The sequence below is a fragment of the Ornithorhynchus anatinus genome, chromosome 11, assembly GCF_004115215.2.
Source record: "Ornithorhynchus anatinus isolate Pmale09 chromosome 11, mOrnAna1.pri.v4, whole genome shotgun sequence".
NCBI classification, from domain to species: domain Eukaryota; kingdom Metazoa; phylum Chordata; class Mammalia; order Monotremata; family Ornithorhynchidae; genus Ornithorhynchus; species Ornithorhynchus anatinus.
The window spans coordinates 52,173,286-52,311,943 of record NC_041738.1 but is presented as its reverse complement, the minus strand read 5'-3'; the positions used below and the strand labels follow the sequence as shown (position 1 = coordinate 52,311,943).

At 50.9% G+C, this 138,658-nt stretch overlaps 1 protein-coding gene and 1 non-coding gene across 3 annotated transcripts; both read left to right on the top strand.

The window, feature by feature from the left end:
- The first annotated feature begins 3,049 nt into the window (after positions 1-3,049).
- On the top strand, positions 3,050-3,187 carry LOC114815327. Its single transcript, XR_003763091.1, has one exon. It is a non-coding gene; the product is annotated as a small nucleolar RNA SNORA7 (small nucleolar RNA).
- Positions 3,188-25,481: 22,294 nt separating this feature from the next.
- Positions 25,482-136,728, top strand: SORL1 (sortilin related receptor 1). Of its 2 annotated transcripts, none has more exons than XM_029075155.2 (48): positions 25,482-25,815; positions 45,646-45,762; positions 57,937-58,062; positions 61,776-61,937; positions 62,238-62,305; positions 63,163-63,343; positions 63,664-63,765; positions 63,996-64,165; positions 66,167-66,359; positions 67,810-67,927; positions 68,853-68,926; positions 71,916-72,004; positions 74,737-74,915; positions 75,572-75,758; positions 77,411-77,539; positions 78,402-78,487; positions 83,325-83,497; positions 84,720-84,851; positions 85,231-85,322; positions 85,847-86,093; positions 87,660-87,798; positions 90,631-90,807; positions 90,948-91,061; positions 93,047-93,169; positions 93,951-94,070; positions 98,025-98,150; positions 98,621-98,728; positions 98,900-99,031; positions 100,765-100,896; positions 102,587-102,721; positions 104,240-104,401; positions 106,684-106,833; positions 109,082-109,213; positions 109,482-109,605; positions 110,865-111,034; positions 112,919-113,031; positions 113,742-113,846; positions 114,792-114,864; positions 116,114-116,196; positions 119,503-119,599; positions 121,662-121,846; positions 123,377-123,496; positions 124,476-124,640; positions 126,145-126,319; positions 126,567-126,673; positions 128,000-128,192; positions 130,536-130,748; positions 132,572-136,728. In XM_029075155.2, exons 1-48 carry the CDS (start codon positions 25,534-25,536, stop codon positions 132,637-132,639), a joined length of 6,648 nt encoding a protein of 2,215 aa, XP_028930988.1. In that variant the 5' UTR covers positions 25,482-25,533; the 3' UTR covers positions 132,640-136,728. The 2 variants fall into 2 exon arrangements, with proteins under 2 accessions (XP_028930988.1, XP_028930989.1); XM_029075156.2 differs by lacking the exon at positions 25,482-25,815 and adding an exon at positions 26,035-26,053.
- The last annotated feature ends 1,930 nt before the right edge of the window (positions 136,729-138,658 follow it).

The following is a 138,658-nucleotide window of genomic DNA, read 5'->3' as shown; positions in this document are numbered from 1 at the left end:
TTAGTACAGTGCTCTGCGCACAGTAAGCACTCAATAAATCCGACTGACTGGCCGACTGACTGTAGTGTACTCTCCCAAGGGTTTAGCTCAGTGCTCTGCGTGCACTAAGTGCTCAGTAAATTGTCACTGATGGATTGATTGTCGGTTCCAGAGCATCATAACCAGCAGCAACGATTATTTTCTGGGGAGCCCCCAGCTAGGACAGAGAGACCCATAAGCATTCAGCTCTAAGGGGGTTAAACCTATGCCTACACGTAATCGGTAAGAGACCCTGACCGACTCATTCTCGGGGCTGAAAAGGAATCTGCCTGCAGGCGATGAGGAATTTTCGTAAAGAATGAATTTATCCCTACTTCCCCGGTTGGGAAGAGCCAGCCTGCCAAAAAATGTACCCAGCAAGCTGATGAGCGTTTATGTTGGCATACAAGCAGCGCTTAAACTGGCATCCCGATGCTTGTTGATTCTGTGGGATAGTGCGTGTTTACACTGGCAGGCCAATGCATGTTGCGGCTGTCATGTTAACACATGTTTACATTGGCATTCCAGGGCCTGTCATGTTAATGCATGTTTACGTTGACATTCCAGTGCATGTCGTGTTTCTGCTGGCCTTCCGGGGGAATTACATTCTTCCCTAAGAGGTTTGGGCTCGGAGCCATGGGGCAAGCACCCTTGTGCCCATACAGACATTGGCAAGCCAACCACCACGTCTGCCCTCGTGCCTACCACCTGGTTGTCTACTTCCGCGTCTGCCACCATGCTCCAAGCCTACACCGTGTCTGCCACAGTCTCTGTAGCCACATCGCCACCACGTCTCCTCCCATGACTGCCGCTGTATCTGCCACCGTATGAGAAGCAGCATGGCTGAAGTGGCAAGAACATGGGCTTGGGAGTCAGAGGACATGGAATCTAATCTTGGTTCTGCCACTTGTCTGCTGTGGGACCTTGGGCAAGCCATTTAAATTCTCTGTGCCTCAGTTACCTCATCTGCAAAATGGGGATTAACACTGTGAGCCCCACGTGGGGCAACCTGATTGTCTTGTATCTACCCCAGCGCTTAGAACGGTGCTTGGCACATAGTAAGCGCTTAACAAATACCAACATCATGGTGTCTACCATCATGTCTGCCACCCTGCCTATTACTGTGTCTCCACCACTTACCTGCTGGGTGTCTTTGGGCAAGGCACTTAATTTCTCTGTGCCTCAGTTTCATTCCCTGCAAATTGGGGATTCAACACCTGTTGTCCCTCCTACTTAGACTGTGAGCACCACGTGAGACCTAATTATCCTGTACCTACCCCAGCACTTAGTAGAGTGCTTGACAAATAGTCAGTGCTTAACAAATACCATTATTATTATTATTATTACCACAATGCTTATTACCCCAGGAAATGAGTGGAAGCTTTCAAAAAACTCATTTTCAAATGATCAGGGATTCCAGACTGCCAGCCCCAACATAGACTATGAGGAGGCAGCGGAAATGTTTCCCCTCCCTGTCTTTTGGGTGAGCCCACAACTGGTAGTTCCTTAGGGGTGAGGGAAAGCGAGACCCCTTTGCACTTGAGGAATACTATCACATCACAGCCCATCAGGGCTTATTCCTCCCAGGCTCCTCTTCATCATCTTCATCATCTCCACGGCCCCGCATCAGAATAGAGCTCTGGGAAGTAGGAAGTGGTGAGGAGTTTGGTTAGTGCGGTGGAGAGTTTCTGGACAATCCCTTCCCGGCGGCTGCCGGAAACCTTTTAGCCCAATCGCTCTACTTATCTGTCTTCTCCCCAGAGTGTGTGGTGCAGCAGTCCCCTTAGACTATTGAATGAAACGAGTAGAACAGACCAATGGCCTGTCCGATCCACAGAGAGGGTGGAGCCTCTTGCTTTTTCTTGGCCGAAATCCTTCTAGAAGAAAACTAAGCGCCAACAGGAAGCATTCTCCTCTTTAATTTTAGAGCGTCGGCCATCGGAACATGCCTCCCGCTCATCCAGAGTCCTCAGCTTTCTAATCAGGCACTTACTATGTGCCAGGCACTGATCTAAGCACTGGGGTAGGTACAAAGTAATCAGGTTGGACGCAGTCCATGTCCCACATGGGGCTCACAGTCATAATCCCCATTTTACAGATGAGGTAACTGAAGCACAGAGAAATGAAGTAACTTGCCCAAAGTCACATAGCAGACAAGTGGTAAAACCGGATTAGAACCCAGGACCCTTGGACTCCCAGGCCTGTGCTCTATCCACTAGGCCATGCTATTTCTCTAAAGGGGTTTTGAACAGGAATTAAGTAATCCCACAAAACTGGAGCCTTATTCTGAGTGACACGCTCATAATGGAACAAGGGTTCGGAATAAATTGCATTAACTCTGTCACTTCATAACAATGGGACCCTGAAGAGAAGATTAAATTTATCTCCCTGACACTAGTGATAACTTCATACCGAATGCAGAATTATGCCACTTGAAAAATGCCAGCCTCTCCCTCTCCATTAAAAATAATCTTGAGTAATAACACATGTGGAGTCCTAGAGACATATTCAAATTGGGGAGAGCGGGAGAGTCAGATAAAAGACAGATTTTAAAGGACAACTCCTGGTAATATCAGACAGCGGTGCCGGAAACCTGAGAGCTCAGGGAAAGAAAAACAAGGGGACTCCACTCCTAATCTGACTTCTCGGAGAGGCGGGAAAACACTACTTATGCTCCATCAGAGCAAATTAAACAGAAGACGTACGAAGCACAACTGCTACTTCAAATAATTGCTCCTCTCGGTTCATAGCAGCTCATCAGCCTAGGGTGGACTTGAGCGTGTGCTCTGTGCTGAAGTGGTTTGGGCCTTAAGCCTTTAGGGCTGGGGGCAGGTCCCAACCCTTTCGATATCCCTCCAACTGAAACCCCCCGCCCACTTGCGGAAATGGAGTCGACTCTCGACGATGCCCTTGGAGGGATTCTCTGCCACACAGGCTGTCAGCTGGCTTGTTTCCCACCCACAGGTAGCCCTCACTGGTCACTTTCTCCACATTCTACTAACTGAGAATTTCCCTCCTCTAGGCATACATTTCCCTCTCGGGATCACACCTGGAGAGTTTCCGTTACTCTACCAGTTTTGGCTATGGGAGGGAGAGTCAAGAAGAGGCCTAACCATTCCATTCCTAGGTTGGGCAGTGGCTAGCGAGCGGAAAGCAATCTGCTACAAGTCAAAAGTCACCTGTGCTGGGCAGCAGCGGCATGGGAGAGAGGCGAGGGTGGAGACTCAGGTTTACTGCACGGAAGAAGACAGTGGTGAGCCACCTCTGTATGCGTGGGCCTGGGAGTCGGAAAATCATGTGTTTTAATCGCCGTGCTGCCACATGTTTGCTGTGTGACCTTGGGCAAGTCACTTCACCGGGCCTCAGTTACCTCGACTGTAAAATGAGGATTAAGAGCGTGAGCCCTATGTGGGACAGGGACTGCGTCTAACCTGACTACCTTGTATCTACCCAGCTCTTAGAACAGTGCTCGGTACATAGGAAGCCCTTAACAGGTACCATAATTATTATTACTATTATTGTTACCAAGAAAACTCTATGGCTATACTATTAGAATAATTGCAGAGGGAGGTGGGATGTTCTGGGAGAGGTGTCCACAGAGTCGCCATGGGTCAGAGACGATTTGACAGCATAAGACAAGACCTTAGGTAAACCACAGCTCTGGCTGCCACCTACAATTTGGCTCATCTATTTTCAGATTCTACGTGCCATATCTCAGTACAGTAGTCCAGATAATCAATCAGCGGTATTTATTGAGCGCTTACTGTGTTCAGAGCACTGTACTAAGCGCTCGGGAAAGCACAGTACAACAGAGCTAATGGACACAATCCCTGCCCACAAGGAGCGTACGGTCTATAGGATAATTGAGAGTTAACTGGAATGGGGACTAAGACTTAAACGGCCTGCTCAAAGATGTTTCTCAACCAGGTCCACTGACAATCCTGCCGACCTATATAATGTTTCTGTGCATTCAGTCAGTGCCCAAAATGCGGCCCTATAAATACACCCTAAATCTCTTGAATTGGAGTGGTGAATAAATTTTGCATCTCCAATTTGCCATTCTGTTCTGATTATCCTAGGGCAGACTGACCTCATTGGTTTTGCTCCAGCTCATTTTTATACCTTAATTAATAAAAAAAATTGAAGAAGTTTTTCCAATTAGCATCCCCCACCGCCCCCGCTTAGAACAAACGCCCAGGCTTCTACCAAAAAGGTTCCCGGACGACACCTTGGGATAGATTGAGAACAAAAGAAGCTTGTGAGGACTCTTTTTTTCTCCTCCTGTTTTTCAGGCCCATTTCTCTCAGCTTCTTCAAGGTCCCCAGAATCCTGTGCTCACTAGAACTGGTGCCAAAAGAGAATTTTTCCCAAGGAACAGACGTGAGGTGGTGAATATGTTTCAAAAATGAAGAAAGCGAAGTTAAACAAAATCCTCTGTGGGATGGATCTACAGCAAATGATTGACTCCCCCTATTTGGGGAAATAGGTCCTTCGAGAAAAGGTGAAAGGAGGAGGGATTGGTTGCCATGGAGAAGGGAAGGCTGAGGTGGACTGAATCACATGAAGGGGTTTGGGGAGGAGAAAGCTAGCCGATTATGAGTCAGCCAATCAATGGCATTCATTGTGTGCTTTCTGAGTGCGGGGCACCTGTACTAAGCTTTTGAGAGAGGACAATTCAATAGAATGGGTAGGCATGGTCCCTGCCCAAAAGGAGCTTACAGTCTAGAGGACCAAACAAGACCAAGAGCCCAGGACTGGGAGTCAAAGAACCTGGGTTCAAATCCCGGCTATGCTCATTGCTTGCTGTGTGACCTTGGGCAAGTGACTTAACTTCTCTGTGCTTCAGTTTCCTCATCTGTAAAATGGGGATTCAATGACTGTTTTCGCTCCTGCTTAGACGGTGAGCCCTATGTGGGACTGGGACTGTGTCCAGCCTGATAAATTTATATCTACCCCAGCACTTAGACCAGCGCTTGACATGTAATAAATACTTAACAAATACCACAAAAACAAACAAAAAACAAAACCAAGGGGACTTCAGTTACAGTAAGAGAGTTTAGTGGAGTAAGAACACCCAGACTGAAAGTTGAGCAGGTGACCGCGAGCACAGTTCAGTGCTGGAAAAAGCAACAGAGGGAAATTGTGGAATTTTTCTATCCATCATCCATCATCATCAACCCATCGGTGGTATTTACTAAGGCCTTACTCTGTGCCAGGCACTGTACTAAGCACTTGGGAGTACAAAGAGAGTATGTAGAGGCAAAACCTGCTCTCAAGGATCTTACAATCTAGCAGGGGAAACAGGCATAAAAATTAATAACACATTCGGGAAGCAGCTAAGAATAAAGATATGCAAAGAAGGGGTGAGGGTGGGGTGAGTATGTAAATTATTAGAGAAAATAGACTCAAGTGGATGGGTGATACACTAGGGAAGGAAAATAGGATGGGGGGGGGGGGGCAATGAGAGATTCCTCAAGGGAGGTTTCCCTTCCAGGAGGAGATGTAAATTTTGTAAGCCTTTGATAAAAGGAAGAACAGGAGTCTATCTCTCCATGGGTAGTTCATTCTTTTATTTATTTAGTGCTGACTGTGTGCAGAGCACTGTACTTTGTTCTTGAGAGAGTACAATACAACAACGGAGTGGGTAGACACATTCCCTGCCCTCTAAACTCCCATTGAGAAGTTGTAGCTGAGGGAGGGAAACAGCAGGAGGAAGAGGAGGAAGGGGGAGAAGAAGGAGAAGAGAAGGAACAGGAGGAAGACGGAGTGTAGAAGGAGAAGGAACAGGAGGGGAAGGGGGAGGAAGAGGAGAAGAAGGAGGAACAGGAGAAGGGGAAGAATGAGGGGGAGAAGGAAGACGAGCTCAGTGTACGGAATCAGAAGGGCCCAGGATTTCAATCAATCAATCAGTACTGTTTATTGAGTTCTCAATCAGTGCAGAACACTGTACTAATGGCTTGAGAGAATACAATATAACAATTTAGCACACTGCAATAGAGGGAGGCATGGTTCTCTTAGAGGCAGCTTCGTAAGTGTGGAGAGATAAAGGGAGCAAAGTTAAAATAGGGCCAGGCGCTGCAAACATCAAACAGGACGGTATGACAAGGCCCAGGCTTTTTGGGACTGTACAACAAGGCCCAGGCTTTTTGGACTGTACAACAAGGCCCAGACTAGACTTTGGGTGTATCACACATGCACCCATAGGTCCATTTCCTTACCAGTGGCTTTCTCTTGGAGAGAGAGAGAGAGAGAGTGTTTGTGTGTCTGGAGAACAGTAAGTGTGCAAAGCTTGGAAATGTTTTCTGCTGAGGATAGAGATGTCCTGGCCTTGGAATTCAAAATGGAAGCCACCCCACCCCTTCTTAAATGCTCTCGTATTCCTCTCCAGTCGAGAATGCACCCTCCTTGTCAAGCTGACCCCTTCCCCTCCTTCAGTGTTTTTCTAACTCCCACCTCCATGAAGCCTCCCTGGATTATTCCCCACAGATTTCCAGTCACATCATTCCCACCAGAACCTCTCAGTCCTTATCCGTTAATAAGGATTTACCTCCATCAATCCATCAACCAGTTAGTGGTATTGACTGAGTGTTCAATACAGTGCTCTGCACAGGGTAAAGAGCTCAATCAAAACCATTGATTGATTGATGGATTGAAGTAGATACAATCTTGGCCTCAAGGAACTTACAACCTAGTGAGGCAGGCAGACATAAAAATAAATTACTGGTAGGGTAAGGAGCTGAGAATAAGGATATGGACGTAAGTGCTGTGGGGCTGGGTCGGGTGAAAACCTAAGTGTTCAGGGGCTGAGAACTTTACTGGACTCTAGAGGAGCAGTATGGTGTAGTGGATAGAGCTTGGGCATGGGAGTCAGAAGGTCATGGGTTATAATCCTGGCCCTCCACTTGTCTGCTGTGTGACCTTGGGCAAGTTACTTCACTTCTCTTTGCCTAAGTTACCTCAGCTGTAAAATGGGGATGAAGAATGTGAGCCCTGTGTGGAACATGAACTGTGTCCAACTGGATTTGCTTGAATCCATCCCAGCGCTTAGTATAATGCCTGGCACATAGTAAGTGCTTAACAAATACCATAAATATCATTATTATTATTATTACTGACTGACTGACCATTTGACTGATCGACTGCCTGCTGACTGTTGGACACGCTGAGAGGGGAAAGAGCGTGGAAAGACCCAAGGAAAGAAGAGTTGCTCTGAGAAAGGAGAAAGAAAGAGCAAAGAAGGGAAGAAGTGGTGCTGGAGAGGGTTTGCTTACTTCCTCTAAATCGGCCCAGGAAGGAGAAGAGAAGTCCAGGGGAAGAGGAAGTACTCCGAGAAAGGAGAAGGAAGGAGCAAGGAAGGGAAGGGCACTGCTGGGAAGGGTTTGTTCCTTCTTCTAAATCAGCCCCAGAAAGAGAGGAGAGTCTTTACGCAGTGGCATGAAAGAAAGGCAGGTGCAGATGGAGGGGTGATTCGTATTCTGAAGCAGCTTGGCAGTGAAGCAGGCAGTGTCTGTTTGGGAATAATAATAATAATAACAATTATGGGATTGGTTAAGCACTGACTATTTGCCAAGCATTGTACTAAGTGCTGGGGTAGACATGAGCCAATCAGATCAGACAAAATCCTTGCCCTACAAGGGGCTCACTGTTGATCTTATCTCCATTTTATAGATGACGAAACGGAGGTCCAGAAAAATGACTTGCCCCAGGTCAGACGGCAGGCAAGTGGCAAAGCTGGTTTAGAACCCAGATCCTCTGACTCCCAGGCTCTTTCAACTAGGCTTGGCGGCTTCCCCAAAGAGCGGATCAACGGTTTGGAAAGCGGAGTAATTGGTAGCTAGAGAGCCAGAAGGGCTCATTGTAATATGACCCAGGCAAGAAGGAATTTCAGTCCTAGGAAGGGATGGATGGTTTTGGAAGAAGATGACTGGAAACAGAACTCTCAGTTTTTTGGGATTTTTTAAATGGTATTGAGCATTTTTCTAAGTGCTAGGGTACAAACAAGGTAATCAGGTTGGACACAGTCTCTGCCCTACATAGGATCCTCAGCCTAAGTCAGAAGGAATTGCCCGGTAGGAATTAGAAGTAACATCATAGACATCTAGCTCGTTCTTTCTGATCTTGTCCCTCAGACTAGTTCTCCCTGCCTGACAGTCTCTCAGCTCCTCAGACCGTGGTGACCTCCACACCCTTCACCAGGGGTCCTGGATCAGCCTGGTACTCCAAAACATGAGTCCACCAATCCCTTTCCATACATTGTTTTCCCACCATCACTTTTAAAAAAAATGTGGTGTTTGTTATTATCAATGATAATAATGATAATACGGGGTTGGCTATTTTCCAGATGATGATGATAATAATAATGTTGGTATTTGTTAAGCGCTTACTAGGTGCAGAGCATTATTCTAAGCGCTGGGGTATACAGGGTAATCAGGTTGTCCCACATGAGGCTCACAGTCTTAATCCCCATTTTACAGATGAGGTAACTGAGGCACAGAGAAGTTAAGTGACTTGCCCACAATCACACAGCTGACAAGTGGCAGAGCTGGGATTCGAACCCATGACCTCTGACTCCCAAGCCCGGGTTCTTTCCACTGAGTCACGCTGCTTCTCTATGGTTTTTATTAAGTGCTGACTCTGTGCCAAACACTATACTAAGTTCTGGGATATACATGAGATCTTCAGATCGGACACAGTCCCTGTTCCATGCAGGGCTCACAAGTAGAAGAGCGAGAACAGGTGCTTTAACCCCCTTTTATAGCTGAGGAAACATGCCAAGAGAAGTGAAGTGACTTGGCCAAGGTCAAACAGCTGGCAAGTAGCAGAGCTGAAATTAGAACCCAGGTCCTCTGATTCTTAGGCCACAATGGAGATGGATGCAAAGCATCATATCCATCCAGGTCTCTAATCAGGGCCTTGGGTCCGGGTTTAATAGAACATTTTCATGGATATGATTTTGTCTAATTCGTTCTCATGAATACAAGGAATGCTCCTGTTGCCCTCCAGAAGGAGTGCTTTGAGATGAAGGCTTGAATACAAAATCTTCCTCCTGGGAAAGATGGTGGGGATTTTGCACTGCACTTTGCCCTACAAAAAAGGGTTTGAGGGGAGGGGAGAGTAGATGAATAAAGATGAGTGAGAACAAAAGAAAGCATGTGTTTAAACAATCCAGGCAAATCCCCTTAATTGGCACTCCCTGTTGGAAACGGAAGTGTAGTAAGTAGCCAAACCCATGATCATTCCAATTATCAGGAGCTCAGAGGAATTTACAAACTGGTCAATATTCATCTCTGGTTCCTCCAGTCCTGCTGACTTGTTTGAAAGTAAATCAAAATCACCAGCCCAGGGGCGGGAGACTTTGAAAGTTTCCTGCTTGCCGACCTTGTTAGAGCAGAGAAAGAATTCACAAGGAGTTTTGCCCCCTCAGAGTTTGACCCAGGAAACTTTAGCTTTCACTTGCTACCCACTGGATGGAACAGGCAAAGTGTATTTGAAAAAGCGTGGGCATGGGAGTCAGAGGACCTGGGTTCTAGAGAAGCAGTGCGTGGCTTAGTGGATAGAGGATGGGCCTGGGAGTCAGAAGGATCTGGGTACTAATCCCCACTCTGCCCCCCGTCTATTAGGTGACCTTATGCCAGTCATTTCACTTCTGTGTGCCTCAGTTAACTCATCTGTGAAATGGGGATTAAGACTGTGAGCCCTATGTGCGTCAGCGACTGTGGCACCCAATTGCCTTGTATCTACCCCAGTGCTTAGTACAGTGCCCGGCACTGTGCTTGACAAATACCACAGTTATTATTATTAATTCCAGCTCTGTAATTTGCCTGTTGTGATTCCTTGGGGAAGTCACTACACTTCTCTGGGACACGGTCCCCATCCCACCTGGGGCTCATAGCTTAAAAAGGAGAACAGATATTGAATTCCCATTTTACCAAGGAAGAAACTGTGGTGTCCAGAAGTATAGTATAGAAGTATAGATTTCGCTGAACCACAGTTTCCTCCTTGGTAAAATGGGGATTCAATACCTGTTCTCCTTTCTAAGCAGTCTATGAGCCCCATGTGGGATGATCTTGACTATACCTCAGTGCTTATTACCGTGTTTGGGCACATAGAAAGTGGCTGCCTACCAAATACCACCATTATTAGAGTACGAGACTGGAAGTTGAGACGTCTGGGTTCTGGCCTGGTTTGAGCTTTCTGGAGTTCTGGAGTCTGGAGACTTTGAGCTTTCCGGGCTTCAGTTTCCCCGTTTGTGAAATGGGAAAATTAATTTCTGACTCAGTTTACCATCCAGGGGTGGTGTGAGAATAAATAAGACAACAGAAATCAGTGTGGAGAAGCAGCGTGGGTCAGTGGATAGAGCACAGGCCTGGGAGTCAGAAGGTCCTAATTTTGGTTCCGCCACATGTCTGCTGTGTGCTTTGGGCAAGTATCTTCACTTCTCTGGGTCTGTCACCTCATCTGTAATATGGGGAGTAAGAGTGTGAGCCCTATGTGGGATGGGGATTGTGTCCAGCCTGACCAACTTGAATCTACCCCAGCGCTTAGAACAGTGTTTGGCACATAGTAAATGCTTAATAAATACCATAATTATTATAAATGTTATTATTAGAAAGAATGTGCTTGCTCTTAGCGGAAGGGGCAACCTCCACAGCCCCACCCTCACTACAGTAAGATGGGGCATGGGGAAGATGCAGGTGCATTTTATTTATCTCAATGTCTGTCTCCCCCTGTAGACTGTAAGCTTGCTGAGGGCAGGAAACATACCTACCAACTCTGTTCTATATTTATAATATTATAAATATTCAAATAATTATGGTATTTGCTAAGTGCTTACTAAGTGGCAAGCACCCTATTAAGGCCGGGCTCAGTCGGAAGCAGCGTGGCTCAGTGGCAAGAGCCCGGGCTTGGGAGTCAGAGGTCATGGGTTCTAAACCCGGCTCTGCCGCTTGCCAGCTGTGTAACTGTGCAAGTCACTTAACTTCTCTGTGCCTCAGTTACCTCATCTGTAAAATGGGGATTAAAACTGTGAGCCCCACGTGGGACAACCTGATCAACTTGTATCCCCCTAGCGCTTAGAACAGTGCTTTGCACATAGTAAGCGCTTAACAAATGCCACCATTATTATTATTATTACAAGCAAATTGGGTTGGGCACAGTCCTTGTCCTACATGGGCTCACAGTCTCAATTCCCATTTTACAGATGGGGTAACTGAGGTACAGAGAAGTGAAGTGATTTGCCCAAGGTCACATAGCAGACAAGTGGCAGAGCAGGGATCATAACCCAGGACCTTCTGACTTTCCGGCCCAGCCTCTATCCTTTATGCTAAGCTGCTACTTGTACTCTTCTAAGCACTTACTACAGTGCTCTGCACCCAGTAAGCGCTCAGTAAATGCAATTGAATGAATGAATGATGACAGAATTTGTACAGCAATTAAGGAGTTTACTAAGCTCTGAGGTAGGTACAACATAATAAGGTGAGAGACATAGTCCCTGTCCTACAAGGAGCTCCCATGTTATAGATGAGGAAACTGAAGCACAGAGAAGTAAAGTGACTTGCCCAGGGTCACCTGGCAGACATGTGGCAGAGCTGGGATTAGAATCCATAACCTATCCTCTATGCCATGGTTTCTTGGGCTTCACCGGCACCAGTCCGGATTTCCCCATGTTAGTTGAGGACCACCTACCCCAGTGGCACACCACAGCCTGCCAAAGGCAAGCCCACGCAGTAGTGACTCTCTGAAGCCCCAGAGCTGGATAAAGCACCAGCAGACAGAACCACAGGGTGACTCTTATTTCCTTGAGGTTGGTTGGGGCCGGAGCAGCCTGGATTATCCCTGACCGCCCCGGAACCACACGGCTGAGGGAGGCGGGGAGAGGTGGGGAGAGGACGGGAAGCACAGGAGGCCTGGGGAAAGAGGAGGAGGAGCGGGAAGCCCCCTCCAACTGTTGGCCCCTAACCAGGAGAGCTCCTCCGAATTGTGCCAGGGGGAAAGGAGTTTGCCAAGAAACTGCCCGTCTCCCTGGCCTGTTCTCTTCAGGACACCGAGGCCCAAAGCCCACTTGCCAACGTCAGGGCTTCTTGCAGCTGCACACCGCAAGTCCTCTGACTGGCGACTCAGAAACGGACGAGATATGGAACGGGCAGACCGACGGCTGTCTGAGGCTTACAGACCCTCTAGTGAGCTGAGCTTGCCCCAGCCTCTCCAGGGAGGAAGCTTCTTTCCGAGAACATGCTCCAGGAGGAGCTGGTTGGAGATTTTCCTACTCTTATTGTATTTCACAAGTGCTTATTATATACCAAAGGCTGGACTATTCTATGGGGTAGATTCAAAATAATCGGGCTAGTAGGTCTCACGTATATAGGGCTCGCCATCTAAGAAGGAAGGAGAATAGGTATTTTACAGATGAAGAAATTGAGGCACTGAACGGTTAAGTGACTTGACTACAGTCACATAGGCAAGTGGCAGAGCCAGGATTAGAACCCAGGTCTCCCGACTCTAATCCCATGCTCTTTCCACTAGGCCTTGCTACTATTTCCACTCTAATAGTCATCTCCTTTTACAAATTTGAATGACAAAATCAGCAATGTCGCATCTGTGGGAATACAGTACAATGTGGTCCTGAATCAACTGTGCACCCTTTGTTTTGAGCTTTGATGTATAAAACTATGAGAGAGAGAGAGAAGGAGAGAGAGAGAGAGGGAGTGTATGGGTCCTGGGTCATACTTCTGATTCTAGGAAGGATTCAGGAGAAAACATAATCTTTGAGTTCTGTTTGCAGCCTGGTTTTTAAAGCAAAAGTTCACTTAAAAAGTCCACTTTAAAAAGTGATGCTACTCAAATAGGGTTCGTACTTTGCATCCTTTCTTAGTTAGAGTTGTCCAATCCTTAGCTCTGGCAGACCTCAGGAAGTTACTTGTGCCTGTGTTTTAGAAAATCCGGTAATTGTCACCTCTGGCCTGTGTCCTGCTGTATCGGTGCAGAGGCTTGGACTCTGAGGCTCATCTCTGAGCATGGCTACCCCTCAATCAGTGGTAATTATTATTACTATTATTATTATATATAATGATAATAGTGGTATTTGTTATTTGGTATTAGCCCTTGTAAGTGCCTACTCTAGATTGTTAACCCCTTGTAGGAAGTGAATATATCTACCAACTCTGCTGTATTGTACTCTCTCATGTTCTTAGTTAAAGGTTCTGTACACAGTATTATTATTAAGTGCCGCCGAGTCGTTTCCAATTCATAGCAACTCCATTGATAGACTTTTTCCAGAACGTCCTGTCCTCTGCCACAATCTGCAACCTTTCCAATGGTTCTTCTATAATCATTGTTATGGTCTCTATCCACCTAGCTGCTGGTCTGCCTCTTCCATGTTTTCCCTGGACTTTTCCTAGCATTTGTGTCTTCTTCAGAGAATTAGTCCTCCTGATTATGTGTCCAAAATATGCTAATCTAAGTTGAGTCATTAGGCCTTCCAAAGACCACTTGGGTTTAATTTGCTCTAAAATCCATTTGTACATTTGTACTATACACAGTAAACACTACATAAATACCACTGATTGATAGCTTGAGTGCTTACCATGTGCTAAATGCTGTTCTTAGCTCTTGGGAAAATACAGCAGGATAGAGTTGGTCATTATGTTTCCTGCCCTCAGGGAGTTTACAGTCTAGTTTCCAATGTATTCTACCCCTCCCTCAGTTGCTTGGCCTTTCAGCCCCATGTCCTTTCCAGTTAGGTATAGGCCACTTCCATTGGGCCCAATCTCTCCCCAGAGCCTGTTCACCCCAGCCCCACTCTGGTTTCCTTCTGGACGGGAAGCGGAGGAGGCTTTGGGGCTGAGGTCGACCTTGATTTTCCCTTGCTTTGGACTGATTAAAGACCACCTCCAAGCCCAAACTTGGGTCCCTGACCAGCCTGCACATCACTGTGGCCAGGGAATGTGTCTGTTTATTGTTATATTGTAATCTCCCAATTGCTTAGTACAGTGCTCTGCACACAATTAGTGCTCCATAAATACAATAAAAAAAAAATGCAGCTGGTGGAAAGGCCCAGTAGAACTGGTGCTATTCTTCTTTGGGCTCGGACTGTTTCCAAAACGAAAGCCTCTCTGCCTCCGACCTGGCTCCATTCGTCCCCCAGACCGAATCCTGCCTGGAATCCTCTTCCTTCCACATCCCTCACCTCCCACTTCCCACCCGCCTCCCTTTCCCCTTCTACTGTCCTCCTCTAAGTGTGAAATGGTTTTCTAGCAGCCCCAAGCCCAATGACACACAAGGCTGGCAGGAGCAGCATGGTGTAGTGGATAGAGCAGGGGCTTGGGAATCAGAACGTCAGGGGTTCTAATCCCGGCTCTGCCGCTTGTTTGCTGTGTGACCTTGGACTAGTCACTTCACTTCTCTGTGCCTCGGTTACCTCATCTGTAAAATAAACATTAAAACTGTGAGCCCCATGTGGGACAGGGACTGCATTCCACCTGATTACCTTGTATCTACCCTAGAACTTAGAACAGTGCTTGTCACATAGTAGGTGTATACCAAATACTGTAATTATTATAATTACCATTCTCAACACCAAGTCAGTCAGTCTGGCCAAGGGAGAGACAGCCAGAGGTTTTGAGGCCTGTTGGATCAGCCGGGTATCACGCTGAAAGGCTTGGCATGTCAGAGGTGGAGGAGAGACCGCGGGGGTTAAATGCTCGTGCCTTTGTCTGTCGATCTACTGGTGGGTGGCGGTAACATCTCAGACCCAATCAGGTTTCTGGAAGGTGGCCTTGCTTGGAAAATTCATAATAATAATTGTGGTATTTATAAAGCGCTTTCAGTGTGCCAGGCACTGTTCTCAGAACTGGGGTAGAGAAAGATAATTGAGTTGGACACAGTCCCACATATGGTTCATGTTTTACAGATGAGGGAACTGAAGCACAGAGAAGTGAAGTGACTTGCCCAAAGTTACATAGCAGACAAGTGACAGAGCTGGAATTAGAACCCAGGTCCTTCTGACTTCCAGGCCCATTCTCTACCCATTAGGCTCCACAAGTCTGACCTTTGCCTTGAAGTTCAACCAGGCCCTGCCTCGGCCCCTTTCCCTTCTACCTTATCATCCTAAGGTAAGAGTGTGGGAGATGATTTCAAGTGGGGGCCAGAGGCCCAGAGACCAAAGGCCTGGCCAGGTGGGGAATGCCCCCCACCTGCTGCCACTTTCAGACTTGGTTAGCGATCAGTGTACAGCTTGCAGAATCCTGGAGAGCAGGGATCAATTAATCAATCAATCAACTGAACATGTTTTTCCATGTAATATCTATTTTATGAGTATTTTCTCACATTTTGGATGTTCCAGCCTGGTGTTTTCTCTGGTGTGGTGCTACTTTGCATTAATTAGTTGAAGTGGTAAGGTTGTAAGCAGTTCAGCCAGGGTTGAATTTTCCTTAGGCTGGTGTGTTTCTGGTTTTATGCTCCCATGGTCTTCTAGTGCTGCCTTTTCATTCTTAAGTAATTTATTGTGGAATCATACCTGCCTCTTCTTTTACAGCACTTAGTACAATGCCTGGCACATAGTAAACACTTGAATACCATTAAAAAAAATATATTGAACAGTGGTATTTATTGAGTGCTAACTGCATACAGAGCACAGTATTAAGTATTTGAATAAGTACAAACGTGGAAAAAGGCAGATGCCTGCCTTAAAAGAGCTCACTATCTAATGAGAGAGGCAGATCAAAACTTTTAGAGATGGAACTGCTGATAAAAAGAGAATGGAAAGCTGGATTAGTGAATAAACAAGTGCTGACATAGTAATAATAAAAATAATAAAAATATTTGTTAATCAATCAGTGGTATTTTTAAATGCTTACTTTGTGTAGAGCACCGTACTAAGCACTTGGGAGACTACAACAGAATTAGTAGACATGTTCCCTGCCCATATGAACTTACAGTCTAGAGGGGGAGATAGACAGTTGTATGAATAAAGAAGTAATTTATAATATATAATTTAAAGACATATACATAAGTGCTTTAGGGTGCTTACTATGTACTAAATGCTGTATTAAGCACTGGAGTAGAAGCAAGATAATTAGGTCAGATAGTAATCCCTGTCCTCCACAGGGCTCCCAGTCTAAGCGGAAGAGCAGTGCTACTACTATTACTAATTATAATTATTATTTTTGTGGTTTTGGTAAGTGATTACTATGTTCCAAGCCCTGGACTAAAGCGCTGGGGTAGATACAAAATAATCAGGTCAGATACTATCCTTGCCCCAACCAGGGCTCACATTCCAAGTATAAGGGAGAAAAGATATTGAATCCCCATTGTACAGATGAGGAAACTGGAGCACAGAGAATTTAAGTGACTTGCCCAGGGTCATAAAGTGGATGAGTGGCAGAGCTGGAATTAGTACGCAGGTCCCTGGCTCCCAGGCCTGTACTCCTTCCGCTAGGCCATGCTGCTTCTCTGCCCGCCCATATATTTACCAGTTTTTAAGTGTTCCATGGAGCTGTGAGTGCAAAAGTCCTGAGGTAGTGGTAGGGTGGTTCCAGTTCTCCCAGCCAGGGCCATCTTGAATTGGGCAAGGCGGCCCGCTGGGCACTCTCCCCACCCACTCGGCACCACCCACACCTCCTAAGGCTCCCGCCTGTTGCCCCACATTCAGAGGTGGGGCCGTCTGCTCTCCTTGCCGAATGACTCTCCGTCCCTGGGAGATTTCCCAATCCCACGGCATCCGCCCCAAGGCTGGGCCCGGCTCTGTTCAAGCTTGAATGGAGGCCAGGAACGCTGGCTGTTGGACTAGGCTGGCCTCAAGCCAGGCCTGGTTTCTGAAACCACTCGGGAGGCAGCGCTGGAGCCTGCCAGCTCTCTCAACCCCACAAGGGGAGCGGGAAACCCTCTTCAACAGGTCACCTTGTTCCTTCCCCGCCCATCCCACCTGGAATCGGCCCCAGATATACTGGGATCTGAACGTTCTGGGAGAGTTCTTTGATTTTTGATGAGGGGAATCAGGAGACCTGGGTTCTAGTTCCGGCTCTGCCAGCAGGGGAGTGCCGGCTAGGGCCAGGCCTTCAGTGGTCAGGGATTGTGACCAAGGAACCACTTTGGGTTCTCCACGGTGGGAGTGGGGGAGTCAAGCCCAGTGGGAATCCCGAAATATAGGGAGTGGCAAAGACCACAGTGTCTACAAACACATCTGCCTACTGGGTTAGGCATTATGGGCGGCAGTCATTTTGTCCACAAATGGGTTCTGTGTTTAAAAACCTCGGAAGGCCTCTATATTCCCAGAGCTGTACTCCTTACACTGAACCAACACCGGGGCAATTAGAGAATAATAATAATAATACTAATAATGATTATGGTACTAATTAAGTGCTTGTACCAAGCCCTGGTCTAAGCGCTGGGTTAGATACCAGTTAAACAGATTGGACACAGTCCCTGTCTCACATGAGGCTCACAGTCTTAATCCCCATTTTACAGATGAGGTAACTGAGCCCCAGAGAAGTAAAATGACTTGCCCAAGTTCACACGGCAGACACGTGGAGGATCAGGATAGGAACCCAAGTGCTTCTAACTCCCAGGCCTGTGTTCTACCCACTAAGCCACTCTGCTTAGTAACAGAATAGATACAAATGATTAAAAATACAGAGAAAGCTGAGAGCCATCTGAACCGGCCACTTGCCTCAAGGCAGGTGGAAGAGTGCCGTGGAAAGAGCACGAGCCCGGAGTCTGAAGGACCTGGGTTCTAATCTCTGCTCTGCCACTTGTCTGCTGTGGGACCTTGGGCAAGTCACTTCACTTCTCTGTGCCTCAGTTACCTCATTTGTAAAACAGGGACTAAGACCGTGGGTTCCATGTGGGACAGGGACTGTGTCCAAACCAACTACCTTGTACCTACCCCAGGGCTCAGTACAGTGCCTGGAACATACTAAGTACTTAACAAATACTAAAAAACAAAACAAAAAAAAGTCTTGGGAGGATGGGTTCAGATATTTTCTTAAAGATCCCTCTTAATGGCCCAGTCCTGTATTTTATCACCCCAACCATTTTTTAATAGTATTTGTTAGCGGTTCTTACGTGTAAAGGACTGTTCTAAGCACTTGAGTAGATGAATGATAATCAGCTCCTGTCCCACAAAGGGCTCACAGTCTAATTTGGAGGGTGGTGGATTTAATCCCCATTTTACAGATGAGGTAACCAAGGCACAGAGAGAAGTGACTTGCTGAAGGTTACCCCGCAGACAAATGATGATACTGGGATTAGACTCCTAAGCCTGTGCTCTTTCTACTTTCCACTGTGCTTTTCTTACCTTCAGGAAGTGCTTCCTTATGTCCAACTAAAAACTCCCCTGCTGCAATTCAAGCCTATTTCCTTTTGCTTGGACCTAAGTGGCAGGGAGATGAACCCAGAGCAGTTGCAAAGGCAGACGCTAAAGCTACGTCTGAGGTTTGCTGTGACTAGTCTAGATGCCTGGGGTCCATTCCTGGGGGGCACAGAGGGTCTCAGGGGACCCTAGAGCTGGACCCACTGCACCAGCCCAGAAGGACCCTTCCTGCCCCTGAGGGGGTCAGTTTCAGCCTCTGTAAAATAGCACCTTCTACCTCTCCAAGGGATGTCTTCTCCTCCCTTCAAATGGAGGGAATGGAGGGGTAGCCCCAGCTGCTGAGTTGTCCGTCTGGGGGCCCCAGTTGATCTACTAGAATCAAACGTATTTATTGAGTGCTTACTATGTGCAGAGCACTGTACTAAGCGCTTGGGAGAATATGCTATAACAGAGTTGGTAAACATGCAGACATGTTCCCGGCACACAATGAGCTTACAGTCTAGAGGGGGAGATAGATATTAATATAAACCAATAAATTATGGATAGGGACATAAAACATGATGGTATTTGTTAAGCACTCCAAATGTGTCAAGTGTGTCAAGCACTGTTGTAAGCGCTGGGGTAGATACAAGCTAATCAGGTTAGACATAGTCCCTGTCCCACGTGGGGCTCACAATCTTAATCCCCATTTTACAGATGAGGTAACGGAGGCACAGGAGAAGTTAAGTGACTTGCACGAGGTTACAGAGCAGACACATGGCAGACCTGGGATTAGAACCCAGGTCCTTCTGACTCCCAGACTCGTACTCTCTCTACTAGGCCATGCTGCTTAGTGCTATGAGGCTGAGGGAGGGGTGAATAAAAGGAGCAAATCCAAGTGCAAAGACAATGCAGAAGCCACTGGAGCCACAGTCCTACTAAAGCTTGTCACCCTCAATCAATCGTATTTATTGAGCGCTTACTCTGTGCAGAGCCCTGTACTTAGTGCTTCGGAGAGTACGATATAACAGAGTTGGTAGATGTGATCCCTGCCCACAAGGAGGTAACGGTCTAGAGGATCACATTACTTCACATTATGGAATCAAATAATTCATGCCTCTGCCCTCCAGGCAGGACCTTCTACCTGGTTACTCATTCCAGCATCACACCTTTACTGTCAGGAAATTCTTCCAATGTCTAACCTACATCCCTCTTCCTGCAATTTAAACCAATTTCTTCCTGACTGGTTCTCAGAGGAGCCTAACAGCCGGTCTCTGACCCTGCCACGATATTACTTTCAGTGGGTCCAGCCCGAGGGTCACCTGAGACCCTCTGTGCCCCCAAGGAATGGACCCCAGGCACCTAGACTAGCCACAGCAAACCTCAGACTTAGCCTTAGCATCTGCCTTTGCATCTGCTCTGGGGTCATAATAATAATCATAATGTTGGTATTGGTTAAGCGCTTACTGTGTGCAGAGCACTGTTCTAAGCGCTGGAGTAGATACAGGGTAATCAGACTGTCCCACGTGAGGCTCACAGTCTTCATCCCCATTTTACAGATGAGGTAACTGAGGCACAGAGGAGTTAAGTGACTTGCCCACAGTCACACAGCTGACAAGTAGTAGAGCCACGATTTGAACCCATAACCTCTGATTCCCAAACCCAGGCTCTTACCACTGAGCCACGCTGGTTCATCTCCCTGCCACTCAGGTCCAAGCAAAAGGAAATGGGTTTGAATTGCGGCGGGGGAGTTTTTAGTTGGACATAAGGAAGCACTTACTGATGGTAAGAAAAGCACAGGGGGAAGTGGAAAGAGCACAGGTTTAGGAGTCTAATTCCGGTTCCGTCATTTGTCTGCGGGGTAACCTTCAGCAAGTCACTTCTCCTCTCTGTGCTTTAGTTACCTCATCTGTAGAGATGAAGAGATCCGAGAGGGCACGGTCCAGCATGGATGGGGTGATAATCCTCCCAGCACATTCCCAACAATAGAGCAGAGTAGGAAGGCCGGGGCCAGAGATCTAATGCCTTGGGCCCGGCAGTAAGTACGGAAACCCTCAGAGTGATCATTGTCTGTGAATAGAATAACAAGCTCTCAGAAAAAAAAAGTCTTAATTCGTACTTTGAAGGGTTTTTTCATGCCCATAATGATACCCTGCAGGGGAAATACAGGCCCTAAATCCCCAGCTAATATAGCAACGGCCAGGAACCCTTGGCAGAATGGCCATTTTAGTTCACACTTTCCTGTTTAGTTGGCGGTCTAGGCTGCTGGTTGAAGACATGGCGCTTCCTTGTGAGTCTCTAAAAGTAACTTGGGCCTTAAATTTAATTTTATATTTTTTAACGGTATTTGTTAAGTATTTATTATGTGCCAGGTGCTGTTCTAAGTGCTGGGTTAGATATAAGATAATCAGGTTGCACACAGTCCATGTCCCACGTGGGACCCACGGTCTTAATCTCCATTTTACAGATGAGAGAAATGAGCCACAGAGAAGTTAAGTGACTTGCCCAAGGTCACACAGCAGACACGTGATGGAGCCGGTATTACATCCCAGGTCATCGACTCAGTGATCATCTATTTACTCAGGAAGGATGCCTACTGACTCAACATAAATGGTGGTCGTCACCTCAAGAATTTATTTTGTGTGAATTCTTCGACGTGGCTTGGATAAGGGCACAGGCGAAATGTATTCCTTCATCAGGTCCTCATCAATCCTGTTTGAATCTCGAGTCGGAAGAACAGGTGTTGATTCAGTTACAAACACCATGTCAAGGCTGCAGTGACCTGGATTTTCAGGCTGCAGACAGCAGGCTGTCTGGTCTGCAGTGACTTATCTCATGAAGGCCTCCGTCCATAATAAACATGTCTCATTCAGAGCTACATCAGTTTGGAGAATAAGGGGCCACACAGAATGTAGTGGCTTCTGGAACCTTGAGAAAAAGATACAGAAACTGGTCTTTGGGACACCCTACAGCTCTCTGGCTGAAGAAGGGTAACAAATCCCCTCATAACCTTTTCCCTGCAGGGACACTGTATTTAATGATGATGGCATTTGTCAAGCACTGTTCTAAGCGCTGGGGTAGATACAAGCTAATCAGTCCCTATCCCACATGGGGCTCAGAGTCTTAATCTCCATTTTACAGACGAGGTGACAGGCACAGAGAAGCGAAGTGACTTGCCCGAGATCACACAGCAGACAAGTGGCAGAGTCGAGATTAAAATAGGTCCTTCTGACTCCCAGGCTCATGCTCTGACCATTAGGCCACTTACTGAAACACTACACCGTAAATAAGCTGCAGTTCTGGGAATTCAGTTTGGCTAATTCACACAGCCTCGAGACCATATTGGGTTACTTGGGTGTTGCCTTCCAGGGTAGAGCTGGTCTACCACAGATTGATTGATTGATTGATTAAGCTGGGGGTGGGGGGGGGAGGGGATGTCTTTCTGTGCTGTGGTTAAATTGCCTAGCTCAGGGCCCTGCACACAGCAGACACTGGAGCACAAGGTGATCGCTGTTCTTGATGTCTTCTGGCATCCAGATGTCTGATGGTATGTTTTTTGAGTTAAACAGATTAGTTTTTGGGTCTGTGGAGGTAAAACCTAGCAGTCAAGGTGAACCGGTGAACCAGGCCAAATCAGAGCACATCTGGCAACTCTGATGGGGATCATCAGGCCCCGAAGCATTTCCGGAGCACTGGCAGGAGGTGTACAACCCAACAGGAAGAAGCTCTTGGGGTTCCTGTTGAAGAGCAGACGTGGGGACTCGTGGGCTGATAAAAGGATACAGGGCTGGCACACGCAATCAACTCTGGGTCATCCATACAGCTACAGTAGTAGCTAGAACCAGTAGCAGGAAAGCACTGTAGAGGGCTGATGGCTGGAGAATAGGTAGGGTGATTAACCTTGGAAGGCTACCTGGTGGAGGCAGTGTTGTCTAGTGGAAAAAGCATAAACCTGGGATTCAGAAAACCTGGATTCTAATCCCAGTTCTGCCACTGACCTGCTGTGGGCCTGTGGGCAATTCACTTAGTCTCTCTGAACCTCAGTTACCTCATCTGTAAAATGGGCAGAAGATACCTGCTCAAATCTACTCTATGCACTGTGAGCTTCACAAGGGACAGGGACTGTGTCGGATCTGAATATCTTGTATCTATCCCAGGGCTTAGTACATAGAAAATGTTTAATATTCTTGTAATTATTATTTGACTTGGAACAGGGACGGCAGTGGAATCAGCGAGGCCTGGTGGAAAGAGACCGGGCCTGGGAGTCAGAGAACCTCGGTTCAAATCCCATCTCTGCCAATTGGTTGACCTCAGGCAAGACACTTAACTTCTCCGTGTACTCAACTGTAAAATGGTCATGAAATACCTGTTCTCCCTCCTACTGACTGTGATCCCCATGTGGGACAGGGACTGTATCTGACCTAATTAACTTGTACCTACCCCCGCACTTAGAAGAGTGATTGACACGTAGTAAGCGCTAAAAAAAATACCATTACAAAAAAAAAAAAAAATGTCCTCCAGACCTCGCTCTCTCCAGTTAGGCGATGCAAGAAGGACCACATGGTCCCCATTTTCAGCTCCAAAAAGACAGCTTGGTTCGTCCCCTGAGTGGGTGGCCCAGAGAGACAGCCAGACGGAGTGGCTCCTTGTACTATCTGGAGAGGCGGGAGGAGTGGCCTTGGGTGCATTTCTTGTAATAAAGCATCTCGCCCTCTGCATGAAGTGACAAACGGCCGCCTCAGAGCGGTGGAGGTTCTGCTGTCGATACACACCAGAAGATTTGCTATCCCCACACCCTCTCAGGGATAATTTACAGCGGGGGTCAAAGATCAAGCAGCCAAGGGGAGGGGGGTTCAGGGAGAGGGTGCATCTTCAGGTCCTCTGCTGTAACCCCACTCTGATGATTTCTGAGAAAATTCTAGGGCCCAAATGGCCCCGTTTAGACCATCCCCCATTTCCATCTAAATCACTGCAGGCAGATGAGGGCTCTCCTTTCTTAGGGGTTCCCAGGGAGGAAGATTCAACAGCCTCAGTAGCCCTGGCAGTTCTTCTATCACGTACTGTCTTTGAAACCCAGCTTGTAATAATAACTGCGACGTGTTTACCCTGAGCCAGTAAATCAATCACTGGTATTTATTGAGTGCTTACTGAAAGCAGAGGACTGAGCTAAGCGCTTGGGAGAGCACAGTATAACAGAGTTCCTAGTCCTGTTCCCTGCCCAACATGGGGCTGTCTAAGGCCAGGGAGAAAGAGAATTTGATCACCATTTTACGGAGGAGGAAACTGAGGCACAGAGAAGTTAAAGGATTGCCCAAGGTCACAGAGCTGGCAAGTGGCGAAATCAGGATGAGAACCCCAATTCTCTTGACTGACTCCCCAGATGGGTGCTGCTTCCCAGCCTCCTTCTCAGCTCTTCATCCCGGAGCCAGTATCTTTAAATTATTTCTTCTATTATGCTCTCCCAGGTGCTTAGTACAGTGCTTTGCACATAGTAAGCGCTTGATGACTAAATGAACGAATTTATGTATATTAATGTTCATTTTCCTTCTCTAGCTTGTATATTCGCCGCGGACAGGGGTCGGACAACTCTGTTGTAGCGTACTCTCCCAAACGCATGGTACAGTGCTCCGCGGTAGGAACTGCTCCATAAAATCGATTGATTGATTGATGGTGGAGCAGCAGCCCAGGGAGGGTACCAAGGGAGCCCAGATGAACTGTCCTGGATGAACAGAAAGAAACATTCCACCCCTGATCGCACAAGGCTGCAGCAGGGTAGCTCGCCAGCCCCCGGGGAGGGGAGACCATGCTGCCCCAAGGGTCTGCAGCCCGGGGAGGGGGCAGAGGACATCCAATTCTCGCAACTGAAATTCCAGCCTCCCCTCTACTTCCCGTCACCTCCCCCAAAAAATCATTTTTCTGGGAAAGGTTTGACGTCCAGCGCCCAAAGCCCTCCCTGTCTCGATTTCCCCATCTTCTTGGGGCGCCGGGGAGGAGGAAGAGAAAGTGGGGAGGGGAGAGAGGAAGAGGAGGGGAGCGGGGCGGCCCATACACGTGACCTGGAGCTGGTGCACAAGACCCCCGATCTCGTGCACCCCAACATGCTCCCTGCCTCGATTTCCCCATCTCTTCGGGGGACCGGAGAAGAAAGTTAGCGTGGCTCAGTGGAAAGAGCCCGGGCTTGGGAGTAAGAGATCCTGGGTTCGAATCCCGGCTCCGCCACTTGTCAGCTGTGTGACTGTGGGCAAGTCACTTAACTACTCTGGACCTTCATTCATTCATTCATTCAATAGTATTTATTGAGCGCTTACTATGTGCACAGCACTGTACTAAGCGCTTGGACCTCAGTTACCTCATCTGTAAAATGGGGATTCTGACCGTGCGCCTCACGTGGGACAACCTGATGACCCTGTATCTACCCCAGCGCTTAGAACAGTGCTCTGCACATAGTAAACGCTTAACGAATACCAACATTATTATTAGAAAGTTGGGGGGAGGGGAGCGGGCTGGCCAATGCACGTGACCTGGTGCTGCTGCACGAGCCCCCCTAACCCCCTGCACCCCAAATTGCCCCCTGCCTCGATTTCCCCGCTTTCTCTGGGGACAGGGGAAGAGGAAGAGAGTTGGGGGGAGGGGGGCGGCCCATGCACGTGACCTGGAGCTGGTGCACGAGCCCGGCCACCCCAACGTGCTCCCTGCCTCGATTTCCCCGCCTCCTCGGGGGAGCGGGGAGGAGGAAGAGAGAAAGTTGGGGGGAGGGCCCGGGACCCACGCACGTGACCTGGAGCCGCCGCACGAGCCCCCTTAACCCCCTGCACCCCAAATTGCTCCCTGCCTCGATTTCCCCGCCCCCTCGGGGGACCGGGGAGGAGGAAGCAAGTCGGGGGGAGGGGGGCGGCCCACGCACGTGAGCTGGGGCCCGTGCACCCCAACGTGCTCCCTGCCTCGATTTCCCCGCCTCCTCGGGGGGGTGGGGGGAAGGGGCCGGGGAGGAGGCAGAAAGTTGGGGGAGGCCGGGAGCTGCGGAGGCCGAGCGGCCGGCGGCTTCGGTCCGCTGCACATTTTCTCCTGGCGGCGGCGCCACCTGCATCGGCTGCAGCCGCAGCCACCGCAGCAGCAGCAGCAGCTGCAGCAGGAGGAGCAGCAGCAGCAGCTGCAGCAGGAGGAGCAGCAGCAGCAGCAGCAGCCCGAGCAGCAGCAGCAGCAGCAGCCGCCGCAGCCGCCTCCGGAACATGGCGACGGGGAGCAGCTGCGGGGACTGGCGACCCGTCCTCCTGGCCACCCTGGTCGCGCTGTGGCCCCCGTCGTCCGTCTGCGAGGCCGGGACCCTGCATGTCCCCGGGGGCCGGCTCCCCCTGCCCCAGGACCGGGGCTTCTCCGTGCTGCTGCGGGACGAGCCGCGGCCGCCCGGGACCTGGGCGGATGACAGAGGAGCCGGCCGGGCTGGCGAGGGGCTGCGGCGGGAGAAGCGGAGCGATGCCCGGCCGCCCGACCCCGTCAAGGTGTACGGACAGGTGAGCCCGACCTGCCCTTGCAGCCGCCTCTCGGGGCGAGCTCCGGTTTGCACCGGGGGGGTCCCCTCCTCGCCCCCTAAAAGCCTCCCGGCAGCTCCCCGGACTTGCAGAGCGTTGCCCCTCCCCGAGAGCTCCCCGGACTTGCAAAGCGTTGCCCCTCCAAACAACCCCCCGAGGGCTCCCCGGACTCGCACAGCGTTGCCCCTCTCCGGGTGTCGCCTTAACAAATGCATCCCAGGTAACGCACCGATGCACCCGCGCATTTCCTGACCGTTGCGAAGGCGAATGCAGGGTGCCTGCGCGCATCGCTTCCTGGAGGTAAAAGGGTGCGGGGGCGCCTTCAGGGTGCACCCGGGAGAAAAGGGGTTTTCTCGCACCCTTCGCCCGTTGGCAGTTGAAGCTCGCACGTCGCGGTGGCGGCTGGTGGGCACGGTGAGGTTTGGGGAGGGGGCGGAGGGCACAACTTCAAAAATGTAGGGGATCCGGAACGGCGGGCTCGGCCTGCACCCCCTGTATCGACACGGTTCAAACAAGCGCCTTTTCCTTCCCATTCTTTTCTTTTTGGGAGGGTGCGGGACCTGGGTGCTTGTCCCCTCCCAAAAGATCCTGCCCCCCTTTCCCTCCGTTTGGATTGTAGTCTTCCCTGTGGAGCCCCGGGGATGTGACAGGAGTAGGAACTGGACTTAAGAATCGAGGTCTATTTCTGTGAAAAGGGACTTGTAATAGCAGGCGTGTGATTTATTCGTACCCCAGCGCTGGTTTCTGAGACCAAGAACTAGGCTTTTTTTTTTTTTTTTGCTTTTTTCATTTTTTGATTGCCAGACTCTCATGCTCAGAATCAGCAGCTTAGTGCGCAGGTTAATATTCGAGATGGCAAAATTAATTCAGCCTTTTTTTGTGGCCTCCTAAGCTCCCCCTCCGGGAGGATCAGCCTGGGTAGGGCAGAGCTGTCCCAGAAAGTGTGTTCATCTTTTAAAATAGGGATCGGAGGCCGGTCCTGGTTTCGCAGGGTAGGTTTAAGCTTTACCCTGGTTCTTTTTGCCTGTTTCACCCCCGTCTCACCCTCCCACTCCGAAGAAACTCTGACGGCCGTAAGCTTTGGGCATTAAAATAGTAGCCAGCTCCTCCTTGGGCCGCTTCTTGGGTGACCAGGGTGGGAGGGATGCCTGCCAGAGTGAAATGCAGATTATATTGCCTAAAAGGGGTGCCATAAGGGAGAGAGGGTTTGCCGTCCCCATTTGGGGCAGAGCCGGTGAAGGAGAAGGGATCAGGTGAGGCCTTTTCTGGGTCTCTGCCCGGAGCTCCCCTGGGGTGGTTTTCTCCAGGGTCGCAGGCCCGGGGTGCTGATATCAGGACCGTGGGGTTGATATCACGACCCTGGGCCTGACGTCAGGAGCGTAGGCCCGGAGAGGAGGGTTGATCCTGGCCCCCGTTCAGGGAGGATGTCCTGTGCGACCCTGCTGCAGGTTTGAGCTTTTCCTCGAGCCGAGAGAAAGGCCCCTCCAGACCTCCATCCCCGGACTTTGGAGCTGGGACTGGGGAAGGGGCTTCTGGATTGAATACAGCTGTTGAACAGGCTGGTTTTAGTACCGTCTGGGGCCTTGCTCGGGGCCTGGGGGAGGATTGAGAGAATGCTGGGCTCCTTGGGGTACCCTTGGCCACTCTTTTGGTTAACTTCCTTCCCCACCCCAGTCTAGCTCGTCCCGTTAGGGCTGCCCAGGAGGGAAGGGGAGGAGGCCCCCCCCCCCCCGGGAAGCCGTCCTTCAAGATCCAGGTTCGTTTCATTCGATCGTATCTATTGAGCGCTTACTGTGTGCAGAGCACTGCACTAAGCGTTTGCACTGTACTGAGCGTCGGTGACACTGTATTGAGTGCATGGGAGACCCTAGTACGGTAGGCAGACACGATCCCTGCGCACAGGAGCTTAGAAACTAGCTGGGGAGACAGATATTAAAAATAAATTACAGGTCGGGGAAGGCAGTAGAGCATAAAGTTAGGTACCCGGAGCTGGCCACTTTCTCTGCCTCCCACAGCTCCATCTCTGCCGAAGGATGGAGCCCTGATGAAATGACTTGATCTGTGGCTTGAGGGATTTAGGTTAGGCAGAAGGGAGAACTTCCAGGGGAAATGTTAGACACAGGAGTGGATGATCCAGGGAGACCGTGCAATCTCCTGTTCGTTTTCGGAGGATGGGGATAGTTTAGATGGGGTTCTGTCCTAGAGCCAGATAATTTAGCTGGTGACCTGCCAGATTTTTGATCCTTTTGCCTCCATTCCCCTACCTTTCAACATCAACAACAAAACAACAATAATAATAGCAATACTGCTAACAATAAAAAATAGCAATAATACCAGCAATAATCATTATAATAATAATATTTGTTAAATGCTTTCTCGCTGGCAAGCACTGTGCTGAGCCCTGGGGCAGGTACAATCAGTTCAGACAGTCCCTGTGTCACACGAAGTTCACCACCTAAGGGGGAGGGAGAACAGATATTTAGTCCCCATTTTACAGATGAGGCAACGAAGCAACGAGACGTCAAGTGACTTTGCTGCTTTTCTCTCTGCCTCCGCTTCTGCTGTTTGCCCAAGTCAGCAGGCAGCGGCTCAGAGACCTTGGACAACCTCCGATTCTGGCATTTAGAATAGGGTCAGAGGTGAGTCCTGCAGCCGGGGGGGCCAGAGGTCAGAGGCTGGGGGAGGAGCAGCCAGCAGGAAGGGAAGAGGAGGGAGCCTGACGAGCCCCCTGCTACAGGGTTGCTTGTGTCTGAGGAAAGACAGACCCCCCGGGAAGACCTGGGGCTCGAAGATGGAAGGAACAGGGCCGATTTCCTGGAGAAATTGGGAGGGGAAGGAGGCCGATGGTAATAGTATTACAAGTAATAGTATTCATTTTAGTATTTATTCATATTAATAGTATTTATTAAGCACCTTCTGTACTGCACTAAGCACTGGGGAGGAGGCCAGCGACTAGTCCTTGTTTCCCTGAAAGTCATACAGTCAATTGTATTTATTGAGCACTTACTGTGTGCAGAGCACTGTACTAAGCATTTGGAAGCGTACGTATAACAATAAACAGACATATTCCCTGCCCGCAACAAGCAAGAACAAGGCCAGGCACTTTGTGGGCACCCGAGAGATCCTTGGTGCCGGTCATCATTGGGATGAAGAAGCTGTCTGAACTTGCAGCAGAAGGGATGAAAGGGTTAGCCCTTCCACCCTGTAGGTTGTTGGATCCCTGGAACGGGCTCCAGAGGCTCCCTGAAAGCTTGGGGGGCGGGGGGGCAGGCGGCTAAGAGGAATTGGGCCCCGGGAGTGGGGCCGGCCCAAGGATCCTCTTCTTCCTCCTGCCTTTTTTTTTTCCAAATGGTGTTTGTTAAGCACTTACTATGTTCCAGGCACTATACCAAGCGCTGGGATAGTTACAAACTAATCATGTTGGACACAGTGCATGTCCCACATAGGATTTACAGTACTTACAGTCTCAATGCCCATTTTACAGATGAAATAACTGAGGCACTGAGAAGTTAAGTGACTTGCCCAATGTCACACAGCAGGCAAGTGGTGGAGCCAGGATTAGAACTCGGGTCATCTGACTCCCAGGCCCGGGCTCTCTCCGCTCGGTAATGCTGCTTTCCTATAGGAAGCCCTAGTGAGGAAATAGGAGGTTGAAGGTAGACTGGAGAGGGTCCAGAGAAAGTGAGACAGGGATGATGCTGGAGAAGGAAAATGGATCCCATGGGGACCAGTTAATAGAATTGGGAGATGTTTAGACTTCTTTGTTTTTAAAGGATATTATCCACATTCTATGTGTCAAGCACTATTCTAGCACTGAGATAGAAACAAGATAATCAGGTTGGCCATAGTCCCTGTCCCACAGGGGACTCACAGTCTAAGTCAGAGGGAGAACAGGTATTTATCAATCAATCAGTCAATTGTATTTCCCCATTTTATAGTTGAGGAAACCAAGGCAGAGAGAAGTGAAGTGACTTGCCCAAGGTCACAGAGCAGGCAAGTGGCAGAACTGAGATTAGAGCCCACGTTCTCTGACTGGGGAGGAGGAGGTTGAGAGGGGACTGAATTACTGTCTTCAAGTCTTTGGAGACCCTCGAAGGGGAGGATGTTGACCAGCACTCTCCATATCCGCCGAGGAAACTGATTGCTGTTAAAACTGGGGTAATTTCAGTGGGACACGGGATAGGATTTGACTCATGGAGATCAGTCAATCGATCATGTTTGTTGAGTGCTTACTGTGGGGAGAGCACTATACTAAACACTTGGGAGAGTACAATAATGACAGAGTTGGGAGACATGTTCCATGCCCATTAGAAACTTAGAGTCAATCAATCCATCATTCAGGCGTATTTATTGAGGGCTTACTGCGTGCAGAGCACTGTACTAAGCACTTGGGAGAATACAATATAACAGAGTTGGTAGACACATTCCCTACCCACAATGAGAAAATTAAATGCAAATGGGTCAGTAGGGGTGGTTTTGGAGTGTGGTTGCCTGGAAAGAAAAGACACCATCTGTTTTGGATGTGTGGGGAGGATTGGCCGGCCAAGTCAGCCCAGGGACTCCCGGTTCTGGATTCAGAGGAGGTAGCTTGTCCGCCCTGACCAGAGTAAAAATTGTGATGTTTATTAAGCACTTACTATGTACCAAGCACTGTCCTATGCACAGGGTTAGATACAACAATCTCGGGTTGGACACCCTCCCTGTCCCACATGGGGTTCACAGTCTAGGAGGGAGATCAGGCATTAAATCCCCAATTTACAGATGAGAAAACTGAGATGTGAAGTGATTTTTTTTCCCAAGGTTGCACAGGAGATGAGTGGCAGAGCCAGGATTAGAACCCAGGTCCTCTGACTCCGAGGCCCAGGCTCTTTCCACCAGGCTACGCTCCCTTTCACTGGAGTAGCCCTGGTGAAGGTTAGCGACTCTTGGACAGACAGATAGCCCCCTCATTAAAGGCCAGAACTCAAGGAAGGGGGCAAGCATTCACCAATACATCATGAAATTACAACTTGCAGATTGTCTAGGAGCTCCCCCTCCCTCTCCCATCTGCTCTCCACCCCTGAAGTGTTTTCTATTCCCCACCCCTTCCCCTAGCTGGGGTGGGAAGGAGAAAACAGCAGGAGATAAGACACAAACCTGCCGTTTTGTTCGGCTTAAGTCACCTACTGTGAGAAGCTTGGAAGAGAGGAGGTTAATGTTATTGACTCAAACAATGCCTTTTTGGGCTTCATTTTTGTATTTTTTTTTGTATTTGTTATGTGCTTACTATTTACCAGGCACTGTAATAATAGTGATAATAATAATAATATGTGCTAGGCCCTGTTCTGAGCACTGGGATAGATTCATCCTAGTCAAGGTAGACACAGTACCTGTCCCACATGGGGCCCACGGTCTTACTTCCATTTTACAGATTGAAGTAATCGAGGCAAAGAGACATGAAGTGACTGGCCCAAGGTCACAAAAGACGAGTGGAGGAGCTGGGATTAGAACCCAGGTCCTCTGACTCCGGTGCCCTTATTCTATCCAATAAGCCATGCTGCTTTTCTTCATCTGTGGGTATCGATTATCTGCACCTCTTCTACCTTCTCCTCTTCCCCCTTCCAGCCCTGAGAATAACTGAAGCAACTTTCATATCCAGCCGGTGCCCCGGTCAGCAGGCAGCTGGCCTTTGATATCAGGTTGAGGATGGTCCCTGGGTTTCCTGAGCAAGTAGGCAGGTTGTTGGCCGGGACGTCATCGGCCCAGCCGTGCCGAGCTCTAAATCGATATCCCAGTCCAAAATGAGGTAGGTGAATTTCAGTCCAGTTGACTGGACTCTGGATTGGCTAACATCTTCATCGTCATCACCACCATCAGTGGAATTTATTGATCTTAAACTGTGTGCAGAACACTGAACTAAGAAGCATTTGGGAGAGTACAATATAACAGATTTTTGTTTGTTAATCTCATTTGTTAAGCATATATTAGGTGCCAGGCACTGTTCTAAGCCCTGAGGTGGATTCAGGCTAATCAGTTTGGACAAAATCCATATTCCACGTAAGGCTCACATTGTTAATCCCATTTTACAAATGAGGTAACTGAGGCACAGAGAAGTTAAATGAAGCAACAGACAAGTGGGGGAGCCGGGATCAGAACCCAGTTTCTTCAGACTCCTAGGCCCGTACTCTGCCCACTAGGCCACACTCTCAGAGTAGGTAGACACATTCCCTTCCCACATCAATCAGTCAATCAGTGGTATTTGTTGAGTGTTTCCTGTATTCGGAGCACTGTATAAGCGCTTGGGAGAGTAGAGTACAAGAGTTATTAGGCACATTCCCTGCCCACAGTGAGCTTAGCTAGTAGCAGGGCAGGGTTGACGGCCTGGGTTCAGGGTCCTTCTCTGACTTGCTATGTGACGTCTCTTCTCTTAGCTTGCTTTCCTGCTGTGCCTGGCTTCCCTGGGATGCAGTCATTGTAACCATCTGAGACTGTGAGCTCGTTGTTGGGAGGGATTGTCACTCTTTATTGTTGTATTATAATTTCCCAAGCGCTTAGTAAACGTTTAATAAATACGACTGAATGAACGAATGAACGGTCGGTGGTGACGAGCTGAAGCAGAGGGGGCTTGGGGAGGGCTTGTTGTCCCTTTGGGTCAAACAGCCAGCCACAGAGACCCTGGGCCTGGATCACGGAGGGCTGGAAGGCCACTGGCCGCATCCGCCGCTGGCCCACAGTCGGGTGGGAGCCACCCAGGCCGGGCTCCAGTGCGAGAACCTCACCCGTGTCCTGCCCTCCCCTTACCCCCCTGCCCCAGCCATCTCCCACATTCTGCCAGCTGCTCGAGCTCCTTGAAAATGGACATTGAATCAATCAGTGGCATTTACTGAGCACTTACTGTGTGCAGAGCACTGTACTAAGCACTTGGGAGAATTCGATACAGAGGAGTGGGTATAGATAATCCCTGCCTGCAAGGAATTTACAGACTAGAAGGGAGATAGGCAGCAAGATCAATTACAGATGGATATGAATAATAATAATGATGATGATGATGGTATTTGTTAAGCGCTTACTACGTGACAAGCACTGTTCTAAGCTGCAGGGGAGATAAAAGGTTATTAGGCTGCCCCAGGTGAGGCTTACAGTCTTAATCCCCATTTTACAGATGAGGTAACTGAGGCACAGAGAAGTTAAGTGACTTGCCCAAAGTCACACAGCTGACATATAAATGCTATGGGGCTGAGGCAAGAGAGAAGCAGCGTGGCCTAGTGGAGAGAGCACAGGCCTGGGAGTCAGAAGGACCTGGGTTCTATTCCCGGCTTTGCTGCTGTGGGACCTTGGACAAGTCACTTTGCTTCTCTGGGCCTCAGTTCCCTCAACTGTAAAATGGGGATACCTATTGTCCTGCCTACTTAGACTGTGAGCCCCATATGGAACAGGGACTGTGTCCGACCTAATTAACTTGAACCTGCCCCAGCGCTTAGAACGGTATTTAACGCATAGTAAGTGCTTACCGTAAAAGAAAGGGAGAATATAAAAATGTGATGGTTGTTGTTAACGCTAGCAGCGATGACCTCAGCAGAAGTGACGTTCCCCCACCTGCCTCCATCCTCCCGGGCGGTGCTGCTGGGACTCCACCCCTTCCATTCCGGGCCTCCTGGGAGAAAGCCAGGAGCCTCCTGGCTGTGGCAACGATAAACACCAGCCGTGTTTCCATCACAGTCGGGTTTTCAGTTGGGGAGATGGATGAGCAAGACTTCAGAGCCCTGCAGCCGCTTCTTGGGATTGCTCAAGGAGGTTGGAGATGATATAATGAAGAGTGATAGTAATGTTGGTATTTGTTAAGCGCCGGCTGTGTGCTGAGCATTTTGCCAAGTGCCGGGGTAGATGCAAAATGATCAGATGGGGCCCAGTCCCTGCCTCACGCCAGGTTCTCTGTGGAAGGAGCGAGAACAGATATTTATTCTATCCTCATTTTCCAGGGGATAGACTGGAAACTGAAGTCTGGAGAGGCACAGGGACTTGCCCAAGACCACATAGCAAGCACGTGGCGGAGTTGGGCCTAGAATGCAGGTCTTTCAACTCCCAGTCCTGTGCTTTTCCCTTTAGGGAGTTTAGCTCCTTGTGGGCAGCGAACATGTCTACCGACTCTGTTCTAATAATAATAATAATGTTGGTATTTGTTAAGCGCTTACTATGTGCCGAGCACTGTTCTAAGCGCTGGGGTAGACACGGGGGAATCAGGATGTCCCACGTGGGGCTCACAGTCTTAATCCCCATTTTACAGATGAGGTAACTGAGGCACAGAGAAGCTACAGTCACACAGCTGGCAAGTGGCAGAGCTGGGATTCGAACTCATGACCTCTGACTCCAAAGCCCTTGCTCTTTCCACTGAGCCACGCTGCTTCTAGTGCTTAGTCCAGTCCTGTGCACACAGTAAGCTCTCATGTAGCCTAGGGGGTAGAGCACCGGTTCGGGAGCCAGAGGATCTGGGTTCAAATGGTGGCTTGCCACTTGTCTGCTGTATGACCTTGGGCAAGTCACTTAACTATTCCATGCCTCAGTTACCTTTTTAAATGGTATTTGTTAAGTACTTACTGTGTGCCAGGCACTGTACTAAGCATTTGGATAGATACAAGCTGATCAGGTTGGACACAGTCCATTAGAACCCAGGTCCTCTGACTCCCAAACCTGTACTCTTTCTACTAGATGATGCTGCTTCTCATCTGTAAACTAGGGATTAAGACTTTGAGCCCCGTGTGGGACATGGACTTTCTCCAACCTGATTATCTTGTGTCTACCCCAGTGCTTAGTATAGTGCCTGGAACACAGTAAGTGTTAAAAAAACCAAACCATTTAAAAAAAATCACAGTCAACAAGGAGCATCCAATATAGACTGGGAAACTAAAGCCAGTCTTTCCTTATCACATTTGTGAGGTCAAAAAATGACCAAAGTAGTGTGAAAAGAGATTCAGGAGTACTCTGAGCCCCATGTGGGATAGGGACTTTGTGCAGTCTAATGATTTTGTTTCTATCCCAGCGCTTAGTACAGTGCCTGGCACATAGTAAATGCTTAACAAATACCATTTAAAATAAACAGATAAATCAATATGGTAGATTGAGTGATTGACTGAAAAGCAGCATGGCCTAATGGATAGACCACGGGCCTGGGAGTCAGAAGATCCTGGGTTCTAGTTGTGGCTCTGCCTCTTGTTACTGTTTGCCCTTGGGCAAGTCATTTAACTTTTCTGGGCCTCAGTTACCTCATCTGTAAAATGGGGATTAAGACCACGTGGGACATGGACGGTGTCCAAAATGATTAGCTTGTATCTACCCAAGCACTTAGAACAGTGCCTGGCATATAGTAAGCACTTAACAAATACCAGAATCATCATCATCAACACCATCAGAGAGAGGGGTTGGAGCAGAGAGACCCCTCGCTGTCCTCTTGGATGCGCCTGGACTCAGCAGCTGTCCACTCCAGCTTGGCCTGTGGCCCCCACTCTGGCTCTGACCGAAACCCCTGAGAGTCTCACCCCGTCTTCTGCTTCCAGAAGTCACTTTTTGTCAAAGGGTGGGTCAGCTTTGGGATCCCCTCTCCTCTGTAGATAGGGGTCTTCCCCGATTTCCCATCCCCTCCATAACTGAACATCTTCCTTGATTTCCCCTCCCAGCAGTAAGGCCGGATCTTTGCCGGTGCCGACCTTGGCACGTGCCCGTTGTCTCGAGGGACCGGAGATGTAAACAGAGGCCGAACCCTTTCAAGCATCTCGGTGTTTACCTTTCCAACTCTTCCTCCCTCCCTTCCCCTACCCCTTCCCTCCTTGACACTCTGTCTTCCTTCCTCGCTTCACTCAGCCGCGGGGACCCAGGCAGCCCGACCTGCCATCTCCATGTCTCTCGGGAACATGTCACACTCGGGCCCAGTCCTCTCCAGAGCCATCCCTGTTCCGGCTCTCAGCACCCGGGGCCCTCCGCCGGGATTTATGTCCAAACCTGGGATTTAATTAAACTCACCTGTGCATGTTTCTAAAGGAGCCCCGATGGGATTCTCCCCAATATTTGAGTGGTGAATGTGGCAGAAGGGTGTGTGTTGTTCTGAGATTTTATGAGGGTAAGCCTGGTGGTGATGATAATAATAATAATCAATCATATTTATTGAGCACTGTACTAAGCATTTGGGAGTGTACAATGTACAAGAGTTGGCAGACACATTCCCTGCCCACGATGAGCGTACAGTCTAGAGGACGAGCTTACAAATAATAATAATAATAATGATAATGATTATTCTGTTCATCGTCCTTCTTATATTGTGAGTCATATGTGGGACCCGATTATTTAGTATCTCCCCCAGAGCCTAGTATAGTGCTTGACGTATAGCGTATAACAAACACCACAATCATTATTATTATTATCCTTATTAACAATCATATTTGTTAAATGTTTACCATGTGCCAATCAATGTGCCAAGAGGTAGTGCAGATATATAATACAATCAGTTGAGGCACACTGAGAGGACAGATTTTTTAATACCCATTTTACAGATGGAGAAGGTGAGGCCCAGAAAAAGTCAAGTGGGTTATCGAAGGCCACCCAGCGGTCAAGTGGCAGAGCAGGGATTGGAACCTAGGTCCTATCGTTCATTCATCCAGTCGTATTTATTAATAATAATAGTATTTGTTATTGTGGTATTTGTTAAGCGCTTACTATGTGCTAAGCACTGTTCTAAACGCTGGCGGGGATACAAGGTGATCAGATTGTTCCATATGGGGCTCAGAGTTTCAAACCTCATTTTGCAGATGAGGTAACTGAGGCACAGAGAAGTTAAGTGACTTGCCCAAAGCCACACAGCTGGCAAGCGGCAGAGCCGGGATTAGAACCCATCACCTCTGACTCCCAAGCCCGGACTCTTTCCACTACTGAGTGCAAAGCACCATACTAAACGTTCGGGAGAGTGCAGTGTATCACACACATTCCAGCCCACAACGAGCTCACAGTCTCTGCCCCCCAGATCTGTGCTCTTCTTACTAGGCTACGAGTGCCGTTTCTTTTCCTATTTCATCTTTTAGGAAAAGGGGATTGCAAGCAGAGTCCACTGTGGCCAGGGTTTTGTAAGGAGGCTCAATCTCTGCCCTCAGAGGGCACGTTCACTGATGTACACACATACACTCCTCCCACCCACACCCCCCTCCCCACATCCTCACCCCGTCAGTCTCTCAGTCTCTATTTCACTCTCTTCCTCTGTTCTGAGCCCCGGGGGAGGTCAGAGGGAGGAGGTGCCCGCCACCTTTCCGGCCTGAAGCCCACCCATTATTTTAAGAGATGGTCTCGTAAGGGCAGAATCATTCCTCGGAAGAAGCCTGGCAGTTGAGAAGGGTCCTTGAACTGCTGAAGAATAACGTGGATCGCAGGTGCAGTCTGAAGTCCATAAACAGCTTCCCCCCACCACTCCCCTTTCATCTAGCGGGCTTGCCATCTGGCTTGGGTATTAGTGCAGGCGCCCTTAATGTCCGGGCAGCCTTGAATTTGGTGGTTCTGTGCCATGTTCTCTTGGGGACTCGGGGACAGCCGGCACAACAGCAGGAAGAACCTCTCAGTCAGATTCCTGACCCAGTTGGTTTAATTTTCAGTGGGCAGGGGGTGGCGGGGAGGGGTGTTGAATAGACTCTGGGGTGTCATTAACATTCCCCTCATTAAGAGGAATGACTTCTCATCCTGGTTCCGCCTCCCTTCTGAACCTCAGGTTGCGGAGGTCCGTTTCTGGGCCGTTCATTAAGATTCTGGCCGGCCCTTTCCTCCCTGGACCGCTGCCAGGAACGGCTCTTTTGTCTGAGATGGCACCAGACCCAGAGGATCTTGGGAACGCTCCACATCCAACCCTTATTTTTTGGTCGGGCCACCCACAGTAGTAATAATTGTGCTATTTGTTAAGCGCTTTACTGTGTGCCAAGCACTGCGCTGAGCTCTGGGGTAGATATAAGATAATCAGGGAAGTGGCATGGCCTAGTGGATAGAGCACGAGCCTGGGAGTCAGAAGGACCTGGATTCTAATCCCGGCTCCGCTGCTTGGCTGCTGTGTGACCTTGGGCAGGTCGCTTCACTTTTCTGTGCCTCAGTTACCTCATCTGTTAAATGGAGATTAAGACTGTGAGCCCCATGTGGGACAGGGACTGTGTCCAACCTGATTAGTTTGTATCCACCTAATGTTTAGAACAGTGTTTGGCTCATAATAAGTGCTTAACGGACACCATTCGTTATTATTATTAGGTTGGGTATCATTCTTGTCCCATAGGCTCAGTAGGAGGGAGAAAAGATATTTAGTCCCCAAGTTACAGATGGGGAGATTGAGGCCCAGAGAAGTGAAGTGACTTGCCCAGTGTCATGCAGCATGGATGTGCCAGAGCCAGAATTGGAACCCAGGTCCTCTGACTACCAGGCTTGGGCCCTTTCCACTAGGCCTCTAGACTTGAGCTCACTGTGGGCAGGAATGTGTCTGTTTGTTGTTATATTGTACTCTCCCAGTTGCTTAGTATAGTGCTTTGCACACAGTAAGTGCTCAATAAATATGATTGAATAAGTGAATGAAAGGCCATGCCGCATCTCAGGCAACAGTAACAGAAACGTTATCCCAGCTCTGCCTCGACCAGGTTACTTGGTTGCCTCAATATCCCCATCCGTGAAATGGGGACAGGGATGGGACGGTAGTGTTAGACTTTATCTCCTGCACACCCTCATTTCCTCCATGGAGCTGAGAGTAGAGAAGATCAGTATGATGTTAGGCCCTTGGCAAAACTAGAGAAAGACCCGATTGGAAATACTTAGTTGCTCCATGGGGAGCTGTTAAACTAGATTTCAGCTCTTCTCCCGAGGTGGAGATTCCGGAGACAATAATGAAGTTACTAAATTAAGTGAGGAAAGATACGGTCTTGAAAGGGGACCACGTGGATGATTTTGAGATGGGGGATTTGGGTCACACCAACTGAGGCTGAGGCCAAACCTGTCTTCTTGGGCTCGGGGGCTGACGAGGCCAGATCCAGAGTTCTTCGTTCTCCCCGACTGCCTCCCTCATCACAGGTGAGGGGTTAGGTGATTGTTGGAGATTTCATTCCTGGCCTGGCTGCCCGACACCCTTTGTCTTTTGAGTACGCTCTCACTGCCAGGCACTGTTATAAGCACTGGGGTGGATACAAGCAAATCGGGCTGGACACAGTCCCTGTCCCACATGGGGCTCACAGTCTTAATCCCCATTTTGCAGAAGCAGCGTGGCTCAGTGGAAAGAGCACGGGCTTTGGAATCAGAGGTCATGAGTTCGAATCCCAGCTCTGCCACTTGCCAGCTGTGTGACTGTGGGCAAGTCACTTGACTTCTCTGGGCCTCAGTTACCTCATCTGTAAAATGGGGATTAAGACTGTGAGCCCCATGTGGGACAACCTGATTCCCCTATGTCTACCCCAGCGCTTAGAACAGTGCTCTGCACATAGTAAGCGCTTAACAAATACCAACATTATTATTATTATTATTATTATTATTAGATAAGGTCACTGAGGCACGGAAAAGTTAAGTGACTTGCTCAAGGTCACGCAGCAGACAAATGGCAGAGCCAGGAGTAGAACTCATGACCTTCTGACTCCCAGGCCCGTGCTCTACCCACTAAGCCATGCAGTTTCCACAAAGAACTGCCACGGGGGAAGAGAGAGAAAGAAAGTGATTCATGAGCCTTTGACCTCCGTGCTCCTAATCGATCAATCGCTGTTATTTATTGAACGCTTACTGGGTGCAGAGCACTGTACAAGCACTTGGGAGAGTACAGTACAGCAGAGTCGGTAGACCGGTTCCCTGCCCACAATGAGTTTACAGTCTCCCTTGGTTGTGGACTTTGATTCCTTCTTGCCTAGTTCCACCCCGATTCACAGCTTCCTCTAGAATCATGCTGAAGCAGTGTGTCCTAGTCGAGAGAGCACAGGCCTGAGAGGAGGACCTGGGTTCTAATTCTGGCTCTGCCGATTTTTTTATTTTTAATGGTATTTGTTAAGTGCTTTCTGTGTGTCAAACCCTGTCCTAAGCCCAAGGGTACGTACAGATCAATTAGGTCAGAAACAGTACCTGTCCCCCATGGGGCACACAGTCGCTTGCTGTGTGATCTTTGTCAAGTCACTTAACTTCTCTGTGCCTCTGTTTCCTCAACTGTTATTCCCATGTTCTCCCTCTTACTTAGGCGTTGAGCCCCATGCAGGACAGGGACTGTATCAGACCTAATTAATTTGTATCTACCCCGGTGTTTAATGGAACAGTGTTTTACGCCTAGTAAGCGTTTTAACAAGTACCATAAAACAAAAAGCTCCCGCCCTGGCTGGACATCCCTCTCCATCACTTTTGACTCTCCCCGGCTGCTCATGCTGATTCGGAGGAGGAGGCATCAGAGGCCAGGTGGACTGAAGGAAAGGGGCTTCGAGGCTCATGGGAGCCAAGGCTATTGTCCCAACTTTTCTCTGACCCAGGCAAGTGACTTAAGCTCACCGAAACTGAATTTCCTGATGTGCCAAAGCGGAAGAAACTCTAGCTGCTCTCTAGACCTTAGCATTAGACCAAGAGGGAGGATTCATGGAAGGTGCTTTGAACTTGCCCCAAGGAAGTCAAAGAAGCATGACAAAATGATGATGATGGTAACGATAATTATCACGTGCTGTTTATATGGACACTCACCCTATAATTAGCAGGTTTCCGAAAAGCCAGAGCAAGGGGGTCGGATCGGTTCCTTAGCTCTCCAAGTGAAACCCATTTATCTATGATGCATTGCATTGAACATTGCCTCTGATTGCCTCAGACACCATCAGTCAATCAATCAATCAGTCATATTGTTTGAGTACTTACTGTGTTCAGAGCACTATACTGAGCTCTTGGGAGAGTACCTTGTAACAGAGCTGGTGGATGTGTTCCCTGTCCCCAACGAGCTTACAGTCTAGAGGGGGAGAGAGACAGTAATATAAATTAATTATGGATATGGACCTAAGTGACGTGGGGCTGAGTGAAGGGTGGATAAAGGGAGCAAATCCAAGTTCAAGTGCGATGCGGAAGGAACTGGAAGAAGAGGAAATGAGGACTTAGTCCATGGCCCTTTCCAGCTGGCACTTGTGCAGCAGGAAGGATTTAGGTTAGATTTCAAGAAGCATGTTCCTGACAACAGTGGTTTATAGGGGCTGGGAATCATTTCCCAGGGGCCGTGCAAGATCCCCTGCGTGAAGGGACCTGGAGTAGGGTCATCTTTTTGGTTCGGGGTGGGCGGGGCTCTGCATGGAGGCAGGGGTTTGGCTGGGATTGTCCTCTTAGAAGAGGTTCCCCTTAGCCTCTCTCTCTCTCCTTCTCCCTGAGCCCCGTGGAACACAGCCCCTGGTGAGGGGGTGAAGCCGCTGGGGGTGAGGGCGGAGACTCATGCTGGTAACGAGCGCTCAGTGGCTTTTGGTTCCTTCCTGCCTCCAGTGATGAAGGATATCGGCACCCTGTGCCCCCGTCTTAACCTCGGGCCGTTCTGCGTCATCTCAGGAGCCCCGGCCACCTCGGGAGCTGTGCACTGGGCCTCCATCCACTGGCCTCCGTCCCCGGGGCCACTGTCTCATTGCCCCCTGCCCGCAAGGTCCCACAGGCATTAACGGAAGGGAGGGAGGGAACTTCCAGTCCCGGGGAGCCTCCTCGCTCTCTGGGCTCAGGACCCTTTCTCACCAGACGCTGCTCCCGGTCTTCTGCCCCTCCACGCACACATCCCTCTGTCTCGGGATGGCAAACCCAGTCTCTCCCTTTCCCTGTCCCGCAGGAAGGTCAAGCAGCAGTAGCCAAAACCCTGAACTGGGCCTGAGGTCTGAGGCCCGAGGAGACCTGAGACTTTACCTGCAGGCTGGGCTGGTTGAGTGAGTCAGGAAGGAGGGAGGGCCCGGCTGGCTGACCCACAGGGCTTTTGGAAGGCTGGGCCGAGGTGGATGACGGGGCCCGGGGGAGGGAGAGGTCTCGGGTTCGGCCCGGGACAAAGAGCCGCCGGCTCAGAGGGGAAGGCAGGAAGCCAGACCCTCGACCTGGCTGGTGCCTGTGGTGACTCAGGGTGGGGCAGTGGCTGCCAGAGAAAGCCAGCTCGCTGCTGTTCCCCTGAGGCGGTGAGGCCCTGGGCAAGGGCGGGCGGGAGGGGAGGAGAAGGAGGAAGGAGGTTGCAGCATCTCCACCCCACTTCCTCCCCGACAGCAGGCTCTGCCTGTCGGGGTCTGGGTTCCGATCTGCCACCAGCAGCTGGAAGCGCCTCGGCTGGATTGCCCTTACTCTTCTCTCTGCCTTCCACCCCCAGGCCCTATTCTGTCCGTATGGATTGCCGTGCCGTGAGGCTTGGTGTCAGCTGAGGGGATCTGGCCTCACTGGATGTCTCTGGGGACCGGCGCCGTGGCCCAGTGGGAACTCCCCAACCTCAGATCGGGACCAGCCTTGGCTTCCGAACCCCAAGGGACTCGTGACCCATTGAGAAGCAGCATGGCCTAGTGGTTAGAGCACAGGTCTGGGAGTCAGAAGGGCCGGGGAGTCAGAAGGACCTGTATTCTAATCTCTGCTCTGCCACTTGTCTTCTCCTTGACCTTGGGCAAGTCACTTCACTTCTCTGGGCTATAGTAACCTCGTCTGTGAAATAGGGATTAGGACTGTGAGGGCAGTGTGAGATATGGACTGTGTCCAGCCTGATTTACCTTGCATCTACCCCAGCGCTTAGAACAGTGCCTGTCACATAGTAAGCACTTAACAAATACCACCTTGGACAAATCACTTCTCTTCTCTGGGCCTCAGTTACCTTATCTCTAAAATGGGGATTGGAAATATGAACCCCATGTGAGACAGGAACTGTTTCCAACCTGATTAGCTTGTCTCTACCCCAGCCCCATGAAGGACATGGACTGTTTCCAACCTGATTAGCTTGTCTCTACCCAGTGCTTGGAACAGTGCCTGGCACACAGTGCTTAACAAATACCATAAAAAAAAAGAAACACACATAAGGTGGTTTCCCTTGGCTTTTAATTACGGTACTTAAACGCTTACTATGTGCCAAGCACTGTTTTAAGCGCTGCAGTAGATACAAGTTAATCAGGTTGAACACAGTCCACATGGGCCTCATAGACTAAATTGGAGGGAACCAGCTAGCCTGTGCACAGAGGCTATTTGCTTGAGCGTTCCCATCCTAATTTGATTTTCTGAAGCGTCTTCCCTTTCCAGCTTCGGCGTCCTTCCGTCCCTTCCCTCCCACCTATTCTCCTGCCATCTGGGCCTGCTCGGCAAATTCTGTCCCTCCGAGCCTGTGGGAAACAGGCTGACAGGGGCCTTTATCTCCTAGCCCGAGCCCTCCTTTCTCTCCCTAGTCTCTTGCCACTCATAAAGTTAATCATCACCCAGTTGCTTCTGGCTGCAATGGCTGCTGCCTCAGTGTCCCCCAACCTGCAGTGGGGATGGGACCCAAGCAGCCTGTCGGCCCCTCCTGCAGTAACTTCCTACCCCATGTGGGGCTAGCACGTGGCACAGCGTTGACCGAAAATCATCCTCTTGTGAAACAGCCAACTTCTCCTGGTTCCCAAAATGAGCTTTTTCTTAGATGAGAAACCCACAACACCTCTGTCCTCATTCTCAAGACCTCCTGATCCAACAGCTTAGACTTCCCGTCCTTGCCTCCGGACATCCGCTGGGCCGGGAGACGCCTAGTAATAATTCCTTGCATTTCTAGGTCATTCTTTATTTTCCCCATGCACTCAAGTCTGCATATAACAGAGTTGTTGGACACATTCCTGCCCAAAATGAGGTTACGGTCTAGAAGGAGTGACAGACATTAAATAATAACAAATATGAATGTAAGTGCTGTGGGGCTGCTTGGGAGTGTACAATACAAAGAAGTTGTTAGACACATTCATTCATTTATTCAATCGTAATTTATTGAGTGCTTACTATGTGCAGAGCCCTGCCCACAGCGAGCTCATGGTCTATACGGGGAGAGAGCAGAAAGCAGTCGGCATTCCCTTAGGGACCTGCACAGGCTAGTCCGGCCCTGGACACCTGGGTTTCTGCCGATGGCACAGTGTGCCCAGAAGTGCTGGAAGCAGCCTAGTAGTCCCTCTGCCCAGGGATCTGGGAGGTTGGCGAGCAGACCTCTGAAACATCCGGGCAGGATTGTTTTCCCTTTGCCCTTGTTTCCGAGGATAAGAGATGACGAACCGAACCAGTGCCCGGTGCCATCCCGTGGAGGCCCTGAGGGCTGGTTGCCCACTTAAACGTCCAGCGCCCGGTCAGGCACGGACCATTTTACGTCCCTGACTTTCCCGTCGCTAATGACATTCTGCGCCTCTCGTCCATAAATCTATCCAGACCTTTCTTCAGCCTTTAAGGTCCTTAACTTGTCCTTCTAAAGTCCTTCCACCTGTGGGTACACGATTAGCATAAGAGGTGTTTGAATGGTTTACAGAGATACCGCTAGACTCTAAGCTCATTGTCCACAGGGAAGTATTTACCGACTCTTCTCTTGTTATATTGTGCTCTCCCAAGTGCTTAATACAGTGCTCTGCACTCAGTAAGCGCTCAAGAAATCTAACAGATTGGTTGATTTTTGTTATGGTATTTGTTAAGTGCTTACTATGTGCCAGGCACTGATCTAAGGGCTGGGGTAGGTAGATACCAGCTAATCAGGGGAAACACAGTCCCAGTCCTACATGGGGCTCACGGTATTAATCCCCATTTTACAGATGAGGTCACCGAGGCACAGAGCAGTCAAGTGACTTGCCCAAGGTCACACAGCAAACAAGTGACAGAGCGGGCATTAGAACCCTGGTCCTTCTGACTCCCAAGCCACGCTGCTTCTCAGTGTTAGGGTCACTTTGGTCACAAATGGGGCCTCTACGTAAAGAATGTCTGCGGGCACTTGTCAGTGTGTGTCGGCGCCCCTGCCCGCCTCTTCGCTTGTGGCCCTCCATCCCCCCTGGGGGGAACTGGACGGGCAAGGACCAGAGTGCACAGGTGATGCTATGCAAACCGCTGTCAGTCCCTTGAACAGGTTCTCTACCCTGGAAGCCTCAGGACTAAGGCTCATCCACCATTTCTGATGGACGAGTTCAACATCATCCTCATCAACGCTAAAATGATCAGTCAGTCAGTGGTATTTATTGGATGCTTCTTGTGTTTGGAGCACTGTGCTAAGCGCTTGGGAGAAGACAATATAACAGAGATGGTATACACGATCTCTGCCCACAAGGAGAAGCAGTCTGGTCTAGCGGTTAGAGCACGGGACTGGGAGTCTGATGGACCTGGGTTCTAATCCTCAGCTCTGCCTCCTGTCTGCTGTGTGACCTTGGGCAAGTCACCTCACCTCTCTGAGCCTCAGTTACCTCATCTGTAAAATGGGTATTAAAGCTATGAGCCCCATGTAAGACGTGGACTGTGTCCAACCTCTCGACTGTGAGCTCGTTGTGAGCAGAGAATAGGTTTGTTATATTGTTATATTGTACTTTCCCAAGTACAGTCCTCTGGGCACAGTAAGTGCTCAATAAATACAATTGACTGACTGATTATCCTGTTACTACCCCAGTATTTAGGATAGTGCCTGGCACAGAGTAAGCACTTTAACAAACACCAATGAGCAGAAGAAAAGGAGCTTAGAGTGAGCAATCTTTTGTACAGAGCTGGTTTGGCCAGATGTGGATTCTTCCCCGCAAAATCCAAGAAGGAAACGGAGGTGGGTGCAGGGGGAGACGGGGCTAGGAGTGACCACCTGGGTGGAGGGGTTATTTAGCCCCCCTCCTACCCACCTAACCTGTCCGACACTTTTGTCGCCTGCAGGTCAACCTGAATGACTCCCACAACCAGATGGTGGTGCATTGGGCCGGAGAGAAGAGCAACGTGATTGTGGCGTTGGCCAGAGACAGCCTGGCTCTGCCGGGCCAGAAAAGCAGCGACGTAAGTGGACCTGAGGTTTGCCTTGGCTATGGGGGGGACTTAGACCCCAGCCTGGTGGGGCAATCTTTCCCTTTGGTCATATGGGTTTGTTTGCTGTGGGTTGGGGGTGTTGGCTGCTGGTTCATACACACACACAGACACACACACACACACACACACACACACACACACGCCCCCCACATCTCCCCCCACTTAACTTCTCTGTGTCTTCATTTTCTTTTTCACATGTAAAATGGGGATTCATTACCTGTTTTCTCGCTCTCCGTTAGACTGTGAGCTCCATGTGGGAAAGGGACTTTGTCCGATCTGATTATCTTGTATTTACCCCAGTGCTTGGCACATAGAAAATGTCTAACAGTGAGAAGCATTCATTCGTTCATTTGTTCATCCAGTTGTCTTTTGGGGCGCTTATTGTGTGCAGAGCATCGTACTAAGTGCTTGGGAGAGTACAGTATAACAATAAACAGACACATTTGCTGCCCACAATGAGTTTACAGTCTAGAGAGGGAGACAGACAATATAAATAAATAAATTACAGATAGGTACATAAGCAGCGTGGCCTAGTGGATAGAGCACAGGCTTGGGAGTCAGAAGGAACTGGCTCCCAATTCCGGCTCTGCACTTGTGTGCTGTGTGATCTTGGGCAAGTCACTTCACTTCTCTGTGGCTCCGTTCGTTATCTCATCTGGAAAAAGGGGATTAAGACTGTGAGCCCCATAGAAGGACTGGGTCCAACTTGATTAGCTTGTATCAAACCCAGTGCTTAGTACAGTGCCTGGCACATAGGAAGTGTTTAACAGATACCATAAGAAAAAGAACTACAGTTTTCATTATTAATGATATCCTCAGTCACACCTTCAACCCTGGATCTGCTCCAATTGGAGAAACTGAACACTTGTAAGAGTGTGAAATAGATGCCTCCTCTCTGCTAGTGATACACCATCTAACACCTGGAACTTTTCCCTCTGCTAACCCAAATATCCCTGGAGGTTTTCTGCAAGTGCAAATGCTAAAAAAAATTGCAGGGAAATGGAGAGTATATGGCGAGTGTAATGAGGTGTATTATACCTCCCTCCCTCTTTCCTCCCCCTCCACCACACACTGAGAAGACACGGTAGAAATATTAATTCATTCAATCATATTTATTTAGCGCTTACTGAGTGCAAAGCACTGTACTAAGCACTTGGGAGAGTACAGTTTAACAATAAACAGACACCTTCTCTGCTTACATATAGAGAAAACTATGGCAGTGGGCTTTAGTGGTGGCAGGCACTGTATCATCTTGAGATAGATACAAGCTAATCCAGTTGTACACAGTCCCTGTCCCACCTGGGGCTCACACACTTAATCCCCATTTTACAGATGAGGTAACGGAGGCACAGAGAACCAAAGCGACTTGCCCAAGGTCACACAGCAGACATGGCACATCCAGGATTAGAACCCAGGTCCTTCTGACTCCCAGACCTGTACTCTGTCCACTAGGCCACACTGGCTTAGCTTCCTCTGCAGCTAAGGCTGAAAATCAGTCCCCATGTTGTCACTTTTCCCCAGAGGACGTGGGCCAGATCCCTGTATCTCATCAACAGGCTGCCGGTAAACAAGTTCTTGGGTGCATTCAGGCCCACCCCTTGGCACCCAGCCCAGCTAGGCACCGGTTGGCCTTTCCCATTGCCTAGATTTGTTACCCAGCTCACATGGGCCCTCTGGGGAATTCGGGCAGAAAAGGAACACCGGATGACGCACTTCACTGTGATCTGGGGATGGTCAGGGCCTCCCCCACTCCAGCTCCAAATTTGACCCCATAGATAATAATGTTGGGATTTGTTAAGCGCTTACTATGTGCAGAGCACTGTTCTAAGCGCTGGGGGAGATACAGGGTCATCAGGTGGTCCCACGTGAGGCTCACAGTTAATCCCCATTTTCCAGATGAGGCAACTGAGGCCCAGAGAAGTGAAGAGACTTGCCCCCAGTCACCCAGCTGACAAGTGGCAGAGGCGGGACTCGAACCCATGACCTCTGACTCCCAAGCCTGGGCTCTTTCCACTGAGCCACGCTGCTTCTGTAGTAACTGGTCAATACTCCTTGGGCCTCTGAGTCCTTTGAAAGGGTGGACCTGGGTATGTTTATTAATAATAATAGTGATGATGATGATGGTGGTGTTCATTAAGCACTTATTATGTGCCAGGCACTGTACTAAGGACCGGAGTGGATACAAGCATATCGAGTTGGACAAAGTCCCTGTCCCACGTGGGGCTCACAGTCTCAATCCCCATTTTACAGATGAGGTAACTGAGGCCCAGAGAAGTGAAGTGACTTGCCCAAGGCCACACAGCAGACAAATGCAGCGTGGCTTAGTAGAAAGAGAACGGGCTTGGAAGTCAGAGGTCATGGGTTCTAATCCCACTTACACCGCTTGTCAGCTGTGTGATTTTGGGCAAGTCACTTAACTTCTCTAGGCCTCAGTTACCTCATCTGTAAAATGGGGTTTAAGACTGTTAGCCTCATGTGGGATAACCTGATTACCTTGTATCTACCCCAGCGCTTAGAACAGTGCTCGGCACATAGTAAGCACTTAACAATACCATAATTATTATTAAATGGCAGAGGTGGGATTAGAACCCAGGACCTACTGACTCCCAGGCCTGTGATCTATCCAGTGTGCCGTGCTGCTTCTCATAATTGTGTTATTTAAGTGCTTACAGTGTGCCAGGCACTGTAGTAAGCACTGGGGTGATACGAGCATACTGGGTTGGGCAGCGTTGTCTAGTGAATAGATAATGAGAGTCGGAAATACTCCGGACTGAAAGCTCCTCTCTAGACTATAATCTCATTGTGTCAGGGAATGTGTCTGTTATATTGCGGAATCGTACTCTCCCAAGTGCTCAGTACAGTGCTGTGTACCCAGTAAGCACTCAATAAATATGACCAGCTGACTGACAAGGACCTAGATTCTGATCCCGGCTCTGCCACTTGTCTGCTGGGTGATCTTGTAGGCAGGGAATTTGCCTACAAACTCTGTTAGATTCTACTCTCCCAAGCGCTTAGCATAGTGCTCTGCCCACAGTAAGTGCTCAGTAAATACCATTGATTGAGCTAACTTCCCTGAGCCTCAGCTACCTCATCTGTGAAATGGGGTAAAACTTTGAGCCCCAGGTGGGACATGGACTTTGTCCAACCTGATTAGCTTGGACTGTGCTGACAACTGTGCCTGACACAAAGTAAGTGTTTAATTAATACCATAAAAAACTCTAAAGGGTAGGGTCTGTGTTGTAAATCAGTCAGGAGTGTTTATCGAGTGCCTTTTGAGGGCAGAGCATTGTACTAAGTGTTTGGGGGAGAAGAGTAAAAGCAAAACACCCAATCTCCTTCTGCACTAGGTTCTCAAATGCCTAATTCAGTGTCCTGCATCCAGTGGGTACTCAGTAAGTGCTCTTTTTGGGTCTGTGGAACTGCTAAAGTTTATCTTACAATGGCATTACTTTGGATTGAGGCAGCACCTTCTCTTTTGCTCATTTAAAGACAGTCTCATGTAATTCTCCTGTGATAGTAAGCGCTCAATAAAAGAGCAGGATTTAACAGGTTTTTACATTTTTCAGGTTAAGGGACTGGCCTAAGGCCATACAGCAAGCTTATAGTAGACCTAGGACTAGAACCCAAGTCCCTTGATTCCTAGCGGCACCTGGGATCCAGCTTAGCCCATCCACCCTTCCGGATGGGGGTCTCAAGAAGCTCAGGGCTCTGAGAGAATTGGAATGGTAAACTGGTTGGAAATGCGTGATAAAATGAGCTTGCGAAAGAACTTCTTCACGCCCTGTGGTGTTGAATAAATGATTAGAGGTGGTAGAGATGTGCTCCAGCTGAATCTAGGCTACATTAAAGCTCTGGCAGAATGAGGGTGTTTTGGGGGTGAAAAGTTAACGCGAAATACATTTGGACCTAGAGGCAGGCCCTGCTGCCGGGCCAATGATGTAGTGATCCCAGATTTTCTCTAAGGATGAATTAGAAGTGCAGTTCAGTAGCCTCCTAGAGCTGGGGGTGAGGAGAAGAGAGAAGGTTGGCAGGAGGAAGAGAGTCTTACAGATGGGAAAGAGTTAAAGTAGCTGGAGTACAAGTATTTTAAGGGAGTCATAGTCCCTATAGTTACTTTTGTTATCATTATTTTTATTATTATTATTATTATATTTCCTAAGTGTTTCCTATGTGCCAAAGCATTGTGCCAAACTCTGAGGTAGGAACGTATAATCAGATTGGTCACGTTCACTGCCACACCTAGGGCCTTCAGTGTAAGAGGAGGGAAGAGCAGGTGTTTTATTCCCATTTTACAGATCTGGACTCTCAGACTCAGAGAGGTCAAGTTCATTCATTTGTTCAATCGTATTTATTGAGCACTTACTGTATGCAGAGCACTATACTAAGCACAAACAGACATATTCCCTGCCCACAGCGAGTTTACAGTCTAGAGGGGGAGGCAGACATTAATATAAAGTACAGATATGTGCATAAGTGCCATGGGGCTGGGAGGAGGATGAACAAAGGGATCATGTCAGGGTGACACAGAAGGGTGTGGAAGAAGAGGAAAGGAGGGTTTAGTCAGGGAAGACATCTAAGTGGCATGCCCCAGGTCAAACACAGAACAGCTAGTCAATAATTAATAATAATTGTGCTATTTGTTAGGCACTAACTATGTGCCAAGCACTGCCCTAAGTGCTGGGTAGATACAAGATAGTAAGGTTGAACAAAATCCCTGTTCCATATGGGTCTCACAGTCAAAGTAGGAGGGAGAACTGCTGTCGAACCTCCATTTTACAAATGAGGAAACTGAGACACATAGAAGCTAAATGACTTGCTCAAGGTCAGGCAAGTGACAGAGCCGGGATTAGAACCTAGGTGTCCTGATTCCCGGTCCCATGCTCTTTCCACTAGGCCACGCTGCCTTCCTCGGGTCTAGTTTTGAGACTCAGCAAATGTCAGGGATACCATCATTGCAAAATCCATATGCGAACAGCTGGGAGGGGATCAGGTGCTGGAATACAAGCTGAACAGAGTGGGGCCTGGTCAGCCTGGCCAGTGTGCCCTTGGGCAGATGGTGACCATACCTGGGAGAGGGGATGGAGGTGGGGGGGAATCCTGATCTCATTTGGCTCTTTTCCACATGACTCATTCCTACAGAAACAGACCCAATGCAGTCCAGACCATGTGGGTGCTCTGAGGCTGGTGGCCAGCCACCTGGGTCTGGAGGGGTCGGTCTCCCTCCCCAGACTGGGGGGTCCAGTGGGACACTTGGAGCAGGTCAACTGGCTTGGGTCACCTGGAGGGCCACTGACAGCTGGGATCAGTCCTGGGCCCCAGGGAGTCTCCGGGGCCTAGTGGGAAAGGGGGCTCGGAGGATGACGGCTTCTGGGTGGAGGAGGCAGGGATGGGGGCCGGTAGGGGACAGAGAATCAGGGCCCCGAGAGAATTGGGCAGATTGCGGTAGAGTTGAGAAATAAGGACAAGTGCAGAAGAGAAAGAAAAAGCACTTGGATGTGTACTGGATGCAGAGGAGGGGCAGACCATATTGGAGGACAGCTGAAAACGATCCAGGGGTCCTAGTGGGCATCAGACTAACTAGGAGCCTGAAAGGTTAAAAGACCAGCAACTTGTTCACCCTCTGCAGTTAAATACAGCCTCCACCCAGCCCCTCCTCAAGTCCCGTGTCTCTGAGCACCAGCTCCACCGCCAGTGGGAATGTGGAGAGGTTTAAGGGTATGTTCATCATCATCATCAAAGGCATTTATACTCTACTGAGTAAGTGTGTGCTGAGTACTGTGCTAAGCACTTGGGCGAGTACAGTATAACAGTTTGTAGATATTGGGAGATACATTTCATGCCCACAGTGAGCTCTACCCCCCTCCCCACCCCACAGCACTTGTGTATATATGTACATATTTATAATTCTGTTTATATTAATGATGTGTAAATATCTATAATTCTATTTATTTTCATTGATGCTATTGATGCCTGTTTACTTGTTTTAATGTCCATCGTCCCCTTTCTAGACTGTGAGCCCATGTGGGCAGGGATTGTCTCTATTTGTTGCAGAATTGTACTTTCCAAGCGCTAGGTACAGTGCTGTGCACGCAGTAAGCTCTCAATAAATGTGATTGAATGAGTGAGTGAATAGACCTTGATATAAATAACATAATTGAAGAATGAAGACCAGTTCTCTACAAAGGGTCCCTTTCCAAAGGATGGTGGATTGCCCTTCCTAATCTCCCCTTGAGGGTAGAACAAGAGATGTGGTTTAAAGCTGCAGCATGAAGGATTAAGGTCAGATAAGGAGTCTTTCTTTCATGGCTAAAGGTCGGGAACCACTGAGGTAAAGAACTCTCTAAAGTTGTCCCTCACCATGACCTAGTCGAAAGAATCTGGGAGGCAGAGGACCTGGATTCTATTCCCAGCTCTGCCACCTGTCTATTGTGTGACCTTGGACAAGTCACTTCACTTCTTAGTCCCTCAGTTCCTTCATCTGCAAAATGGGGAGTCAATACCTGTTCTCCCTCCTACCAAGACTGTGAGTCTCATGAGGGACAGGGACTGTGTCCTATCTGATTTTCTTGCATCTATCCTAGCAGTTAGTACAGTGCACATAGTGAGTGCTTAATAAATGCACAGGCATTATTTTTAGCAAGTGTTTAACAACGCCTCTTTATAATGAACTCTTTAGTAACAACCCCAGTGTAACCAAATTAACCCCAAGTAATACAGTTCCTTGACTTTTAAAAATAGTATTTAAGTGCTTTACTATGTTGAGCATTTACTCTGATTTCTTATAGAGCTGTTTTTCCCGAAGCTCTTTTCACATTATTGGCAATTTTTTTGTCCTCACAAAATGTGTTGTATTATCACCCCCTCCCCCCACCTCTGTACTGGATGCTTCTTGTGGGCTTTGAATTTTTTTTAATGGTATTTATTAAGTGCTTACTATGTGCCAGCACTGTACTGCTAAACGCTGGAGTAGATATAAGATAATTAGGTTTGACATAGTATATGTCCCACATAGAACTCAGTCTTAAACCCCATTTTCCGAGGAGGTAACTGAGGCACAGAGAATTTAAACGACCTGCCCAGAGTTACACAGCAGATAGGTGACGGAACCGGGAGTAGAAATCAAGTCCTTTGATTCCCAGGCCCATGTTCTTTCCAGTAGGCCGTGCTACTTCTCTAACAACTTGTCTGCCAACTCTCTTGTATTATACTTTCACAAGTGCTTACCGAACACAGTAAGCGCTCAATAAGTACTATCAATCGATTGATTTATTATCCCAATTTTTCCAAGGCAGAAACAGGTAAGGAGAGTTGAAGTGACTTGCCCAAAGTCAACCAGTATGCAAGTGGCCAAGCTAGGATTAGAGGCCTAGTTCTGTGACTCTTGCTGCTATATGATGCCATGCCCCTGTCAATTCCCTTCCTCTCCCCTCCAACTAGGTTTTCCTAGACTTCCCCACAAGGATTCTTATTCAGGCGTGCCCCAACTTCAACCACTGAATGACTCATGCAACCTGGGGATGTGTTTTGTGCTGCTTGCTAATTTACCCCAGGGTGTCAGGGTGTGTAAACCCCTTATCCAGAGTGACACAATCCCTGTAGATAATGATGATGGTATTTGTTAAGCACTTCCTATGTGCAGCACTGTTCTAAGCACTGATAAAACAGTTCCCTCCTTCCTGACACTGTCCCTTGTGGGCTCCCAACCCCCTGGGGCTTCCTCAGTACTGAACTCCAAATTTTCAATCCATCAATCATATTTATTGAGCACTTACTGTGTGCAGAGCCCTGTGCTAAGTGCTTGGGGGAGTACAGTATAATAGAGTTGGTAGACACATGCCCTGCCCACAGTTATTCTCCCCCCCCCCCCAAGCCTCATTGAAGGCACATCTCCAAGAGGCCTTCCCAGACTAAGCCCCGCTTTTCCTCATCTCCCACTCCCTTCTGCGTCTCCCTGACTTGCTCCCTTTGCTCTTCCACCCCTTCCCAGCTCCACAGCACTTATGTATATACCTGTAATCGTATTTATTTGTACTGATGGCTGTCTATTCCCCCTTTAGACTGTGAGCTCGTTGTGGTCAGGGAATGTCACCGTTTATTGTTCATTCATTCAGTAGTATTTATTGAGCACTTATAATAATGTTGGTATTTGTTAAGCGCTTACTATGTGCAGAGCACTGTTCTAAGCGCTGGGGTAGACATAGGGGAATCAGGTTGTCCCATATAGGGGCTCACAGTCTTAATCCCCATTTTACAGATGAGGTAACTGAGGCCCAGAGAAGTTAAGTGACTTGCCCACAGTCACACAGCTGACAAGTGGCAGAGCTGGGATTCGAACTCATGACCTCTGACTCCAAAGCCCATGCTCTTTCCACTGAGCCACGGTATTATGTGCAGAGCACTGTACTAAGCACTTGGAATCTACAAATCGGTAACAGAGGCAGTCCCTGCCCTTTGACGGGCTTACAGCCTAATCGGGAGAGACAGACAAGAACAATAGCAAGAAATAGGATCAAGGGGATGAACAGCTAATTAAAACAATAGCAAATAAATAGAATCAAGATGATGTACATCTCATTAACAAAATAAATAAGGTAATGAAAATATATACAGTTGAAAGGACGAGTACGGTGCTGAGGGGATGGGAAAGAAGAGGGGGAGGAGCAGAGGGAGAGTGCGGAAAAGAGGGCTTAGCTGAGCAGAGGTGAAGGGAGGGGTAGAGGGAGCAGAGGGAAAAGGGGGAGCTCAGTCTGGGAAGGCCCCTTGGAGGAGGTGAGCTTTAAGTAGGGTTTTGAAGAGGGGAAGAGAATCAGTTTGGCGGAGGTGAGGAGGAAGGGCGTTCCGGGACCGCGGGAGGACGTGGCCCAGGGGTCGACGGCGGGATGGGCGAGAACGGGGGACAGTGAGGAGGTGGGCGACAGAGGAGCGGGGTGGGCAGTGGAAAGAGATAAGGGAGGAGAGGTAGGAGGGGGCAAGGTGATGGAGAGCCTTGAAGCCTAGAGTGAGAAGTTTCTGTTTTGTGCGGAGGTTGATAGGCAACCACTTGAGGTTTTTAAGAAGGGGAGTGACATATCCAGAGCGTTTCTGCAGGAAGATGAGCCGGGCAGCGGCGTGAAGAATACGCTGGAGCGGGGAGAGAGAGGAGGAAGGGAGTACTTTCAAAAGCGCTTAGTACAGTGCTCTGCAAACAGTAAGCACTTAATAAATACGACTGAATGAACGAATGAATGAACGAGTTTACAGTCTTCCACCTGAATTTTGGCCACAGCTACCACTGTCCCTCCCCCTCTTCCCCCCACTCGTCACATCCCGTCACTTCTCCTTTGTGGGTTTGCAGGCCTCAGTCTCCACCCCAGTCGCAGCTGCACAGACAGTTTGCTTTGAGGTTGGATGTTTTACAAGGTGTCAGGAGGTGGCTTTCTGTTTGGGGTTTTGAGCATTTTTGAGTATATTTCTTTTTCAAATTTGTGGTGGAAAACACTAATGGTACTGTTGTCTCGTTCACTTTGGAATTACATGAGCTTGCATTCAACAGCCTTGTAGTGACTTTTAGAGTAAGAATATGTAGGGTGTACAGCATTAAGTTCCCTCATCTGTAGAATGGGGATTAAGACAGTGAGCCCCATGTGGGGACAGGGGCTCTGTCCAACCCAATTTACTTGTGTCCATCCCAGTGCTTGGATCAGTGTTTGGCACATAGTAAGCGATTAACAGTTCGTGAGAAACAGCTTGGTTTAGTGGAAAGAACACGGGCTTGGGAGTCAGAGGTCGTGGGTTCTGATCCTGGCTCTGCTGCTTGTCAGCGGTGTGACTTTGGTCAAGTCACTTAACTTCTCTGTGCCTCAGTTGCCTCATCTCTAAGATGGGGATTAAGACTGTGAGCCCCATGTGGGACTACCTTGCATCTACCCCAGCGCTTAGAACAGTGCTTGCCACGTAGGGCGATTGAGACTGTGAGCCCCTCGAGGGACAGGGACTGTGTCCAAGTTGATTTGCTTGTATCTACCCCAGCGCTTAGTACAGTGCTTGGCACATAGTAAGCGCTTAACAAAAACCATAATAATAATAATAATTCCATATTTTTGTGTAATTTTATTTATTTATATTGATGTCATTTGTATTGATATCTGTCGACCTCATTCCCCCCTTCCCTTACAGCTGCAGCAGCTGTAGACTGTCAGCTTGTTATGGTCAGGGATTGTCTCTCTTGATTACTGTATTTTACTTTCCCAAACGCTTAGTACAGTGTATGCACAGAGTAAATGCTCAATAAATACGAGTGAGTGAATGAATGAATGAATTTTAAAGGATGTAAAGGGATTTTAATCTCACTTTTCTGGAGGTTCTGGAGTGGATCTCAATTTATAAGTCTAAGCCTGAGGGAAAATATATCTCATGGTATAGCCATTCATAATAATAATTTGGTATTTGTTAAGCGCTTACTATGTGCAGAGCACTGTTCTAAGCACTGGGGTAGATACAGGGTAATCAGGTTGTCCCGCGTGAGGCTCATAGTTAATCCCCATTTTACAGAGGAGGTAACTGAGACACGGAGAAGTTAAGCGACTTGCCCACAGACCCACAGCTGACAAGTGGCGGAGCTGGGATTCGAACTCATGACCTCTGACTCCCAAACCCTGCTCTTTCCACTGATCCACACTGCTTCTCTAAGCATTCATGATACAAACATGTGAACTAGTGGATAGAGCACGGGCCTGCAAGTCAGAGGGATCTGAGTTCTAATCCCAGCTCTTCCACTTGTCTGCTGTGTGACCTTGGGCAAGTCACTTCACCTCTCCATGCCTCAGTTAACTCATTTGTAAAAAGGGGATTCAGATTGTGAGCCCCGTGTGGGACAGGGACTGTGTCTAACCTGATTCTCTTGTAACTACTCCAGTGCTTAGAAAATTGCTTGACACATAGTAAGTACTCAACAATACCATTATTATTATTATTGTTATTATTACTCATAAGGTCCAGAGGCCCACTGGATCATGGCATATGCCTGTATAACCAAACTCTTCCTTTTCTATCTTCCCCTTCCAAATTGCTCCCTTTTACTGAATTAATCAGCTATGCCAAAACATTTGCCTCTCGTGATGGACCCCAATAGATTCTGCTGCCATAGGGGTCCACTCCATGGAGTCGATGGACACCCCCCCCCCGGTTTTGTGAACTTGTCCTCCAGACCTGGCAGGACCTGAGGATCTCTCCAATCAGGGTTGACCCCATATGTAGACTTTCTTACCTATTAGCTCTTTGAAGTCTGGCCCTCCCCATCTCCATTTCCCTTAAAATCCTCTTAAAATGTATCCTAGGGAAACAGCGTGGCTTAGTGGAAAGAGCATGGGCCTGGCAAACTGAGGCAGACAAAAGTTAAGTGAGTTGACCAAGGTCACATTCATTCATTCATTCAGTAGTATTTATTGTGTGCAAAATACTGTACTAAATTCTTGGGAGAGTACAATATCCATTCATTCATTCATTCAATCAATCATATTTATTGAGTACTTACTGTGTGCAGAGCCCTGTACTAAGTGCTTGGAAAGTACAATTCAGCAACAAATAGAAGACAGTCCCTACCTTTATGGCAGATGAGCTGCAGAGCAGGGATTAGAACCTGATCATCTGACTTTTTTTTGAATGGTATTTGTTAAGTGCTTACTCTGTGGCTGGCACTTTACTAAGTACTGGGGTAGACGCAAGCTAATCAGGTTAGACAGAGTCCAAGTCCCCCATGGGGCTCATAATCCTAATCCCCATTTTACAGGGGAAGAAACCGACACCCAGAAAAGTGAAGTGACCTGCCCAAGATGACACAGCAGACAAGTGATGGAGCTGGGATTAGAGCCTAGATCTTTTTGACTCCCAGGCCCTTGCTGTATTCATTAGGCTATGCTGATTTACCAGGTCTGGGCTCTGTCCACAGGGCTACGATGGCTTCTTGCACCCTTTGCCCGAGCAAGAGAGAGAGGAAGGAAGGGAAGGAGACCCCAAAATGGGCTGGCTGTCCTGTACTGTGTGAACTGGTGATGCGTATGTGCTTCTCATGTGTCCAGGAGGCCCCCGGTGTATGGCTTGGGAACATGGCCTGCCTATACTCCTGCTGTGCCATAAACAGTTCTCCATCCCTCCCCGATCTCTCAGGTCTACGTCTCCTACGACTATGGGAAATCATTCCAGAAGATTACGGGGAGATTTAACTTTGGCCCTGGGAACACCAGTGATGCGGTCATCGCCCAGTTTTACCACAGTCCAGCGGACAACAAGCAGGTAAGGAAACGGGGTGGGTCGGTAGCTGGTGAGAGCCCCTGGAGGAGGGTTTTTGTGGAGGGAGAAGGGCGATTCTTGTGTCGGGGCTGGGGGGGCGAACGAGTCAGGGTGATTTCGGAGCAGCCAAGGGACCTTGGCGCTCATCGCGGTTTATTGTCATAGGCCCAGAACTGCACGTGGTGAGAGAAATCCAAGCCACCAGGGCGGTGGGCCAGGAGCACCTGACCTGTTTTTCTATCTCCCTGTGGCCTGGCTTAGTGGTCTGTTTCAGAGACAGCCCTCTGGCAAACTCTTATTTGGCGAGAGGGTTGGTTTGGAGTGAACCATTTCTGTGGGGTGGGGGAGGCTATAGAGGGGGTTGAGCCCCGGAAATCAGGGTTTGTTGAGGCACACAGAGACACCTTGGATTCAGTGATGTCACATTCTGAGGCAGAGAGCTGCCGCAGAGTGGTTTGACATGGGTTTGCAAAGGCACCCCTCCCCCTTTGTCCCCGGAACCTTGGGCCAGGGATGGACCTTCTTGTTTAGGCTTCCGGTAACTTTTCTGAAGTGAAGGAACATGGTGAGGAGCTATGGAGTATTCTGGGAAGTGAAGGGGCATGAAGAAGGGCCAAAGGCGATTCTGGGAAGTGAAGCTGGATGAGGAGGAGACACGAGGGGTTCTGGGAAATGGAGGGTCAATCAATCAATTGTATTGATTGAATTCTTACTGTGTGCAGGGCACTACTAAGCATTTGGGAGAGTACAGACAATATAACAAACACATTCCTTGCCCACACCGAGCTTATGGTCTAGAGGGTTCTGAGAAGGGGCCATGGAGAGTCATAGGAAGGGAAGTGGGTGGAGGGTTTTTGTGAGTTTTTTCTGGTTTTTGATGGTACTTTGTTAAGCACTCACTATGTGTCAGGTCCTGTTCCTTAAGCCGTGGGGTAGATACAAGTTAATTAGATTGGACACAGTCCTGTCCTGCATGGAGCTCAAAATCTAAGTAGGAGAGAGAACAGGAGAACTGAGACACAGAGAAGTTAAGCGACTTGCCCAAGGCCACCCAGCAAGCATTTCGGAGAGCTGGGCTCTGAACCCAGGTCCTCTGACTTCCAGGCCCGTACTATTTCCGCTAGGCCATGCTGCTTCTCTGGCTGGAATGATTCTTGGGAGAGGAAAGATCCTGGAAATGCTGAGATGATGAACTCCCCAGAAGGAGGGAAATTTGAGATTGAAGGTGGGGGGTGGATTTAGTCAGAAGTCAGAAAGTGTTCTTGGGAGAAGAGGCTTGGTGAGGTGCTTCCAGCCAGCTGTCTGGAGAAATCTGGCTCACTTTGCCCTGGGCTGGCTGGACCCGAAGTGAAGGTTCCTGGAGGTGCAGAGTTGGAGAAGCAGAATAGACCAGTTCCTGGATGCAGTCTGCGGGCCTTTTCACCACTGCCTACCTGCCTGCTTCTCACCCAAGTCCTGCAGATATGTAGGGGTGAGATAGTCCCCAATCCAGGGAGTTTCTAATCCCCCAGAGACACTCTCCCACCACTGAAGGCCTGTAGTTTGTGTCTGAGACTGCCTTTCTGGGGAAGGCCTATTTTGCCAACATTTCCCGAGAGAAAACCGCACCAGACCCCTGGGGCTTGATGTCATCTCGTCTTCTCCCCAAGCTCCGACTGAGCATCTCTGGGGCCTTGACAAAAGGGTTTTGCAAAGCTACCATCAGCTTCAAGTCTGGAGCAGGGACCCCACTCAGAACCATCCTGAGCCTGCGGCCCAGTTCCAGGCTCTTACATAAAGAGGCCGAGTGGGGTGCTTGGAGAGCAGACCCAATTCAAGGGGTGGGAAATCATTCAGTGATATATTTTGAGCTCTTACAGTGCACAGCGCTTGGGAAAGTACAACGGAAGTGGTAGACGTTTCCCCTGCCCACACAAACTTAGAGTTTAAAGGGAGAGACGGACATTAATATAAATAATGGGAACGGAGCATTAGGGGAACAATACAATACAGTACAATTCAGTCAAGTAGACTTGATCCCTGCCCTCAAGGAGCTTCAGTCTAGCAGAGGAGAGGGCGCTATGAGGACGAGCAGCTTGGAGTCATTCATTCATTCATTGTCGTACTTACTGAGTGCTCACTGTGGGCAGAGCACTATACTAAGCACTTGGAAAGTATAATTCAGCAACGAAGAGAGACAATCCCTGCCCACAATGGGCACACAGTCTAGAAGGGGGAGACGGACATCAAAACGAGTAAATCGGCACCAACAGCATCAATATAAATAGAATTATATATTCACATCAAAACAAGTAAACATGCATTAATATAAATAAATAGAATTATAGATATGTACATATATAGGCAGGTTCTGTAGAACAGGAAGGGAGGGTAGAGCAAAGGGAGCGAGTCGGGGTGATGGGGAGGGTAAGGGGAGCTGAGAAAAAGGGGGGCTTAGTCTGGGAAGGCCTCGGGGAGGAGATGAGCCTTCAGTAGGTTATCAGGTAGTCCGGGGCCTTGTGGTTCCAGGACTAGGCCACGGGTGTGGGAAGCAGCCTAATACCCCCTAAATCAGACAGTTAATCAATCTGTCAATCAGAGGTAGGATAATAGCCCAGGTCCCCCCTCCCCTGCTGGAAGAAAAGTGGGGGTGATTTGTTGGATGAAACTATGACAACAATTGCCTCCGGGCCCAGAGGCTTTATTGTCTAGAGAACTGGGCACCAGCTGCTTTCTTCCACTATCCCCTGGCCCCTGCCCCCCTCTCACTGAGCAACCCCCATCCAGAAAGTAGGGGAAAGGAGGTGGAGTTGGACGGCCTGTCTCAGAGTTACCTGAGAGTAGCAAATTTTACTCCTCTGGAAGTCTCTTTTTTTTCTTTAATGGTATTTGTTAAGTGCTTAATATGTGCTTGGTTTGTCAGGCAGGCACTGTACTAAGCACTGGCCCTAGTATATTTGATATAAAGTAATCAAATTGAACCCAGTCCATGTCCTGTCTGGGGCTTGGTAGTTAATATTGGTAATTTTGGAATTTGTAACGTGCTTTCTATATGCTAAGCACTAGCTAAGCACTGGGGTAGATACGGGATAATCAGAGGGGACCCAGTACCTGCCCCACCTAGGGCTCGCAGTCTAAAGTGGTGGGGGATCAGGTATTTGGTCCCCAGTTTTCAGAAGAGGAAAGTGCCTGGGTTACAATCCCAGCTTTGCCACTTCCTCACTGTGTGACCTTGAGCAAGTCATTTAACTTCTCTGTGGCTCAGTTCCCTCATTTGTAAAATGGGGATTCAAACCTGTTCTCCCTCCTACTTAGACCGTGAGCCCCATGTGGGACCTGATTATCTTGTAACTACCCCAGTGCTTACTTCAGTGCTTGGCACATAGTAGGCACTTAACAGACACCACAGTGATTGAAAATATCATTGATTGATTGATTGATTCGACTGGGGAAGTGGGGGCCACCCTCCCCTCTGGAGAGCCCAGCTGTTTGCCACCACCAGTCTGCAGGAACAGAGAGCGGGAGGTGCTGGCCAACCAGGGTGGAGCTACTTCCTGACTGGGGTGAAGTGGAGGTGACAGGTTCAGCCATGTGTTGAAGAACGGATTTACACCTGGTTGACATGGAAGCCCTCCCTGCTCAGGTCTTCCTTCCCGAACCCGCCACAGCATTCCCCCCATTTCTCCCCGGGGTACCTCCCTCCCTCCCCCTCTCACCGCACCAGCTTTGCTTTGCAGTACATCTTCGTGGATACCTACAATCAGTACCTCTGGGTCACGGTGGACTTCTGCAGCAACGTCTATGGCTTCTCCATCCCCTTCCGGGCCGCCGACCTGCTCCTCCACAGCAAGCTCCCCGACCTCCTCTTGGGCTTTGATAGGTCGCATCCCAACAAACAGGTAGGCTCGGGGGGCGGAGGAGCTGGAGTCCTGGGGTGGGGCCGGGCTCAGCTCCATCCATGCCCACCTCGGCCACCTTTTTGGTTTTGCCAGCTCCCCTACTTTGCCCATCTGAGGTTTGTCAGAAGTATCCCTTACCCTAGTCACCGTGAAATATAGCTCTTGGCTCCTCTTCCTTTCCTTTCCCCTTTTCCTCGTCTCCCCTCCCCAAGCTCCGCCCTGCCTGGCCCACCCCAACCCCGTCCACCCCAGCCCCATCTGCCCCAACTCCATCACCGCACTTCTCCTTTGGCTCTGCAGCTCTGGAAGTCGGATGACTTCGGGCAAACCTGGATAATGATTCAGGAGCACGTGAAATCATTTGCCTGGTGAGTGGCCCCGGCCCTTGGCTTTTCCCCGTCCGGGGGTGGGCGTGGGTGTGGCGGCTGGACAAGGGACGGAAGCAAACTGGGAATTCTCCGGGGTCTCCGAGGGCCCAGAGGCGTAACCCCGACCGTTTGATACCTGAGGGAGAGGAGTCTCCAGGATCCCCACACTACCCTTTCCCAGGATGCTCAGTGGCAAACCGACACCTTTCAGGGCAAGGCTAGGTGCAAATGTTGCCTCCAGCCACCTTCCCGAGGCCCCATGGGTAAATTTAGCCAGATTCACTCAAGCTCCTAGCAGCACCCGTGGCGTAAGCGAGGGGCCAGCGACTCAGTGTTGTTTGAAGGAGGGCTGACTCCACCCATGGGTCCCCAGGGTTGGGTTGAGATCAGCTGTCCACCTCAGACTCCTGAGGGCCCCTAGAGAACCAGAAACCGACTGACCTCCAGCCCCCAGAGAGCCGGCTTCCAAACATTCTGGAAATGCCTGCACAGATGCACACTTATTCCTGTTCCCAGGCTTTGCTGAAATCCCTAGAGCTTTGTCCCCTAAAGCACTATCCCAGCTTGGACTTCCTCCTTTCCTCTTCTCCTCCCATCTCCTTCCTTCCTCCTCTCTGCCTTCCCCCCTTGTCCCTTCCCTCTCTTCCCTCTCCTTCCTCTTCCCTCCTCCCCTCTCTCTTTTCCCTCCTTCCCAGGAAGGGATTTCAGGGGCTGCTTAGGGGGGCAGGGAGCCTATCTTCTATATTTTTCAGTGGAGGCCCAGAAAATCACACAGCAGGTGAGTTCTGGGACCCAAAACAGAAGTCTGGCTGGGCACCGGGAGTCCCCCAATGCCTCCCCGATGGTTTGTTTTAAAGGGGCACCGATCCATACGACAAGCCCACGACCGTCTACGTGGAGCGCCACGAGCCCTCTGGCTCCTCCACCGTCCTACGTAGCACGGACTTCTTTCAGACGCGGGAGAACCAGGAGGTGGTCCTGGAGGAAGTGGAAGATTTTCAGCTTCGGGACAAGTACATGTTTGCCACGAAGGTGGTGGTGAGTCCGGGGATGAACTGGGATCTGATTGCTGCCGCTGCCTCCCTTCATCCAATGCGTGTTTGTCTCAAGCGGCATCACGGGCGGGGCGCTGAGGTGGCCTTATATCCACCTGTCTGACATGGGTTCCAGGGCCCCACTCCTTCGTGCCTCCTCTGAGGAATCGGGCCTCGGGTCCGAGGTGGGTTCCGGGCCGTCCCTCTGCTGTGCCTCCCCCGACAAATCGGGCTGCACTCTCCCTACCACTGGGTCTGAGGTGGGTTCTGGGCTCCCCTCCGCTGCACCCTCGGCTCACTGCCCGTCCTGATGTTTCTCGGCAGCGTCTTCCGGGCAGCCGACAGCCAACCTCGGTCCAGCTGTGGGTGTCCTCCGGACGCAAGCCCATGCGGGCAGCCCAGTTTGTGACCAGACACCCCATCACCGTGAGTGGCCGGGGACGGCCTTCTTGGAGATCAATCCCTGGGGCAGTGTGTGGGGAAGGGGAGGGTCCACGGGCCCTCTGGTCCTGGGTGGCAGGGGGTGATCGTAGTTAGGCCCCAGACATCCCAACCCTGGACCCCCGGCAGTCTATTCGGGAGGGTTGCATTATGTCAGGAGGTCCCAAGAGGGTTTTCGGCGCCCCCTCACCCTGGCTCTGGATCCGGCTCTGAAGGAATACTACATCGCTGATGCGTCTGAGGACCAGGTGTTCGTGTGCGTCAGCCACAGCAACAACCGCACCAATCTGTACATCTCCGAGGCCGATGGCCTTCAGTTCTCCCTGTCTTTGGAAAACATACTCTACTTCAGCCCGGGCGGGGCCGGCAGTGACACCCTGGTCAGGTGAGGAGACCGTGGATGACAAGGGCCCGGCCGGGCACCGGAATTGGCGGGCGAGAGCGAGACCTCCCACTCTGGTGAAGGGAAGGGCCTGCGCCATGGGCTTGTGGAACCTTTATTTCTTGAATTGTCCACTTCTGTTCTTTTAAAGTGTGAGGCTGACCTGGGTGTGCAGATACATCGGATCTGGGTTCTAATCCCCGCTCTGAACATTTGTCAGCTCCGTGACCTTGGGAAGTCATTTAAGTTTTCTGTGCTTCCACTTCCTCATCTGAGAAAAGGGAATTCAGTACTTCTTCTCCCTCCCCCTTAGACTGCCAGCCCCATGTCGGACAGCGACTGTGTCTGACCTGATTATTTTATATTCACTCAGTATGGCGCCGAGCAGAGAGATAGCGCTTAACAAGTACCAAGTTTATTACTATGTCTAGGCTAGGGAGTTGGGAGGCTGTGGTTTAGTGTAAAAGGGACAGGTCTGGGGCTCAGAGGCAGTCTCTTATCTCCTTCAAGAGACCTTCCCTGACTAAATCCTCATCTCCTCTTCTTCTGCCTTGGGCATCACCCTTGCACTTGGATTGTTTTTTTAGCCTCACAGTACTTCTGAACATATTGGCTATTTATATCAATATCTGTCTCCCCCACTAGGCTGTAAGCTCCTTGTGGGGAGGGAATGTGTCTTCCAATTCCATTACAGTGTAGGATCCACAGTGCTTGGGACATTGTAAGCCCTCAGTGTATATGATTGATTGATTGGAGATGCATCTATCTCATTGCCTCAAGCCTGAGGATGATGATGTGAGAACATCTGCCCAAACAGCTGCTGACCCGCTTCTGCTGGCAAGACGACTAGTGCTCCTCTTACAGTCTACATCGCCTCCCACTTCCGGCAGAGCCAGGAGCGGCTCCACTGGCTAGAATCCAGACCTTGAGGGTCTGGCGCGGAGTTTGGTCTCAGTTTGGCAGTGAAGGATGGGCTTTCCAAAGCAGAAATCTCCCGGGCAGAAAACTGGTTTCAGAGGCCAGCCCATCCAGGGAAACACCAGAGCATGCTCAGCTGGGCTCCTGCCCCTCGGCCTCAGACTCCAGAGGAGAAGTTTCTCTGCAGATCTGGGCTTTGTGTCAGCATGGAGTAGCCACAGGTTCCATTGTACCTCAGTTTTCTTGGCACTTTTATTTCCCTGAGTGTTTTTCACATCAGTTTTCTCACTTGTGCTCATGACCCAGCTTACTCAATCATTTTTTTTAAATGGAATTTTTTGGGCATTTACTTATGTGCCAGGCACTGTACTAAGTATCGAGGTAGATACGAGATAATCATGCTAGACACAGTTCCTATAAGAATAATAATAATAATAGTATAGGGCTCCGAGTCTTAATGCCCATTTTACGGATCAGGTAATTGAGGCACAGAGAAGGTACATGACTTGCCCAAGATCACACAGACAGGTGGAGAGACCAGGAGTAGAACCCAGGTCCTCTGTCTTCCAGGCCCATGCTCTTTCCACTAGGTAACACTGCTTCCCTAAGTAATCAGTATTTATTAAGCACCTACTATGTGCAGAGCACTGTACTGAGTTCAGTATAACAGAGTTGGTAGACACGTCTCCTGCCCACCGGGAGTTTATGGGGCATAGTCCCGAATGAGGAAATTGAGGCGCACGTGAAGAAACCGAGGCCCAGAGAGGTCATGTGACCTGCCCAGGGTCACCCATTTGGGAAACGGCAGGAGCAGGATTACCACCTGGGCTCCTTATGCTGAACCTAACATTGCCTCCCCCAGACCCTGTTCCTTCTGGGACAGATTGACTTCCTGTGGGAGAAGGGAAGAGCCCCAACCTGTGTAATGGGACTGGTCCTCCCGGCCCTCCTACTGGCCCCTCCCGTCCCGGGCCCCTGAGCGGAGCGTCAGCCTCGGCCTCCCCCAGGGCCAGGCGCCCCCCCGTCCCCCCCCGCTCTTCCTCCCCGGCACCGATACCAGCGGGCCGCGGGGGTCTCTCGCCGCAGGTACTTCGCCAATGAGCCGTTCGCAGACCTGCACAGGGTGGAAGGGGTGCAGGGTGTATACATCGCCACCTTGCTCAACGGTTCGTTCAGCGAGGAGAACATGCAGTCGGTCATCACCTTCGACAAGGGCGGCGCCTGGGAATTCCTGCAGGCCCCGGCCTTCACCAGCTACGGAGAAAAGACTGAATGCGAGGTAGCGGCCCCTTCCCCTCTCCTGCCCCTCCAGAAGTGCGGGGACCCCCTCTGGCCCCGACCTGTGAGGGCGTGGGGTTGGAAATACGCTTGGGGACATGGGGTAGAAGTCTGACGCTTAGAAAAGTGTTTGGCACATAGGAAACGCTTAACAAATACTGCCATCAATATTATTATTATTATATCACCCGGCCCTCTAAATGGGTATTTCTCGGGTTCTTCCTCTTCCCAAAGTCTCCCTGTCCCCTTTCCCAGTCGGGACCCGCCCCCTGTAGTTGGAAAACCCCCTTTTCTCCCCTCTACCTCTCCTCCTCCAATCCCACAGCCTCTGTAGGGCTGGCAAAGACTTCTCCTGGCCCCCTCCTAAATTGGGCTGATTCCCTCTCCATGTGGGGCATAGGGCAGGGGGCTTTTCGAAGATGCACCGAGCTTAATCGATCAATCATCAAGGCATTTAGTGGTCCCAAGTGCTTAGTGCAGTGGTCTGCATGTGGTGAATGCTCAGTAAATACCATTGATTCGTTAATGGTATTTATTGAGCACTTTTTGTGGAAAGACCACTGTACTACATGCTTGGGAGAGTAGTAATAAGGATAATGATGGTATTTGTTAAGCACTTACTATGTGTCAAGCACTGTTCTAAGCAAATTTAACAGTTGATAGATCAATCGGTTGTATTTATGAGTGCTCACTGCGTGCAGAGCACTGTACTAAGCGCTTGGGAGAGTATGATACAACAGAATTAGCAGGCACGTTGTCTGCCCCTAACAACTCAAAGTCTAGAGGCAGTCCCTGCCCACAAGAAGCTTACAGTTTCCTGAGCTTTCACCTGAAGCGTCAGTCAGTCAGTCGTTATTTATTCAATGCTTACCGTGTGCAGAGCACTGTACTGAGCACTTGGGGAAGTACAATATAACAGTATAACAGACACATTCCCTACCCACCATGAGTTTACAGTCTAGAGGAGGAGACAGACATTCACAGAAATAAATAAATGACAGAGATGGGCAGAAGTGCTGTGGGGCTGGGAGAGGGGATGAATAAAGGGAGCAAGTCAGGGCAACGCAGAAGGGAGTTAAAAGGAAAAGAGGCCTTAGCTTGACCCCCTCTGCCCCAAACACTGCCTCGACTTAATGTTAAGTCAATTTAGTGGACTTAATGTTGGTATTTGTTAAGTGCTTACTATGTGCAGAGCACTGTTCTAAGTGCTGGGCACTGTTCTAAGCGCTGCAAGTGGACTTATTCCCGAGTTCCCGTGGCGCTGCTCTACAGAGAGTGACCCTCCTGACCTCGGGCGAGATGGACACCTTGGGTGGGCCTGGTGTCCTCCCCTCCCCTATTTGCTCCTCTCTGTCCTCCTCTGGAACCCGGGGTGCACCCAGGAGAGATGGGAGTACACGGAGCTTGGCCCGGCTCTTAGCGGTTCTGTCCGGTTCTGTCCCGTCCTGTAGCTGTCTCAGGGCTGCTCCCTCCACTTGGCCCAACGCCTCAGCCAGCTGCTCAACTTCCAGCTGCGGAGGATGCCTATCCTGTCCAAGGACTCCGCCCCGGGACTCGTCGTGGCCACTGGTACGTCGCCCGGTCAGTCGGTCAGTCAACCCATCGGTTGTATTTATTCAATCAGTGAATCATTCAGTCAGTGGTGTTTAGTGAGCACCTACTGGGTGCAGAGCATGGCAGTAAAGGCTTGGAGAATCAGAGTTGGTAGACATGTTCCCTGCCCACAACAACCTTATGGTCTAGAGGGCGCATACTGCTTGCACAGCAGCGTACTGAATGCTTGGCGACGTACAATAGAACCGGAAGGCACGGTCCCTGCCCTCAAAGAATTTGCAGCATAGTGGGGGGAGACAGATACTAAAATAAATTAGAGGTGGGAGCAAGGTGATAGATTCTAAAGATTTGAACCTCACTGTGACCATGAGGGGTGGTCAAGTCTTAAGTGCTTGTGCCTTTCTCTCACCTCCATTCTTATTTGAAAGAGAAATCAGTCCATCTGTGGTATTTATTGAGTGCTTACCGTGGGCAGAGCACTGTACTAAGCACTCTGGAGAGTACATTGCAACAGAGTTGGTAAACACGTTACGATTTCTGGGAAAACACCGCTTCCTCACTTGGGGCACTGCTGGACACTGCGTGGTCTCCTCTCTCCATTATTTGATGGGATATTCAGCACCCTCCCGCCCCCCTCCCCAGGTGGCTCGGGGAGGCAGTGTGGCTTAGTGGAAAGAGCATGAGATTGGGGACTCGGGAGACCTGGCTCGTAGACCCAGTTCTGCTCCCGACCTGCCTTGTGACCTTGAAGACGTCACTTAATCCCTCCGTGCCTCGATTTCCTCACCTGTAAATCGGAGACAAATTGCCCTTTCTCTCTACCTCTTAGGCTGGGAGTCCCTTGTGCGTCAGGGGTTGTGTCTGATCTGATCGTCGTGTATCTACTCAGAGTGGAAGCGATATTGAGTAATACCAGAAGGAGTTTTTTTTCTCCCCACAGGGTCGGTTGGAAAGAATATGGCAAATAAGGTGAACGTGTATATTTCGAGCAGCGCTGGAGCCCGGTGGAGAGAGGTCAGGACCCGCTGCCGCAGTTTTGCGTGTCGATCCTTGTCTTTTGAGTCGTATCTGTGGGTAAACTATTTGGAAAACGCTGCTAGAGTCGATCGGCGAGTTAGGTGTAGAAGAGTTCTGGTCTCTGAAGTGTTAGGGGGCTGTTAGTTTGGGATTTGATTTCTCCCTTCCCAAAGTGCTAAGGTGGCCATGACCATCAGTTCAGAAAATCCACCAGCCTGCCGAACGGTTCCAGCTTACTCCTGCCCACCTGACGCAGCTGCTGATTTTGAGGCGAGGAGGAGGGGCTGCTTAAAGCCAAGCCATTCCCACCCTGCCCAGAAGCCCCTGTATGGGCAGGTAGACTTCCAGACCTCTGCCTCTGTATATTAAGTATAAAACATGGCGATCTCTTGGAGTGGCTTAGGACGTTGCTTTCCCATGAAAATGGAGGTTAGCAGTTCACTTTGAAATCGGGTCTCCTCTCCTCTGCATCGGGAGGTGGAGGTCAGGTGGGAGGCAAAAGGGGGCGGGCATGCGTGTATGTGAATGTGTATGTGGTGTCTTTTCTGGAGTCAGCTTTGTGTGTCTTCTATATGTCTGGGTTAACCCACCCTGACCTTGTTGATGTTCACCCCCTTGATTCTATTTTTTGCTACTGTTTTTGTCCGTCTGTCTCCCCCAATTAGACTATAAGCCCGTCAAACGGCAGGGACTGTCTCTGTTACCGATTTGTACATTCCAAGCGCTTAGTACAGTGCTCTGCACATAGTAAGCGCTCAATAAATACTATCGAATGAATGAACCCATCCCTCACCCTGTGTGTATGTGTGTGTGTATATGTGTATGTGTGTGGTCTTCTCTCTGCAGTCAGGTGTGTGTGTGTCTTCTGTCCTCTGCAGTCAGGGGTGTGTGTGTGGGTCTTTGTGTGTCCGTGCCTGCGTCTGTGTGACCCTATCCTGCACTTAGGTGTATGTTCACATACCCCTGAGTGTGTGTTTGTGTGGGTGGCCTTTCTGCAGTTAGATGTGGGATGTGTGTGTATGTGTGTATTCTCTCCTTTGAAGCTAGGTGTGTGTCTGTATCTGTGTGACCCCCACCCTAGCCTTGTGTGTATATTATATAATAATAATATAATAATAATATATAATATATATATATATATATCCATCCCCGCCCGCTTCGGTGTATATGGGGAGGAGTCTTCTCTCTGCAGTTAGAGTTGTGTGTGGGTGTTTGTCCCCTCTGAGGCCAAGCGTGTGTGTCTGTGTGATCCCATGCAAGTCTCGTGACACACCCCCTACCTTGTGTGTTTGTGTCTCTGTGTGTGTGTGTGTGTGTGTGTGTGTGTGAACGCATGCCTCACCGATGTTGGTGGAATCAGGTGTTTGAACATCTGCGGCAGTTCTGGCCTGGGCAGTTCTGCACTGCACGCCTGTCTCTTGTCTCCGTCTCCGTCTCCTTGCATCCTCCTATCAGAGGACTGTGGCTGGTTCCCGCCGGATTCCCCTCCTTGCCGCTGTGGGGGCTCCAGTTTCTGGGGAGTTGGTTTTGGGGGAGCCCTCCAGCCCGGGAACGGCTGTTAGGGAAGGGCTGAGATGTCAGCCAGGAGAGCAAGAGGGCATATCCTTTCCATTCAATCGAACAATGAATTGAGGGTATCTATTGAGTGCTTTCTGTGGGCGGAGCACTGTACTACGTGCTTGGGAGAGGACAACAGAGTTGGTAGACATGTTCCCTGCCCACAGAGAGTTTATTCAAAGGAGAGAAAGTCGCTGTGGGGGAGGGCAATGCATCCTTGGGCCTTAGCACAAGGACTGAGCCAGGGCTCTAGCCACCTGGGAGCCACCGGGAGGGGAGGTGTGTGTGTATGTGCGGGGGGTGGGGGAACGGTGTGTGTATCTGGTTGCACACACCTCTCCCTTTAGTTGTTTTAGCGCGAAGACTGTGGATTCATCTGCTTTGGAGAGTCTTAACAAGCCTTTCAGCAGGATGGCCTACTGGAAGGAGCCCGGACCTTGGAATTAGAACCGAGTTCTAATCCTGGCTCCCGCACTTGCCTATAAATCGTCATTTAAATTCTCTATGCCTCAGCTATCTCTTCTGTAAAATGGGGATTAAGACCGAGAGCCCCATGTGGGACATCGAATGCATCCAACTTGATTAGTTTGTATTTGCCCCAGTGCTTAGTACAGTGCCTGGTACACAGTTAGTGCCTAACAGATATCATAAAAAAAGAATTCATTCATTCGATAGTATTTATTGAGCGCTTGCTATGTGCAGAGCACTGTACTAAGCGCTTGGAATGAACAAGTCGGCAACAGATAGAGACAGTCCCTGCCCCTTGACGGGCTTACAGTCTAATCGGGGGAGAAGACAGTTGATCTCCCCAGAACGGGCCTAGGTGTCATGTATCAACACCAGCATCATTGGTTATTTGGCATCTAGAGGACAGACAGACTTAGAAGGGATGAGCACTGGTCTAATCGTCATCATTATTATTATTATCATTAATAATAATAATATTGGTTAAGTGCTTAATATGTGCCAAGCACTGTAGTTAGCACTGGGGTAGTTACGGGATCGTCAGATCCCACATGGGATTCACAGCCTAAGTGAAAGGGAGAAGAAGTATTGAGCCCCCATTTGTCAGATGAGAGAATTGAGGCACAGAGAAGTTAAGTGACTTACCCAGGGTCACCCAGCAGGCGTATGGCAGAGCTGGGATTAGAACCCAGGTCCTCTGACTGTAGGGCCTGTGTGCTTTCCACTAGGCCATGCTGCTTCTCCCGCTGCCCTTGAGCTTACGTTCTCCATCCGAGGAGGGGGGTTGGATGGGATGACCTCAGGAAGCCCCCTGCCGTATTACGAGACCATTGCGTAGAAAACCTCAAACCAGAAGTGGCTTGGCTTCGATCTGTATTTCTGCTGCCAGGGAGGGTGGAAGGGCCCGTCTAGAAACCCCTGAGGGTAGAGCGTTAAAGCAGCCCGTTTGCTCCCGTCTCTCCAGGTGCTTCCAGGACCTCACTACTACACGTGGGGGGACCACGGGGGGATTCTCATGGCCATCGCCCAGGGGACGGATACCAACCAGCTCAAGTGAGTGCCTCCGCATTGGTTCCAGCTGTTCCTCCTTATCCCGTCCAGTCTGGGAATGAAGCCAGAAAAGAGAGCCGGAACTGGAGATGGTCTCTGAAGCTTCCCTTCAGCTGCTGCACAAGTGTTTGTTTGTGTGTGTGTGTGTGTGCGCTCTTGAACTCAGGGCTGGCAGACATACCAACACAGTAAGGGGCAACCTTTGTGCATATAGGATATCCTGGGACCATCAGTCCCACATCAGCCTTTTCAGCCCTTTTTGGGCCCAGGTTAAATTTCACTTTCAAAGTTATTATCTTTGAATATGAAGAACAATACTTGCCCTTTCTCTCTCTCTATATATATATATAGCTATATCTGTAGCTATATAGTGAGAAAGTTTTATATATATATATATATGTATATAGAGAGAGAGGGGAAGAGAGAGAAGTGAAAAATCTGTGTGTGTGTGTATGTGTGTATCCGTTTAGGGCACTCATGCTCAAACATAGTCATTGTGCAGTCTCTGAGTGACTGGGTTTGCCCTAGGGTCTCAAGCTGACTGTTAAAATGAAAATTTTGGTTCCTCTTTTCTCTGAGAGTTTTTATTTTTGGATTCCGTTCACTAAAATTTCCCCAGAGAAGTAAGTCGGAAATAGGTTTGACCTCCCAGCTGGTGGCCTGGCAGGGCTGAGATGATAATAATAATGACAGTAATAATAATAATGGTATTTGTTAAGCGCTTACTATGTCCCAGGCATTTTACTAAGCACTGGAGTGTGACTGGATACAAGCAAATCGAGTTGAACACAGTCCCTGTCCCACGTGGGGCTTACGGTCTCAATCCCCATTTTACAGATGAGGTCACTGAGGTACAGAGAAGTGAAGTGACCTGCCCAGGGTCCCACAGCAGACAGGTGGCAGAGTCGGGATTAGAACCCAGAAACTTCTGACTCCCAGGCTCTATCCACTAGGCTAAGCTGCTTCCCTAGGCCTCACTGCGAGATCGAGATCCAGGATCCGCAGTTAATTCTAGAGTTTGTTGAACAGCGACGGTTGCTGTTGCAGCCTTTTAGGGCATCAGTGTTGGCAGCCAAGGAATGCGTGTGAGCGGCCTGTGTGTGCAGGATATAGGAATTCAGAGACTGGCTGCCCCGGGGAAGGAGCGGGCACTGGCCTTTTTCTAAACATCAGCTGCCAGCCCTGAAGGAGCAGCATTGGCTAGCTGAACCCCAAAGGTTGTGCCTTTTAGGGCTGCCACCTCTGTGACTCATGGGGTGGTGGCATTGAACTCCTGGGGCAGTCTTGGGGCACGAGTGGATGAAGCCCCTAATCTCTACCCCTGTTGTCATTTCTGGAGGACACTGGGACTCTGTACTGAGCGCTTAGTACAGTTGTTTTACACGCTGTATTACGCGGTTGTAGTACATGCTGAAGCAGCATGGTTTAGTGGAAAGAGCACGGGCTTGAGAGTCAGAGGTCTGGGTTCTAATCCCGGTCTGTCACTTGTCAGCTGTGTGACTTTGGACAAGTCACTTAACTTCTCTATGCCTCACTTACCTCATCTGTAAATTGGGGATTAAGAATGTGAGCCCCACGAGGGACAACCTGATCACCTCATATCAATCCCAGCACTTAGAACAGTGCTTTGCATATAGTGAGTGCTTAACAAATACCATCATTATTATTATTATCATTGCCTGTATGCAGTCAGCGCTCAATAAATACCACTGGTCGATTAATGCTGGTGACCAGGCTTCTGACTTCAGGGAGTAACGAAAGTGTCCGGTGGGCTGCCATTGGAGTTTACCAAATCACGAAGGGTGGGATTAGGGCGAACCCAGAGTTGTGCTCACCAAATCCTGCCCTACCAGAACCGGGGTCTCCTCTAGGGTCTTCCCAGGGAAGCCTCTAAACAAACCAACAGCCCACCATTGCTTCTCTGTGCGGAGGATGAGCGAGGGGGCTCCATTTGCACAGGAAGTGGGAAGGGAAGAGAGGATAATTTGGTTCAAGATGGGGGTGCCTGGATGACCAGAAGGGAAGGTAGGCCCGGAGAGGAAAATGATAGAGGTATTGGACGGTCTCTCTCTGACCATGTAGGTGGATGTCCAGGAGCCGTTGAAAGAGGCAGAATATTGGGCTGAAAGGACGATGGGATCATTATCACTTGTTACAGGAGGGAACTATTGACTGTTGATCGCAGAACCATAGGAACCCACTCATCTCCCACTCCCTTCTGCATCACCCTGACTTGCTCCCTTTCCCCCTCCCGGAGTCACAGCACTTATACATATTTATATCTGTAATTTTATATATTTGTATTGATATCTGTCTCTCCCCCTCTAGACTGTGAGCTCATTTTGGGCAGGGATTGTCATTGTTTATTGTTGATTTGTACTTTCCCAAGCCCTCAGTACAGTGCTCTGCACACAGTAAGTGCTTAATAAATATGAATGAATGAATGAATGAATGAATGAATGAACCGAGACAGCTCAACCATCCGTCTTTTCAGTTGAGTGACTTTGGGCAAGTCACTTAACTTTTCTGTGCCACAGTTACCTCATCTGTAAAATGGGGACTGTGACTGTGGGACATGTGCGGTGTCCAACCTGACTAGCTTGTAGGTGCCCCAGCACTTTAGAAAAGTGCCCGGCACATAGTAAGCACTTAGGAAGCACCATTAAAAAAATGCACACCAGTATACCCTCCTTGAGTTGTCTAACCTGAACCTCCACGTGCGTGTCCCCGGACAGGTACAGCACGAACGAAGGCGAGACGTGGAAAACGTTCACCTTCTCGGAAAAGCCCGTGTTCGTGTATGGACTCCTGACAGAGCCCGGGGAGAAGAGCACCATCTTTACCATCTTTGGGTCCTATAAGGAGAATGGGCACAGTTGGCTGATACTGCAGATCAATACCACCGATGTTCTGGGTAAGCATCTGGCAGGAGCCGGTCAGCTGTCGGGGTCTGGTCGAGTGCCCCGGGGGCAGTGCCGGGCCGGGAAGGGCCCTGGGCCGCAATACACGAGACCTCTGCTCTCAGAGTGGTCCCATTAGAGGAGTCAGGGCTGACACACCAGCAGCACAGCGGAAGCAGGGGCGCCAGAGCGCCAGGGGCTGAGGACTCCGGTGTTTGGGTAATGCATTAAGGTGAAGAGATGAGGGTTTGGTATTTTTTTTTAAGGTATTTGGTAAGGTATGTGCCAGGCAATGTACTAAGCGGTGGGATACATACAAGATTGGCCACATTCTCTGTCCCTCGTGGGACTCACAATCTTAATCCCCACTTTACAGATGTGGTAACTGAGGCATGGAGAAGTGACTTATCCAGAGTTACACAGCAAACGAGTTTCAGTGCCACTTGTCTGCTGGGTGACCTTGTGTCAGTCACTGCTCTCGGCCTCAGTTTTCTCATCTGTAAAATGGGAGTTAAATATTCATTATCCTTCCCTCTTAGACTGTGAGCCCCAGATGGGACCGGGACTCTGTCTCACCTGATGACCTTGTAGTCCCCCAGCATTCAGTACAATGCTTGGCATATAGTAAATGTGTAATACAAACTAGTGTTGTTATGATTGTTAACTCCAGGGGTCCCCTGCACGGAGAACGACTACAAGCTGTGGTCGCCTTCTGACGAGCGGGGGAACGAGTGCCTGCTGGGGCATAAGACGGTTTTCAAAAGGAGGACGCCTCATGCCACTTGTTTCAACGGAGAGGACTTTGACCGCCCCGTGGTGCTCTCCAACTGCTCGTGCACAAGGGAGGATTATGAATGGTAAAGGCCAGAGTCAGAGTCGGGACCCTGTCTTGTCCCTCTCCTCCGAGTTCCAGCCGCAGAGCCACTGTTGGGATGGGGCAGAAATCCCTGATGATGGGTGGACGTACTTGGGTGAGATCACCCCCACTGTGACAGGGCTCCAACACCTACTGGCTCACAGTTATCCAGAGCCCTTTGAAGGAAAGGACTGAACCCTCATTTCCTCTTCCATTCCCTTCTGCGTCACCCTTGCACTTAGATTTGCATCCTTTATTCACTCCACCTTCAGTTTCACAGCACTTACGTACCTATCGGTGATTTATTTATTTACATTAATGTCTATCTCCTCCTCTAGACTCTAAGCGGGGAATGGTTCTGCTAACTCTATTACATTATACTCTCCCAAGCACTTAGGACAGGGCTTTGCTCACACTAAGTGCTCAGTAAATATAATTGTTTGATTGACTGACTGAAAGAATAGGGAGAGTCTGGATAATTGGAAACCAGATAATCCAAAAACCCTTGCCTTAGAAGTTTTCAGCCTCCCCTCAAGGTTTCACCTGACCTGTTCCCCTATTGCAGCTTGAACTTTGAGAAGCAGCACGGCCTAGGGGAAAGAGTCTGGGCTTGGGAGTCAGAGGACCTGGGTTCTAATCTCAGCTCTTCCACTTGTCTGCTGTGTGACCTTCAGCAAGTCACTTAATTTCTCTGGGCATCAGGTTCTTCATCTGTAAAATGGGGGTTCGATATCTGTTTTTCCTTCCTCTCAGACTATGAGCCCCAAATAGGACGAAGACTACACTGATTGTATTGTATGTTAGTAATAAAAATTATGGTACTTGTTAAGCACTCACTATGTGCCAAGCACTGCGGTAGATACAAGTGAGTCAGATTGGATAAAGCTCCTGTCCCACATAGGGCTCACACTCTTAATTCCCATTTTACAGACGAGATAACTGAGGTCCAGAGAAGTTAAGTGACTTATCCGAGGTCAAACATCAGGCAGGTAGCAGAACTGGGATTAGAAACCAGGTCCTTCTGACTCCCAGGCCTGTGCTCTATTCACTAAACCACATCATTTCTCTGTCCACCCAAGAATATAACACAGTGCTTGACCCATATTAAGCGCTTAAACATACCGTGCCGATTGTCGCTATGCATTTATTTGGAGTTTTCACACTTCTCCCTGCCCCCGTCCCTTCTAACGCCTATGTAATTAATCAAATCGATCAATCAATCAGTGGCATTTGATTATGTAGTAGCAAGGGGTAGAGAAATAGCCAGGAGTCTGAATAATCCACAGGCTGGATAGTCAGCCACTGAGTAATTGAGAAAGCTGCCTGGCCATCCGTAGTGATTGTAAAAATTCCCAAGAGGTTCTTGACTGCGACATAAATGGGTCTAAATGGGAGACCCTTCTTGGGTGGCCAGAGGAAACTGTGCCCTGAACACAAGCCATCTGTGCTACCATTCCAACGACTTGGAGGGGCTCCCTTTGCCCTGTGAAGAGGCCTTGAATACCTAGAAGGCCCGTGGCTCGAGCGGAAGGTCAAGCCTAGCGAGGCAGCAGGCTGGCAGCTTTGGACAGTGTTCACATGGCAGGGAAGGGGCTGGTTGCAGGTTGGGGGGAAGCCCCTCCAGGCTCTGAGCATCTCTACCTGCCTCCCTAGCGACTTTGGCTTTAAGACGAGTGAAGACCTGCTGTGGGAGGGCTGCGTTCCCGATCCTGAGTTTGCCGGCCAGCCCTACTCGCCCCCGGTGCCCTGTCCGGTCGGCTCGACGTATAGGAAGACGAGAGGGTAGGTGGCCCCCGTCCCGGCGGCTTTCAGGGTCCGCCACCATGGCTCTGGGGCTCATCCGGCGGGTGGGAGGGGTGTTGGGGATTGGGGGCCGGCAGAGGGCTTGTCTCTCTGAGGTCTGAGAATCCAGTTCGCAGCTTGAGGAGGCAAGGGTTGGGAGTCCCGTGGCAGCTTCAGCTTCCGGTTGTGGAGAGCAGCCCAGAAAGCTGGACAAGGGGATGTGGGGCCCCAACTATTGGCTCCCTCATCCTCCCACAGTCCAGGTCCCAAGGAGGTTGCCCCCACTGGGATTGGGACCCCAGACAGGCCCCGGAAGCTGTGGCAGTGCGTCCCGTCCCTTGGACAGTGACGTAAAACCCCCTCAGTAGGTTCAGGCCCCTAGTGTGGTCAGGGCAGGGAGCAGCTTTTCCAGGGGAGATGATGACCTTAGAAGAACTGACACAGAAAACTCACTCATTTTCCTTCCTCTGGGAGAGGTTGGGACTGGGACTGAGCCTGGGGCAGTGGCTTTATTTTTGAGACTCGGAAAGCTGGCTGTTTTCATAGATTCCACTTTCTGGTTGCTCAGGGCCCTGGGATCCAGGGACTCCACAGCTCTGACCCTGTGGGCGGAGGGAGGGATTTGACACCTAGCCCGCTCCAGTTCTGAAAACCCACCTTCTCCAGACTCCCCACGGCCCCTCTCTCCCAGCCGTGAAGGAACGGGCTTGGAGAACTTGGCCAGTTCAGAGAGGGGAGTCCGGAGGGACCTGGGATCTGGGTTTATCGCCCAGCGGGGCCGGTCTTTGAAGCCACCATATCATAGGGAAATGGGCCTTTCTCTTGTCAACTGGCCTTCTTTTCTCACCAACCTCAACTCTAGGTACCGAAAGATTTCCGGCGACACGTGCCACGGAGGGGATCTCGAGGAACGGCTGGAGGGAGAGTTAGTGCCGTGTCCACTGGCAGGTGAAACATCTGACATTCGCTTTCTCCCATCTGCCCTTCGGTAGGAGTGGGAGCTGCCCCCTCCCCACCATGATGCCGAGAGCTTCTTCTAGTGGTCTGGGACAGCCAAGCCCTGAGCCATCCCACCACTTCTGTGGTGCCACCCCGCTCCTTCCTATGCTCAGAACCAATCAATCAATTGCCCAAATGGGTCTTCTCAAGCTGGGTCAGGAAACAGTTCCTTCTGGGGACAGGCAGACTGACCATGTCTTCAGTGGGATCCCGTTTGACGCAGATTCTCTAGCGATTCAAACAGTCCATCAATCAGTAGTGTTTATCAAGCACTTGCTCTATGCCAGCACTACTGATCAGGACAGTACATTAGAGTGATCCCTGCCCTCAGAGATCTTACTATTCAATGAAAGGGGTAGACAATCAATCGGTGGTATTTATTGAGCTCTTACTGTGTGCAGGGCACTGTACTAAGCACTTGAGAGAGTACAGTAAAATAGAGTTGGTAGGCACATTGCCTGCCCACAACAAGCTTACAGTCTAGAAGGGGAGACAGACCTTAATGTAGAGAAATTACCGATATGTACATACGTGGTATGGAACTGTGGGTGGGGTGAATACCAACTGCCCAAAGGGTACAGATGCAAACACCAGACACTAAAATATATTCAAAGATGTGAAGTCCATTTTGATTTAGTGGGGAGAAAAGTTAGGGGTGGAGGGGGGTGTGATCATCAGCAATTTCCTTGGTATTTATTGAGCTCTTACTGTGGGCAGAGCACTAATAATGTTGGTATTTGTTAAGCGCTTACTAAGTGCCGAGCACTGTTCTAAGTGCTGGGGTAGATACAGGGTCATCAGGTTGTCCTACGTGAGGCTCACAGTTAATCCCCATTTTACAGTTGAGGTAACTGAGGCACAGAGAAGTTAAGTGACTTGCCCACAGTCACACAGCTAACAAGTGGCAGAGCCGGCATTCGAACTCATGACCTCTGACTCCCAAGCCCGTGCTCTTTCCAGCGAGCCACGCTGCTTCCTGTATTAAGCACTTGGGTAAAGAATAATACAAGAGTTGGCAGACACTTTCCCTTCCCACAGAGGTAGCCAGGAGGGAGACCAGCACACGGTTCCCCTGAGCATTCTGGATCCCTGTGAGGGCAGAGGAGAGGGTTGAGGAGTTCGTGGATCTGGGTTTGATGGGGGATGGCATGCCTTGTGATATTTATCTGAAGCATTCCTTTTAGACTAGTCTGTGTTAACACACCAGGCTAGTAGCGGATTAGAATGTTTTCCCCCACTTATCTATTTCTGGCACATTATCTAAATACCACTCCCCCTTTCCTCTCCACTGAAGAATCTGGTTTGACCTAGTAGCCTGAAAGCTCTGAGATCAAGCTACCTCCTAATTGTTGGTGCTGACCCCAAGCTCTTCCCATTATGACACTGTGTTCTGCATGGATAAGTGAGATACAGTCTGGCAAGACTTGTAAGCTCCTTTTGGGCAGGGAATGTGTCTACCAACCCTAGCTCCACCATTTTTTTTATGGTATTTGTTAAGTGCGTACTATGCGTCAAACACTCTTGTAAATGCTGGGGTCGATACAAGTTAATTAGATTGGACGTAGTCCCTGTCCCACATGGGGCTCGCGGTCTACATAGGAGGGAGAATAGTTATTTGATCCCCATTTTACATTTGAGGAAACTGAGGCACAGGGAAGTGCCCGAGGTCACACTCCAAGCATTAGGCCAAACTGGGAGTGGAACCCAGGTCCTCTGACTCCCAGGCCTGCTTTCTTTCCATTAGGCCACGCTGCTTCTCTTGTGACTTCAGGCAAGTCACTTAACTTCTCTGTGTCTCAGTTACCTCATCTGTGAAAGGGGGATTAAGACTGTGAGCCCCGTTTGGGACATCCACTGTATTCAACCTGGTTTGCTGACATTTATCCCAGCGTTTAGTACAATGCCTGGCTTAACACCAGCAGACAGAAAAAAAGTGTCCATCTCCCATTGTAGTCTATCTCGTCCTCATCCTGCTTCCTGTTCATGCACTTCTACATCCGGTTCTTCCCCTTCCCTTCTCTCTGGGGAAGGAAAGTGATCCGTGCAGATTTCCAACTTGTGGAAAGGAGACGGGGCCAGGTGAATTATGAGAGAAATCTGCCCAGCTCTCCCTGTTTCCGCAGGCAGGGTAAGACTCAGCCATGATCTCATCTGCTCGCCGCTGCCAGCAGGCCCTGGCGTGGTTCGGATTAAGCTCATTAGGGCCCTCATTTAATCTTCCATCCCGGGCAGTGTAATTAACATGTCGTCACAGTAGAGAGTCGGAAAAAGCTCATCTTCAAGTCGATTCCTGCGGGCATGCATATGGTGGAGTGTGGAGAGGTTCCTCCCAGAGGCGGGGTTATCGTTGGTGGTTTGGGTGAAGCGGTTTGAACACTTAGTGCTCGTGGGGACCGGAGTCTGTTGTTTAGTGATAAATATCTCAGAAGGCGGTTCAGCTGGGAAGAACAGTTAACTTGAAGCAGGCCCGCCTGGGGAAGACGAGAAAGATGCGTTAGGGAATGGGGAGGGAAATGCACCTGGAGGTCTGGGCCAGAGAGCCAAACCTGCCTGGGTTCGAGATGTCCAGTGTGAGCGGTCACCGTCTTGTTTTCAACTTGGTCAAGGGCAAAAAGCATTTTGGGGAGAGTCAGTCAGATTCCCTGCCATAAACTCGTTGTGGGCAGGGAAATGGTTGGTTCATTGTTACATTGTGCCCTCCCAAGGGTTTAGTACAGTGCTCTACACACAGTAAGTGTTCAGTAAATACAATTGAGTGAATGAATGAATGTGGGCATGTGAGTCTTCAAGGGTAGCCAGGAAGTCGCCAGATGGACAGCTAAAGCTCTCGGGAGGGAGAGTCGGGCGATAGTTTTGCTTGAATTTACCCCGTAGTAATGTTATGTCTAAGGTCGCATCTCCTCCAAGAGGCCTTTTCCTCAGCTCCCTCTCCCTTCTGCTTCATCTATGCACTTGGATCTGTGACATTTGGTATTTGTCCCACCCCCACAGCACTTGTGCACACATTTTTAAATTATACATTATGAACTTATTTCTATTCATATTTGTCTCCTCTATACTGTGAGCTCGTAATGGGCAGGGAACTTCTCTGATAACTCCGCTATATTGTGCTATTGCAGGCACTCGGCACAGTGCTTTTGTCATAGTAAGCGCTCAATAGATATCGTGATTTACCCAAGATTTGTTAAGATTTGCAATTTAGATTTATTCTGAGCAGCAGCCAGGGACCATTAGGAAAAGCCTGGCTCTTTTTCTAAGGAGAACAGCTGGGTTGTGCTCAGCGAGGAACAAGGCTATGCCCTTCCTGACTCACAACCTTTGGCTGGAAACGGGGCAACAGGGTGGTCAGGGGCTAGAGGCGCCCTGAAAAACATCATGTCGATCCAGAGGAGTGGCTCTAGCAGGGGTCTTGGGGGTCAGTAGTGGCAGCTGGGGAGGTGAGATCAATCAGGGATGGCCTCCTGGAGGAGTGATTTTGAAAAGATCCGGAAGATGGGGAGAGCAGTGGACTGCTGGCTGTGAAGGGGGAAGAGGTTCCAGGCGAGGGGGAGGGTTTGAGCGAGAGGTGGATAATGGGAGAGGTGAGAGCAAGGCAAGAGAGAGGTGAGAGTAGGTTGGCTTGAAGGGAACCAAGGGAGCCTGCTGAGCTGTAGTGAGGGAGGAGCAGGGATAGGTAGGGGGGAGAGAGAGCTGAGCAATCCCCTTAAAGCCAATAGTGAGAAGTTTCCACATGATGCGGAGAGAGATGGGCAAGGGTGGGATTTTTGCTATCACTGAAATCAGTAATTATTCCGAGCACCCGTGGGGGTTAGGCAATGAACTGGGGGTTATGGCTGAATGGTGGAACGCAACTGAGACACAGTCCTGCTGTCAAAGAACTTGTGGTTTAGTTGCGACAAGAACAGGAAGGCAGGGTTAAGGAAGGAAGGGTGTATCATTTTTTTTGAGGGGCTGGGGGTAATGGAGAGGCCTTTGGGGTCAGCGAGGGTTAGGGGGCTCTCCAATTCTTCCTACAATCAGAGATGGCTTCCCAGAGGAGGTGGCCTTTCAACAGGGCTTGGCTTTGGAAATCACATCTCCTCAAGGAGGCCTTTCCCGATCCATTTTTTTCTCACCAGTTCAGCATCCCTCTCCCTTTTCAGCCTTACCGTACACCCCAAAACAATAATAATATGATAATAGTACTTTCCAATCAGTTGTATTTATGAGCACTTACTGTCTGCGGAGAACTGTTCTAAGTGATTAGGAAAGTACCGTACAGAAGAGTTGGTAGGTGTGTTCCCTGCCCACAAAGAGATGTGCCAAGCACTGTCATAAGCACTGGGGTTGATAGGAGATAAGCAGGTTGGACACTCTCCCTGTCCGACTGTGACTCACTGTCTAAATAGGATATTTAATCACTCGATCTCCTGTCACCCTTCCCTATACATCTTAGAAACCCGATTGGGTAAGTCCTAACTCGTGTATGTACATCCCCTTTTCCTTCTGTCCATTATTGGGAATTTCTTTTAGTGTCTCTCTCCCACACTTGACTCCTCGGAGGCTGGAATCATGGCCTGCTAATTTTATTGGAGTCTCACAAGCGCATAGTAAAGTGCTCTGCTCGCAGCAGGTACTCAGTGAGCACTCCTGAACGGTTGATGGATTGGAAGGGAATGAGGGGTTCATGGATGACCCAGCTGGCCCCCAGGTGTGGTCCAATGTGGCCATTTTGGAACTCTACGGTGACCCCCGACCTCTCCCCAAGTCAGAGCCGGATCGGGTGTGCGTCTTTTGGCCCCTACAGAGGAGAACGAGTTCATCCTTTTCGCTATGAGGAGCTCCATCCACCGCTACGACCTGTCCTCGGGGGCCTCCGAGCAGCTGCCCCTCACTGGTCTGCGCGGGGCCGTGGCCCTGGACTTTGATTACGAACACAACTGCTTGTACTGGGCCGACGTGACCTTGGACCTCATCCAGGTGAGCCGGCAGCCACATCCCCCTGCCCTCCCCCACCCTCAGGGCAGGCTAGGACACTTGAGTACATAGCTGTGATTATTTATTTATATTAATGTCATCTCCCCCACTAGACCGTAAGTTCCTTGTGGGACAGGAATGTGTCTGTTATATTTTCGTGTTGGACTCTCCCAAGGGCTTAGTACATTGCTCTGCACATACTAAGTGCTCAATAAATACAGTTGGTTGATCGATTGACAGTCATGGCACTGCAGGCCGACTCCCCCCAAGTGTCCAGATCCGGGTGTCTGGCCGAACCGTTGTGTGGGGTGGAAGTTGGACAGGCGTTTTCAAGGTGAAACTGGCTTTAGGGCCATTGTCCTGTGGTAGAAAGCCTGTGGTTTTTTGGTTTTTTTTAGATTATTTTTATTTATTCTTTATTGGGAAAAATGTTCCCCTTCCATTGTTGAAATCTCCTCCTCTCCCCCACCCGACCTCAGTGAGCTTCTGTTTGCCCATGGGACTCTTTCTGCTCTCCTCAGGTGTGGTGGCTATTTTGTAGCACTTTTTTATGGTATTTGTTAAGTGCTTACTGTGTCGGGTACTGTACTAAGCCACTGTCCTTCATGGGGCTCACAGTCTTAGTCCCCATTTTACAAATGAGGTAAATGAGACACAGGGAAGTTCATTCATTCATTCATTCATTCAGCTATATTAATTGAGCGCTTACTCTGTGCAGAGCACTGTACTAAGCGCAACAAATAGAGACATTCCCTGCCCACAACGGGCTTACAGTCTACAAGGGGGGAGACAGACATCAAAAACAAGTAAACAGGCTATCAGTAACATTGATTTAAATAAATAAAATTATAGATATATACACAACATTAATAAAAATAAATAGAATTATAATTATAAATCTGTATATATACAGAAGTGTGGGACAGGGAGGTGGGGTAGAGCAAAGGGAGTGGGTCGGGGCAATGGGGAGGGAAGGGGGACTTCGTCTGGGAAGTGCCTTGCCCAGTGTACCACAACAGACAAGCAGCAGAACCAGCTTAGAACCCAGGTCCTTCTGACTTCCAGGCCTATTCCCTATCCAGCAGGCCATGCTGCTTCACCAAGCTGCCCTGGTTTGTCCATTTCATGCCACTGGTGTGGGAGCTGTTGGTGCGTGGCCGGAGACCCTCGTCAGTGATCTCAATAAACGTCTCATCCCTCCCCCTGTCCCCGTTCTGCCTTCCAGCGCCTCTGCTTGAACGGGAGCTCCGGACAGGAGGTGATTGTCAGTTCTGGACTGGAGACGGTGGAAGCCCTGGCCTTTGAACCCCTCAGCCAGCTGCTCTACTGGGTGGATGCCGGCATGAAGAAAATTGAGGTCTGAGCACCCTTGTCATCTTTTCTTCTCCACCCAGGTGTCAGGTTCAGTCGAGTGGGGTGGGCTGGGGGGAATGAGAACCAAACAAATGGGAAATGCAGGCATGGGGCAGAGCTGCGAAGGCTGTCGAGAACCGGTGTGGTTTTAAAGTGCGACCTGAAGGCGGAAAAGGGATTAGGGCAGAGGGGCCGCCTCAGGCTTCTGGGAGGGGGATCTGCCGCCTTCCTCGGAAATGAATCTGGGTATGATTGTGATGGCCGCCGAGTCTGGCAGTCGCCTTTCCCCACCACGGGAAGAAGATGACGGGGATCGAACGGAACCGCTGCGTGGCTAAAGAGAGCCTTCTTCGTCGTCTCCCTGTGGCGTGTCTCCCCTCAAGGTGGCTAATCCAGACGGAGATTTTCGACTGACCATCGTCAACGCCTCCGTGCTTGAGCGGCCCCGGGCTCTGGCCCTCGTGCCCCAGGAGGGGTGAGTAAGCGGGGAAAGGGCGGGATGATGGGAAGCAAAATCATCCGCGAGAGGTGGGCAAATCCAACCTGGGCTTCCGGACTTCGAAGCGGTTCCAACTGGGCCTCTTGGAGTGGCTGCCCTTCGTGCCCTTTGACTTCCTCATCACCCCCTGGACCTCCACTACCTCCCGTGGGTTAGTCCAGGCGGTTTTAGCGTCTCTCCTGCGTGGGCAGAGTGATGGGCGGGGGTCTTTGGTAAAACAGGCAACCGTGCTGGAAAACAGCGAGCCCCAGAGTGGAATTCTGCATTCACTTTGGTCCAATCACCCTTGCCATAGTCACCTGATGGGCTGCTCCCGAGAAAGGGCTCTAGACAGAAACCTTATTGTAGGCAGGGAATGGGTCTCCCAAGTCTGTTGTACTTTCCCACACGCTTAGTACAGTGCTGTGCACACAGTAAGCGCTCAATAGATACGATTGCTTGATTGAGTGCTGACCCAGGCTCCCGGTCTTTCTTGGGTCTGATGGGCTGGCCCCACCCAGGCTGATGTTCTGGACCGACTGGGGCGACCTGCGGCCCGGCATCTTCCGGGGAGACATGGACGGCTCATCCATCGGTCACATTGTCTCCGAGGGCGTCCGTTGGCCCAACGGCATCTCCGTGGACGACAGCTGGATCTACTGGACGGAGGCGTACATGGATCGGATCGAGCGGGTCGACTTCAGCGGGCAGCAGCGATCGGTCATCCTCGACAGCCTCCCCCACCCCTATGCCATCGCCGTCTTCAAGGTGTGGACCCCGCTCCCTGGAAACCAGGGACTGCCTATTAGGAGGCAAAACCTGGCACCGTCTTCCATTTCTCTCTCGGTGGCCGTGCCGGCTTCCCCCAACTTTGCCCCATTCCTTTGTGTTGGCTCCGTCACACCTCTTCCTCACCCTCCTCTTCCTTGTCTCCTTCCTGTCATCCCACTGCCCCTCTGGGAACTCCAAACTAACTTCCTCTGAGCATCCCCTCGATGGCTCTTTCAGGGGGAGAGTGAGAGAGAGATGTTTTCGAGTCCCTTGTTCGGATTTAAGAGTCCACCATTGAGGTAGCTTGGAGGAATTTTTTTGCAATTCGATCCGTCCGTGACTGCCTTTTGATTGAGTCTTGATCTTAACCCCATTTCCCGGATTTTTTGACTGCCCCTTCCTGGCCTAGTTCCTGCCTAGGCACCTTCTGCCTTTCTCCCCAAACATGGCAGAGTAGAAATAGTAGTAGTAGTCGTATCAGCAGCAGTATTTACTGAGCACCCACTCGGCACAGTGCATTGTACTAGACGCTTGTGAAGTACAGAAGTGACGTGTTCCTTGTCCACAAGGAGCTTATACTCTAATGGAGGAGACAAACATAAAAATTTTTTTATAATTTGAGCGGTCAAAATAAATAATTGAATGCACATATATACCTAAGTTCTGGGGAAGGTGTAACTAAGTTGATGGTGACCCTTCGGGACTTAGGGTTTCTTTGGCGGTTTCAGAAGTGCAGCTGAAATTTCCTCTCTGGGCAGTTTATCCAGATTTCCTCTGTCCCCACCCCTTCCCTACCCTCTCCTTCAGATAGGCAGGATTGGCTTGCAGAGTTTCTTCAGGCAGGCGCTTAATACAATACGATGCAGTAAATGCTATTACTCTTACTATTATCACTATTATTATTGCTAGTACTATTACCACTATTACTATTACCAGCAATACTACTACTGCTGACCTAGTGGAAGGAGCCTGAGCCTGGGAGTCAGTGGACCCGGGTTCTAATTCCACCTCTGCCAGCCTCCTGCTGCGTGAGCTGGGGCAAGTCACTTCACTTCTCTGGGCCTCAGTTTCCTCAACTATAAATTGGAGATCCAAAACCTGTTCTCCCTCCTACTTTGACCGTGAGCCCCACGTGGGACAGGGACTGTGTCTGACCTGATTAACTTCTGTCTACCCCAGGACTTAGAACAGTGCTTGAGACATAGTAAGTGCATAACCATGGCTCAGTGGAAAGAGCCCGGGCTTGGGAGTCAGAGGTCATGGGTTCCAATCCTGGCTCCGCCGCTTACCAGCTGTGTGACTTTGGGCAAGTCAGTGAACGTCTCTGTGCATTAATTACCTCATCTAGAAAATGGGGATTAAAACTGTGAGCCCCTTGCGGGACAACCTGATCACCTTGTATCCCCCCCAGTGCTTAGAACAGTGCCTTGCACATAGTAAACGCTTAAATACCACATTATTATTATTATTGTATCAAATTTCAAAAATAATCATAACTAATATTACCACTGCTATTACTAAGGAAAAGGGGCCAAGCTAAGGAGTGGAAGGGTGTCTTTTCAGAATGAAATCTACTGGGACGACTGGTCCCAGCTGAGCATCTTCCGAGCGTCCAAGTTCAGCGGATCCCGGATGGAGGTTCTGGTGGGCCAGCTCACCGGCATCATGGATATGAAGATTTTCTACCGAGGCAAGACCAAAGGTAAGACAGAGATGGCAGTCAAACCATCAGTGGGGTGGCCTGAATGTTTGCTGGGAGTACTCAGGAGAAGGCGGGAGAGCACCCGCAACTCCCGGGATTGGAATAGCTGACCCCCGGCAGCCCATGCCACACAGAGGCCCTCGGCCTGCCGGTAGGGAGCGGCTCGGCTTCCTGTGAGAACTTGTCCGCGGACGCTGGCGAGCCCCGGTGGGCTGCCTGTGCCGGACCTGCTTTCCGCCAAGCCTCTCATCTCCCGCACCCTCCCTCTGCCCGCGGTGCGGATTTCGGGCAGATGATTCCAGGCTGCTCGAGTGGAATTACTTGTGGGTGGGACTCTGGGAAAGGCCCACAGGGGGCTTGGACCCCACACAGGCACAAACACACACCACACCCATGCTCCTCACGCACAGAGACACATACTGTGCGACTCTCTCACCCAGCAGAGATGGCTGGATTTCTTTCCTTGGAGAAGGCAGCTCCAAAATCCTGAATTGGAGAGAGAGAGAGAGAGAGAGAGAGTTGTGTGTGTGTGTGTGTGTGTGTGTGTAGTAGTAGTAATGGAGAATCAGAATGGCATAGTGGATTGAGCATGGGCCTGGCAGTCAGAAGGGTGTTAATCCCAGCTCCACCACTTAGCTATTTTGTGACCGTGGGCAAGTCACTTCACTTCTATGGGCCTCAGTTACCTCATCTGTAAAATGGGGATGGAGACTGTGAGCCCCACATGGGACAGAGCCTGTGTTCAACTCGATTTGCTTGTATCCATCCCAGTGCCCCCTTCTTCCTTCCCCCCCCACCCCCCAATTCTTCCCTTGGTCAGGGCTCGGGGCAACCGTCTTCTTCACCAGGTACCTCTTGGGTTGATCCCAGTTCCCTCTCAGTGCCTCACTTTCAATATTATTATGATCGTTACGGACATATTTATGTCTCTGTGTGTTTATTTCTTTACACAGTGCAGCAAGGTAGAGATTAGCCAAGGGCATTGTCACCATCTTTGGTTAGGCTAACAATGTCTACTGGTTATGGCCTCTGAATTGGGTCCTTGTGGGTTGAATTCTCACCCCTGTAAGGCATTTGCCTAGTCTGAGCAGTTCACTGTGGAGTTTGGACTGGGATGGTGAGAATTTTGTCAACAGTGATCATGGTTATGCTGTTGGCCGTGATGATGGAGATTCAGGGGCTTGTGGACCTGGGAGTGATGGGCAATTTAGGCTCTAAGTTCCCTGTGGGCAGGGATCATGTTTACCGACTCTTGTATCATGCTTTCCCAAGCTCTCTGTACAGTGATCTGCACACAGTAAGGGCTCAGTAAATACCATTGCTTGAAAAAAATAACAGCATCGATTAACTGGGGCGATTGTGGGGGTATGGTTAGCTGTAGCATAATATATAGTTAGTGGCGCTGATGTTGACAGTGGGGATAGCAGGGGAGAGCGGTGGTGATGCCAATGACATGGGCATTAATTAGGGAGATTTGCACTTGCATCTGTGACCTTTGGATATTTGATAATCGCCCCAACCCTACAGCTCTTGTGTACATATCTTTAAATTATTAGTGATAAATTCCTTATTTAAATAGTTTGCCCTCCTTGCCCCCCACCCCCCTGACTTTAAGCTCATTTTGGGCATTCATTCATTCATTCAATAGTATTTATTGAGCGCTTACTATGTGCAGAGCACTGTACTAAGCGCTTGGAATGAACAAGTCGGCAACAGATAGAGACGGTCCCTGCCGTTTGTCGGGCTTACGGTCTAATCGGGGGAGACGGACAGACGAGAACAATGGCAATAAATAGAGTCAAGGGGAAGAATATCTCGTAAAAACAATGGCAGGGAACATATCTACTAATTCTGTTGTATTATACTCTACCAACAGCTTAGAAAAACCCTCTGAACATAGTAAGTGCTCAATGGATGCTATTGATTGATTGACTGAGACAGCATGACCCAGCGGACAGAACAAAGAACTGAGAGTTGAGAGCACTTGGGATTTAGTGCCAGTTCTGCTATTAGCCTGCTGGGCGACCTTAGGAAAGTATGGGGCCTGATCTTGTATCTGCCCCAGCGTTTAGTACATTGCTCGGCACATAGAGAAGTAGCATGGCCTAGTGAGAGGCAGCACGGCTTAATGGAGAGAACATGGGTCTGGAAGCCAGAAGGACCTGGCTTCTAATCCCACTACACCGTGTGTCTGCTGTGTGACCTTGGGCAAGACTCATCACTTCTCTGTGCCTCAGGTACCTCATCTGTAAAATGGGGATTAAGACTGTGAGTCTCTTGTGGAACATTCATTCATTCATTCGTTCTTTCAATAGTATTTATTGAGCGCTTATTATGTGCAGAGCACTGTACTAAGCGCTTGGAATGTACAAATCGGTAACAGGTAGAGACAGTCCCTGCCCTTTGATGGGCTTACAGTCTAACTGGGGGAGACAGACAAGAACAATAGCAATAAATAAATTGCCTATTTAACTTGTAACTACCCCAGAGCTTAGTAAAGTGCCTGACACGTAATAAGTGCTTAACAAATGCCATAAATAAGTGCTTAAAAAGTACCACCGTTATTATTATTAATGTTACCTCACCACTTATCGTCATGTTTGGCTCGTGGTCAGTGCTGAATATAACTGCCATAATGCTAACATCTCTCATAGCTGTATTGGTGGGCAGAGAAAGCGTCTGCTTATTACTATATTGTACTCATCCAAGTGCTTAGTACAGTGCTTTGCACACGGTAAGTGCTCGATGAATACTATCAAATGAATGAAGGAATGAATGAATGGCGATGGTGGTGGTGCTGACATTGCTGGGGTTTGGATCTCCTCCCTACAGGACACAATGCCTGTGTGTCCAAGCCCTGCGGCCTACTCTGCTTGCCCAAAGCCAACAACAGCAGAAGCTGCCGGTGTCCCGAGGGGGTGTCCGGCAGCCTCCTGCCCTCCGGAGAGCTCAGGTGTGACTGTCCTCGTGGCTACCGGCTGGACAACGACAGCTCCTGTGTCAGAGACGGTGAGTCTGGGACCTCGCCCGGCCCCCTCCCCTGCACCGGTTTCACCTGCCGGTCCACCCCCGCAACCATCCCCAACCTGGGGCCCGCAGGAGGGGCTGGTGCCTCAGAATCAATTGATCGATGGGACTCCCTCCCTCAGACGACGGCTGCCTGCCCGGCCAGTTCCGCTGCTCCAACGGGAACTGCATCAACAGCGTCTGGCGATGCGACTTCGACAACGACTGCGGGGACATGAGCGACGAGGCCAACTGCCGTGAGTAGAGCAGCCGGGCCGTCAGGGCCGCGCTCCAGCTTCCCCCGCTCTCCTCTGAGCTCAGGACGGCGGGAGGAGGGCCCACCGGGCAGCAGCGGGGATTCAGGCGAGGTCTCAGGAAGGACTGGCGGTGGTCAGTGCAGGATCCCGATGAAGTCTGTGAACTCACCTTCCCTGGAAGCAGAAAACTAATGGTATTTATGGAGCACTGACAGTGTGCAGAGCACTGTACCGCTCTTGGGAGAGTACGATACGTGGTAAACACATTTCCTGAGCACGAGGAGGAAGACTTGAAAATTCACTTGGCTGGGTTGGGTGAGGGTCATCTCTGAGCAGCGACAGGGATTGGGCTAGAAGACCCTGCTGTGCTTCTGAGCGGGGATGGGGTTTGGTTTGGAGGTGTCTTAGGGGATGGTGAGGAGAAAAAAAACACCAACGATTCAAGGAGCGGTAACCGGTTCCCTGGATAGTGGTGTCCAGCTCCCTAATAATAATAATAATGATTTTGCCAGTCAGTCGTATTTATTGAGTGCCTACCGTGTACAGAACACTGTACTAAGTGCTGGTGTAGATCATGCAAAGAAGGCAGTTATGTCAGAAGATATAGTGGCTCCTCCCCACGGGGCTGACCCCCCCCCCCACAAGCCAAGCCCTGAAGACACTAAAAGTTAGCCTATCCCCATCTCGGGTAAAAGGGAACTCTGGGTTCCTGAGGCAATTGCTCCTTATTTGCCTATGTTCTCAGTAGCCAGCAAGAAGCGAGGACAGCCCCACTAGGCAGCTTGCTCCAGCCCATCCTGGACCTACTATCCTGGGGAGAGCGGGACTCCCCCGAGCAGACCGGTGTGGCCTGGAGTTCTCATTTCCATGCTACCGGAAGGTCCTGGAGGGCAGGAACCAAGCTGGCTCCTTTAGTAATTCCCCCTTCCAGGCTTAGTAACCTGGCCTAATGGATAGAACACAGGCCTCGGAGTCAGAAGGCCATGGGTTCTTGTCCTGACCTCACTACTTGTCGGCTGTGTGAAGGAGAAGCAGCGTGGCTCAGTGGAAGGAGTCCGGGCTTGGGAGTCAGAGGTCATGGGTTCGATTCCCGGCTCTGTCCCTTGCCAGCTGTGTGACCGTGGGCGAGTCACTTCATCTCTCTCTGCCTCAGTTCCCTCCTCTGTAAAATGGGGATTGAGACTATGAGTCCCAACTGGGACAACCTGATTACCCTGTATCTACCCCAGCGCTTAGAACAGTGCTCTGCACAGAGTAAGCGCTTAACAAATACCAATATTATTATTATTACCTAAGGCAAGTCACTTCATGTGTCTGGGCCTCAGTTACCTCATCTGTAAAATGGGGATGAAGACTATGAGTCCGATGTAATAATAATAATAATGTTGGTATTTGTTAAGCGCTTACTATGTGCAGAGCACTGTTCTAAGCGCTGGGGTAGACACAGGGGAATCAGGTTGTCCCACGTGGGGCTCACAGTCTTCATCCCCATTTTACAGATGAGGGAACTGAGGCACAGAGAAGTTAAGTGACTCGCCCACAGTCACACAGCTGACAAGTGGCAGAGGTGGGATTCAAACTCATGACCTCTGACTCCAAAGCCCGTGCTCTTTCCACTGAGCCACGCTGCTTCTCACTGAGCCACGCTGCTTCTCGATGTGGGACAGGGACTGTGTCCAACCCGATTTGCTTGCATTTCTCATCCAGCTCTTAGTACAGTGCCTGGCACATAGTAAGCACTTAATGAATACCACAGTTATTGTTAACCCTCAAAGTGGTGTGGGTCCCATTAATGTCTGCTTACCACATCGGGGATCCCCAGGTTTTCTCCATCTGCCAGGCGGGCCCACCCAGCCAGGAAAAATAGCCAAGCTTTCAGGGAAGCTGAAGTTTGGCCATAAGCATTTGTCCAGAGGGGGTGTGGGGAAGCCCGGGGCGAGGGGCAGCTGGCTAATGGCCCCCATTCCTCCTCTTCGGCACACCAGCCTCCACCGTCTGCGACCCCGAAACCCAGTTCCGCTGTGAGGAGTCGGAGGCTTGCATCCCACTGTCGTACAAGTGTGACCTGGAGGACGATTGCAGCGACCACAGTGATGAGAGCCACTGCGGTGAGGGCGGGGGGCGCCAGGGGTTGGGGGCGGGGACTGGGGGGGTGCGGCTCTGCCCCGAGACACTCGCGGCCGGAGGCGGGGGCTCCTCTCAACCTCGGGGTGGGCCCGGGTGTCTTGGGCTTCTTCTTCAGGACGGGTCAGGCCGCAGTGACAAGCTCTGATCAATCCAGACCTGGCTCCCCACCCCCCCCCGACACAAAGGGTCCCGCGTGGTCCCGTGGGATCCCCTGGGGACCTTCTGATCCATTTTTGCAGGTCGTCTCGTTGGCGAAGGCAACTGGTGGTCCAGGGGTGGGCAGGGCCATATGGGTGGGGGAGACCCTGGCCTTTCTGGAAGTCCCGGAAGGCCTTGAGCCAGGCCACCCGGCGTCGGCTGTTGCTCAGAACACCAGTCTAGGGTGTGTCTTGGGGAGTTTCTTAGGATTCCAAGCTGCTCCGTCTTGGAAGCCAGCCCTGCCCCTAGCCTTAGTCCCAGAGTACACCCTCACCCCTTCTCCGCATCCATCCCCCTCTGTGGTGGAGGAGTGGGTGGATGCGGTGGAGGTGGGGCTTCTGGCCAAGAACAGGCCCACCCACCCGGGACTTGGCTGCCCTGATTGGTCTGTGTGACCACCAGCGGATTATTCTGGGAGGAGGGCTCCCGGTGGCCCCAACCTAGCGCTGGTAGTTGGTGGGTTGAGCCGGTGCGGGGGGCTCGGTGATCTCAGGGGCCGTGTGAGAGGCCTGGGGGACCCCACCCCACCTCCTCCAGCAACCCCCCCTCGCATCCGAACCGCAGAAACGCACCAGTGCCGCGGCGACGAGTTCAACTGCACGTCGGGCATGTGCATCCGCGCCTCCTGGGTGTGCGACGGGGACAACGACTGCAGAGACTGGAGCGACGAAGCCAACTGCACGGGTCAGTGTCCCGGGGGCTCGGCGGGCCGGGCAGCCGGCCACCACATCGGCGTCGGTCGGCCAGGCTGGGCGGCGTCACCTGACGGGCAGCCGGAAGGCTCGGTGGAGTTGTGTGGCGGCCACCGCGGGGAGATCCGTTATCTATCAATCGCTCGTATTCATTGAGCGCTTTTTGTGTGCGGAGCTTTGGAGAGGACAGTATAACAGAATCGGTAGGCATGTTCCCTGCCCACAATGAGCTTACAGTCTAGAGGGGGAGACAGACATTAATATAAATGAATAAGGATGTGAACGTAAAGGCTGTGGGGCTGAGGGGAGGTTGGCATGAATAAAGGCAGCAAATGCAAGTGCAATCTGCTGCCCAGCCCCACCCCCGTCTAAAATGATGATAGTAATAATTATGGTATTTGTTAGATGCTTACTAAGTGCCAAACGCTGTACTAAGCGCTGGGGTGGATACAAGCAGATCGCGTTGGACACAGTCCCTGTCCCACGTGGGGCTCACGATCTCAATCCCCGTTTTACAGATGAGTTAACTGAGTCCCAGAGAAATGAAGTGACTTTCCCAAGGCCACACGGTAGACAGGTGGTAGGGTCAGGATTCGAACCCGTGACCCTCTGACTCCCAGGCCTGTTCTCTATCCACTACACTATGCTCCTTCTCACGACACCAGTCTGCTTCTCAAAGAGCTAATGGCCCTTCCAGAGTTGCTGCCCTGCCCCCAGTCCCTTTGGTGGGGTGGCTACCTGGGGCGGCGGACAAGTTTCAGCCGCTAGATGAAACGAGTCAGGGTCTTCTCTCCCTGTGCCCCGTTGCCGACAAAGCAAGAGCCAGTGGTTGCCTCTCTGGGGCCCACCCACGAGTAGGGGGGTGACTTGCTCTAGGCTGGTGGTCCCAGCTAGTCCCATTGTGGTTAGGAAGCCCACCTGCTTGGCTCGGGCCCTCGTGGAAATCCACGTTGACATCCATGTCAGCCATTGGTGGAAACCTAGCGCTGGAGTAGATACAATCACAGGAGAAGTAGGGCTCAAAGTCTGAGTAGAGGAGAACGAGTGTTTAACCCCTAATTTACAGATGCGGAAACTGAGGCACAGAGAGGTGAAGTGATTTACCCAGGGTCGCACAGCAAGCAAGTGGTGGAGCAACAGCACTTGGCAAAGGATTTTTTTCAGAGGCCCCCTTGAACGCTAAATGAGAACCCACAGCAGATTTGAAATAGGTTATTATTTTTTTTATCTGGAGGCATTCAGTCAGCTTGGGAAATGTTATTTTTCAAATGAGCGTGAGAAAGAGTGTGGAGGAGAGAGAATGTGAGGAGAAATTTTTCTAAGGTTATTGGACCCATTAAGCCAATAAATTAAAGTCATCCCAGAGGGTCTCCATTAAGGAGAATATCACTCATGTCACACAGCAGGCATGCATTCATTCTTCTCAGAGTTGAGTGGGCTTTAAAAAAGATCTAAATGGCATGTAAGTACCAGCGCTTGTAAAGTAGCAAAAATATCTGGAGGGTTGGTCTGCCCTTTGCCGAACGTGGCACCTCTCTTGTTGGAGATAGCGCGCAGATAATTGAGAACATCCGCTTGTTTACGAAGGAATCTGGGAAAGTGGGCCATGTGACGGTTTCAAGCATCCTAGAAACAGCATCGTGTTAAGGGGGAATGCTTAAGAGTTCTGCAAGCTGTTTTTTTGAACTCCTCAAGCTCTTGGTCGCTTTGACCCTTCTGCTTCAATCCTCTGCCTCTCTTCCCCCTGGCTTTTATTTATTTATTTATGTATTTTGTTATTTGTTAAGTGCTTACTGCCAGGCACTGTTCTTAGCCCTGGGGTAGATGCCAGCTGATAAGGTTGGACACAGACCACGTCCCACATGGGGTTCCCAGTCATACAGATGAGAGAACTAAGACACAGAGAAGTGAAGTGACTCGCCCAAGGTCCCAGCAGACAAGTTGGAGGGCCGGAATTAGAACCCAGGTCCCCCTGACTCCCAGGCCTGGGCTTTATCCTCTAGGCCAGCTGCTTCTCAAGGCTTCCTCCCCTTTCTCCTGGTCAGAGAATGAAACTTAAAGGCACTGGGGAGCTCTGTGGTTTTCTTCTGTGAGGAGTGCCGGGGGCGGGACTTGAGAAATGCTCAGTGCTTGAGAAATGGGGACCCGGTCTTGAGAAATGGACACAGATGAACCGTGGGCCGAAAGAGCAGAGAGGTCATCCCTATTGGAAATGTTTATCCCTAATGTGCCTCGGTCTCCTCATTTGCAGAGTGGGGACTTGAACTCTCTTTGTGACAGGGACTGTGTCCAATCCTTTTGTATTGTATCTACCCCAGTGCTTAGTACAGTTCTTGGCACCTAGTAGGCTCTTAACCAAGACTGTCGTTGTTATCATCGCCAATACGATGCTATCATAATAATATCATCTGTAATAATAATAATGATAATAAAGAGAAGTCAGACTCTGCAACTTTCCCGATTCCCAGCCCTTTCCACTAGGCCACTTGCCTCCCCCCCCCCGGAGATGAGCACCCACCGGGTACATTGCAGCGTACTGAGCGTTAGGCAGAGAAAAACAGAAGTGGGAGATCTGTTCCCCGCCCACGGGAGCCGACAGTCTTGTGAGGGAGGTGACGTAAAATATTTACCTTTAGGGAAATCAGGATAAATGCATGGACTGTACTTTTAGCTCGATATATATGCAGTAACTGCTGAGGGGCGCTGTAAATAAATAGGCTTATTAAATTATTATTAAATAAACAAAAAGCATTACTTAGGTCACGTCTCCTCCAAGAGACCTTCCCCGACTAAACCTTCTTTTCCCCGGCTCATTCTCCCTTCTGCATCGACTAGGCACTTGAATCTGTGACCTTTGGATATTTGATGTTTGCCCCACCCCAGTTATGTACATACCTTTAAATTATATACTGTGAATTATTTATTCATAGCAATGTCGGTCTTCCTCTTCTAGGCTGTAAGCTCGTTATGGGCAGGGAATGTGACTGCTAATTAAGTTGCATTGTACTCTCCCAAGCGCTGGGTTCTCTGCACATAGTAAGCACTCAGTGAATTCTATTTATTGATTAATTGACTAGGTAACAGTCCTGCTAGAGTTGGCTGATGGGTTAGGAATTGGGACTGCTGCCCTCAAGGAGCTTCCAGTCTGGCAGGGAAGACAGATGCTAAAATGACTTCCAGGTCGAGGAGAGCAAGAGCAAATGAAAAATGAGCACACGAGGGCTGAGAGGGAGGTCGGCGGGGGGCGGAGGCCTGTAGGGGTGCGGGGCAGCGAGAACCCAAGTGCTCGAGAGAGGCGGAAGTCTTAAAGCGGCAACCGTGATGTTCCATCTATGGGACGAGCCCCCGGGAAGACTGGGGAGGTAATAATAATAATAATAATGCTGGTATTTGTTAAGCGCTTACTATGTGCAGAGCACTGTTCTAAGCGCTGGGATAGACACAGGGTAATCAGGTTGTCCCACGTGAGGTTCACGGTTAATCCCCATTTTACAGACGAGGTCACTGAGGCACAGAGAAGTGAAGTGACTTACCCACAGTCACACAGATGACAAGTGGCAGAGGCGGGAGTCGAACCCATGACCCCTGACTCCGAAACCCGGGCTCTGTCCACTGAGCCACGCTGCTTCCCCCGAGCAGCATGGCATAGCGGATAGAGCACGGGCCTGGGAGTCAGAAGGCCATGGGTTCTAATCCTGGCTCTGTGTGACCTTGGGCAAGTCATTTCTCTGTGCCTCAGTTCCCTCATCGGTAAAATGGGGATTGAGACTGTGAACCCCATGTGGGACAGGGGCTGTGTCCAACCTGATTTGCTGGTATCCATCCCAGTGCTTAATACGGTGCCTGACACATAGTAAGCACTTAACAAATGCCACAATTGTTATTATTATTGACCCTTGTGGTCGTTGCCCCATCCCTTACCCTCCTCCCCCTGTTTCTGCTGCAGCCCTTTCTCACACGTGCGAGGCCACCAGCTTCCAGTGCCACAACAGACACTGCATCCCGCAGCGCTGGGCCTGTGACGGGGACCCCGACTGCCAGGACGGTTCGGATGAGGACCCGGCCAACTGCGGTGAGCTCGGGCATCGCCCCTCACCCCCGCCCCGGGTCTGGTCGTTCCGCCTCTTCTCCCCCGCCCCCCGGACGCCACAGCTGGAGCGCCAGGGGCAAGTTTCCACTACCGAAGAACCTCGTCAACCCAGTGACGGTTACCTAGGCAGGCTCTGGCCCTATTCTTCTCTGCTGATCTCCCCCACTGATTTCCCCCCTCTGATCTCCCTCGGATATACGATTCTGCCACCGATTTCCTCCCTCCCATCTCCCCTGCTTATTTCCCCCACTTATCTCCCCCCACTCCCCATCTTCACTATTGACCTTCCCTCACTGACCTTGCCCCAATCTCTCCCCACCACCAATCTCCCTTGCTGATTTCCCTCATGATCCCCCCAGTCAACCCCACCAATCTCTCTCCGATCAGTCCCCCCGATCTCCCCCGTTGACCTCCCCCATTGACCTCCCCACCCCGGCTCTCTCCCCTATCAGAGAAGAAGTGCAATGGGTTCCACTGTCCCAACGGCACCTGTATCCCGGCCAGCAAGCACTGCGACGGGGTGCAGGACTGCCCGGGGGGCTCGGACGAACAGCACTGTGGTGAGCGCGCCGGCCGGCCCGGGAGGTGGGGGAGGTGGGGTCCTGGAGGCGGAGGGAGGACGGGGGGCTCCTCCTTATCCTTCCTGCCCTGGGGTGGCGTGGGGTGAGGCCCAGCCAGGCTCACGGGGCCGCGCCCGTCAGCCGGACCGAGCTCCCCGGTGTCTCCCCCAGAGCCCCTGTGCACGCGCTACATGGACTTTGTGTGTAAGAACCGTCAGCAGTGCCTGTTCCACTCCATGGTGTGCGACGGCATCGTCCACTGCCGCGACGGTTCCGACGAAGATGCGGGCTACGCCGGCTGCAGTGAGTGGTGGTTCATCTTGGCGGGGCCTCTCCCCCGGCCCATGGTGACTGGGTCTCCCTCGCAGCCTGTCCTGGCCAGGTCTCTCCCCAAGGCTGTCTCTGTAGAGTCTCTCCCCCAGCGTACCCCGGCGGGGCCTCTCCCCTATCCTGTTCCAACGGGGTCTCTCCCTCAGACCATCCCAGTAGTGTCTCTCCCCCTGCTCATCTTGACGGGATCTCTCTCTCCCGGCCTGTCCCAGCGGAGTCTCTTTCCCCGGCTCGTCTCTGCAGGGTCTCTCCCCCCGGCCCATTCGGCAGGGTCTCTCCCTCCCAGACAGTCCCAGCGGGGTCTCTTCCCCCGGCTCATCTCGGCAGGGTCTCTCCCCCGGCTCTTCTCGGTGGGGTCTCTCCCCAGGCTTGTCTCGGCTGAGTTTCTTCTCCCAATCTGATTTATCAAGGGTCTCTCCCCCAGCTGGTCTCGGCGGGGTCTCTCCCCTGGGATTCACCCCTAGGCTGTCTTGGCAAGGTCTCTGTGCAGAGCTCTGTATTGGGCACCTACAGGCTGCAGAGTGTCTTACTGAGCACCTAGTGAGTACAGAACACTGAACTGGGTATCCTTAGGCAGAGCACTCAACTGAGCACCTCCTTTGGCCATGGATGCAGATTACTTTATGAGTGTCAGTAATTAAACGTTTATTGTGGGCAGAGCACTCTACTAAGTCCAGGGAAAGACTATCCAGATGGTAATTCGACCCAGTCCCCATCCCATAAGAAGCTCTCACCATCTAAGAGCGTGGAGTGTGTATACATCTTAACTGTGGCATTGTGCTGTGGTGGCTGTGACCGTAAGTGGGTTTGGAATGGATATTTCCCTCTTGCACTTGGCAGCCTTGTCTGCCTCCTCGTTCATGACTCCCACTGCCCTGGCGGTACCAGAGAGGGCAGACGGGAACTGATTTGATCATGAATTTCTCAGCACGCGGTCTCAATCCTGCAGTCTTCGTGACCGAGACTGAGGCTCGTCCACAGACTCCGTCATCACCGCTGAGTACCTCTCGTGTGCCGTGCTCTGAATTGAGTGCCTACTATTTTCTGAGCTCCTTATTTAACCCCTACTGTGTGCAGAATTCTGTTTTGAACACCTGCTGTGAGCAGAGGAAAACAATGATCGAATGGGCCCAAAACCACCCTGAATCCTGCTGTGCGCAGAGCACTGTACTGGATGCCTGGAAGCATCTTATTAAAAGTAGATGACGTGATCCTGTCCCTCAGGGTGGAAAGGAGCGGAGAGGCAGGCCTGGGATTTGTCAACAGTCTGGGAATGCTACCGTGCTTTCTGAAGGTGGGGATGGTTGATTTTGAGGGTCCTGGGAAGCCCCGCCTGGGGGGGGTCCCAGGCAGATTACAGTTTGAGAGGGCTTCAGGACACAGAGGTGCTTGGTACGTACCCTCAGTGGAAAAGAAGTTGTGAATCTCTAAACCCTCCATGGGTGCCCAATATGGGTGGGGGTCTTTCCTGAGTCAGAATTCAGGGGAACCCTGGGTCTTCGGAAGGACTTGAGTTCAGCTAAGAGCTTTGCTGTAAGCAGTACTTAGATGCCAAGGAGCAAGGGGCTCACAGAGGTCACCCAGGCCAGCTCCCGGCCCCCCAGCCCGTGATCCCTGGCCCCCAGTTCCCCGGCGGCCTCTGGGAGGAAAGCTCTGAGGGCATTTCCCGGGGAGAAATGATCAAGGTCATGTCCCTCCCTTCTCAGCCCAAGACCCGGAATTCCACAAAGTCTGTGACCAGTTCAGCTTCCAGTGCCAGAACGGAGTATGCGTCAGCCTGATCTGGAAATGCGATGGGATGGATGATTGTGGGGATTACTCCGACGAAGCGAACTGCGGTAAGTGGGAGATTCACTCATTTAGTCGTATTTGTGTGCTGAGCATTGTACAAAATAGGGTTTGTTAAGCACTTACTAAGTGCCAAGCGTGGTGATTAAGTGCCATGGTAGATAGATTGTTGCCGAATTGTACTTTCCAAGCACTTAATACAGTGCTCTGCACATAGCAAGCGCTCAATAAATACGATCGAATGAATGAATCAGTCACAGTCCCTGTCCCACCTGGGGCTCACAGTCTAAGAGGATGGGAGAACAGGTATTGAATCCCTATTTTACAGGTGAGGAATTCGAGGCACAGGGAAAAAATTTATAATTATAATTATAGTCTTTACTAAGCGCTTACCATGTTCCAGTCACTGTTCTAAGCTCCGGGCACTGTTCATTCATTCATTCGTATTTATTGAGTGCTTACTGTGTGCAGAGCACTGTACTAAGCGCTCGGAAAGTACAGTTCAGCAATAAAGAGAGACATCCCTGCCCACACTGGGCTTCTAAGCACTATAAAGTGACTTGTCCATGGTCACACAGCAGGCAAGTGGAGGAGCCGGGATTAGAATCCAGAACCCCTGGCTCCCAGGCCTGGGCTCTTCCCACTATGCCAGCAGCTCGCCTGGTTAATTACGGTAGCACGGTGCTGCCTTTGAACGTCTTTTCCTTCTATTCTCTCGGCCAGTCCGTCGCTGGCATTTATTGAGTGCCTACAGAGAGTTACAACCAGAGAAAGCCAAGTCACAGGGAGAGGGGAGGAAGGGGAAATCTCCTTCAGAGGGGGTTTCTGGCCACTCTGCGAAAGGTTCTGAGGTTTGGGATGGGGCAGTGCCCAGGGGAGCACATAGTACATTGCTCTGCACTGAGGAAGTGCCCAGTCTCTGCTGATTTAGGGATATTCAGGGAAGGAATTGAGGGGAAGGTAGAAGGTGGGAGAGGGGAGCATGGGTCAGGGGTGGGGCCTAGGATGGATGTCTTAGGGAGATGCTGGAATTCATATATATATATTTCATATATATATATATATATATATATATATATATATATATATATGTTATGGTATTTGTTAAGTGCTTCCTGTGAGCCAAGCACTGTTCTAACCACTGGCATAGTGACAAGATAAGCAAGCTGGACACAGTCCCCATCCCACCTGGGGCTCACAGTCTTAATCCCCATTTTTTTGGGACAAGGTACTGAGTCACAGAAGAGTTGTGACTTGCGCAAGGTCACATAGCAGACAAAGTGTCGGAGATGGGATTAGAACCCCTGATCTTCTGACTCCCAGACCCGTCCTCTATCCACTACACCATGCTGCTTCTCCGCTCTGGAGACTCTGTGAGAAAGAAGAGATTAGGGCATGGGAACCTGCAACTGATGTGTCCCGAGAAGTTCATCGTCATCGCCGTCATGTCCAGAAGCCTGGTTGGGTGCTGGCAGGGGACGGGATCACATCCTAGTAGCTTGGGGACCAATCAAGAGTGCTCCTGGCCCTCAGAGACCTTGGTCAGTCAGTTGTATTTATTGAGCACTTACTGTGTGCCGAGCACTGCTCTAAGCCCTTGGGAGAGTATAGTATAACAAGAAACAGACACATTCCCTGCCAACAGTTTAAAGGGGGAGAAAGACATAATGACATTGGGTAGGGAAGGCAGGTCGGAAGGAGGGTGAGTAAAGGCCGCTTGGTGTCGGTTGCCGTTGGCAGAGAACCCCACGGAAGCTCCCAACTGCTCCCGCTACTTCCAGTTCCAGTGCGAGAACCGGCGCTGCATCCCAAACCGCTGGAAATGTGACCGCGAGAATGACTGCGGGGACTGGTCCGACGAGAAGGACTGTGGGGGTAAGGGACATCCTCGCGGGGCGGAGGGGGTGGCCTGGCGGGGGTCCCCCAGGGCTAGTCCTCATCCGGCTGTCCCTGAGAGCACCAGTCCGGTCCCGCCCACGGCTCTGGGGCGTTGGCTGCCTCCGGGCGGCCCCGGGGGATTGAGGCGGATGAGGTTCAGCTTGCCCCTCGGCTCCCTGGCTGTCCCCCGATAATATGGGGGGCTGGGGATGGGGAGGGAGCCACGGGCAGGGGCCGTGTGATGGGAGGGCGGGGCAGGAGGCGGCCGAGGAATCCGAGACTGCCGGGGAATCGTTCGGTAGCCCCCCCCCCCCCCCCCCCCGTGAGCGTAGGCCGTTAGGAATAGGGAGACGGGTCTGGGCTTCCGGCCGGGAAGGACTGCACCGAGAGGAGTCGGGCCAGAGCTCCCAGCGGCTGATGGACGGACGTGAAGGGAGGAGCGTAGCTAAGCTGCTCGTAAAGCCAAAGGATGCTGGGAGACGCAGTAGCAGAGCCATCCTCACTCCAGGTCTTCCCATCGGAGCAGGACAGTAGATTGAGGGTTCCAGCCAATGGCCCACCCCATCTTGGGTGCAAGGGAGGAGTTGAGGATCAGACCAGCAGGGACCACCCTCCTCTTCCTCCTACTTGCCATCCTCTTTCCCTTCCTCCTTCTCCACCGGCCACTTTACAAGCCGTCCTTAGGGGTCATCCTTAAGGCCACTGTGGCTCCTGGCCGAGCCTACACCTCCTCATTCCTGGAGAACCGGCTCTTTTTTTTATGGCATTTATTAACCAATTACTATGTACCAGGCAGTGTGCTAAGTGCTGGGGTAGGTACAGGTAATCAGATTGGACACAGTCCCGCTCCCACATGGGGTTCCCAGTCTCAGTCCCCATTTGACAGATGAGATAACTGTGGCCCAGAGACGTGAAGTAGTAATAATAATAATGATGGTATTTGTTAAGTGCTGTTTAAGTGCTTACCATATGCCAAGCACTGTTCCAAGTGCTGGGATAGATCCAGGGTAATCAGGTTGTCCCTTGTGGGGCTTACAGTCTTCATCCCTATTTTACAGATGAGATAAAAGAGGCACAGAAAAGTGACTTGTCCAAAATCACACAGCTGGCAAGTGGCAGAGTCGGAATTAGAACCCACCACCTCTGTCTCCCAAGCCCGAGCTCTTTCCACAGAGCCAGGCTGCCCAAGGTCACGGAGCAGACAAGCAGCGGAGCCGGGATTAGAACGCAGGTCCTCCTGACTCTCAGGCCTGTGCTCTATTCACTAGGCCACGCTGCTTCTCAGCCGTTCCTCCCCTGGCCTTGACCCTCTCCCTTTGGTCAGCGCCTGACTCCCCTCGGCCACAACCTGAAGGCGGCTGGAGCGGCCCTCCACTAGGCCCCTTGTCCCCTTTCTGGACCCGGGCTCCAGGGAGCAGAGTCCTGGCCACCAGAGGGGCCGTGGCGGTGGGACACGGAGCGGGGAAGTCACCGGTTCTTGGTGGGACCGGGGGTGAGACGACCACTGTCTCCTAGATGCGTACATCCCCCTGCCCAGCCCCAGCCCGGCAGAGCCTCCCACGTGTGCACCCAACCACTTCCGCTGCTCTGGCGGGGCGTGCGTCATCAACAGCTGGGTGTGCGATGGCTACAGAGACTGCGCAGATGGCTCTGACGAGGAAGCCTGCCCTTCTTTCGGTGAGTCCCGGTTCATCCGCTCATTCATTCAGGCAGTCGTATTTATCGAGCGCTTAACTGCGTGCAGAGGACAGTACTGAGCACTTGGGAAAGTACGATACGGAAATAAACAGTGACGTTCCCTGCCCGCGACGAGCTCACGGTCTAGAGTGGGGGAGACAGACATCAATATAAATGAATAAAATGACTGTTAGGTACATAAGTGCTGCGGGGCTGGGAGGGGGGAAGAGAAAAGGGAGCAAGTCAGGGCAACACAGAAGGAAGTGGGAGATGAGGGAAAACAGAAGGGAGTGGGAGAAGAGAAAAACTGAGGCTAAGTCTGGGAAGGCCTCTTGGACGGCTCGCGGGAGGGAGGGCCCGATCCATCTCTCCCGTCCACCCCTGGCCTCTCTATTCTAGGGTCTGGCCATCGGAGGAGGGGGCAGGAGGCCGCCGGGCCTGGAGAGAGGTCGTTCGCTAGGCCCGGTGGGCCTGGCCTGTGGAAACTCTCATCGGGAGCCTTCCGTGAATGGTTCCGGGCTGGCCGCCCTGCCCCATGGCCATGTGCTGCGTGCCGCAGTCAGGCTGCGGGGGGTGGTGGACACTTCCCCCGCGGGTCGGGCTGCAGGGTGGGGTGGACGTGCCCACCGGAACTCGGGCTTCAGGGTGGCCTGGACACTCGCACCGGGATTCGGGCCGCAGAGTGAGGTGGACGCTTCTGCTGCGAGTTGGGCGGCGGGACTCAAGCCGCAGGGCGGAATGGACCCTCCCGCCGCCCGTCAGGCTGCACAGCAGCGTGGACGCTTCCACGGGGAGTCGGGTCGCAGAGTGGAGTGGACGCTCCCACCAGGAGTGGAGCCCCAGGGCTGTCTAGGCACTCTCGCCGGGCGTCAGTCAGTCAATCGTATTTATTGAGTACTTATTGCGTGCAGGGCACCGTACTTAGCGGTTGGGAGAGTCCAATGTAACAGACTCGGTAGACGCGATCTCTGCCCACAGCAGGCCGACAGTCTAGAGTTATCAGCGGGGTTGCCGAGACGTTCCCCGAGAGGCAGAGACTGCTCCCGAAACCCGCTTCCTCAAACGCGCCCCGGGTCGGAGTCCGGCGCGGGGCGGGGCCGCCCCTCCGAGGGCCCCCGCGTGGAAACCTCGCACCTCCAACCCACTCTGGCCGCCGGCGGCCGGATCTCACTTCCTACCGGACACTGCCCTGGAGCTGGCCGAGGGGATGGATCGGGTTGGATCGGGATTGACCGGCTGGGCGAGGAGGGCTCCAGCTTGGGCCCCGAACCCTAGCCCGGTGCCCCACCCCCCCCCCCGCCTCAAGGACGGAGCAGCTCCCTGGTTTGGGACGGGGCCCGGCCTGCCATCTAGTGGCTAAGGCTGGGCCCAAGCTCTCCTTGGAGAGGCAGCGTCTCTTTGGCAGAGAGGTTTCTGTCCTTAAATCTTTTTTCCTGAGGGTCCTCCCCCACCTCTGGGCAGGACAGCGCCACTTCCTTCCTTCCCCCTTCCCCCTCTCCCTGTAGGAAAAAAAGCTCCAGGAAGGAGCGTTCACCTCCGCCATCCATATGGCTTCTTCTTGTCTCCCTATCCCCAGTAATAATAATAATCATGGTATCCGTTAAGACCTTAGTGTGTGCCAAGCACCGTACTAAGCCCTGAGGTAGATAGCCAGGTCCCCTGTGGGGCTCACAGTCTAAGTAGGAGGGACGGGTGTTGAATCCCCGTTCTGTAGATGAGGGAACCGAGGCACGGGGCAGTGAAGTGACTTGACCGAGGTCGTAAAGGAGGTAAATGGCAGAGCTGGGATTAGAATTTAGGTCCTCTGATTCCAAGACCTGTGCTCTATTTACCAGACAACGCTGCTTCAAACAAAAGGAAACCTAGGGGTGCCGCGGAGAAGCACCTGTAAGTGTTTCCTTCGGGATGTCGGGCAGCCCAATTCAGCGGCGGATCCTGGAGGGTTTATTTATGTTAATATATCTACCCCTGGAGTCCCCTTACTCACTGTGGGCAGGGACCGCGTGTACCAACTCTCTCGTATCGTACTCTCTCAAGCACATAGGACAGTGCTGTGCACCCTGTAGGTGCTCGATAAATGCCAGCGATCGATTGAAAGCCCACAACGGAGGGGAACTCCACTGTGTGTCGGACGGTCGTCCCTAACCGTGAGGAGATGGTGTCCGGGAGAGCCGCCAGGACCCGGTTTGTCCAAGGCGGCCCGGGTCCGGGACCAACGGTGGGGCTCCCGCCCCAGGGGGCTTTCTTCGATTCTAACATGACTTCTTCTCGTCTCTCCCCAGCCAGTTTCACTCCCTCCTCCCCCACCCCCTGGCTGGGGCACTGCAGTCGTTTTGAGTTCGAGTGCCAGCAGCCCAGGAAGTGTATCCCTAACTGGAAGCGCTGCGATGGCCAGCCGGACTGCCAGGATGGCACCGATGAGACCAACTGCTGTGAGTGTCCTTCTCCTCCAGGAAGCCTGCCCCGACTTAGCTGCTCCTTTCCCCCGGTTCTACCCCGACTCCCGCAACTGCTGGCAGAGCAGGTCTGCACCGACTACGCACGAGAAGCCTTAGCCACTGGGAGATTTTTGTGCCTACCCGATTGGTGATGGTAACTGTGGTATTTGTTAAGTGAGTACTATGTGTCAAACACTGTGCCAAGCGCTGGAGTAGATGCACTCATTTAGCGCTTACAATGTGCAGAGCACTGTACTAAGCACTCGGGAGAGTACAATATACGGGGAATGTGCTTGTATATGGTTTTATTGTACTCTCCCAAGTGCTTGGTACAGTGCTCTGCGCACAGGACGCGCTCAATAAATACGATTGAATAAATGAATGAACAGACACATTCCGGATGATCGGATCAGGCACAGCCCCTGTCCCTCAAGAGGGCTCACAGTCCAAGGGAGAGGGAGAACAGGAATTTAATCCCTGTTGTACAGAGGAGGAAATGGAGGCACAGAAAAGTCAAGTGACTTGGCTGAGGTAGCTCAGCAGGCAAATGGCTGAGTCAGGGTTAGAACTCAAATCTCTTGACTCCCGATCTAGAGTTCATTCCACTAAGCCAAGTTACTTCCCCTCAACACTGATGTGTTACTTAAGGACTCACTTGCATGTCTGCTTTTCTTATTCCTTCTGTCTGTACTTTTTTTTAATGGTACTCGTTAAGTGCTTATGTGCCAGGATAATCAAGTTAGACACAGTCCCTTTCCCACATGGAGCTCACAGTCTGAGTAGGAGGGAGGAGGATTTAATCCCCATTATACAGACGAGGTAACCGAGGCCCAGAGGAGTTCAGCGATTTACCCAAGTTCACAGAGCAGGCATGGGGGGGGGGGGGCGGGATTAGAATCCAGGTCCCGTGACTCCCAGACCTGGGTTCTTACCACTAGGCTCTGCTTCTTTCTCTATTACGGTAAATTATTCTAATGCATCTCCCCTCCTAGACTGTAAACTCCCTGACGGAGGAGATCGTGTCTTCTGTCTCGTTTCACGCTCCCAAGCACTAGTAAAGAGGTCTGCACACAAAAGGTGCTTATTTTTAAAAAAAATTATATTTAGTAAAAGCTTACTCTGTGCCGGGCACTGTACTAAGTGCTGGTTTGAGAAGCAGCGTGGCTCAGTGGAAAGAGCACGGGCTTTGGAGTCAGAGCTCGTGAGTTCGAATCCCAGCTCTGCCACATGTCGGCTGTGTGACTGTGGGCAAGTCACTTAACTTCTCTGTGCCTCAGTTCCCTCATCTGTAAAATGGGGATTAAGACTGTGAGCCCCACATGGGACAACCTGATTCCCCTATGTCTACCCCAGTGCTTAGAACAGTGCTCAGCACATAGTAAGCGCTTAACAAATACCAACATTATTAAGATGGACACAGTCCATTTCCCACATGGGGCTCACAGTCTTACTCCCCATTTTACAGATGAGGTTACTGAGGCACAGACAAGTTCACTGACTTGCCCAAGTATACAGCAGACAAGTGGAAGATCCTGGATTAGAACCCAGGTTCTGTAATGCCCAGGCCCTTGCCGCTAAACCATGCCGCTTCTCTACTATTATCGTTACTATTCTCTGCTGTCGATAGATGCTATCGATTGATCGGTGGGAGGATATTTCCCCAGTTCGCCTTAAAATCGGGCAGTGGCCCAGCAGTGAGCTTTGGCTGTAGGGGATGAGGGTGCAGATTGCCCGGGTTGAATGTTTTTAGAGTAATGGAGTCTAGGGAGCTGTGGGGATGGGAGGTGCGAAGCAGGATGTTCCACTGTGGCTGGGGCGATCCCCAGTAGCTGAGCATGTGGATTGGAGAGTAGAGGCAATATATTGTTACACTGTGTACTCCCAAATGTTTGGTGGTGTGCTGTGCGCACAGTAAGTGCTCAATAAATACCATGGATTGATTGATGGATTGAGGCAAGGAGATTGGAGGGCCAGAGCAGGCTTCTCTTTGCCCCCCTTCCCTGGATGGACCTGACGTCGCTCATTGGCAGGCAAGGACAGAACTGGGATGCCCAGGACCCCATTGGCCCAAAGGGCAGCGTTCACCTCGGGGTCACCTATGGGCTGTGGAGGGTGTGGGCGTGTGTGTCCGTGTCCAGAGTCAAGGTGGCCCCCATCCCAAAGGACGGGGCAATGTCGTTGAACTTGGCCTGGCCCCGAGCCCGTGAGACTGACAGCGGGGGTGGGGCGTCCTCCCTCGCAGGGACCCCCAGCTCACAGACCTGCGTCAGCGGGAAGTTCAAGTGTGAGGACGGAGAAATCTGCCTGGTCCTGTCGGAGCGCTGCGACGGGTTCCTGGACTGCTCCGACGGAAGCGACGAGAGGGGCTGTACCGGTGAGCGAGTACTGCCCCTCCCCCCCCATCGCCCCACCATCTCTCCAGTACCCCTCCTCACCGGTGCTCCAGCCGGTGGCCGCTCCTGCAGCAGGAGGGACTGAGGGCAGACCCAGAAGAGACAGGCTTGACGCTCGCAGAAGGGCAAAGCCGTGGGGTCGGAAGGGGATGACCCGGCGTCGGGCTGGTTTGGAGGCAGGGGGTTGGACTAGAAGGCTTTGCGACCCCGAGTTTTTCTCAGTTTTGGAACGAGTCTCTGTGTCCCTAGAGGAAACGGTGGTGTACAAAGTGCAGAATCTCCAGTGGTCCGCTGACTTCTCTGGCAGCGTAACCCTAACCTGGACCAGACCCAAGAAAATGCCCACGTCCTGCGTGTACAACGTCTACTACAGGTGAGGCGGGCCCCGGGTGGGTTGCCGACTGAGGCCGCGGGGGGCGGATGAAGCTTTCGGATGGACTTCCCGGCTTCCCCACTTCCTCCTGGTGGACTCTTCTCAGCCTTGGGCTCTCTCCTCACTGCTACACGGGGGGCCTCTCGGTGCAGGTGCCGGTATTTAGGCAGGCCGATGGGGAAGGAAGGGGAAAAGAGGGGAGGACAGAGCCCCAGCCGGCAGCTAGCAATCAGGTGGACCTGTGAGCCAGTCGGAGGGCGTGAACGAGGACACCCCTTCCTGGGCCAGAGAACCCAGTCCGCATGGCCATGGAGAGGCTGGTGGGCATCAGACTGTAAGCCCGTCAGTGGGCAGGGATTGTCTCTATCTGTTGCCGAAATGTCCATTCCAAGCGCTCAGTACAGTGCTCTGCACATAGTAAGCGCTCAATAAATACTGTTGAATGAATGAATGAATCAGAGCTGTGTGGAAACAGGCTGGGAACTATCTGCCAGACCCACACCCTTCCACCCCTGGGTTGGTGACGAGTTCGCGATGAGGCAGAATGTGCTTCTGCCACTAAGGAATGGGGTTTGGGCATTTATTTAAATTATATATTATAAACGATTTCATTGTATTAATGTCTGCTTTTCTCTCTAATGGTAATAGAGATATTAATAATAATAATGGTATTTGTTAAGCGCTTACTATGTGTTAAGCACTGTTCTAAGCGCTGGGATAGATATAGAGTTATCAGGGTGTCCCACGTGGGACTCACAGTCTTAATCGCTAGTTTACAGATGAGGTGGCTGAGACGCAGCGAAGCGAAATGGACTGCCTAAGGTCACCCAGCAGACAAGTGGCGGATCCGGGTTTAGAACCCGCGACCTCTCTTTCCACCAAGCCACGTTGCTGCTCACACTCTCGATCCCCATTTTACAGATGAGATAACTGAGGCACGGAGAAGTTCACTGTCTTGCCTAAGGTCACACAGCACATAAGTGGTAGAGCCCAAGTCCTTTTGGCACCCAGGCCTGTGCTCTATTCATTAACCTACGCTGCTTCTCTCTCAATCAACCAATCAATTGTATTTATTGAGCGCTTACTATGTGCAAGGCACTGTACTGAGCTAGATTGTAAGGTCATTACGGGCAGAGCCTTACCATCGGCCCCATTCGGCTTCCTGGAAGCTTGCTCCCTGCCGAATAAATCCCCCCTCTCTCCCGACACTTCCCTGCTTCCGGAAGTCCCGAATCAATGGTTGTTCTTCTCCCATGCAGGGTGGTGGGCGAGAGCATCTGGAAGACTTTAGAAACCCACAGCAACAAAACCAACAACGTCTTAAAGGTCCTGAAACCAGACACCACGTATCAGGTCAAAGTGCAGGTCCAGTGCCTCAGCAAGGTGCATAACACGAATGACTTCATCACCTTGCGGACCCCCGAAGGACGTAAGTGCGGTTGCTGGTCCGGGCGGCCACTTAAGTAGCCGAGGATGGTGCTCTTTTTGTGTGTGCGTCACGTTTGTTAAGCTCCTAACGTGTGCCAAGAACTGTAGGAAGCACTGGGGTTGGTCGAGGTAATCAAGTCGCACACAGTTCCTGTCCTGCATGGGGCTCACCGTCTCAGTGGGAGGGAGAACGGGTGTTGAATCCCTGTTTTACGGATGAGGGAACTGAGGCACGGAAAAGTCTAAATGACTTGTTCAAAATCACACTGCTTCTCTTTCATTCAGTTGTATTTACTGAGCGCTTACTGTGTGCAGAGCACTGTCTTAAGCGCTTGGAATGTACAATTCAGCAACAGATAGAGACAATCCCTGCCCCACAACGGGTTCTCTTATGGACAAGCACTGTAGTAAGGGCTTGGGGAAACCATACAAAAGGAGTAGCATGTCCAAGTGGATAGAGCATGGGCCTGGGAGTCAGAAGGACATGGGTTCTAGTCCTTGCTCTGCCGCATGTCTGCTGTGTGACCTTGAACGAGTCACTTCACTTTTCTGTGCCTCAGTTACCTCATCTTTAAAATGGCGATTAAGACTGTGAGACCCATGTGGGGCATGGACTTGTGTTCAACCTGATTAGTTTTTATCTACCCCAGCTCTTAGTACAATGCCTGGCACGTAGTAAGAGCTTAACAAATGCCACACAAAAAAAGCAAACAAACAGTAAGTTCCTGCCCTTGGTGAGCTTACAACCTCATGGATGGGACAGCTGATGTAAAATGACAGATGCATCATGGTGCTTGGTATATTTTGTCTGGCGAGGGGATTTCCCGTTCTTTGTGCAGAGATGTATGAGCATGATTTGTGAATCAACCCGTATGCTACTGGTGCACTTAGGTTGAAAAATGAACTCTGCTGATTTATTATTTCTAGCCCTGACTTTGTCTGGTTTTTACATTACTCATGTATGTGCCCATTCCAATTTTTGAGGGTTTTTTTCTTTTAAGTGGTATTTTTAAGTGCTTACTATGTGCCAGGCACTGGGGGGTAGATACAAGATAATCAGGTTGGGCACAGTCTCTGTCCCACATAGGGATCACGGTCTTAATCTCCGTTTTACCGATGAGGTAATTAAGGCACAGATCTTGTGCCCAAGGTCACAGAGCAGACGAGAGGTAGAGCTGGAATCGGAACCCAGGTCCTCTGACTCACAGGTCTCGGGCCCTTTCCAGTAGGCTAAACTGCTTCTCATTTGGTCTGGAGCTTCTGGCTACCCCAGGGGGAGAGAGAGTACTTTTCTAAAGTTATGGAGTGCCCACAGGACTCCCTGGCATTCAGTTTGGCATCCCGGGTAGCGCAGAGGATCTGGGTTCAATTCCTGGCTCTGTTGCTTGTCTTCTCTGTGACCTTGGCGGAGTCACTTAAACTTCTCTGTGCCTGAATTACCTCCTCTATAAAATGGGGGTTAAGGCTGTGAGCCCTATGTGGGACGGGCTGTGTCCAACCTGGTTAGTGTGCACCTACCCAAGGGCTGAGTACAGTGCTTGGCTCACCGTAAGCACTTAACAAAGAATAGTGTGGTTCGTATTAGCTCAGCCCGGGCTCCCAGCCACTAGCCACAGCTCCGAGTCTTCCAGATGCTTGAAGAATGGGAGAGATGATTTTTGGAGATGAAGGCTCTAGGGCCAGCCCTCAGTTCCTGCCCGGGCATCTTTTGGTGGCGAGGATGGAATAACCACCGTGGCTGATAACCGCCGTGGCCGATATTGCTTGGGTCCTGCCCATCCTCAGTGACCAACTGGCCATCCAAGGCCCTGTCCAGCTCCCTCTAGGCCCCACTCAGGTAGGCCCATCGACCGGGCATTTCTGACCAGGATTGTGTCTTTTCCAGTTCCCGATGCCCCCCGCAACCTCCAGCTGTCGCTGCATAAAGATATGGAGGGGGTGATCGTGGGCCACTGGACGCCTCCCGCCAACGCCCACGGCCTTATCCGGGAATATGTCGTAAGTACTGGCCAGGGCCCTGCCCCTTGGCCCTGCTGCTTGGGGAGCCTTGGGGGCTTGGGCAGTGGGGGAGGGACACTTTGCAATGGAGTGCTGACTGCAGCTTTTCTGGGAAGACCAGAAAACAGCCAGCGCTCCCAAAGCCCCCTCCACACACCCCCGCCTCCCCAAACCCCATAAAGACCAAAAGCAGTAAAGTCAGCATCTGTTCCACTGGGCCGTCGACAGTTGTTTCTGTGCGCATGTCTGCTCCCTTCGCCCAAGGGTCAGGGACCCTGGCCCCAATCCCTGGTCCCCACTGACCCATAGCTACTTGCCTAACGTCTTTTCACTGTCTCATCCAGGTGTCCATTTGATGTGGGCATTCTGGCCAGATCCCTCTCCAGCATGCCACCGGAGCCTTTGTGTAACCTTCCTCCTCATCTCCTTGTTCTACTCCTCCTCCTCCTCCTCCTCCTTATCTTCCTCTTCCTCCTTGTCATCCTCCTCATGCTTGTCCTTGACCTCATCGTCTGGATCTTTGTCCTCATTCTCCTCCTTTTCATCCTCATCCTCCTTTTCGTCCTTCGCCTCATCCGCCTCCTTGTCCTCCTCATCGTCTTCCTCCTCCTCCTCCTTGTCTTCCTCCTCCTCCTCTTAATCCTCCTCCTTCTTGTTGTGCTCCTCATCTGTGTCCTCGGCCTCCTCCTCATCGTCCTCCTCCCTTGCAGGTGGAATATAGCCAGAGCGGCAGCAGGGAGTGGACGTCCCTGCGGGCCAGCAGTAACTCCCTCCAGGTGGACAATCTGATGGTCGACACCCTATACACCGTCCGGGTAAGTGCCGGTGTCACCTCAAGATCAGAGCCTTCAAGGGTCCTAGAAGCAGTGGCCTGGAATCACTGGACCCTCCTGCCCCTCCCCTCCCTGCTCAGTGTCAGGTCAGGAAAGAGCAGCCCCAATCAATCTATCGACTGTGTGCCGAGCACTGTACTAGGTGCTTGGGAGAGAACCATACAGTACAGTTGGTAGACTGTGTCCAACCTGATTTCCTTGTATCTGCCCCAGAGCTTAGAACGGTGCCTGTCACACAGTAAGTGCTTAACAGATACCGTTATTATTATTATTATGTTCCCTGCCAGTGGGGACCTTACAGTCCAGAGTGGGGAGAGTCATTAAAATAAATGACTGATAAGGAAAGGGAAAATATAGGGATATATATGTACATAAGTACTGTGAGGCTGGGATGGGATAAATGTTTTAAGTGTTTTAAGGGTACAGATCTAAGTGCAGAAGTGGCCCAGAAGGGAGGGTTAACAGGGGAAATGAGGGCCTACTCAGGGAAGGCCCCTTGGAGGAGATGGGATTTTGAAGATGGGGAGAGAGATGGTCTGTCGGAGCAGGCCCTTGCCCTCTTCTCAAGATCCAGAGAATGAGAGTCACTATGAGGCTCTTGCATTCGGGTGAGGAAGGCCCTCGGAGGAAAGGAAGCCGCCCCCTTGGAGTCAGAGTGAGCCCCCTGCTCCACTGCACCACCCTTGCCGGCCAATGCCCGAAGTGCTGGCCTCGGCCCTTAGGGGCAACTCCATATGCGGACCGGACCCCGAAGGGTTCGACTTGGGCCAGCTGAGCTAGTGTCTTCAACTGCTCCACCTCATGGGGCACCCAGGGGAGCGTTCCCCACCCCCATCATTCCAATAGCCATTTTTCCCAGCATCCCCCCAGCCACCCATCAGGTCAGTAAGTCCGTGTACTCTGCTGACTCCCATTCCGGTCCCAAAGGTGGCGGCCGTCACGAGCCGAGGAGTGGGCAACTGGAGCGACCCCAAGTCCATCACCACCACCAAAGGCAAAGGTAAGCGATCCCAGAGTTTTCTCGCTGAGACCATGCAGACCCATCTGGGAAACTAGCCACTGGATGAGCAGTGTGGCCTAGTTGATAGAGCACAGGCCTGGGAGTCAGAGGATCTAGGCTCTAATCCCTGCACCGTCGTTTGTCGGCCGCGTGTCCTTGAGCAAGTCACTTCACTTCTTTGGGCCTGTTCCCTCATCTCTAAAATGGGGATCCAACAACTATTCTCCTTCCTGTTTAGAACGGGAGCCCCACTTGGAACAGGTACTCTCTCTGACCTGATTAACTTGAATCTACTCCATCGCTTAGAATAGTGCTTGATGCGTAGTAAGCGCTTAAGGAATACCATAGTGAATATTATTGCTATTATTTTAATGAGCAGAGTCTGAACAGAGAGGGCAGGGACCAGGAGCCCAGATTGAAAAAGCTTAGTCTATCACTGGCCAATCCAACTAAATGGTACTGATTGAGTGCCCAATGTGTGCAAAGGACGATACTAAGCATTTGGGAGAATGCAATAGGGAATACACTATCCACTAGGCCACATTGCTTCCCATGCTGAAAGCTCATTGTGGACAGGGACCATGTCTATTTATTGTTGTATCGTACTCCCCCAACTGCTTACTATGGTGCTCCGCACACAGTAAGCTCTCAATAAATGCGATTGAATACGACTGATTGAATTCCCCTGCCATGGGCACACCATAACCTTTCCATGGCAATGGTGCGGTGGACCAGGCTCTGCCGAAGGGCATGGCCCCACACCTCAGAGAGCCTAGAACAGAGGCAGGACCGAGCCAGCTGCCGCAGGGGACCGGAAGCAGCCAGAGCGTAAACCTTCCCCTTGCCAACGGATCCCCACTTGGGGTAAAGTCCAGTGATGTAGTGGACAGACCACAGGCCTGGGACTCAGAAGGTCATAATCCCGGCTCTGCCACTTGTCTGCTGTATGTCCTTGGGCAAATCACTTCACTTCTCTAGGTCTCAGTTCCCTCATCTGTAAAATGGAGATTGAGACTCTGAGCCCCATGAGGTACAGGGGCTGTGTCCGACCCAATGTGCTTGTAGCCACCCCAGTGCTTAGAACAGTGTCTGGCACATAGTAAGCACTTAACAAATACCTTAATTATGATTAAATTATTATTATTAAAGCTGGCAGAAATCCAGGAAACTGTGGGGTCCTGAACAGGTGATCCATTTCCCGAGTCTTGTACGCTTCCGAGTCTGAGTGTTTGTGTCTCTTTTCCCGCAGTGGTCCCTCCACCGACCATCCACATCGACAGCTACGGAGAAAACTCAGTGAGTTTCACACTGACGATGGACCCTGCCATCAAGGTATTCACTTCTGCTGCACTGCGGAAGTTGCTGGGAGGTGGGGGGAGAGACAGAGAGAGAGGCGAGGAGAGAGAGAAAGAGAGCGAAAGAGAAACAGTGAGGCCTAATCTATAGAGCACGGGCCTGGAAATCGGAAGGACCTGGTTTTCAATCCCTGCTCCACCACTTGTCTGCTGCGTAGCCTTGGGCAAGTCACCTCACTGCTCTGTGCCTCAGTTACCTCATCTGTAAAATGAGGATTAAGACTGTGAGCCCCATGTAGGACATGGACTGTGTTTCTCCTGATTAGCTTGTAGTAAGTGCTTAACAAATATTATTTGAAAAAAAGAGAGAGAGGAGGGGGAGAGGGAGAGAGAAAAGGGAGTCAGGGGACCTGGTTCCAATCCTAGCTCCACCATTTTTCTGTTGTGTGACCTTGGGCAAGTCACTTAACTTCTTTTTCCTTAGTTCCCTCATCTACAAAATGGGGATTCAGTCCCCATTCTCCTTCCCACTTAGACTGTGAGCCCATGTGGGACCTGATTTTCTTGTACTTACCGCAATGCTTAACACATTGTGTGGCACATAGTATGCACTTAACAAATACCATTATTATTATTATTATCATCACTGTTACTATTATAATTGATGAGAGAGAGGGAGTCGGATGACATCTCACGCAGGATCGGTTGGGTTTTCAAAACAAGTGACTCATTCCAATGATGCATTTTGACATCCATTTGGGAATTTTCAGTTTTTCTCCTGAAGTGTCTCCAGAGTTGTTCGTGTGTAATTACCCCACTGTGGTCGGATGTGGTTTTTGTTTTTAAGCATGTAATTAAATGGTTTGCTGCTCCCAGGCCCGTAAAGAGGGTGGTGTTAACAGAATATTTGGGCCCACCCATATTCAGCTTTACTGGATTTCCTGGTGCGAAGAGCTAATGCGGAGGTTCTCACCCAGTGGGAAAGAAAGCCAAAAGGCTCTCAGCCTTTCCCAGGGAACTGAGAGGGAATGTCCATTACTACCACCATCGCTCACGCCCATACTCCTGTCCATTTCTGGGTAGATCTCAGAAAAATTCAGGCCATTCATCCAAGAGGAGACAGAACTACAGTTGGGGAGCTTCCCCAGAGGGATCTGAGCCAAGGGAGCAGGAAAAGAGATGGTTGGCATTGCTCCCAAACCTTTACTTTGCTCCCTCCCAGTCCAAAGATTTCCTATTTGCATTTTTTTTCATATCTGTGAAATGCACAGTACTAAGCCCTGGGGTAGATATAAGATAATTGAGTTGGACACAGTCCCTGTCACACATAGGCCTCACAGCCTTAATCCCCATTTTATAGATGAGGTAACTGCGGCACAGAGAAGTGAAGTGACTTGCCCGGGGTCACACAGCAGACAGCTGGTGGAGCTGGAATTAGAATCCAGGTCCTCTTACTCCTAGGCTTGAGCTCTTTCCACAAGGCTAGGCTGCTTCTCATTTCCCGAGGTGTTACCTTCCTGAGGGTCGGACGCTCAGGAGAAAGGAGACAGGAGGGTCGGGAAGCACTGCTGTTGGTCCAGTGGAAAGAGCACGGCTCTGGGAAACCGGAATCCTGGGTCCCATCCGGGTCTGCAGGTGGGGGAATGCACCTGCTCACCAGAGAATCTAGGGGGACTAACCCAGCAGGAATCCTGTAAAATAGGTGGCTGACTTGGCCAGGCTGACGGACCAAGGCAACCACCTTCATCCAGAGCATTTTCACAAGCATCGCTCAATCAGTGGTATTTATGGAGCACATGCTATTGCAGAGCACCGTATTGAGCTTGTGGGAGAAGACAGTTTTTGCAGTGTGTTATACTGGAGTGGTAGGGAGGGGCAAGGATTGTGCTCTCCCAAGCGCTTAGTACAGTGCTGTGCACGAGAGGCAGCGTGGCCTAGTGGAAAGAGCATGGGCCCGAGAGTCAGGGGACCTCTCTCCTAATCCTGGATCTGCCACCTGTCTGCTGTGTGACCCTGGGCAAATCACTTTTTTCTGTGCCTCAGTTACTTCATCTGTTAAGTGGGGATTCAATCCTACTCTTGCCTCCTGAGACTGTGTCCCATGTGGGTCAAGGACAGTGTTCAAACTGATAACCTTGTAGCTACCCCAGTGCTTAGAAATATACAAATACTTGACAAATACTATAATTATTATAGTAAGAGCTCAGTAAATACCACTGATGATTATTTTCCCCATCTTAAAGAGGAGGAAACTGAGGGAAAGAAAGGTGAAGTGACTTGCCCTAGGTCCCCACAGCAAGGCCATTGGCAGATTGGCACTAGAAGGCAGGTCTCCCGACTCCCAGAGCCTGGAGAAGTTCAGGTAGACCAGGCCTCCTCCCAATGAGCGAGTCTGGTTTTACGTTACCATCACCCAGGAGTTGGGGACAGGGAACTCTTCGAGGACTCCATCTAGACTACGAGCTGATTGTGGGCAGGTAGCTCGTCTACCAACTCTCTTATAATTGTACTCTTCCAAGTGCTCAGTACAGAGCTCTGCATGCAGTAAGTGCTCAATTTATACCATTGACTAACTGATCCCCACCTTCAAAGCCTTATTAAAAGCACAGCTCCTCCAAGAGACCTACCCTAAGCCCTCATTTCCTCTTTTCCCACTCCTTTCTGTGTCGCTCTTGGATTTGCATCTTTTATTCACCCCTCCCTCTGCCCAACAGCACTTACCTACATATCTGTAATCCCGGCTCCGCCACTTGTCGGCTGTGTGACTGTGGGCAAGTCACTTAACTTCTCTGGGCCTAAATTCCCTCATCTGTAAAATGGGGATTAACTGTGAGCCTCATGTGGGACAACCTGATTACCCTGTATCTACCTCAGCGCTTAGAACAGTGCTCTGCACGTAGTAAGCGCTTAACAAATACCAGCATTATTATTATTTATATTAAAGTGTGTCTCCCCCTCTAGACTGTAAGCTCTTTGTGGGTAGGGAATATATCCACCAACTCTTATATTCTACTCTCCTTAGTACAGTGCTCTGCTCATAGTAAGCGCTCAATAAATACGATCGACTGATCGATTGCCGAGAGGACTCTCTGCCACTGTGGGGACTTTTATTATGTGGGGACTCTTGGGAACAAGTACTTGGGAAAGCATCTCAAACTTTGAGGCAGGCTGCCAAGAACCGCAGTGTGGTAAAGAAGCTCTTGTAATAAAGGGGTTTGTTTTAAAGAGGTTTCCTGTATTTTCCTGTATTTCCGTTTTTTTTTTTTCATTCAGGACACCCGGTTTTCCCAAGCAGGGCTTTAATGTGTTGAAAATTGTGACCTGATTTGTTGGCTTTTGGCAGGTGAACAGCTATGTGGTGAACCTGTTCTGGGCATTTGATGCCCACACGCAGGAAAAGGAAACTTTATTCCTCCCAGGGGAAGTGGCAACCCACAAAGGTAAAACTTGCTGCCAACTGGCGGGGGCACCCCCAGGAAAGATTTTGGGGGTGCGAATCCCTAGGGGCAAGGAACTCATTTTCTCCAGATGCCAACTGGGGATTTTAGGGGGACAGACCTGCTACTGGCCTCAAGACTCTTCTGCCAAGTAGTTGGAGGGAATTTCTGATGTTCACTTGCAGCGCAGGGAGGAGGTTGGTTCAAGAGGGTGCTGGAAACAGGAAAAAATCACTGCCTCTTTTCTGCCGGTCTCTGTCTCTGCCTGTCTCTGCCTTTGTCTCTGTCGGTCTCTGCCTCGGTGTCTGTCATTGCATGAGAAGCAGCGCGGCTCAGTGGAAAGAGCACGGGCTTGGGAGTCAGAGGTCATGGGTTCGAATCCCAGCTCTTCCACTTGTCAGCTGTGTGACTGTGGGCAAGTCACTTCACTTCTCTGTGCCTCAGTTACCTCCTCTGTAGAATGGGAATTAAGACTGTGAGCCTCATGAGCCTGTGAGGACAACCCTCTATCTACCCCAGCGCTTAGAACAGTGCTCTGCACTTAGTGAGCGCTTAACAAATACCAAGATGATCATCATCGTTCTCTGCATCTGTCTCTGTTGGTCTCTGCCTCTGTCAGTGCTGGTCTCTGTCTCTGCCAGTCTCTGCCTCTGATTCTGTCAGTCTCTGCCTCTGTCTGCTTCTGTCTTTGTCAGTCTCTGACTCTGTCTATGCTAGTCTCTGTCTCTGCTTGTCTCTGCCTCTGCTTGCCATTCTCTGTCTTTCTCTCTGCCAGTCTCTGTCCCTTATCAATCAATCAGTGGTAGTTATTGAGTGCTTACTACGTGCAGAGAACTCTAAGTGCTTAACTTATTTCTGCCTTTGTCTCTGCTGCTGTTTTTGTCTGTTCTGCCCCTCTCTCAGCCTCTGCCTTTCTCTCTCTCTGCCCTTGTTTTGGCTTTGCCTCTGCCTCTGCGCTCTATCTGCCTCTCCCTCGCCTCTGACATTTTCATTCATTCATTCATTCATTCATTCATTCAATAGTATTTATTGAGCGCTTACTATGTGCAGAGCACTGTACTAAGCGCTTGGAATGAACAAGTCAGCAACAGGTAGAGACGGTCCCTGCCGTTTGACGGGCTCACGGTCTAATCGGGGGAGATGGACAGACGAGCACGATGGCAATAAATAGAGTCGAGGGGAAGAACATCTCGTAAAAACAATGGCAACTAAATAGAATCGAGGCGATGTACATTTCATTAACAAAATAAATAGGGTAATGAAAATATATACGGTTGAGCGGACGAGTACGGTGCTGAGGGGATGGGAAGGGAGAAGGGGAGGAGCAGAGGGAAATCGGGGGAAAAGAGGGTTAAGCTGCGGAGAGGTGAAGGGGGGGTGGTAGAGGGAGTAGAGGGAGAAGGGGAGCTCAGTCTGGGAAGGCCTCTCGGAGGAGGTGAGTTTTAAGTAGGGTTTTGAAGAAGGGAAGAGAATCAGTTTGGCGGAGGTGAGGAGGGAGGGCGTTCCGGGACCGTGGGAGACGTGGCCCGGGGGTCGACGGGATAGGCGAGACCGAGGGACGGTCTGGGTTTGGGCCTCACAGAGTAGGACTTTTCAGCTTAAGAGGCCTGGGGACAGTTGGGTGATGGATGGCCAGGTTTTCCCAGCTGCTACCCGCTAAGGCCTTGACTCCTTTGCGCTGTATGGGGAGGGGAGGTGGTGTGAAGCCATTGGCAGCCTGTCATAACATCCATTAGATCCTTGTGCACATAATATCCTCGCATTCCCCTTGTCTTGGCGCACACACAGTGTCTTCTCGTACCCCTTCTGGTACACTCTGGTCCCTGTTCACACCCTCTCTTTGCACACATTTGTCCTGGCCCTCACCAGGCCATGTTACACACTAGATCCTCATGCACCCTTGTTTTTGCAAGTGAGTTCTCAAGCAGCGAATGACCTGAGGGGTTGCCCGCGGACCACATCTGGATGGGCATCGGGGAGGTTATCCATTTCCCCGCTACCTCGGCTGCTTCCCCTGCCCCGTGTCCTCCGTCCTCTCCGTCACATCCCTGACGTCTCTCCACAGTGGACAACCTGACGGCTCACACGCCCTACGAGATTTCTGCCTGGGCCCAGACGGCCCTGGGTGACAGCCCCCTGGCCTTCGAGCACGTGCTGACCCGAGGCACCCGCCCGGCCCCTCCCAGTCTCAAAGCCAAAGCCATCAACCAGACAGCAGTGGAGTGCACATGGAGCGGCCCAAAGAACGTGGTGAGTCAGTCAGTCGTATTTATTGAGCTCTTACTCTGTATAGAGCACTGTACTAAGGGCTTGGGAGAGTACTTTTACAACAATAAAGACACATTCCCTGCCCACGTCGAGTTTCCAATCTAGAAAGGTGGACAGACATTAATATGAATAAATAAATTACAGATATATACATAAGTGCTGTGGGACTGGGAGGGGGGATGAACAAAGGGAGCAAATCAGGGCGGCGCAGAGAGAGTGAGAGGAGAGGAAAGGAAGACTTAGGGAAGACTTCTTGGAGGAGATGTACATTCAGTAGGATTTTGAAGAGTGGAAAAGTAATAGTCCGTGGGATGTGATGTGGCGTTCTAGGCCAGATGCAGGATATGGGCAAGTGATGGGAGGCGAGATAAACGAGATCGAAGTACAGTGAGAAGGTTAGCATTAGAGGAGTGAAGTGTGTGGGCTGGGTTGTAGTAGAAGAGAAGCAAGGTGAGGTAGGAAAGGGCAAGGTGATTAAGAGCTTTAAAGCCGATGGTAAGGAATTTCTGTTCGATGCAGAGGTGGATGAGTGACCACTGGAGGTTCTTGAGTGGGGAAACGTGGCCTGAACATTTTTGTAGAGAAATAGTCCAGGCAGTCGAGTGAAGTAAGGACTGGAGGGGAAGAGACAGGAGGCAGGGAGGTCAGCAAAGTAAGCCGCCGCCTCTCCCTGCTCCCTAGCCGGGACAAGAGGGAGGCTTCCCCAAAGCCGTGGATGCCCCTCCCTTTGGCTCGGTGGGCCGGGGGCCCTGACTTTTCCCGGAACCAGAGGTCCCAATGTTATTCCCCAGAGTCCTGGGCAGGGCTCCGGCCCGTTACCCTGTTACCCCGCTCATGGCTGTCCGAGTTCCCTGACTGAGGAACGGGGCAGAGTCCTGTTGGCGCTGACCTCAGGTTCCAGCAGGAATCTGCAGGGGGCAGGAGAAGACCAGTCTAATCCGTAGGCCCAGTGAGCGGAGGGAAATAGGATAGGGGGATTCTTACTGCATCCCAGACTGGGCAGAGGGAGTCCGTTCCTTGAGGGTCAGGGTCTCTCTGTCCTATCCCCTCCCTGGTCTTATCGCCAGAGGCCCAGCCGGAATATCATGCCATTAGTGAGGCCAAAACTGGGTCAGCGCCACAGTCCATCCCCCTCACTGTTCTCTCTTCATGGCGATTGGATCATCATCGGTGGTATTTATTGAGGGCTTACTATGTGCAGAACACTGTACTAAGCACTTGGGAGAGGAAGGTACCACAGAATTATAAGCCACGTTCCCTACATGTAACAAGCTTACAGTCTAGAGGGGTGCTTGGAGGATTCGTGAGATGGATGCCCTCCTGCCCCCTCCATCCTTAGGCTTATGGATGGACCGTCCTGATTCTAGGAGAGAGCACTGGGCTGGAAGCCAGAGGTCCTTTGGCAGAGGCCCGAGCGGTCGATGGAGAAGGGGAGTGCTCCCTAGGGTGGCCCAGCGCCAGATGCGGTTTAATCCAGGCAGGGGCATCCCAACCTGGCTCCGTTTCTCCCAGGTTTATGGAGTTTTCTATGCCACATCCTTTCTGGAGCTGTATCGCAGCCAGGCCAACCTCACCACTTCCCTCCACAACGCCACGGTCATCGTCAGCAGGGATGAGCAGTATTTGTTTCTGGTACGTCCTTTCCCCACCCCAACCCCAGAAATGCCACCTTATCGCCGAGTAGAGCTGTTCGACATCTGAGCCAGCCCCTCTTTGGCTAAGGCTGGCTTTAAGCTGGAGCCCTTGGCTCTGAGCCTCGGCGTTCCTGCTGTGTACCCTTGGGGAAGTCCCTTGGGCTCTCTGAGTGTCAGCTTCCTCATCTATGGGAAGCATGGAGAAGATATGAATGATAACAATAGTCAATGATAGTCATTATTTTTTATAATAATAATAGTGGTATTTGTTAAGAATTATGAGTTTTAAACATTCTTCTAAGTACCGGGGTAGATATATATTACCCAAGTTGGACACAGTCCCTGTTCCACGTGAGGCTCACAGTCTAAGTAGGAGGAAGAACAGGAGAACTGAGGCACAGGGACTTTAAGGGACTTGCCCAAGGTCACAGGGCAGGCATCTGGCAGAACCGGGATTAGAACCCAGGTGCCCTGACTCCCAGACTTGTGCCCTTTCCACCGTGCCATGCTGCTTCTGTATTTGTTAAGCACTTACTGTGTGCCAAGCACTGTATTAAGCACTGGAGTAGATTCAAGATATTCAGAATGGACACGGTCCCTGTCCCACATGGGGCTCACAGTCTAAGTAGAGAGGATAAGATTGAATCCTCATTTTGCAGATGTGGAAACTGAGGCACTGAGAAGTGAAGTGACTTGCCCAAGGTCATGCAGCAGACGAGTGGCCGAGTTGGGATTAGAATTTAAGATTCCCTGACTCCCAGTCTCAGGCTCTTTTCCTTAGGCCCCGCTGCTTCCAATGGATGGGAAACATCCATGGTCTTGGCCTCTGCCTGGGCCTGGGCCTGGGCCTGGTCCTTGGTTTTGGTGGAAGAGAGGCCCCAAAGGGGATCAGGGTGAAAGGTCTAGAGGGGCCTCTGGGTGGCGGGCGGTGCCTGGGGGCAACTGGAGCCGTATGATGGGCATGTCCTCGGCCCTAGGTCCGGGTGGTGGCACCGTACCGGGGCCCGCCCTCCGACTACATCGTGGTGAAGATGATCCCCGACAACAGGCTCCCCCCTCGCCACCTGCACGCCGTGCGCACGGAGAAGACCGCCGCGGTCATCAAGTGGGAGTCGCCGTATGACTCTCCGGACCAGGACATGGTGAGATGCCCCCGCCTCCCCGTGACCACGGTGTTCCCGGGGGAACCACACCCCACACCCACCCGGAACTCGGCGCCTTGTCTGCCGGCCAGCCTCCTGGATCTAGCTCCCAGGAGTCCGCAGGATGATTGCTTGGTAGACTCTCCCCCGTGGCTTCCTTGACTGGCGTTCGGTGTTCGCCTTCCCTCTGTGCCCTGCCATGCCCAGGTGCCCCTGCCCGCCAGCCCCCCAGCCCCATGACCAGCAAATTCGTGAAACGTTCCATGTTCTTCTGAGATTGTGTATATTTCTATTAATGTCTGTCTCCCCCTTCTAGACTGTAAGCCCGTTGTAGGCAGGGATTGTCTCTGTTTATTGCTGAATTGTACTTTCCAAGCTCTTAGTACAATGGTCTGTATAAAACTTCAGTGCTCTGAATAGTGCACTGTTCTAAGCAGAGGGATAGATACAAGATCGTCAGGTCCCACATGGGGCTCTCGTTTTAAGGTATGGAATCCCCATTTTACAGATGAGGGAAGTGAGGCCCAGGAAGTGAAGTGACTCACCCAAGGTCACACAGCAGTCAAGTGGCAGAGGTGGGATTAGAACCTAGGTCTTCTGACTCCCCGGCCTGGGTTCTTTCCACTAGGTCACACTGCTTCTCTTTGCTCCCCAGTGCTTAGTTCAGTGCTCTGTGTACAGTAAGCGCTCAATAAATACTGACTGACTGACTGACTGGTCCTCTCTTTCTGATTACCCTACTTCTCACCTTCACGGGTGCTCGGGTCAGAATACGGTGCCCGGGTCAGAACACGTGGCACAGGCACCCTTAGTCCGGCCTCCGGAGCCAGCCTACCATTCGGCTTAGGTGAGGAGCAGGAGTGAGCTCTGGGACTTGGCCTTGCCTCAACTGCAGTACCCCCGCCTCCTGCCATTCCCAGGTGACCGTGGGGGCCGGGGACCGGACCAGAGCCCATCGCTTCCCGGGGCCGGTCCGTAACCGGAAGAGAAATTTTTGAGGGGATCGGAGTATCCGGTCTGGTCTTCGTAATAACTGGTATTTGTGAAGCACTCACTGTGTGCCAGGCACTGTACTAAATGCTGGGATGGGTACAGGCGAATTGGGTTGGACGTAGTCCACATGGGGCCCACGGTCTTCATCCCCACTCGACAGGTGAGGTAACAGAAGCACAGGGAAGTGAAGTGGTTTGCCCAAGGTCACACTCCAGACAAGTGGCAGAGTCGGGATCAGGACCCCGGTCCTCCTGACTTCCAGGCCCATTCTCTATGCATTAGGCCACTAGGCTGTGCTGCTTCTCAGTCTCCGGGAAACCCAGGCACATGCTTAACAATAATAATAATAATTATGGTGTTTAAGAATTTACTCTGTGCCAAGAACCGTACCAAGCAGTGAGGCCGAGACAGTCTATTCAGGTCGGACGCAGTTCCCATCCCACACCGGGGACAGTCTGTTCAGGTCACCAAGGCCCTGCGGCTCCATTTCCCCCCTGCCCCTGCTCCCCAGGTTTATGCTGTGGCGGTGAAGGACCTGGTGAGGAAGACGGACAGGAACTACAAAGTGAAGACCCGGAACAGCACGGTGGAGTTCACGCTCAGCAGCCTGGAGCCCGGCGGGAAGTACCACGTGATCGTCCAACTGGGCAACATGAGCAAAGAGTCCAGCGTGAAAATCAGCACAGGTACAGGGAGGCCCAGCGCAAAGATGGGTTCGCCCTCCGCCCCCACCCCTGCCGCCGCAGACCTGGTTCCTGTGCTCACCAGGAGCGGGGTTGGGATGGAGCAGGGGACCGAGGAGCACTTGGTGGGAGCCTCCCAGGGGGGCCCCTCTCCTGCCCTGGGTGCGAAGTGGCTGGCATCGGGTGGGTGGGGCCAGGGGACCCGCTTGGCATGTCTCAGACGGGTTCCTCTCGTCTTTCCAACTCCCAGCCTTGTTGGCCGCACCGGAGGCCTTGAAGATCATCACCGAAAACGACCACGTCCTCCTCTTCTGGAAAAGTTTAGCTTTGAAGGAGAAGCATTTTAACGAAAGCAGGGTGAGCCCTCCTTCCCACCCCGCCCACCTCCCCTCTTAGCCATCTCCCCCTTTGCTCCGACCCCCACTTTAGGGTGCGGGTCACCCCCACCCTCCCAATTGAATGGGCAGATCCAGTCAGAAGTAGAACGGGTCGAGGCCCGTGTGAACTCACGCCCCGCTCTAAGGGTGGCCCGCTCACCAAACACTGGCCCAGTCTGTAAAGACAGGAAGCCAGGCACTTAGCCGACCTGAACTCATCTCCACCTGGGAAGATTCAGTCAGTCAATCAGTAGGATTTATTGAGCACGTACTATGTGCAGAGCACTGTAATAAGCACTTGGGAGAGTACAATACAACAGAATTAGAGGACATATTCCCTGGCCAGAACAAGCATACAGTCTAGAGTGGCTTCCAGCACGGAGATGGGAAGGGAGGGGGCCAGACCCAGTGTCTACACCATCTCCCCTTCCCTCCAGGGCCCCCATAGATGTCGAAGGCAGCAACCAGTAACAGAAGAAACCATTTGGCCCTAGGAAGAGCCACCTCCAATATGGGAGTCAGGAAGTTGGGGCTTGGGGGAAGAGGCAGTGTCAGTATAGACAGTGTCAATTACGGAGTCGGGTAAATCCAGGTTCTGGCTCCACCACTAGCCTGCTGGGTGACTTTGGTCAAATTTCTTAATCTTTCTGTGTCTCATTTTCAACTTCGCTGAAATGGGGATAATGGGGCCTTACAGAGTTCTGAGGATAAATGGATCCTTGATTCTGAAAGTGCCGTATTACTCAAGGTATTATTTCGTGTAGCACATTGGAATAGCAGCTTGGACCTTCTGTATCCCGAAGCTTCAACCATTCATCGCCTGGACTTTATGCCCCTGGGGAATCCCTGTAGAGACAAAAGATTCCTTAAGGAACCAGAATTAATGACCCTTGGGAGAACAAACTGCCTCTTAGCAGGGTCCTGGGGCTCTAAAATATTTTATTGAAAGGAATACGTGCGGAACATTATATTTTCAGAGCTTCAGGTTTGAGGGAAGCAGGGGGGAATCCCAATCTTCAAAGGAACTGGGATTGCAAAAATCCACCTTTCCGATCCCAGAGCCGAGGGCACTGGGGTCAGGGGCCAGCCGGTTTGATAAGGCTCTGGTTGCGGACAAGACACAACTGAAATTCTCACCCAGAAGTCCTTCACTCATTGGAAAGGATGTCCGGCAGGTGGCAAAAGGTTCCCGCCTCGCCAGCTCCTGGAATGGAAGGGGAGGAGGCAGGCCCCGGGAGGCTCAGGTGTCAGTCGATCTGGGTCTGGGTGAAGCGAGCTCGGGCCCCATATGTGTGTCTGCTTCTAGGGTTACGAGATCCACATGTATGACAGCGTGATGAACAGCACCACCGAACTGGGCAATACCACCGATAATTTCTTCAAAATCTCCAACCTGAAACTGGGCCACAACTACTCCTTTTCGGTGCAAGCGCGGTGCCTCTTCAGTGGCCAGATCTGCGGGGAGCCGGCCACCCTCCTCTATGACGAGTTAGGGTCGGGTAAGTCCCTTCCTCTCCCCTCTGCCTACTCCCACCCACCGCTTCTCCCCGCCCCCATCAATTTGGGTTTCCAGAAAGAGGCCCAGAGGTTGCTGGGTAATGGGCACAAGCCTGGCTCTCCTACAACTGGCTGGGGCTGGATTTCCCTTCCTTCCTATGGCCAGGAGGCACTGATCCCTTTTCCTTACCCAGAGGGTGGGCCGGGCAGGTTTTTGGGTTTGGCAGCAGTCATTGGCTGGATATTCAGGTTGGGACTCTGGGCAGGGGAGGGGTTCTTGATGGAAGCCCTTCCAACCCAATTTCTCGGGCTGGGGTGTAGCGTTAGTGGAGAACACCGTAGTTCTGGTGAGAACCAGATGCTTGGGATTTTATGGGCACTTGGGTGAGTGGAGATGGAATGGGGAAAATGGAGGCAGGGGCCAGGAATGGGCAGGAGAGGGGTGGGAAGGTTGTAAGAGGACCCAGATATGTCATGCCTTCTCTTGACCGGCTCCACTTCCACTCATTATCGGTAATGGTATTTATTGAGCACTCACTTTGTGCGGAGCACTGAACTCAGCACTTGGGGGAGTACAATACAACAGAGTTGGCAGACACATCCTCTCTGTCCTCCTCCTCCTCCTACTCTTTCCTTCTTCTCTCTTCCCCTACCCCCATTTCCCATCCTCTCTTCCTAACTTAGTTGTAGTTTTTTTTTCCCATTCTCAGTGGTCCACCCCTACATCCCCTCTGGCCCCTGTCCCTCTGATCACCCCCTCAAGCCCCATTCACTCCTCCCTCTGCTCCTTTGGTTTTCTTTGCACTTTCCCCCCCTCCCTCTCTCCCTCCTTCATTCCCTCCCTCCCTCTCCTTCCTATGCCATTCCCCTCTGCTCCTTTGGATTTCTTTGGACTTTTCCCCTCTCCCTCCCTCCATTCCTCCATTCCCATTTTCTCCCATCCCTCTCTCCCTCCCCACCCCCTGCCGGTCTTCCCATTCCCTCGGTGGGGGTCGAAGTGGATGCCAGCGGGGGACTCCTCAGCGCCGGCCCGCCAGAGTGACTCCTCACCCTGGGGGTCCAACTGGTGGGCGCCGGAACCTGCTCCAGTGATGTGTAGGCTGGGGGGGTGTGGAGGGGAGAGAGCTGGGCACCCCTGCTGGAACGAAGGTGGGGTTTTCCTGGCTGTGACACCCATGGCAGACTGCAGCCCCCTGAGACTGGTCACATCAGACTGTAAGCTCATTGTGTGCAGGGAACGTTTTCAATACACTGTAGTAATAATAATGATTGTGGTGTTCGTTAAGCACTTACTATGTGCCAGGAACTGTACTAAGCACTGGAGTGGATACAAGCAAATCGGGTTGGCCACTGTCCCACATGGGGTTCACAGATTCAGTCCCCATTTTACAGATGAGGTAACTGAGGCATAGAGAAGCGAAGTGACTTGCCCGGGGTCACACAGCAGACAAGTGCTGGAGCCGGGATTAGAACCCATGATCTTATGACTCTCAGGCCCATGCTCTATCCGCTATGCTTTGCTGCCTGCTTCTCCATACTCTCCCAAGCGTTTAGTTCAGTGCTGTGCACACAGCGCTCAATTGACTGACCATTAACTGCCTGACCGATTGACTAGAAGCGTATGGGACGACTTGCGGGTAGGTGGGATTCCAGGCCAGCAGGAGGAAGAGCGCCCAGTCACTGGGCTGACCTCGGGTATCCAGTATGCAGACTGAAATGCACCTAGATTGTGGGGAGCCACCCAGGCAGACCTCAGTTTCTCCACCAGCTTGACCGGTGAGACCGAGCTTGGGAGGCACTGAAGTGTGATCGCTTTGCAATCCGTTGAGAGGCGGGCGGCCAGCACGCAGGCAGCTTATCCCGAGAGCGGACTCCCAAATAACTAGCTGAACTCTGGGTCCTGCCCCAGGACTTCCTCCCACCCCGCTGGACCCTCCTTCCCAGAAAACAGGGACCGGTCTGGAGCTGCCTGCCCTGACCCCACGATAAGGTGGTCGTCTTGGGGAGTGGTCGAGGGAGGAGAGGCTCTTCCCAGAGAGAACCCAAGGTGGGCGGCCGTGCGAGGATGAGCCCTGCCCGGTGCCTCGGTCCCACCTGTGGCCACCGAGGAGATTAATGTTTGTTTCACGAGCAGTCAGAAGCCACCCCTTTTCTGAACTAGATTTCCACTGTTTGCAAGTGAAAAGGTTCATGGATGGGCAGGAAGCCCCTTTGGGATCAAAGGACCCCCATAGAAACTCCCGGGGCAGGGCAGAGCCCCAGAGAGGGCCGGTGGGTAGGCTCCCGGAAGCAGCCTCATGTTCCTCCTCATGTGAGGTCGTTCCCTGGGCCGTCTCCGTCGACAGGGGCGGACACAGCGGCCTTCGCGGCCGGCAGACCGACCGACGTGGCCGCCGTTGTCGTGCCCATCCTGTTTCTGCTGCTGGTGACGGTGGGCATCGGGTTCGTGGTCCTGTACACACGGCACCGGAGGCTGCAGAACAGCTTTACCGCCTTCGCCAACAGCCACTACAGCTCGCGGCTCGGCTCGGCCATCTTCTCGTCCGGGGACGACCTGGGTGAGTAGCGGGCAGGGACCGGGGAGGTGCGGGCCGGGGCAGGGCAGCTTCCTCTTCCATCCTGGGGCTACCTGGACAGCGCCTCACTCTGGCGACACCGGGGGCCTCCAGTTGGGACCTCCTCAGGGTAGGTGGTCACCACCCTCACTCCTTCCATGCAGACCCATAGCAGTGGTGCCCGTCTGCGAGGGTGAGCCCGGCCCAAGGTGCACAGTGCCAACTGGCTGAGTCTTGGGGTTTAGTAATAATTACTGGGATAAATGATAGTACAGTCCTGGGCTCACAGAAAGTGCCTAAGCACCGACGAAGATAGAAGGTGATCAGTTCGGACCCAATCCCTGTCCCATGTGGGGCTCCCAGTCTAAATAGGATGGCGAAATGGGGGGGGGGGGGTGGGGGAAAGGAAAGAAGGAGAAGGCGGAGGACAAGGAGAGGGAAGACAACTTAGTATTGTACTTTGCCTATAGTACTCTGTACACAGTAAGCTCTCAATAAATTTCATTGATGATAAAGAAGAGGAGTGGGGGTGGAGGAGGAGAAGGGAGGGGAGAAGGAAGAGGAGAGTTCGGGAGAAGAAAAGGAGGAAACGGGAAAAGGGGAGGAAGAGGAATGATCAAAGAGAGAGGAGGAGGAGGAGAAGGAGATAAAAGCTCGTTGTGGGCAGTAAATGTGTCTTTATTGTTTTCAGTCGTATTTATTGAGCACTTACCGTGTGCAAAGCACTGTACTAAGTTCTTGGGAAAGTACACTACGACAATAAACAGGTACATTCCCTGCCCACAACGGGCTTACAGTCTAGAGGGGAAAAGTTAAATTAGAGGATGGTTATATCGTACTTTCCCAAGCGCTTAGTACAGTGCTTTGCACACAGTAAGTGCTCAATGAATACGATTGAATGAATGAATCAATTGACAGGGAGGCTCAGAGAATGAACCCAAGGCCGCAGGCACCCAAGCCTCTCACAGCTGCACAGTTTGGGGACCCCCACCTGTTTCCCAGAGGAGAGTGGGTGTTTCATCACATCCCTGCTCTCGTGCTTTCCCGAGCGCCCAAGGAGCCTCCTGCACCACGGAGGGCCGGCGGGGTCCTGGTGCCTTGCGGGGGGCCCTGGTGCCCTGGGGGAGGGCCGGACCCCCAGCTCCCCGGGGCATCTCGGCCCCCGGGGACCCCCGCCCCGTAACGGACTGGGCTGAGCACCGGCCTCAGTAGTCCGGGCCCGGGTCCTGACAGGGTAGGGAGGTGGAGAGACCTCTCCTCTTCTCCTCCCCTCATCGTCCGAAGGGCCAGGTCCCCCTAACTGTGCCGTAGAGGTGGCCGCGGCCTCTCTGCGGCTAGAGAACGGGACGGGTGGTCATAAAGCGGGAATCAGGCTGCCCTTGATGACTTTTCTTTCCCATTCTGAAGGCGGGAGCTCTGTTTCAGGCTTCCAGGGGTTCCCAAAGGCTCAAGACTGTGTCCCACATAGAACTCTGAGCACTGTAAGGAACACTCAGCTCTCCCACAAGATGTGTTTTCACCACCCTCCTTGGGTCGGGCATCCTGGGGGGTTGGGGGGACGGTCTTCCAAAGTGGGGCTCAGGTCTAGATAGCACGCAAGGGTGTCGTCGGACATAGCGGTTGTGTATGTGCGGAGGGTGTGACACACAGGCGGGGGTGCCGCAGCATAGGTTTTCATCGGGAACGCATCCTGCCATTTTGAGAGAACTGAGGGTTCAGTACCAATACTGGCGATAGGGTCGGTGGCAGCGGTTGATACAAGAAAGTATCTCTTGTATCACGGCCACGGCGGTGGCGATGACGAAGATCCCTGTCTTTGAATTTAGGAGACGATGATGAAGACGCCCCAATGATAACCGGATTTTCAGATGACGTTCCGATGGTCATAGCCTGAAAGGCATTGCTCCCTGTAAACCAAAAGGTGTAAATATTTTATTTGATAAAGATAGTCAATGGTTTATTTTAAAAATGCACTTTTGAGTTGCAATATGTTATTTTTATATGGGCCAAAAAAAATGAATCTAATAAAACTTTGTAGTAATCAACTGTGAACTGCAAGCCGGGTTGATTTTAGTCACCAAATTGCTTTGATTTGGACGTTAATTTAGTCTTACAGGGCTGTGCTTGCTGGCATGCTTTGTCTGTGAGATCATTTTGGTTCGATAAATTGGCTACTCTTTTTATTTTTCTAAGAGAACAGAAATGTATTTAATAAAAACCTCAGGAGGCAGCGGCGACGGGTGGAAGACCGTCTCCTGGAAGACGTGAGCTAATTTTAAAGTTTGCTTGGACTTTGTTTTCGTGCAGGTTTGGGAATTTCTCTCTCTCTCTGGTTTGTTGTTAATTTATTGGGTCCTCTGTTCCCAGCTGGGTTCAGGGGCAGGGACGTCGGGGGGTGGGGGTAGTCTTTGCACAGTGCACGTGTGGCCGAATCTCCCTCCGGGCCAGGCATAGGATCAGCGGTCCGGTCCTTGCCGCTCCCGGAAAAAGCCATTATAACCCAACCGGGCATCACCTTTTCTGGAAAGAGCAAATCCCCAGACTGACCTCTAATCGCAACTGGCCCGAACCGCACCCCTCAACCCGCGACACGAACACCAGCAACTCCCAGTCGGACGGTGGCCACCTCTGCCCGATCGGCGGCCCCCGGAGCGGACCGGAGGCGTCGGACGAACCCTAGGCGCACCCTTCCTCTGAGTGGGTGGTCACCGGGGTCGTCCAGCTTCTCCGGCAGACGGAAGGGGCTGGGGGGACGGCTTCCTGCTATCAGTTGCTGCCTCCATTTTGGCAACTAGAATAACGGGCCAGCCCCCTTTGCCCTTATGGCATTTTCCATCGGGTAGGGCTTTCTCTTGGGTGTCGCATTTATTTTCCTTGGTTTTGCTAAATCCAAGAGAGAAAGCTGCCTTTTTCCTTCAGGCCGTCCCAGCCGGGATTTCCAGCCGGAAGCAGGAGGAGAGTTCATCCCCCGCCTCCCGCTGCAAAATAAAGCTGTGATTTTTTTCTCCCCTTTGTAACAAAAGCCACTTGACCTAGGCACCACCCCCCCCCCCCATCATCTGCACTGAGTCGACAGTGGAAACGCTGCAGGTGTGAGGTGTTGGTTCTGCTGACCAACAGTGCTCAAATAGTGGAGCGAGCGACTCCCAGTAAGACTTTTGGGTCGAGATTCAGAGTGTTGGGGACCCTCTGGGCGCCTTGTCCTATATATGCAAAGCTCTGTGAAAACCACCGCCGTGAGTTACAATGTAGCGTTCGTCTTCTCACAAGTATTCTGTCTTTCACCGAAAGTATCTCTTGTGTAACAGTCTGCAATTACGGTCTTCCTGGAAATGGTTTGGAAAACAAAGGAAAGGCCAGTTGTGTTCGTTTAAAGCTGTCCGTTTTAATTTCAGATAGGCCATTGAAAATGGTAGAAATTCAACGTGCGTTGTTTGATTCCAGCGGTCCCTCTGTTTTGACTTAGGACTTGAATTGTATTCATTTCACTTATTCGTGATCATAAACTGTGGGTTTTATTCTGATGGGTTGTCTGCTGCATCCTCCCCGCCTTCCCCTTTAAGAATCCCCAGGAGCTGAAAGGTTAAATATCCGGAGGGGAGAAAATATAAGCGAACCGCTAGGTTTGCTTATGGTTACTCTCTCCGTCACCTTCCCCGCCCATCTCCCTTTCCCAGCATTCCCTGAGGCAGCCTACCCAGATTCACGTGCAAGACTCAGGTGAGATTTGGAGACTTTTTCTCATTTATCAGTAGGAGGAAACTTTTTGTGTAGAAAACATGCTTTTTCACCCGCCGCGTTTAAAGAATTCAGTCCTCGTAGTAAGCAGTGCCTACGGAACGCTCAGCGTGCCCCTCGCTGTTAACCGTGGACTCTCCTCCCTCCGAAGAGCACCGCTGTGCTGATTGATAAAGCAGCCCCCAGGCTCGCGTATTTTGTATAAGGAGAAGGGCCGCGTGCGGGACGGCGAAGGCGGATCGATGCGGTTACGTGGAAATCGTCTATTTTTTAATGTACTTTTGAAGCACACAAGCTCTTCCACACAGTTTGATGAGGACTCGTCAAATCTATGCAGCCCACAGGGTTCAGAGCTGGGTCTACAATGGCACCATGAAATGTGAAGGAACTGTTTGTGGCTTTCTAAATGACTGGAAAAATTTCCTCACTGTGACTCAACAGAAGATGCCGGGTATTTTTGTTAAAGATGCTGTTTGTTCCCCGATACAGATCCCCTTTGGGAGAAACGGATTTGCTCTTCTTCCTTCCCCACCCCCTGGATGGTCAAGGGATGTGCACCCACTCAGTCTAACCAATGATATTTATTGAGCACTTACTGTGTGCACTGAACTAAACGCTTGAGAGAGGACAGTAGCAAAAGTAGACACGCTCCCTGCCCTCTTAGTCCGGCAACGGAATCATTTAATGGGAGGTGGTGGGGATTGATTGTGAACTTGCACCCAGAATTTCCCTGTGAGGCTCCACAGGACCCCTCTGTAACGATACTTATGCCGGCGACTTGGATTCACGGTAGAGATCTATGGGGAGGGTCTGTGTCTACACAGCTCCACTCTCCAAAGTGAGAAATAGGCGAATCGGGTGCCCTTCGCCCCATCTCTCCTCAGCTTCCCCCTTGGCGAATACAGCTAGATTTTGAGCAAAGGGCTAGAAGCTGCCATCTTGGCCGGCAGAATTGCCTTGTGTGGAGCTGCTGAGAAGGCGTTCTCCCTCCCTTCCCGCCTCTTTCAAGGGCCCAGAGATTGAGTGTGTCATTTCCTGCCTCGTTCTCCTCCACAGCAAGGGGCCCTGTTGGCAATCCTGCTGTTCTGATGACCAGGACCTCCAGGTTGAAAGTCAGGTTTCATGTTCCGTGATAGCCTTGCTGGGTGATCTTGAGCCACCCTACTGTGGGCCTTGGGCAAATCCTATCTGCTCGCACCTACCTAACAGGGCTGTTGTGAGAACCAGCGTGTGTTGTGGTGAGCGGGCTCTTCGGAGCCACCCAAAACAGAGAAATGGAGCCAGGGCAGTAGAGTAATTGTTGTTGCTGTTGTTCACGTTATGATGGATTCCCACCAGTGAGATGATCGCTGTTGACAGGTATCTCCTGGGAGAGGCAGACGCAGCTCAGAAAGAATTTATCCCTCTGAATAGAAGGTCTTAAAGAGGAGATGTCTAGGTGCACCCCAAGTTCACATCTCCCTCTGTTGGCTCCCTGAGTCGGCTTTGTAAATGTCAGCACGGGAAGCCCCAGAACAACTCAGACTGGATCCATGAAGCTGCAGTTCTGTGCCCAGATCCGTCTCCACTTAGGTGTGAACCCCTTCCCCAGGACTGTCTGGGTAACAAAACCAGCGGAAGGTCTGTCAGTAGGGTTTCCCCTCAAGGCAAGAGAGGCAGGCCCTCTGGGGCACTCTCAGCTGGACATTTCAAAGGACCACACCACCACCCCAACAGGTTGCAGGAGACGGTGTTGAACAAACGTGGTTTCCGTCCACTCAGAAACGAAGCCGCGTGGGCGGCCAGAAGTGCGTGCAGGATATTGGTGTCCTGCGGTATTTTGAGGGGTCTTCGGAAGGAGCGGCGAGCTGTCTTGCCCTGAATTTCCCAATTTCCCACTGGTCCTCTGGGAAAGGGATCCCCTCTCAGGATCGTGCTAAAGGTTAAGCAAACACAGAAGCCTCTGTGGCACCAGAGGAAGGCCAGCTGCTCCTCCTTAACCCCAAATGCTATCAACTGGTTCCTCTCCAAAGTCAAGTTAGAGATTCATAATTTCAACTGCCTTGATAAGTTTATAAGTCACTGATTTCTGCTGAAGATTTTACTCAATGGTTGCACAATTTTGAAGGATTTTTGTCTCGCGATGTCAACTTTTTCACTGAATAAAACTTTCCTAGGGGTAAGAGAAAAGAGCTAGTTCAAAAATGTTCCACTCTGTGTCCTGAGTTATTCTTCTGAGTGCAATAAATATGGCTGATAAAACCTCTGCACCCCATCTAATTTGTCTGGATTAAATGGCTGTTTGGTTCATGAAGGAAGGAAAAATCACTCTGCTGTTTGAACAGATTGATTTCCAACCATAGACTAGGGAAGACCTCTGTCTGTGAGAGGGGGAGGGGAGATGGGGAAGGGGGGCAAGAGGGAGTTATGTCTCTCTGTCCATCCGTCTCAAAATATATGGAGGGTCTTCGACCCAAAGGCCACAGCCCGAAAACTCTTTAAGGCTGGGTCTATATTGGCCAAATAGACAGAGTCCAAGGTAGTTAACAAAGCAGTATTCCCATTTCTGTGTCCTTGCAAAATATTTAGCCAAGGGTCCCAGGGAAATAGGCAGAGGTTGAGATGAATCAAGCAACCAAACTATTCATAGAGCGTCGACTGTGTGCAGAGCACTTTATTAAGCATGTGGGAGAGTACCGTAGAATCAGTAGGCATGAGCCCTGCCCTCAAGAAGTTTCCAGTCTAGTGGGGGAGAACAAACACTGAAATAAATTACAGATAGGGGGTTGTAATAGAGTATAAAGATAACGTTTACAAGGCTGGAGTAGACTGACCAAACACTTGCTAGTTCCCCAAAGGAATTTGAGGGGATGTGAGCGTTTGATTCCTCTCTCGCATAGAATGGAGAAAGTCTCAACCTAGCTGCCGTACTAAACCTCCTGAGACATGGTCAGCCCAGCAGGGAAGAACTTTGACCCGACCGCTTACTGTGAAAATAACCGTGCAGGTCATCCAATGGCTATGACCCACCTCCTAGGCCAAGTCTACCCAAATTCATCAGTGAGTTCGGTAGCTCTTGGGTAGTTGAGTCTCTCCGGAGAATTTGAATGTGAGGATGCTGTTCAGAAGGGTTTGGTAAAAACTCCGATATCCAGCCTCATCTGGAAAACCATTGGCCGGGCTGGGTATTCCTATTATTGTTAATAATAATGACATCTGACTTCTCTCCAACATTCTGAGGTTCTTGCTAGACTGTGAGCCCCATGTGGGATGAGGACTGAGAAGTAGCCCTGGCAGGGTCCCCATGCTCCCTCATTTCTCCCATACCCTCTCCCATCCACTCCTGAAACTGAAGGAAGCAATGTGGTCTAGTGGAAAGTGGATGGGCCTGGGAGTCAGAGGACCTGGGTTCTAATCCTGTCATTGCCACTGACCTGCTGTGTGACCTTGGGCAAGTCACTTCACTTCTCTGTGCTTCAGTTCCCTCCTTGGGAAACAGAGATTCAGTACCTGCTCTACTTTTATTTTAATGGTATTTGGTAAGCACTAAATATCTGCCAGGCAAAGTACTAAGCGTTGGGGTAGATACGAGTTAATCACATACACAATCCCAGCCCTGCATGGGTCTCACAATCTTAACCCATTTTACAGGCCAGGTAGCTGAGGCACAGACAAGTGACTTGCCCAAGGTGAAGCAATGTGGCCTAGTGGATCGAGCAGAGGCCTGGAAGTCAGAAGGACCTGAGTTCTACTCCCAACTCTGCCACTCGTTTGCTGTGTGACCTTGGGCAACTCACTTAACTTCTCTGGGACTCAGTTACCTCATCCGTAAAATGGGGATCCAGACTCTGAGCCCCATGTGGACAACCTGATTACCTTGTATAATAATGATGGTATTTGTTAAGCGCTTACTATGTGCAGAGCACTGTTCTAAGTGCTGGGGTAGATACAAGGTAATCAGTTTGTCCCATGTGAGACTCACAGTTAACCCTATTTTACAGATGAGGTAACTGAGGCACAGAGAAGTGAAGTGACTTGCCCACAGTCACCCAGCCGACAAGTGGCAGAGCCGGAATTCGAACCCATGACCTTTGACTCCCACGCTAGGGCTCTTTCCACTGAGCCACGCTGCTTGTATCTACTCCAGTGCTTAGAACAATGGTTGGCACATAGTAATTGCCTAACAAATACCACCA

Bases quoted from the DNA above. Each gene is read 5' to 3' on its own strand.
- SORL1 (XM_029075155.2), top strand. From the start codon at position 25,534: ATGGCGACGGGGAGCAGCTGCGGGGACTGGCGACCCGTCCTCCTGGCC. The intron at 91,062-93,046 runs GTGAGTAGAGCA...TCGGCACACCAG, and splicing joins GAGCGACGAGGCCAACTGCC to CCTCCACCGTCTGCGACCCC. The intron at 128,193-130,535 runs GTAAGTCCCTTC...CTCCGTCGACAG, and splicing joins CTATGACGAGTTAGGGTCGG to GGGCGGACACAGCGGCCTTC.